The 144,179-nt window shown below is 39.2% G+C and overlaps 2 protein-coding genes and 1 pseudogene across 4 annotated transcripts; 1 reads left to right on the top strand and 2 right to left on the bottom strand.

The window, feature by feature from the left end:
* The first annotated feature begins 18,618 nt into the window (after window positions 1–18,618).
* On the top strand, window positions 18,619–43,002 carry CHORDC1 (cysteine and histidine rich domain containing 1). Of its 2 annotated transcripts, XM_068976044.1 has the most exons (11): window positions 18,619–18,721; window positions 22,779–22,828; window positions 25,477–25,533; window positions 26,746–26,903; window positions 30,081–30,184; window positions 30,826–30,884; window positions 34,544–34,614; window positions 35,735–35,840; window positions 37,565–37,684; window positions 38,331–38,393; window positions 38,674–43,002. In XM_068976044.1, exons 1-11 carry the CDS (start codon window positions 18,658–18,660, stop codon window positions 38,818–38,820), a joined length of 999 nt encoding a protein of 332 aa, XP_068832145.1. In that variant the 5' UTR covers window positions 18,619–18,657; the 3' UTR covers window positions 38,821–43,002. The 2 variants fall into 2 exon arrangements, with proteins under 2 accessions (XP_068832145.1, XP_068832146.1); XM_068976045.1 differs by lacking the exon at window positions 25,477–25,533.
* A 25,850-nt stretch (window positions 43,003–68,852) lies between these two features.
* Window positions 68,853–120,054, bottom strand: NAALAD2 (N-acetylated alpha-linked acidic dipeptidase 2). 2 transcript variants are annotated; one of them, XM_068979089.1, is made up of 19 exons: window positions 119,973–120,054; window positions 118,896–119,007; window positions 110,705–110,891; window positions 109,099–109,200; window positions 108,078–108,203; window positions 104,026–104,212; window positions 99,273–99,366; window positions 98,020–98,118; window positions 92,986–93,071; window positions 92,439–92,558; window positions 92,252–92,334; window positions 87,276–87,339; window positions 85,786–85,853; window positions 85,089–85,180; window positions 83,370–83,460; window positions 81,131–81,395; window positions 78,643–78,724; window positions 77,381–77,473; window positions 68,853–69,042 (listed from the first exon to the last, which is right to left on the bottom strand). In XM_068979089.1, exons 1-19 carry the CDS (start codon window positions 120,052–120,054, stop codon window positions 68,853–68,855), a joined length of 2,223 nt encoding a protein of 740 aa, XP_068835190.1. The 2 variants fall into 2 exon arrangements, with proteins under 2 accessions (XP_068835190.1, XP_068835191.1); XM_068979090.1 differs by lacking the exon at window positions 98,020–98,118.
* On the bottom strand, window positions 71,444–73,153 carry LOC138083287 (elongation factor 1-alpha 1 pseudogene; annotated as a pseudogene).
* Window positions 120,055–144,179: the final 24,125 nt, after the last annotated feature.

Here is a 144,179-nt window from a genome sequence, read left to right as displayed (position 1 = left end):
CAAGAATACTGGAGTGGGTTTGCCATGCCCTCCTACTATATATAAAATAAATAACTAATAAGGACCTACTGTATAGCACAGAAACAAGAATTCTACTCAGTACTCTATAATGATCTACATGGGGAAAAAAATCTAGAAAACAGTGAATGTATGTATAACTGATTCACTTTGCTGTACAGCAGAAACTACCACATAGTAAAGCAAATATGTTCTAATACATTTTTTTTTAAGTACAGTTTCTACTAAATGCATATCCCCTTTGCACCATTGTAAAGGTGAAAAATTGTAACTCAAATCATTGTAAGTCAGGGACGATCTGTACATCTAAAACTGGAAAACTCTGAAGGATGAATGGGACTGTATCAATATCAATCTCCTCATCATGGTGTTTGTGCTATAGTTTTCCAAGATATCATCATGAGGACAAACCAGGTAAAGGTACAAGGGAGCTCCCAATATTGTTTTTTTCACAACTTCGTGTTACTCTTCAATTATCACAAAATAAAATTTTAGTTATCTTAAAAGCTTGCTCCATAGAATAAAAGTATCTTTCAAATATTGTTCCTCCTCCTTTTTTTTGAGCAGCTTTCTCGGTGAAATTTTAATACATAACTTATTCAACAAATATGCACTGTGTATCCCCAGACCTATGTAATGATATTGTACTAGGCATGTAGCAAAGAAAGTAAGACTTAACTCTGGCAACAAGAGAACACTTATTGAGCAGCTAATAATAGCCAATTCCATCTGAAAGTGTCTTCAAATTAATTACACAAGTGCTACAAAACATTTTACTATTTTGCTGTGTTAACTCCGTAACTCCTAGATACTGTGCTGCTACTGCTGCTGCTAAGTCGCTTCAGTCGTGTCCGACTCTGTGCGACCCTGTAGACGGCAGCCCACCAGGCTCCCCCATCCCTGGGATTCTCCAGGCAAGAACACTGGAGTGGGTTGCCATTTCCTTCTCCAATGCATGAAAGTGAAAAGTGAAAGTGAAGTCGCTCAGTCGTATTCGACCCTCAGCGACCCCATGGACTGCAGCCTACCAGGCTCCTCCGTCCACGGGATTTTCCAGGCAAGAGTACTAGAGTGGCGTGTCATTGCCTTCTCTGCTAGATACTGTAGTAGTAACTTATTCTAAATGCTTTAGACAAAGCCCCAGAATATGAGCTCTGGATTCAGAATGCACAAGTTTGTATTAAGTTTTTGAGACCTACCAGCTGTGATAACTTAGGCAAGTAAGCTAACTCCCTTATGCCTCATTTTCCTAATCTGAAAACTTGGGGTAATAAAATATTCATCACAGTTTTCGTGAAGGTTATTTAATATAAAGAGCTTGAAGAAGAGTAAGTACTGGATTTTTGTTGTTGTTGGAGATGGTAATGAATGTAAAAGAACACAGCAATCCCATGTTCTCAGCTTTTGCTAAAAATTGAGAAATAAAATTTGGATGGCTCAACTGAAGTATAAACATGCACATATTTAGACCTTATTTAGTTGGCTTTTGGTATTTTTAAAGAGCCCTGATTTTAAAAAATAAATATGGAATACTGTATTACAAAAACATATGCTGACTGAAATACTACTGACCTTTGAACAATGTGGGTTGGGAGCTAGGGCTCCCCACCCTCTGCAAGGTCAAAAATCCAAGTATAACTTAGAGTTGGCACTCTGTACTTGGAGTCCCTCCGTATCTGTGGCTTCCTAATGAACGATGCAACCAACCTCAGACTGTGTAGTACTGTAGTATTTACCATGGAAAAATCTGCTAAGCGGACCTGCAAAGTTCAAACCCATGGTGCTCAATGGTCAACAGTACTCAGCTCCTAGAGTTGTAGTTTATGTCACTGTCTTTTAGACATACTTATTTTTAATGATGAAAAATGAACTATTATGAAACAGACATGCAAAAGTTTAACCAAAGAAATATTTGTGAGAGATTTTGAAAATGACACTGCTACCAGTAAAAGATCAGTATTTGCAAAAATAGACAGTGTTAAGGCCTTTAACACACTGGGAAGAAAAATATCTGGATTTCTTTTCTATCTTGGTATGAATAAATATCCTTGAGCAGGTCCCATTGCAGCCTGACACTCATTAGATTGCCTAGCAAATGTTTTCTGCTTTCCTTATTTTTTTCCTCTTCATTTTATTAGTTCCCTTTCTTTCCCATTTTCCAGCTTATTGAATTATTTTTCCAGAGAAGCAATATGTGTCAATAAAATATGTAGTAGAGTCTGACAATGCTTCATAACATTTTTTACTTGCAAAATTTTTTGAAGGTCATCATTACTCCTATTATTTTACAGGTTAGTAAAATGTGACTGCATTTTATTAACATAATCGAGTTACCTGTGTTGGTCATGTTACTTTATAACTTCTATTTTCCAATGACAAGTACTATATAAACTTGCTATTTTACTTGTCATACCAAGTAGCTAGAGTAAAGGCCATTAGACTCCTATCTGGCTCAACTACTGTATAAAATTACTCCCTAGGGCATATTTTTTTTAATGCTGTTTCCAGATTGCTTTTGAATAACTGATATGTTCACAATTCCCATGGGAAAATATTTCATAGCATGATTTTAGTATTAGACTATTTTATTTCTGAAACTCTTTATTTAAAACTTTCCATTCTTATAATATTATGTTTCCATCAGTCCTTTAAACATTCTGTTTTTTTATGAATTCCTCACTCAATTATCTCATGACCAACTGAGTAGTTTATCACTAATTTCTTATAAAATAATATATATTAATTCAACTTCTAAAAGAACTGGAGAAAAGCATAAGGATATGTTACTCAGAATCACAGATAATTGATAGGACATATAATTTTTAAACATCTATTTAAATGATATCTATTAAAATGACTCATTTTGCAGACTTTAAGAAAAGGTGTCATAAATATAGCAAAACACTGAGTTAGAAACATTGCTAGGACACAGAACGATTGGAAAATTAAGGAAGAATTGGCTTTTCCATACAATAAACCAGCTATGGACACTAGCTTAATCTTAAATTATCTGAAGGTAATTGTTCTATATATTTTTTTCTAAGATTAGCCAAGAAATAAATACATACTTGCAGTCTTTGAAATTTTTATGATTATGACTGGTACAAATGAAAGAGAAATAAATTTGTAACAGATAAAACTCTGGGTATAACATTATGATATATAAAATTTAATGCAAGCACATTGGGTTGGTAGAAATAATGACGACCAAATAAAATTTCCAACAGTAGGAGTTATAAATGATAATATTTTATACAGACAAAAGCCAGTAAATGGATCAACTCTTAGTTTAAAACCTTTATTTAAAAAAATCATTGGACTTCCCTAGCAGTACAGTGGAGAAAGCAATGACACCCCACTCCAGTGCTCTGGCCTGGAAAATCCCATGGACGGAAGAGCTTGGTAGGCTGCAGTCCATGGGGTCACTACGATTCGGACACGACTGAGCGACTTCACCTTCACTTTTCACTTTCATGCATTGGAGAAGGAAATGGCAACCCACTCCAGTATTCTTGCCTTGAGAATCTCAGGGATGGGGGAGCCTGGTGGGCTGCCATCTACGGGGTCGCATAGAGTCCGACACGATTGAAGCGACTTAGCAGCAGTAGCAGCAGCAGCAACTGCGGTACAGTAGATAACAATCTGCCTTCCAATTCAGGGTACACGAGTCCAATCCCTGGTTCAGGAAGATTCCACACACTGCGGAGCAACAAAGCCCCTGCGCCACAGCTTCTCAAACCCCTGCAACCCTGAGCCCACACGCTGGAGCTCCTGCAGCCCACGCGCCCTTGAGCCTGCGCCCTGCAGCCAGAGGAGCCGCTGCGATGAGAACCCACAGAAGAGGAGCCGCTGCTCCTCCCAGCTGGAGGAAGCCTGTGCACAACAACAAAGACCAAACACAGCCAAAAATAAAATCAGTTCATTCACCTAAAAGGAAATGGCAGAACAGTGAATGGTTAGCTGAATGTTGGTCAACAGATTAAACACATAATGACATCTACCCAGCCAAATATATTCTTATTTTCCTCCAAATATTTTTACCAAAAAAAATCAATTGTTGTTATAACTCTGATTAAAATGTCTTACATTTATGAACAAAAGGCAAAATGATCTTAGGAGCAAAATCTAAAGTTAAATTTGCTTAAACTATTTGCTTAAAACAGTGTATATAGATATTCACTGTATTTAAAACCTACTAAAGATCTTCTGATTTTAAAAAATAAAAACAAATTATTTTGATAAAGATTCAGGATAGAACCAAGTATTCACTATTAATTCATCTGGCAAAAATTGCTGAGGGACTTTTAATCATCAATATAAGAAGCAAATGTTGTAAATATGAATATCAAAATCTGTAAAACTTAGAGAAAATTATATACAGTAATAATAGTAAAGATCCTTAAATAAAACTGTGATATACTTTTACATGAATGCCTCTAAAAACTTACTAATATTTTTTCAAGACCTTATTGTTCACAACATATTTTCAAAAAAATTTTTCCAGTGATATTCCTAACAACCTGTTGTTAGGTTAGAAACCATGTGAACCAGAGAAGTAAACCAACATGTCCAAGATGATATATTTGGGTTCAACGTCGGGACTTCTCACTCCAAATCTAAGCTCTATGAATGACTACTTTTTTGATTGCTATATTAGTATCCAATTGCTTTTCATATATTCCTTAATTTTATTTTTCTTACAGATTGATAAAAACTCACAGGTTATATAAATAATTTAATGAAACTTTAGAATTACCTTTGGAAAACTTAAACAGAAACAAAACAAAAAGAAATATTTCCTTACTTTTTAGCAAATCAAATACACATTTTACATTTTTTTAATTTAAAAAAATTTTTTTTAATTTAATTTTAAAATCTTTAATTCTTACATGTGTTCCCAAACATGAACCCCCCTCCCACCTCCCTCCCCATAACATCTCTGTGGGTCAAGAGAAACTACTGCACCAGATTAAAACAAAGAACCCTTTCTACTACCGAATAGACTCTCTTATGTTGTCAGACCATGAAAGATCATATATTGAAAGATTTTTCCCTTATCATTTCCCTTCCCAACACACACACAGACACACACAGACACACTAATGTGTGTCTTGTTTGCCTCCAGTATTCTATACTGGTTGTGTGTCCTGAAGTAACACTGACTATTTAACCTATAACTTCCGGGTATGAGAAGTCATACTTGAACTGGGTTGTATGCTGAGGAGAGCTCCAAGTAGGAAGTATATATATATATATATATATATATATATATATATATATATATATATATTTGGCATTTTAAGGATGTATCTGGTGGCTCAGTGGTAAAGAATCTGCCTGCAATGCAGGAGAGGCAAGTTTGATCCCTAGGTGGGAAAGATCCCCTAGAGAAAGGAAACGGCAACCCACTCCAGTATTCTTGCCTGGAAAATCCCAATCCATGGGGTCACTAAAGAGTGGGACATGACTGCTGTGACTAAACAACAACAAAGAATGTATAAGCTTTAAACAAGAGATTGGAAAAGAGCCAAATGGGAATTAAACAAAGCCTTACGGAAACTGCAGGACACCTCAGGACAAGAGGAAGGAATTCAGTTTGACTCATGCGTAAGTCACACAAAGTGTAATCATGAAGTGTAGAGACCATGGTGTGAAGATCCTTGAATGTAAATTCTTCATCCTACACCTAAAAACTGAATTATACTTACACTCATTTTTACATCATTCCTTTCAGACTCTGAAAAAAAAAGTATTATGAACAAGCGCTTCATCTATGAACAGATTGATAGATTTTGAGCATATCTGACAATTTCCAGAATCTTGCTTTTTTAGCAATTCCCTTTTTTTTCTTATATTTTAGCCATTTCTTGGTCTACTGGGTTGTTTCTTCATAAATTACATTCTTGCTCTGATCTCCTCCATTTAAAACAAGCAAAACAATCAATCAATCCTCTTCCTATATTCAGACTTCATATGAAGCTACTATCCCATCTTGTCTTTTGGAAGGGACTTCTCCTGGGAATAGCTCATCCCTTCTTTCCATCTCATCCCTCCTCCTCCCGCAATAGATGAGCTAACACTGTTCTAGCAGAGATCACCCTCCTGGAAACTAATGGCCAAATCCAGCCAATTAATTGTTCAGAGGTCTCTTCTCAGCTAATCCGCTCTGCAGCATTTGATGCTAAATTATTCCATTCCTAAGAGTTGCTCCATTCTTGTGACCCATGGCACCATTCTCCCCATTCTTAGACTGCCTCCTCACCATTCCTTTAAGTCTCATTTGCTGCCTCATCCCACTCCCCTTTCATGATTTACTGTTGAGTGAATTGAAGTTACAAAAATAGAATTGTATTATGACCCATGTATGATGCATTTGTATATTTAGATATTTAGAGTATGCACAAATGAGTTGCGTCTGTGTAAGCCAAGACTATACATACGTATACCAAAATGCTAGTAGGCAATAGAGATATTCTGGGTGAATCTCACATTAATCATTTCTAGCTTTTTTCAATCTGTATTCAGTTCAGTTCAGTCACTCAGCCATGTCCAACTCTCTGCGACCCCATGAATCACAGCACACCAGGCCTCCCTGTTCATCACAATCTCCTGGAGTTCACTCAGACTCACGTCCATCGAGTCCACAGTGCCATCCAGCCATCTCATCCTCGGTCGTCCCCTTCTCCTCCTGCTCCCAATCCCTCCCAGCATCAAAGTCTTTTCCAGTGAGGCAACTCTTTGCATGAGGTGGCCAAAGTACTGGAGCTTCAGCTTTAGCATCATTCCTTCCAAAGAAATCCCAGGGTTGATCTCCTTCAGAATGGACTGGTTGGATCTCCTTGCAGTCCAAGGGACTCTCAAGAGGTTTCTCCAACACCACAGTTCAAAAGCATCAATTCTTCAGCGCTCAGCCTTCTTCACAGTCCAACTCTCACATCCATACATGACCACAGAAAAAACCATAGCCTTGACTAGACAGACCTTAGCAAAGTAATGTCTCTGCTTTTCAATATGCTATCTAGGTTGGTCATAATTTTTCTTCCAAGGAGTAAGCATATTTTAATTTCATTTGCAGTGATTTTGGAGCCCCCAAAAATAAAGTCTGACACTGTTTCCCCATCTATTTCCCATGAAGTGATGGGACCAGATGCCAGGATCTTCATTTTCTGAATGTTGAGCTTTAAGCCAACTTTTTCACTCTCCTCTTTCACTTTCATCAAGAAGCTTTTTAGTTTCTCTTCACTTTCTGCCATAAGGGTGGTGTCATCTGCATATCTGAGGTTATTGATATTTCACCCGGCAATTATGATTCCAGCTTGTGCTTCCTCCAGTCCAGCGTTTCTCATGATGTACTCTGCATATAAGTTAAATAAGCAAGGTGACAGTATACAGCCTTGACATACTCCTTTTCCTATTTGGAACCAGTCTGTTCATGTCCAGTTCTAACTGTTGCTTCCTGACCTGCATATAGGCTTCTCAAGAGGCAGGTCAGATGGTCTGGTATTCCCATCTCTTTCAGAGTTTTCCACAGTTTATTTTGACCACACAGTCAAAGGCTTTGGCATAGTCAAAAAAGCAGAAGTAGATGTTTTTCTGGAACTCTCTTGCTTTTTCCATGATCCCACGGATGTTGGTAATTTGATCTCTGGTTCCTCTGCCTTTTCTAAAACCAGCTTGAACATCAGGGAGTTCACGGTTCACGTATTGCTGAAGCCTGGCTTGGAGAATTTTGAGCATTACTTTACTAGCATGTGAGAAGAGTGCAATTGTGCCATAGTTTGAGCATTCTTTGGCATTGCCTTTCTTTGGGATTGGAATGAAAACAGACCTTTTCCAGTCCTGTGGCCACTGCTGAGTTTTCCAAATTTGCTGGCAGATTGAGTGCAGCACTTTCAGAGCATCATCTTTCAGGATTTGAAATAGCTCAACTGGAATTCCATCACCTCCACTAGCTTTGTTCGTAGTGATGCTTTCTAAGGCCCACTTGACTTCACATTCCACGATGTCTGGCTCTAGGTAAGTGATCACACCATCGTGATTATCTTGGTCGTGAAGACCTTTTTTGTACCGTTCTTCTGTGTATTCTTGCCACCTTTTCTTAGTATCTTCTGCTTCTGTTAGGTCCATATCATTTCTGTCCTTTATCGAGCCCATCTTTGCATGAAATGTTCCCTTGGTATCTCTAATTTTCTTGAAGAGATCTCTAGTCTTACCCATTCTGCTGTTTACCTCTATTTCTTTGCATTGATCTCTGAGGAAGGCTTTCTTATCTTTTCTTGCTATTCTTTGGAACTCTGCATTCAGATGCTTATATCTTTCCTTTTCTCCTTTGCTTTTCACTTCTCTTCTTTTCACAGCTATTTGTAAGCCCTCCCCAGGCAGCCATTTTGCTTTTTTGCATTTCTTTTCCATGGGGATGGTCTTGATCCCTGTCTCCTGTACAATGTCAGGAACCTCATTCCATAGTTCATCAGGCACTCTATCAGATTTAGGCCCTTAAATCTATTTCTCACTTCCACTGTATAATCATAAGGGATTTGATTTGTGCTGTTTAATTATAGAAACTGAAAGAAAGTGAAGTTGCTCAGTCGTGTCCAGCTCTTTGTGACCCCATGGACTGTAGCCTACCAGGCTCCACTCTCCATGGGATTTTCCAGGCAAGAATACTGGAGTGGGTTGCCATTTCCTTCTCCAGGAGATCTTCCCAATGCAGGGATTGAACCCTGGTCTTCTGCATTGTAGGCAGATGCTTTACCATCTGAGCCACCAGGGAAGTTCTGTTTAATTATACTTACATGTTAATTATTCCCTAAAGCCCAAAATTTTGCCCTGAATTACCAACCTGGGTGACTTTAGTCATACTTAACTCTCTCCCCTGTTCTTTTGTGCCTCAACAGTCCCCAGACAGTACTCTTCTCTAGGGAACTGCTTTCCTGCACCTTTATCTTTACATATTTGCAATTCCCAAACTGGAAAGCTTCATGTAATATCCTGTTTCAAATCCTAGGGCCTATCATAGTGCTTTGTAAATAGAATATAGTTACTGAATTGACTGAATGAATAAACTAAAAGCATTATTCTTTATTCTGTATGGTTTATGGAATTGTTTTATTTTAGTTACGGAGTGATATATTTAGACATATAATTTAAGATTTATTGGGAAGTATATAAAAAATGAAATGCAGGTGGAGTGTTTAAAAGAGAGTAGGTAAGTATAAGGAATCACAGAAACCTTAGCCATCAATAAGAGGATCTTTTTGATGAAGTGGTGCCTTCAAGGAATAATAAAAAATATCCCCAACGTTCCTGATATGCTATAGCTTTTAAAGATGTACATCACTTGGTATGATGACTGAGGGTGTCTAGTGATTCTAAAATAAACCATTGCTGCCATCTTCTGGAAAAAAACATATTCTACACCATTTAAGTTTCGCTAAGACTCATTGAACCTGTAATTATTCAGTCTTTAAAAATAATAATAAATCTCAACCTGTTTTTTAAAAAGTTATACTTTGTCTTTTAAAAAGAAACTTTAAAAAAAGTTGAAATAAACTTGTCTTTTAAAAAATAATAAATTTCAACTTAATCCTTAACATTTAAAACTATTTCTTCTTCTGCCTTTATGTAAACTGACTTTTCAATTTACATGGACTTTTTAATCTATTATCTTTTTTGGAATCTAATGCTGTCTTGTTCATTGTAATATAAATATCTCTAAATTAATTTTTATATTTAAATTTGTTTTTATTGATTTTTACTCCAAATTCTACAAGCTAAAGGAAAATGTCAGCTATAAACTAATTGTGAATTTATTGCCTTTTACCTCCTTTCTGAGCGACTTCACTTTCACCTTTCACTTTCATGCACTGGAGAAGGAAATGGCACCCCACTCCAGTGTTCTTGCCTGGAGAATCCCAGGGACGGGAGAGCCTGGTGGGCTGCTGTCTATGCGATCATATAGAGTCAGACACGACTGATGCAACTTAGCAGCAGCAGCAGCAGTTCCTTTCTAAGTAAATGAGTCCATTCAATTTATTTAATAAACACATACTGAGTGCACATCTTGTGTCAGTAATGTTTTAAGTGTTCAAGACATGGTAGTGAATAAAAGAGAAAATCTCTGCTTTCAAGGATTTTACATTTTAGACATATAAAGTGGATTTGTTTGTCTTGATGTTCTTTGAAAACATCTTTGTTATACACTATAACAAACTGGATAGAGTTTCTAATTAGAAGGAAGGAAGATATAGAAGAAACTGTCACTAAAATGGAGTTTCTTCATAGAAAATAACATCTCAGTTCTGTTCAGTTCAATCACTCAGTTGTGTCCGACTCTTCATGGCCCCATGGATGGCAGACACCAGGCCTCCCTGTCCACCATCAGCTCCTGGAGCTTACTCAAACTTATGTCCACTGAGTCTGTGATGCCATCCAACCATCTCATCCTCTGTCATCCCCTTCTCCTCCTGTCTTCAACCTTTCCCAGCATGAGGATGAGTCAGCTTTTGCATCAGCTGGCCAAAGTATTGGAGTTTCAGCTTCAGCATCAGTCCTTCCAATGAATATTCAAGACTGATTTCCTTTAGGATGGACTGGTTGGATCTCCTTGCTGGTCAAGGGACTCTCAAGAGTCTTCTCCAACACCACAATTCAAAAGTATCAATTCTTTGGTGTCAGCTTTTTCTATAGTTCAAGTCTCACATCCATACATGACTACAGGAAAAAACATAGCTTTGACTAGATGGACTTTTGTTGGCAAAGTAATGTCTCTGGTTTTCAATATGCTGTCTAGGTTGGTCATAGCTTTTCTTCCAAGGAGTAAGCATCTTTTAATTTCATGGCTGTGGTCACCATCTGCAGTGATTTTGGAGACAAAAAAAATAAAGTCTGTCACTGTTTCCATTGTTTCCCCATCTATTTGCCATGAAGTGATGGGACTGGATGATCTTAGTTTTCTGAATGTTGAGTTTAAGCCAGCTTTTTCACTATCCTCTTTCACTTTCACCAACAGGCATGATTCTCACCTTTCATTTCAGGAAGCTGCTGAAACTAACAAGGGCACCACCTGAGGTAGGAATTTTAAAAATAAAAACAAATCATGGAGAATTTATTATATGAAAAAGTACTTTCAAATTTTGATAGGAGAATTTAATAAGTTACTTCCATCAAGAATTGCAGTTTATATGAAAATTCAAATATAGGTAATGTTATGGTAACACCTGTTTCATGCCCACCACACACTCTCTGGCCCATCATTGTATTCTAGTCTTTGTGGATGCAACTTAATGTTTTCTTTCATCAGAAAGAAAATCACGTTTCATTCTCTAACCTCAGATTTCCCTGGTGCTGATATGTAAAATGCCCCCTTCTGATGCTTACCAAACCTGAAAGTGGTAGGAATAAACATGCAAGGGTGCAACCCTGACCAAGTGTCAGTAACAGTATGAAAAGGCAAAATGATAGGATATTGAAAGAGGAACTCCCCAGGTCAGTAGGTGCCCAATATGTTACTGGAGATCAGTGGAGAAATAACTCCAGAAATAATGAAGATGGAGACAAAGCAAAAACAATACACAGTTGTGGATGTGACTGGTGATAGAAGCAAGATCCGATGCTGTAAAGAGCAATATTGCATAGGAACCTGGAATGTCAGGTCCATGAATCAAGGCAAATTGGAAGTGGTCAAACAGGAGATGGCAAGAGTACATCGACATTCTAGGAATCAGCGAACTAAAATGGACTGGAATGGGTGAATTTAACTCAGATGACCATTATATCTACTACTGCAGGCAGGAATCCCTCAGAAGAAATGGAGTAGCCATCATGGTCAACAAAGGAGTCAGGAATGCAGTTCAGTTCAGTTCAGTCACTCAGTCGTGTCCGACTCTTTGCGACCCCATGAATCGCAGCATGCCAGGCCTCCGTGTCCATCACCAACTTCCGGAGTTCATTCAGATTCACGTCCATCGAGTCAGTGATGCCATCCAGCCATCTCATCCTCTGTTGTCCCCTTCTTCGCCTGCCCCCAATCCCTCTCAGCATCAAAGTTTTTTCCAATGAGTCACCTAGCAGTGCAATCTCAAAAAGAACAGAATGATCTCTGTTCATTTCCAAGGCAAACCATTCAATATCACAGTAATCCAAGCCTATGCTCCAATCAGTAACGCTGAAGAAGCTGAAGTTGAACTGTTCTATGAAGACCTACAAGACCTTTTAGAACCAACACCCCAAAAAGATATCCTTTTCATTATAGGGGACTGAAATGCAAAAGTAGGAAGTCAAGAAACACCTGCAGTAACAGGCAAATTTAGCCTTGGAATACGGAATGAAGCAGGGCAAAGGCTAAGAGAGTTTTGCCAAGAGAACGCAATGGTCATAGCAAACACTCTCTTCCAACAACACAAGAGAAGAATCTACACATGAACATCACCAGATGATTAACACTGAAATCAGATTGATTATATTCTTTGCACCCAAAGATGGAGAAGCTCTATCCACTCAGCAAAAACAAGACTGGGAGCTGACTATGGCTCAGACTGAAAGTGAAGTCACTCAGTCGTGCCTGACTCTTTGCGACCCCATGGACACTACTCTGCATCAAGCTCCTCTGTCCATGGGATTTTCCAGTAAGAGTACTGGAGTGGGTTGCCATTTCCTTCTCCAGGGAATCTTTCCCACCCAGGGATTGAATCCAGGTCTCCCGCATTGTAGACAGACGCTTTACCGTCTGAGCCACGAGAGAAGTCCAATTCAGACGTAAATTGAAGAAAGTAGGGAAAACCACGCCAACACTCTTGCCTGGAAAATCCCATGGAGAGAGGAGCCTGGTGGGCTGCAGCCCACGAGGTCGCTAAGAGTAGGACACGACTGAGCAACTTCACTTTCACTTTTCACTCTCATGCACTGGAGAAGGAAATGGCAACCCACTCCAGTGTTCTTGCCTGGAGAATCCCAGGGACGGGGGAGCCTGGTGGGCCTCTGTCTGTACGGTCACATATAGTCGGACACAACTGAAGTGACTTAGCAGCAGCAGCAGCAGCAGCAGGGAAAATCACTAGACCATTCAGGTATGACCTAAATCAAATCCCTTATGATTATACAGTGGAAGTGAGAAGTAGATTTAAGGGACTAGATCGGATAGACAGAGTGCCTGATGAACTATGGAATGAGGTTCCTGACATTGTACAGGAGACAGGGATCAAGACCATCCCCATGGAAAAGAAATGCAAAAAAGCAAAATGGCTGCCTGGGGAGGGCTTACAAATAGCTGTGAAAAGAAGAGAAGTGAAAAGCAAAGGAGAAAAGGAAAGATATAAGCATCTGAATGCAGAGTTCCAAAGAATAGCAAGAAGAGAGAAGAAAGCCTTCCTTGGAGATCAATGCAAAGAAATAGAGGAAAACAACAGAATGGGTAAGACTAGAGATCTCTTCAAGAAAATTAGAGATACCAAGGGAACATTTCATGCAAAGATGGGCTCGATAAAGGACAGAAATGATATGGACCTAACAGAAGCAGAAGATATTAAGAAAAGGTGGCAAGAATACACAGAAGAACGGTACAAAAAAGGTCTTCACGACCAAGATAATCACGATGGTGTGATCACTTACCTAGAGCCAGACATCGTGGAATGTGAAGTCAAGTGGGCCTTAGAAAGCATCACTACGAACAAAGCTAGTGGAGGTGATGGAATTCCAGTTGAGCTATTTCAAATCCTGAAAGATGATGCTCTGAAAGTGCTGCACTCAATCTGCCAGCAAATTTGGAAAACTCAGCAGTGGCCACAGGACTGGAAAAGGTCTGTTTTCATTCCAATCCCAAAGAAAGGCAATGCCAAAGAATGCTCAAACTATGGCACAATTGCACTCTTCTCACATGCTAGTAAAGTAATGCTCAAAATTCTCCAAGCCAGGCTTCAGCAATACGTGAACCGTGAACTCCCTGATGTTCAAGCTGGTTTTAGAAAAGGCAGAGGAACCAGAGATCAAATTACCAACATCCGTGGGATCATGGAAAAAGCAAGAGAGTTCCAGAAAAACATCTACTTCTGCTTTTTTGACTATGCCAAAGCCTTTGACTGTGTGGTCAAAATAAACTGTGGAAAACTCTGAAAGAGATGGGAATACCAGACCATCTGACCTGCCTCTTGAGAAGCCTATATGCAGGTCAGGAAGCAACAGTTAGAACTGGACATGAACAGACTGGTTCCAAATAGGAAAAGGAGTATGTCAAGGCTGTATACTGTCACCTTGCTTATTTAACTTATACGCAGAGTACATCATGAGAAACGCTGGACTGGAGGAAGCACAAGCTGGAATCATAATTGCCGGGTGAAATATCAATAACCTCAGATATGCAGATGACACCACCCTTATGGCAGAAAGTGAAGAGAAACTAAAAAGCTTCTTGATGAAAGTGAAAGAGGAGAGTGAAAAAGTTGGCTTAAAGCTCAACATTCAGAAAATGAAGATCCTGGCATCTGGTCCCATCACTTCATGGGAAATAGATGGGGAAACAGTGTCAGACTTTATTTTTGGGGGCTCCAAAATCACTGCAGATGGTGACTGCAGCCAGGAAATTAAAAGATGCTTACTCCTTGGAAGCTAAGTTACACCAACCTAGATAGCATATTGAAAAGCAGAGACATTACTTTGCCAACAAAGGTCTGTCTAGTCAAGGCTATGGTTTTCCAGTGGTCATGTATGCATGTGAGAATGGACTGTGAAGAAAGCTGAGCACTGAAGAATTGATGCCTTTGAACTGTGGTGTTGGAAAAGCCTCTTGGGAGTCCCTTGGACTGCAAGGAGATCCAACCAGTCCATCCTAAAGATCAGACCTGGGTGTTCTTTGGAAGGAACAATGCTAAAGCTGAAACTCCAGTACTTTGGCCACCTCATGCGAAGACCTGACTCATTGGAAAAGACTCTGATGCTGGGAGGGATTGGGGGCAGGAGGAGAAGGGGACGACAGAGGATGAGATGGCTGGATGGCATCACCAACTCGATGGCCAGGAGTTTGAGTGAACTCCGGGAGTTGGTGATGGACAGGGAGGCCTAGCGTGCTGCGATTCATGGGGTCGCAAAGAGTCGGACACAACTGATACATTGAACTGAACTGAACTGAACTGCAGTTCAAATAACTCACGCTAAGAGTATAAAGTTATCATATTTAAAATATGAAATTATCATTTCTAGTTTCTCAATATTTATATTTTGTTCCCTCCTTTGTTTGGTAGGAATGATTTCAACATATTTCTGTTTCTAATCTTTGTTGTTGTTTTTCTTTAATTGCAATTTTCAAAAGTCTTCAAAAGCTGAAGGGTTTTGGGAATCCAAATTTATAAACTATTTCAGTTAAAGATGTTCAGCCTCTTTTGAAAAATGTAACCAAATTTTGGAAGAATCATTTACAAAATATGCAATATTATACGGTATTTATACTGGTTTACAGAGTAGTAATTAATAACATTTCTAAAAATGTAATTGATGCAGGGAATTAAAAAGAGAAACTCATGTTATGATAAGGCTGGTCTTTTTTTTAAAAAAATTCATTACAAAAAAAGAATTCAATTATTCCATGTAAGAAAATTTGCAAATTATGAGTTTTCTAATGTAATTAGTACACCATCACAGCTTAAGTAAATAAAATTGTACATGCACAATCACTAAGCCCAAATACATTTGTGCCTCATAAATTTCTGAATTTGATAAAAACAGTGTTGTCTCATGATGTTGTGCTCCAACAAAACTGATATTCATATTGTCACCCTCTAATCTATTATATAAAATTTATGCATGCATGGATGCATGCTAAGTCGCCTCAGTCGTGTTGACTCTGGGCAACCTTATGGACAGCAGCCCACCAGGCTCCTTCATCCACAGGATTCTCTTGGCAAGAATACTGGACTGGGTTGCCATTTCCTTCCCCAGTATAAAATGCATATGCTATATTTAAAAGCTAGGTTATCATTGCAAATTTCAAGTTTCTAAACACCTAGACCTCATATTCTTGTGATATGAAAATGTATATATAACCACAACTTCAGGTTATTTAGTAAAACAGTAGAATAACACCACATAATTTGTAAAATGGAGCTAAAATATGTGAATGCAAATCTGCAGCCTTGAATTATTTCATCAGTGAACAAGGAGGAAAAACGAAATTAAGACTTTTATCCTAAAAAAAAATAAACTAAGGAAAACAGATGAAATAATACATGAAACAGAGAAGATAATAATAGAATGGAATAGAAAACCTAAAAATAACCCAGAGTAGGTATACCTGTGTTTTCATAAACAGTATTACGGGAGTAGTTGACTTAATGATCCTAAGTATAAAAACACTGGGAAAAAAATAACACCAAGAAAAATATACATAAATTTGACTGCATATTTTATGTATAAAATATACATAAAATTAAATATTGCTCCATGTATCAAAAAATGATAAATAAGAAAGGTCAACTATGAATAAAAATGTTTATTTTTATATTTTAAAATTATACAAAATTCTCTTTACAACTAAAAATCTTTAGTTTTCCATAGAAAATGATTAAATATGAGTAGTGAATTCCCAAAATACAAAGAAAACAAAATTATTAATAGTTACAGTACTTAATGAAGGATGCCATGAATTTAGGACTTTCATGTACTGATGTTGGGAGTGTAAATTTGTATAATTTACGTAGAAAGTAACATAGCTGTATATTTCATCTTAAATATGTTCATATTGTATTGCTAGAAATTCCAGTTTCAAGAAACTAGACTGAGAAAAAAGGAGATATAAATATTTGTATATAAGGATGCTAGTCATATTATCATTATATTATTATATTATGCCAAAGCCTTTGACTGTATGGATCACAATAAATTGTGAAAAATTCTGAAAGAGATGGGAATACCAGACCTCCTGACCTGCCTCTTAGAAACTTATATACAGGTCAGGAAGCAACAGTTAGAACTGGACATGAAACAGACTGGTTCCAAATAGGAGAAGGAGTACGGCAAGGCTGTTTATTGTCACCCTGCTTATTTAACTTCTATGCAGAGTATATAATGAGAAACACTGGGCTGGAGGAAGCACAAGCTGGAATCAAGATTGCCGGGAGAAATGAAAACCTCAGATATGCAGATGACACCACCCTTATGGCAGAAAGAGAAGAACTAAAAAGCCTCTTGATGAAAGTGAAAGAGGAGAGTGAAAAAGTTGGCTTAAAGCTCAACATTCAGAAAATGAAGATCATGGCATCCGGTCCCATCACTTCATGGGAAATAGATGGGGAAACAGTGGAAACAGTGTCAGAGTTTATTTTTGGGGTGCTCCAAAATCACTGCAGATGGTGACTGCAGCCATGAAATTAAAAAACGCTTACTCCTTGAAAGCTAAATTATACCACCCTAGCAGAGACATTACTTTGCCGACCAAAGTCCGTCTAGTCAAGGCTATAGTTTTTCCTGTGGTCATGTATGGATGTGAGAGTTGGACTGTGAAGAAAGCTGAGCCCTGAAGAATTGATGCTTTTGAACTGTGGTGTTGGAAAAGCCTCTTGGGAGTCCCTTGGACTGCAAGGAGATCCAACCAGTCCATCCTAAAGGAGATCAGACCTGGGTGTTCATTGGAAGAACTGATGCTGAAGCTCAAACTCCAATACGTTGGCCACCTCATGCAAAGACCTGACTCGTTGGAAAAGACTCTGATGCTGGGAGGGATTGGGGGCAGGAGGAGAAGGGGACGACAGAGGATGAGATGGCTGGATGGCATCACCGACTCGATGGACATGAGATTGAACTCTGGGAGTTGGTGATGGACAGGGAGGCCTGGCGTGCTGCGATTCATGGGGTCGCAAAGAGTCGGACAGGACTGAGCGACTGAACTAAACTGAACTCTGTTATTGAAATCGCTCCCGATGCCTACACCCTCTCCACGCTTCCGAGATCGGATCAGTGGAACCTGAGGGGGATTCGTCCACCATCCCGCTCAATTATTAAAGAACGTTCGGGGAAGAGGAGTCAGAAAGGCTGCACGACTCTCCGGTCGTTCTCAGAACGCTCAGGAGCCAAACGTCCCGGCCGCGCGTAGAGGCCTCACCCCAGTCCGAAAAGGAAGGAGGTTGCTGGGCGGCGGCGGCGGCGGGGAGCAGGGCGGTCCCCGGGCTGCGCGGAGGACAGGCAGCCCGCAGCGGCGAGGGAGGTGGGGCGCGCCCGGAGGCCCAGCTTCCGGCTTGCGAGGTCTGTCCCGCGAGTCCCGGCGCCGCGCCTGCAGCCCCGCCGCGCCGCGGAGCCCCACCTGCGGGGCCCCCGCCCTTTTCTCTCGCCCGCGCGCTTCCCCCGCCGCTTCCCGTCTCGCCTGCAGCCTCGCCGCGCCGCGGAGCCCCACCTGCGGGGTCCGCCCCTCCCCGCCCCGTCCGCCAGCCTACCCACCCGCTTCCCCCGCCGCACCGCGGAGCCCCACCTGCGTGGTCCCCGCCTCTTCCCTTGCCGCTTCCCGTCGCCGCTGCGCCTGCGCGGCCGGAACCTTCGCGAAGGTTCCCGAGGCGGAGCTGGCCGTTCCCGGAAGCCGGCAGCTTGCGCGCCCGCAGGCCCGGGTCGCGCGCGGGGGCTTCCAGAGGCAGCGAGTGGCGGTTCCGGAGTCCGGGAAGGAGAATGGCCCTGCTGTGCTACAACCGGGGCTGCGGCCAGCGCTTCGACCCCGAGACCAACTCCGACGGTGAGAGAGGCGCCGCCGCCCCCTCCCCTCCACCTCCTCCCGGGACGCCTGGGGCCTCGCAGGCTGACCTCGCCGGGCCGCCGCATCTCCTCTCGGGACGCCCAGGGCCTCGCAGGCTGACCCCGCCGGGCCACCGCATCCTTTCCAGGGGACGCCCGGGGCCTCCCAGGCTGACCCCGGCGGGCCGCGTCCCGGACTGCCCCCGGGTGCGGGGCCGTTCTGCGGGACCCGGCGCCCGCTCTCGGCACAGCGCGCGGCGCACATGCTCCTCCGCCGTCCGCTCTCCCTGTGGGCCGGGTTAAGAGCCCTGCCCGCGCCTCTCGGAGCGGTGAGGAGTTAGCCAGGTGCCTTGGGGTCGCCGTGCGGTGGATCCGCTCGCGCGCGTGTGTGTGTTAGAGACAGACATGGACCTCAGCGTTGGGCAGCGGGCGGCTTATCCTAGCATTCAGTTGACTCACTGTTTTAACCATACTTAAAAAAAAAAAAAAAACTTCTTAGTTCAGATTCTTTTGAATGGTCACGCTGTTAGGTTTTGATACATTTGTTCCATGGGAGATACCATTCGTCATCAGTTACTTTATAGCCGTCCGTGTTCCTTGGGTATTTTTGCATGGCCTTCCCGTCTTAGTACTGCGCCGCCTGCAGGACACTGTGCTTGAATGTCCTGTAGCAGAGGTCCCCGACCTCCAGGACCTAATGACTGATGATCTGAGGCGGAGCTGATGTAGTCCTCGTAGAAATAAAGTGCACAATAAATGTAACGCTTCAATCATCCTGAAACCGTCCCACATCCCACCCCCACCGCTAGCGGGTGGAAAAGTTGTCTCCCGAGGCCAGGTGCCCGAGAGGTGCAGCTCTCTAGCACCCAGCTGTAGAATTAAGGATGTAAACTTGAGAGTTACTGGCTAGGTGAATGATAGAAACTGACCAGTGGATTTGAATTTTGGTAGGTGAATGGAGTAAAGGACTGACTTGATTCCTTGAAAACTGAGCAGTTACAACACTTTATCAAATTCCACTAGCATTTATTTTGTTTTCTGTATGCCAGACATTGGTCTGTCACTTAATTTATATTACGTTATCTCATTTAATCTTTACAACAACCCTATGAAGTGTTTATTATACCCAGTTAATAAGAGAAGTACAGCAACAAGTTAGCAACAAGGTTCTTCATTGTGTAGGGAATTAAAATCAATACTTTAAAAACTCTTTCACCTCTGATATACCTGAATGGTTATCTTGCTGCACAGGTAAATTGCGGACATAATTTAAAATGGTAAGTTCTTTGGTAGGCTTCTGAGGAAAATATAACTTTAATTACTTTTACAGTATTAATGTGAAGTTTTTCAGGGAGAAAATGACGAGACTTCAGTGGAAAAAACTCAAGGAACAGGGGTTTCAAAACCCTTTGCTGTTGGTAGCCTATGTAAAAAGTAAATTGCATTAGTAGCTATACCTATTCTACTTTAATATTAAAGAGGAAAGTGTTATGCTTTGTTGAATGGGATAATATGTATGTTTATAGGGTGTGATGTACCAGCCTAATTTTAAGGGGAGATACAGCCAGTGTTTTGGAAGTCAGTTCTCTGTGTGTGTGAAATGGTTCAGTGCCTAGGAAAGAGATAAGGGAAGCCAGCGGAGTAGACAGTCTCAAGGATTGAGCATCCACAGCACTGAATTAAGTAGGGAACGCCTTTAAGGTTGCTGAAAGTTTATTAGCTTTAACAAAATTAGTCGTTCAGCCGTGTCTGACTCTTTGCGACCCTGTGGACTGTAGCCCGCCAGGCTCCTCTGTCCATGGAATTCTCCAAGAAAGAATACTGGAGTGGGTTGCCATTCCCTTCTCCAGGGGATCTTTCTGACCCAGGATTTTCAAACCCAGGTCTCCTGAATTGCAGGTGGATTCTTTACTGTCTGAGCAACCAGGGAAGCCCAGGGTTTTGTAGGGACTTAAAGTACTACAGGTAGGTGGGTTGATGGAAAATGGAGGTACAAAAGCTAAAGGAGTGTTTTGGTTTGGTGATCTGCATGTGGTAAAACAGCTTCTCTAGAGGAAGCATTTCTTCGCTGCTGCTGCTGCTGCTGCTGCTACAAGTCGCTTCAGTTGTGTCCGACTCTGTGCGACCCCGTAGATGGCAGCCCACCAGGCTCCCCCGTCCCTGGGATTCTCCAGGCAAGAACACTGGAGTGGATTGCCATTTCCTTCTCCAGTGCGTGAAAAGCGAAAGTGAAGTCGCTCAGTCGTGTCCAACTCTTCGCGACCCCATGGACTGCAGCCCACCAGGTTCCTCCGACCATGGGATTTTCCAGGCAAGAGTACTGGAGTGGGGTGCCATCGAACAATATTGTATTCGGTACACACATTTGAGGAAACAAATAGCAACCAAGAGGCAGAGCCAAAATTTGAGCCTGGGTCAGACTCAATGTTAAAAGCCCTGGTTTTTAACCACTGCTGTCTTGTAGCTTCTTACCCATAAAATATTACCTTGAGCAAAAGTGTCAAACTTAATTTTTTTTTTTTAAGGACTAGAGAGAAGGATGTCCATCTGCATGTTATTTAGCAGTGATTTTCAAGTACTGTTTATACTAGTTGTATTGTTAAGACCTGACTCACTCTTGCTCTTCTCCTGCCAGAATGTCCATTATTGTATATGCCTGTGTCAGACATTATGCACTGTGTGCCTCTGACTGTATGTAAATTTGATATGAAATATGCTCTCTGTTCTCTACTTTGATTCTCCTCTCAAATTCCTGTTCCTCTGCGTATTCATTTCTACTTTGAATCTCCTATTCCAGCCCTCAATTCCACTACTACCCTTAATTAGATCTTCTGAATCTGGGCTTAGGTACTGTACCATGAACCTGACACTTTCTCTTTATTAGCTAGTATGGTCTCTGTGTAGTACCTGGTTACTAACCAAAGAAACCATACTGACTTAATACAGGGATAGATTTTTCTCTAAGTACCAGAAATGTATCATCGGAGAAGGCCTCAGCACCCCACTCCAGTACTCTTGCCTGGAAAAATCCCATGGACAGAGGAGCCTGGTGGGCTGCAGTCCATGGGGTCGCCAAGAGTCGTACATGACTGAGCGACTTCACTTTCACTTTCCACTTTCATGAATTGGAGAAGGAACTGGCAACCCACTCCAGTATTCTTGCCTGGAGAACAGAGACAGGGACGGGGGAGCCTGGTGGGCTGCCGTCTATGGGGTCACACAGAGTTGGACACGACTGAAGTGACTTAGCAGCAGCAGCAAGGTGATTCCAGGAATCAGAGGTTGTAGTCAATTGATTGCTAAACAGACATGAAAGTTTGAGCAAAGTATCCTTATAAGAAAATTGCACAAGTGTGGAGCTGGCCTTTTTCTGAGTTTATGGTTCTATCTAACTATGGAATAAGTGTCCATTATCGTTTTTTTAAATGTAATACTCCATACTAATACTAATTCCATATTTGTAAGAGAGTTAAGTAAAAATTGATGGTGTAGTGGGACGGAGGTAGGGAAATAATAAGACTAACAATCAGTGACAAACCTGAAAACTTTGTAAAATTTAAGCCTGTTTTTAGTAAGGTTTATATCTAGGAATTGACACCTACTTAGGAAAATTAAATTAGCAATTAGATATTACTGATACATCAGTTTTTAAAAAATTGAACCTATTCAAAAATGTCTTTTTAGGATATCTCTTGGGTGACTTTTATGGATCAATACACATAAGAATGTTTAAATTTGATAATATTTTTGTAAAAACAAAATTGAAATACAGTACTAAAGTTTGGGTACTAAACATTTTACTGTAAAGATTAGAATACAAAATATTATTTGTTTTACTTGAACTATGTGTATTTTTATTTATAGCTGTCATACTCAAATTAGAATTTTAACCTTTACTATTTTAATACAGTGTTATATTAAGCATTGTGTGTCATGCATCAAACTGGAGCATTAGTGAAGTATTACCTGCATATGGAAAAAGGATTATATGTTAACACTGAAGGAAAATGGATTTTCTTCATTGTGAAGTGTTTTCTTTTTTCTTTGCTTTTGACCAGATGCTTGCACATACCACCCAGGAGTTCCAGTCTTTCATGATGCATTAAAGGTAGGAGCTTGATACATTTTTGTTGTAACATTTGTATATTAAATTCAGAGGTATAATACTAGATCTTTTTTTTTCCCCTCAGCTTATGCTTTCTTATTGACCATTTTGGAGTGCTTTTAGCAAGTGTTCCACTAGAGTCAAAGGAGACAGCAATCTTAAGGGTTTTTCCAGTTAAACAAAATTATTATTTTTATCCCAACTCTAATTTTCTATGTCCCTCATTTCTTCCCCTAACTTTGAGGGGAAATGAAAACAACTATACTGATTTCTTAGTCTTTCAACATTTTGGGCAGCTATTGGCTCATAAGAGCAGCTCTGAATTTTAGGAAAGATTGTTACAAACACTTAGCAGTCCGACTCAGGACAGACGTCTAAGTTTAGAGTAATACAGTGCAGAAGAGAGATGCCACCAGTTTTCCTTGATGTTCTGAAGAATTAGAGACATACAGAATATTGTTTGATGAGGATTTTTGTGTTGGGTTTATTGGTCTTTAAAATTTATGATAATGTGGTATATTTTCCGTTGTGTATCTCAAAAGAAAATGTTGCAACATGGCTGCTATGGTTTTAGGTTTTCTTAGGAACATAAGCAGTACATCATGTTTATATTTATCGATGTCCTTTCAATTTTTAATTTTACCTTTCAGGGAGTAATTAGACCTTGGTGTTCAGCTGTTACCCAAGTGTAAAAAAAAGTGATATGCAAGGAAATAACAAGCCTATATTAATCTGGTTACTTCTAAGTGAGAAAAACGGAACACACGTTCAATACCACAAATTGTGACCTGACTCCTTACATTTTTGTGTTTCCCGATGATGTTTTTCCTCATATCTTATAACCATGGGCATACTTCACTTCTCAGTTTTGGCTTCCTTTTTTCCTCTCATTCAGTTTATTTTGTCCTTACTTCACTTCTACAGTGTATTTTCATTTATGTGTGTCATTGGCAACTACAGATAAGTTCTGAAGTGACCCCTTATTCCAAAAATAACCTGCCTTTGCTGCTGCTGCTAGTAATGATACCACTAACATTCTAGTCATTCAGTCCATTGCTCCTCTGTTTATATCCAACTGTTAATTATTCTAATTAAACAATGATTTTACTTGGAAGTATTTTTCTTTCTCTGTTCTAATTTGGTTCTGTTTATTGTTTTTATAACATTTCTTGAAGACCTACACTTTCCAATACTACTGAATTTCACAGCCCAGTAGATTTTAAGCAAAATATATAAATCAGTGGATTGTGTACTGTTGTCAATTTTCTGTGTAGCCAAGTAAAAAATTAAACATTGCATGAGCAGAAGAGAAAAACATTTTACTATTCAAGTTGTACATGCATGCTCCGTTATGTCTGACTCTCTGCAACCCCATGGACTGTACTCCACCAGGCTCCTCAGTCCATGGAATTTTCCAGACAAGAATACTGGAGTGGGTTGCTGTTTCCTTTTCCAAATTATTCTTATTAGAAGGGGCACATTCAGGGAAAAGAAAGTTCTTAAGAAAAGACAGTTTGCAGCATTATACTCGCAAACTTAAATTTTAATTTCCTTTTCACATTTGACTGAGGACCATCTCGGGTGGGCATTGGGAACAACTAGTCTATGTCGTATGTATATCCCGGTATTCCCAGAATACTTAATTCTTCATATAGAGTTAAGATAATAAAACTTTCTACATACAAAATAGCTTTACTGGTGACAATATTATCTATACCAACTAAACCTTTAATTTTGTACTGGTTATTTTTCATCCATATCTCAGTTCAGAGTAGAAGAAAATGAAATTTCAGAATAAAGGAAAATATGAATGGTAGACTATTTGGCACATCTTTTTAAAAAAACTTTTAAGTGTGTATTATGAAAAAAGACACTACCAAATTCTTCATGTAATTTGAAACAGAGAAACAGTGAGGCCCAGGTGGGTATGTGCAAAGCTGGCCCTTAGTCTGAATTTGAGACATCCCAAGCTTTGGGACTACTGCATTTTTATTTCCTTTTTCTTGTACTGTATTGGAATTTTAGGTGACAAAGCAGTGGTTTTGGTTAGCTACTTGATACTTTGTTTAGCAATCTCATACTACTTTACAGTTTCTATATTTGTATGCTTCTAACTGCAAAGCTCATGTAACCTTGAAGGATCTAACAGTGCTTAAGCTGCTACGTTAATTAGTGTTTTTCTGAAAATAGGATGCTTATTGTTGAGAAACAGCTAGCCTGAGTTTGTTTAGAAACTGAATTATTATAATTACTATCTCTTAACTTACTGGATTTTAATATAACTTCCTTTTTAAAGTAAAGCACTTTGCTTGCACCCTAGATTCCTTCAAATACCTAATTTTATAAATTATAAAATGTTTTTGTTCTAAAAATCAAGTACTATTCTAAAACAGAAGCAATTTCTGTTTCCATATTTTAAGATGCTTCCTTTTATGATGGATCACAGCAACATTGGTTAATTCATTTTTTTTTTTAGTCAAAGACTAAACATTTAACTTGATTATTTACAACACTTTAATACTATAAAATTATATATATACAGGTCACTTTGCGACCCAAGGAGGTAAGTGCAAGTGGCATTTCAGTGAGTTGAGGTTCTTTTACGAAGAGTTTTCACTTTGTTTTCTTCTTTTGGCTCTTATGTTTCCTAGGGTTGGTCTTGCTGTAAGAGAAGAACAACTGATTTTTCTGATTTTTTAAGTATCGTAGTAAGTATTAATGTTTTTTTCTCTTAGATTATCCCCTAAAACGTACATATTACGGGAAGGTCTGATTTTGGACAACTTTTGTCGAGCCCTTGTTAACTTACAGATAGTCCCTTTCTTTTAAAATGGAGGTCACCTCCATTCTATGGCGCTTAAAGTAGGGAATTTATCTGTTTTAGAGATTAGAGTTTTAAGATGTTAATTAACTACTTGTCAATTTATGTTTGTTTTTGATGTTAGTAGTCCTTTATTTTGTTTTCATTTCTAGTGTACTTATATACATCTAAATTACACTCTAGAATTTTTTCCTACAGCTTATTTTTTCTTTAGCTTTTTATTTACTTTTTAATTGAAGTATAGCTGATTTACAGTGTTATTTTAGTTTAAGATATACAGCATAGTGATTCACTTACACCTATGTACACCTCTTCTTATTCAGACTTTTTGCCATTATAGGTTATTGTAAGATATTAACATAGTTCCCTGTGCTGTGCAGTAGTTCCTTGCTATTTGATGTTAGTAGTCTTAAATAGAACTCCTTGAGGAGGCAGCAATGTAAACCATATTCAGTTAGGGACAGTAAGTTATTGTATCTCAGATACCGTGAAGTTGCACTGTTATTTTGTGTACCCTTAAGAAGGAAGACTAAAGTTGCTAATTAAATGACATACCTTTGACCTTATGATTTCAGGGACGTTAAAATGTATGTCAATGGTATGTAGAAAAGGGAGCTAGTATTTATTGACTCTATTGTATTTTTTATTTAATCCTCTCAAAAATTGCCTCAATTTTACTGATGAGGAAACAAGTTTAAAAAATAACTTGTTCAAGATCATATTGCTAGGAACAGGAGAACTGAGACTCAGATTGAGGCCCTTTTGTGTAAATAATTTGTAGAATTCTCTGTGAGATCTCCAGAATTTGTTTCCTGTAAACAAGTTTATGCTGTTCCTTTAATAGAATAATTAAAGTAGAAATTTGTTAGGTCTGATTTAGAGGCCTCTTTTTAATGCATTTTTCTACATGTAAGAAATCATTTACAAATATATTAAGTTTGAAGTTCTGTTTTCAGTTTCTTAAAATAAGTCAGTGTGTTAAAAGTGGAGAAAACATGGACTTGAATTTATGAATTAAGAATTGAAAATTAATATTTGTTACAGCATGTGAAATAGATACTAGGATAATTCTCAGTGAATGAATACCTTTCACCAACAGGGCTGTACCAAAGGAAGGCATAACAGTGAGAAGCCACCTGAGCCAGTCAAACCTGAAGTCAAGACTACTGAGAAGAAAGAATTATCTGAATTGAAACCCAAATTTCAGGAGCACATCATTCAGGCCCCTAAACCAGTAGAAGCAATAAAAAGACCAAGGTACACTTTATATAACTATATACTCGTGTTACACTTAATGACAGCATTTGTTCCTGGTATTACCTTTTACAATTTTGCATCATATCATTTGTAGCCTTTGTGTAGGTCACCAACATTTGGACCATTTGGTTTTCTCTTCAGTTCAGTCGCTCAGTCCTGTCCAACTCTTTGCAACCCCATAGACTGTAGCATGCCGGGCTTCCTTGTCCATCACCAACTCCCAGGGCTTGTTCAAACTCATGTCCATCGAGTTGGTGATGCCCTCCAACCATCTCTCATCCTCTGTTGTCCCCTTCTCCTGCCTTCAATCTTTCCCAGCATCAGGGTCTTTTCAAATGAGTCAGCTCTTCACATCAGGTAGCCAGAGTATTGGAGTTTCAGCTTTAGCATCAGTCCTTTCAGTGAACACCCAGGACTGATCTCCTTTAGAATGAACTGGTTGGATCTCTTTGCAGTCCAAGGGACTCTCAAGAGTTTTCCCCAACACCACAGTTCAAAAGCATCAATTCTTCAGCGCTCAGCTTTCTTTACAGTCCAACTCTCACATCCATACACGACTACTAGAAAAACCATAGCTTTGACTAGAAGTAATGTCTCTATTTCTTAATATGCTGTCTAGGTTTGTTGTAGCTTTTCTCCCAAGGAGCAAGCGTCTTTTAATTTCATGGCTGCAGTCACCATCTGCAGTGATTTTGGAGCCCCAAAAAATAGTCTGTTTCTGTTTCCATTGTTTCCCCATCTATTTGCCATGAAGTGATGGGACTGGATACCATGATGTTAGTTTTCTGAATGTTGAACTTTAAGCCAACTTTTTCACTCTCCTCTTTCACTTTCATCAAGAGGTTCTTTAGTTCTGCCATAAGGGTGGTGTCATCTGCATATCTGAGGTATTGATATTCTCCCAGCAGTCTTGATTCTAGTTTGTGCTTCATCCAGTCTGGCATTTCTCACGGTGTACTCTGCTTATAAATTCATTTTCTCTTAGATAATACCTTTTCACATCTATTTCCTTGAGGGCATACACATAGTAAAACTCCAGGGCAGGTTTGTTCACTGTATATGCAGTTATGCTTAGGGTGAGGGAGCCACACGTCTATCTTGTGCCTTGGCATATATTATTTTCACTGTGGCATAGTGGAATTCTGTAAGGGAATCGTCCTTGTCAGGGAGTCAGTTTGAGTTGAAAAAGAACTTGGAGGCTTTCCTTTCATTTCTACCACTGTTTGTTGAATATTTTTTAAGACATTCCTCATAGAAAAACATTTCCTTTCCTTTCAAAAATTCTAATGAATTTTAAAGCACCTCATTTTATCATTACTAATTGAGTATATAAATTTCCTTTGTATTGGGTCAAATTCTATTTATTTGTCCATATTTTGCCACTTAGAATAAGCCTAGTCATTCATCTTTTACCCCCAGTTGTCTGAAAACTGTTAGTCTCATTACTGATCAATTTTTAATGTATTTGATTTACATGGCAAATCTATTAAAGTACTTTTAAAATGTATTTTGCTCATTTTGCAGTAGAATAGCACAGATTCTTCATACTTACCCACTATATTCTGTTTTATAATCCCACATATGCTGGGATTGTTGTTGGATATCACTGTTACACCAGGTCTTCTTCACATAGCCCTTGAGTACTTAATTGTTTTAGAATCAAAACACAGGACTTAAAAAAAAAGATGGTTTTTGGCCTCAAACGTAACCTTTGTTGATATTCATACCGTGGATTCATGATTTCCCCAATTTTTTCTTTATTAATCATAAATAAATAAGTTTATAGCATCTTGACTGATATCCAACAAAGAAAAAACCCTCAGGGACTTTCTGATGTTTATTTTGTTTATTTAACCAAACTACTTAGAATGATTTTATTCTATATCCACCTTATTCATAATCATGAAAAATTTTATCAAATGTCTTACTGATTGATTTGCCAGTTGTGGGGGAGGGAAGTCATAAAAAGATAAGAATTTTGACATAGATCATTATTAAATATAGTTGAGTCTACTGTAATTGACAGTATGAGGTAATATTTTTGAAAATAATAACTTCACATAAGAGAAAGAAAAATTAAGTATTTTATTCTAAATTCATTGGATGGTATTATAGAGATTATGAGGATACAAGTTTTTATGTACTTTATTAGTGCCTCCTATGCAGTAGGTTTTTCATTAAGGATGTAGAATGAATAACCTAGGATTTTTAGCTTTATTGTTAAATTTATTAGTATTCTTAATACTTACTGAATGCTTTAAACAAATTTTACATACAGTACTTTACAAAATGTTAGGGGACATTGTCGTTACTGTTTTTTTAAGCCTACAACAACTGCCTTGTGATATAACTGCATGAATAGGTGTGTGTAGTAGTGTCCACGTGAAGTGAACTGTCTCCACCAGTAGGGATATGGATTCACTTTGTACATAATTATTGCCTTAGTACATAATTATTCAGTTTTGTACTAATGTAATGATGAAATGAGCTGCTTTAAAATAAAATTCCTCTCTATTAGAATTTTTGAAAGGAAAGGAAATGTTTTTCTATGAAGAATGTCTTAAAAAATATTCAACAAACAGTGGTAGAATGGAAAGGAAAGCCTCCAAGTTCTTTTTCAACTCAAACTGACTCCCTGACAAGGACGGTTCCCTTAGAGAATTCCACTATGCCACAGTGAAAACGATACATGCCAAGGCACAAGACAGACATGTGGCTCCCTCACCCTAGCTGCATATACAGTGAACAAACCTGCCCTGGAGTTTTGCTGTGTGCATGCCCTACTGAGTAAAGCATTTAGTGCATCATTGTTCACTTTGTCCGGACTTGCGTGCTCCCTGTTTTCCTTGGGCGTGGGATGTAAAGGTACTTCACAGTCCCCTCCATGGAGTTGCTCATCTTGGCAAATTTGGATTCTTAGTCTTTGCTTCCTTCCCATTAGCACAATTTGTGTTGAAAGTAGCATGGTTATTTGAGATTTAGTATCACCATTTTTCTGCTAAAACTTAGAAACGTAGCTATATTATAGCAGTTATTGTAAAATACTTTTTTAATTAGAAAAACTTGATTCACAAAGCTTTTGGCTTATCATAAGTAGACTCTTCAGTATATTTATTTTTAGTACAAAGAAATATTTTTTTACCTCAATAATGGTAATAAAGTTTCCAAAATCTCCAGCCCGGATGAACCAATGACAAATTTGGAATTAAAGATATCTGCCTCCCTAAAGCAAGCACTTGATAAACTTAAACTGTCATCAGGGAATGAAGAAAATAAGAAAGGTAAGATTTTGCTTTTTATATTTTTCTGTAAAGTTAGCCAGTTATCTAAAAGAAGCAGTAGCAGTATAGTTTATAGCATTATAAATATAAAAAAATAGTACTTTGTAGTAAAGAAATTTTTTGTTTACTGAATGCCTGTTAAACCACAGGATGAATTTGTGATTCATTTTGTTTTTATTAAAAAGGAGAACCTGTTAATTTTTTTTTCTTCTGTTACTCATTACTTTTTAACAGTGAATTAAGCTTTTTTGTAAATGTTTCATTGTGCATGATATAAAATATATTCAGCATTCTCTGACCCATACCTGTTATCTGGGGAAAAAGAATCATGATTGCTCTTTTACATAAGGTAAATATACTGGATATAAGGTGCATTATAGAATAAAAATGCATCATGTCGTGTCATTTTGGGAATATAGGCAAGACTTAATCAAAATAGTTGGCTTCTGATTCACTTTTACGTGTGTTACATGAAAGGTCACACAGAAAACTGTTAAGTAAAATCATTGTAAAATAGCAGTTTTTCTGTATTTAGATTATTTTTTTAAATACTCATTTTAAGAAAAGGGTACTTTTTAAGAATAGCATTATAGTAAAAGTGTTCTATTTTAATGTTTCTATTTTGTTTTTCTTTCTTTTAGAAGAAGACAGTGATGAAATTAAGATTGGAACCTCATGTAAAAATGGAGGATGTTCAAAGGTATATATTATAAAATTTGTGTTACATCTGGAAGTAAAATTTTAATTTTGAGAAAAGAGTAATTTACTGACTCAATTAGATACAAACATTTATGTGCCTGTTATGTGTTGGGCACTATTCCATGGAGCAGGACTATGCCCATGGGTAAGCGCCTGTTCCTGAGGAGCACATCTGATAGACACAGGAGTAAGCAGGTCTAGTTCCGTCAGCATTTACTGAGCACTCCTTGTGTGCCACAGGTGGTTTTAAGGACTGGAAATGTGGTATTAAATAAAGCAAAAATCCCTCTTCTTGGGGAGCTGATATTCTGATTTTGGGGGAAGACAACAAATAAGTTCTTAAGTGCTGTGAATTTAGGTGGACTTGAAAAGAATAAAGCTGACAAGGAGATACAGAGTAAAGCTATTTATGTGCACTTATCTGGGAAGTCTTTTTTGATATGGTGACACTAAGTCGGAAATCTGAATGATTTAGCAGATAAGTTCTGTGAACTTTGGAGTAGATGTGGGAGTAGTATGTTTAGAGGCTTTAGAGCGTGGCTACTCAAGAAATTATAAGAAAAGTCAGTGGAGGATTGATCAAGGGTGTGAAAAGGTATGAAAGGCAGGCAAGATTATAGAGGTCCTTGTATGTCACAATGAGGAGTTCAGGCTTTAGGAAGTATAATATAAAGCCATTGTCTGTTTAAGGAGGGACTTTAAAGGATATCTTTGGCCGATGAGTGGTAAATTTAGTGGTGCAGGAGTGGGATCAAGGGAAGGAAAACCAGCTAGGGTGCTATTTTGAAAGACCAGGCATTGGCCTATGTTTTAGAGAAGCAGTTCCATGTAGGATGTCATCAGACATCTCATTGAGGCTTCTTTCTGCCCACTCTGTGTAATATTACACCCTCTCTATTTCCATACTCTCCTTATTTCCCTACAGCACTTAGACCTTATTCCATACTACTTATTTTACAGATTTTACTTCCCTTCTTCACTCATGTAAGATTTGAAAGGAAAACATTTTCTCTTTTCTGTGTCTTGAGTGCTTAGAACAGTGCCCAGCACATGACAAGCATGTAAGAATGAATGACACCTGGAAGTATTAGCAGGACCTGCTGATAAACCAGAAGTGAAGCATCTCAGTGCACCATTAACTCAGGAGGAGAGATTGGAGTTAGGGTTGGGAGCAGGTTTGTAGTCTTCTTTCATGCTGAGTTTGGGATCACCTTGTTCATTTAGAGATGGAAATGCAAATGCATTCCCATGTATTTAAGGTAGACGTAGTAGATAGAGAGCGATTAATTCTTTGGGTGTGGGAGGTGCAGTGCAGGTGGTGGGGTCTGTAGGCATGTCAGAGTGAAGGTATCCCAGGTGAATTTTGAGAAATGAATGACAGTTCTATAAATGGACAAAATGGGAAAGGATATCCCAAGCAGAGATAGCAATCATGTACAAAAATCAAAAGTAGTCAGTGGTGTACAGAATTTGCTGATGTAAAGTTGAAATTAAAAGAAAAATCAGGCTAGATCCTGAAAGGCTTGCTGCTCACAGCTTAGGCCTTCCTTTAGGTCACGGTGGCCGTCGAAGAAATGTTTCTAAAGTTTTTTCATTGAAATACAACATTGAATATATATAAATACAAGTTTATTAAGCAAAGTGCACATGCTTCCTCTCATCCATTATTTCCTTTCCCAAAGGTAACTACTTTTTTCTCTCAACATAGATTAGTTTTGCCTACTTCTAAATTTACTGTAAATAGAATCATAGAACAGGTACTTAAGTCTGTCTTCCTTGCTTAACTGTTTTTGGTTATCTTGGTTTCATGTAGCTGTAATTTGTTCCTTTATATTGCTTTAAAGCATACCAATCAGTTTATTGTCTCTACTGTCCTGTGAAGTTTTTTGATTCATGTTATTATGGACATATTTGTGCATGACTTCGGGGATACGCTTACACATTTCTTTTAGGTAGATAACTAGAAATAGTTTTGCTTCTTCGGTGTGTATGTGTGTGTGTGTGTGTGTGTCTGCAGCTTTAGCAGGGAGTACAAAGTGATTGTGTTCATACTCTTACCAGTGATATATGAGGCTGGGTCCATTTGTTCTACAGCTTGGTAACACTTTTATAATATCAGTCTTTTATATTTAGCCACTCTGGTGAATGTGGAATGTTCCCATTGTGATTCTGATTCGCACTTACCTGCTGATGATGCTGACTGCATTTTTGTATGCCTATTGGCCATTTGGATGTCCTCCTTTGTGACACTGTCCAAAATCTGTATCGGTTTTTCTATTAAGTTAACTTTCTCTTAATGATTTTAGGGATTCTTCATATGTTTTAGCTGCAAGTCCTTTGTCAGAGAGACTGTGTTTTTTCACCATCTTAATAATGCCTTCTAATAAACAGTCTCCTTAAATTTAATGAAACTCAGTTTGTTCATCTTTTCCTTTATGATGGGCTTTCTCTGTCCTCTTTAGGAAATCTGTTTCTTTTTTAGGGCTTAGAGGCACATTTAAATGTGCAAACCACTGGCACTGATTGTTGTGTATGGTTTGAGGTAGTGGTATTTAAAGGGCTTTAAACAAGAGAGTGGTACATGTTTAAGTAGATGGTCGAGTCCAGAAACTGAAGGCAGAGAAATTCATCAGAATCTTTTAACAGAATTTCATTGCCTAGAATCTGCTAGTGATCTTGAGGAAGTTTAGCAAATTAAACTGGTAAGATTTTTTTTTTTAATTCAGGTTGACAGGATTTTGTGATAGACTACATGAGGGTAGAAGGTAAAGAGAAACTGAAGAGGACTTGGAGAATTTTTACTTTGAGGGACTCAATGGATATGGTGCCATCAGATAAGATGGGGAAGAAGAGTAGGAGGTCTGGGAACAATAGTGATAGAAGTTGAGAATCTTAATGCGCTGAGTTTTGGGTGCCCATGGAATATCTTCAGGAGATATACACACCCCGTAATCTGAATTTACAAAAAGTAAATGTACAGAATTTTATTTTCTGTAACTGTAGGATGGTTGCTATAAATACCAAAGTAGACAGAAAATATACTACTGGCTGCATCTATGTTTTATTAACATAACTTTTTGTGAATTCATCTGTAGAGCCTTCATCTACAGCAGCAATGGGGCCCGGATCTTCCAGACAAACCCTGGATATATATATAGGTCTGCAGCTCATTTTACCCTTTGTAGGGATAAGAAGTCATCACTCTGGACTTCCAGAATTGCTTATTCGATTTTCCATTTCAATTCGTAAAGCTCACAAAGTTTACTGTGCGCATAATCATGCTATAACTATGTTTCTGATGAGAACACTAAACTCTTGGTTTTAGTATTGGCCTGTAAATTTACAGAACATACCTAAATATGTTTGGAATATGTTGGGATGTGTCCTCATACCCAAAAGTCTAAAAAACATCTGATACATCCTATTGCCTACTTTAATATTTACCTTTTTCACAGGGAACTGAAATTTAAACATATCCAAAGAGGAATCTTTTTTCATTCCTTATTATAATGGCCTGAGGTGAATTTATGAATGTTCTAGGTAATTGTTACCTCTTGGGCATTTTCATAGTTCATAGAGGTCACCAGTACTTACAAATACATGTGAAATGTAACAATGAGATATGAAACTAACTTTTTCCCTCTTTTTCTTCTCTTGTAGACATACCAGGGTCCACAGAGTCTAGAAGAAGTCTGTGTATATCATTCTGGAGTACCTATTTTCCACGAAGGGTAACTTAAACCAGACTAATGAAAACTTTATGGTAGATGTTAGAAATGTTAATATGCCTTTAAACATTATTTGCCATGCAACAATATTAGGTATTTTACTTACATGGTCATTTAAACTTTAAAATAACATAAAAATGTGAGTTTTGTCTTCTTTTTACATGTGGGAAAACTGAAACAAGGTTACGGTTGAAGTGACCGCTGTGATTCAAACCTCATGTTTTTTTATATTCCTTTATATTACAATAGAATACTTTTTTTCTTTAACCTAAATAGGTGTTTTGTGTTGTTTTGTTGAAGGGCTGTCCTGCCCATTGGTAGGACATTTGGAATTTGGGGCCCTGGGACACTAAGACACCAACATTGTGGCATCTGAGAAAACCAATACTTTTCCACAGCCCTCAGCTGAGCGCCTCTCTCATTATGTTACACTGTAGTTTATAGAAACACAGTACTGTGAAAATCTTCCACTCTGTTTCCGTATCTTCAGGACGCAAACCCAAAGTTTTACTGTAATTTTTGTCTTCTAGTGTTAGATCTTTCTTAAGTAAATAGTGTTAGATTTTTCTCAAGTTAATTTTTTACTTACTGTAGGATTGACTATCACAGGTTATGTAAACATTAGTTTTTAGATTGTTTGCATGTTCTCACTTTCCTGGTTTATTCAGATATGAAGGTCTTCAGTTTTTGATCAACCATTTCATAGTAGCTTCATGAGGAAGCTGAGATGGAAACTGTCAGTGAAAAGCTGATTTTGGATTTTGTGATGGTTTTAAGTATCCTCACTCAGGAATGCCAGAATTGCTATACTAAATGGCATTCTGGTTATTAGTCTTCTGGTAGTGTTAACTGTTTAGCAACTTCAGTTCAGTCACTCAGCCGTGTCCGACTCTCTTCAACCCTATGAATTGCAGCATGCCAGGCCTCCCTGTCCGTCACCAACTCCCGGAGTTCACTCAAACTCAAGTCCATTGAGTCGGTGATGCCATCCTTTAGCAATTTAGACACTTGTAAAATACTAAAGTTACATGCTTACTTTTTTAAGGTACTTATCACTATGACACTTCCAAATTTAATTAATTGTCAGATTTTATTTCTAAAATTTTTCCATGATATTTTAAAGGATGAAATACTGGAGCTGTTGTAGAAGAAAAACGTCTGATTTTAATACATTCTTAGCCCAAGAGGGCTGTACAACAGGCAAACACATGTGGACTAAAAAGGATGCTGTAAGTAATGTTTTTAAAATAGCCTATTGGAGTGTATTTATCTGAGTCATTTTGAAGACATTTGAGATTACTCTGTCTTTAGATTTAAGAAAAAAAAAAGTTCCTCACAGTAAAGTTTGATGAACCTAACTAAAATCTAAAATTAATTTGAGTCAAGCTCTTAACACACTGCTCTTTGATCAGAATAACCGTTGTGTATGTTGATTGAAAATATGTAGATTTTTGTGAAATACGTAAGCTAGTCTAAACTGAAGGATATTTTTCTGTAATTGCATACTTCGTTTCAACTTTTTCTGTTTAAAAATCACTTTCCTGGTCATTTGAGTTACCATTGAGACCTCTAATGCTCTTTTGGCCCCTTACTGTCATTCAACCATTTACACATGACAGACACTCCATCTAGTGGCCAAATGGTAGGATTGTAGACTTGTTTCTTTGGGATTGTTTTTGTTTTTGTGTTTTTTAAATTAATTAATTTATTTTAATTGGAGGCTAATTGCTTTACAGTATTGTGGTGGTTTTTGCCATACATTGATATGAATCAGCCTCTGCTTGCTACCAGGAAACTTATCAAAAGAGAAAGCATCAGTTCCTAGTTCCTTAACAGCATTTTTAAAAGACTTGTAGCTATGCAGATAATCTCGGAAAATCCCATTAAACTGTAAGAAGGCAAGCAATTCATTGCTAAATACATATTTGTTAGCTATTATTAACGTTTCTTTTAATACATTAAATTAGTTTTATGTGCTGTATTGGCACTAAAAACCCCGACAGTGATGTTTTCAGTGTATCTTTATGTTAGATTACTTTAGGAATTCAGTGTATATTAGCATATATTATTATGTCTGCTTTTTAATAACACTTGGGTTAGATACTGTAAATGTATCTGTTAAGTTATAATGATTTGTCTACCACAAAACTTCTATGAGTGTTTTATTAGTAAAAAATGAAATCTCACTGTATTTTCTCCAAGGTACGAAAATTTGAAAGTTTTGCTTTGAAAAAATAAAATGTTGTTTTGTGTGCTTAAGTTTTCATAGTATGACCCTTGATGAAAAACACCTTTTTATTATTTTTTAATGCATATAGTTGTCAACTATTGAGTGACTAAGCCAGGGCAAAAAAATGTAAGTGGTGTAAGTAATTTAAATTCAGTTGGCATAATTATACAGAAATACAGTTTTTTCAAACAATAGTGTCTCACAATCTCATGCATTAAATTACCCTCAGTTATAAGACACATCACACTTCATCTTTCAAGTAGTTATTGTTATAGCAATGTATCATTCATATGTAATAATCTATTTCCATAATAGTAATCAAAAGATTACTTCCACAAATTCTTACCTTTTTTTCATGTTATTGTAAGAGGAAAATATTCAATAAGAACAACAGACAGTTATAACTAGTCAATTATTTTTCCTCAAATTTCAGTCTGTAGAAAATAACTGTAAAGTTATTATGCATGAGGTTAAGATGTTTTCTAGTTTATATTGTTAAGCAAATATTTCTACTTCAGTCTCAAAAGTATGTTCTCAAGTCATAAAGCTAGTATTTTGTTTTATTGGTTAAACTTCTTGATAGGGGCTTTAGAATTTGTTTATGCTTATAAATATTAAGGGCTCAATTTTATGTGGTGTGTTTCTCAATTTTAATGGGTCAGATTACTCTTTTTAAGAGGTTAAGACACTTCGTAAATTCATAAAGTTTCTCTTACATTGCAGGGGAAAAAGGTTGTTCCTTGTAGACATGACTGGCATCAGACTGGGGGTGAAGTCACCATTTCAGTATATGCGAAAAATTCACTTCCAGAGCTCAGCCAAGTGGTAGCAAACAGCACATTGGTGAGTACACTGAGCAGCTCTGTCTTGTGCGTTGTCCCATCGTAAGTGTGTGTGTGTTCCTTGTCTGCGTCAGGTCGCTGCTGCCATGTGCAGGGCCCTCCGTGCTGCTGTGTGGGCGCTTGGTAGCGCGGGCCCTCTCCAGCTGTGGCGTGTGTGTCTTAGCTCCCCAGCCAGGGCTCGAACCTTCATCCTGGTGTTGGGAGGCGGATTCTTCCAGTGGTGTTCCCTGGAACACCAGGGAAGTCACTATACGTTATTCTTACTGTATTGTAAAATGTTGATCTTGAGCTGTTTTAAGATTTTAAAAGTCTCTCCAATTCAAAACTATAATTTGAAATTACTTTCCTAGAAACTACTTTAAGTGAACGTTTTCAGCAAGATATTTCTAAAGCAGGATATTTCTATCCTGGAAGTACTGTAGTGGCTTAGAAGATTTATCAGATAATAATGATACTTAGTTCTCAATATGAAATTCCACGTTAATATTTTTTTCACTGTTAATGGTTTTCTCAAATAAAGTATAGTATTGGGAGTTCCTTAAAATAACTTAAATGATTTTTATCTGTGTCTTTTTATTTTTATAATCACTGTTCTAATATCATAAATCTTTAGTTTTGATCCATTAATCAACTTTTTTTTTTTTCAGTTAAATGTACACATTGTATTTGAAGGAGAGAAGGAATTTCATCAAAATGTGAAATTATGGGGTGTAAGTATTATAAATCCAGCAGAATTTTTTCTTAGTATTTAAAATGCCATTTTATGATAAAAGACAGTACTTTAGATAAGCATTGATGCAGAGTAGATATATAACTTAGCATTATTTTTTACCCAGGAGTTTACATCTAAGGCTAGAGATGACCTTAGAAGCTTGAAGTTTTGACTGTTAGCAATAGGCATAGACATGAAATCTTGTGTATCATTTAAACTTATTGCCTCTAAAATTAGTAAAACCATCCAGAGTACTGTCATTTTCTTTAATGTTACAGGTGATTGATGTAAAGCGAAGCTACGTAACTATGACTGCAACGAAGATTGAGATCACCATGAGAAAAGCTGAACCTATGCAGTGGGCAAGCCTTGAACTGCCTGCAGCCAAAACCGAGGAAAAACAAAAGGAAGAGACAGCAGAATGAGTTGGGAAGGGAAAGAAATGTTACTGGCTGTTTCAGAATTCTTACTATGTGGTGAAGTGGTGGCTTGCTGCTGTACTCTTGTTTTCTTGTTGTTGTTGTTGCATCTGGCATTTCAGGGTCTGCAGTAGGTTAAAGCCAAAGTTGGTTTATCTTTTTGTGCCTCCCATATCGCTGAGTTACCTAAGTTAATTATTCATTTTCCCTTACTAATAGAACTGTAGTTGTGTCCTATACTTGAAGAGGCTAGAAAATAGTTCATAACAGTTACAATATTTCTTAGCATAATATTGCATTAATCAGAAATATAAAGAAACATTTGTTTTTACATCTCTTTCTTTTATCCTATAAATCACTAAAGCAAAATGGAATGTCAAATTTTTAATTGGCTTTTTCATGAATATGTGTTCCTATGATACTTGAAAATCTTTAAGGAAGAGATGAAGCTCTGCATTGCTTTTCCACTCAACAATAACATTTTGTAGGGGGATTAACTCACAGTAGTGTAGTATGTAAGTAGTAACAAGGAAATATAAACATTGATTAACAAATCAGAATTCATTTACAACTAATTGGATTAAAAATTACATCAGTACTTGTATACTTGCCAAGCAGTATGATCTGAGTATAGGAAACATCATAAATAAGAATTAAAAGGTATCAATTTGATTAAAATTCACCATTTTATAAGACTAAACAGTAGTGTTAAACATATCTTTCCTAATTATTCCTAAGGTCTTTGTATGGTGTTACGACTGAATTGTACCTAATTTATAGTCTGTGCCCTCTTAGAATCTTTTATTAGTTATAAAAATAAATTGTATATACTATCTGGCCTCCCTGGTGGAAAACTGCCCGTAAAATTGCAAGCTAAAAGACCTTTAGAAATACATTAGGGTATCAGAAAAGTAAATACTTAAACTTCGCTTTATGACAGCTATTACATGTGAAATAAACAAACTAGCTTATTCTTTTGAAGTTTTTTTTTTTTAAGTTTTCACAAACAGCTTGACAATTCTAGTGATAGTGTTGATTATATATTGTACTTGATTAAACATAGGTATCACAGCATTAGATAGTTTATGCTAATTGAACCCATTAAAGGATAATTAGTTTTTGAGGCAGTGCAGAGTTCACAAAGGAAACTGAAATTAAGACATGAAGGCAGAAACTATGGCAAAACTTAATACACTTGAGTATGAATTACGTTTATGTAGATTAAAATAATTATTTCTTAAGCTTTTTGAGTGTTTTTCTTTCTTGGTATTAATGGACTTGAAAAGTTTGCAGAAGTACAGTTTTAGTTAATAGTATTTCTCAAGTCTATTACCCTTAACAAATAAATAACTATTAGATGTAGTTAGTGTAATTATTAAATGGTTTAGCTGTGTTACATATAAAGACAGAAAAATTGGCAGCCAGCTTTAATGACACTAAAATACCATGGCAAGAAATTTTTGCAGTGGAGATTGGACCCCAGCGAAATACGTATTTCTAGTACTTGGGGTTGTATTTAAATTTTTTTAACTTTTCATAGCTTTGGAACCTGAGTTCATTTAGAGATGTGGAATCTAGAGTAAGGATTGATAAATTGATTTGATTTGAGGTAATGATTACTAGGCCCTTTACTGATCATTCCTTCTTGAGGTTTTTCCCCCTAAGCAATACGTAATATGTACCCTTGAACTATTATTTAAAGCAAGAGTATTATTCATGTAAGAGTTGGTTACAAACCACTCACCTTTATGAATAATGTATTACCTATACATTATATACTCACAATTTATATATTTAGTCTGGTTATACTAGGGACCATTCTGTTTCCTTTGTTACTCCTATGAACCTCTGAATTGGTTGCATAAATAAAAATCTAAATACAATTATCTTAGACTCATACATACAGTTAAAATTAAGTGGAATGAGTTTTATTATCAATCTGGGTCAAAATTCTTGTTAACTTTATTCAGTTGTTTCTCTAGGAAATCTTCATCTATCTTAGTGTATTCATGGTAATTACTATAGCAAAATAAAGCTAAGTTTATTGTATGCTTGATAACTTATCTGATGGCTAAGTAAACATTTTAGGGAAACCTAAAATAGCATTTTTCTTGCTTGGCACGTTCACTAATATAAAGGAAGAAAAGAGCTGAGAATTTGAACTTTTATTTTTAACCTCTTATTTTCGTATAATTTTAGATTTACAGAAGTTGTGAAGAAGTAGTTTTTTTTTTTATGTCCTATATTAATCTTCCCCAACTGCTAAAATCTTACATATCATTAGAACATTTACAGAACTAAGAATTAGCGTTGGTATAATACCATCAACTAACGTTGAACATTAGTTTTAATTATTTGGTTTTAGTGGAGCACAATTTTCAGGGTAGTTCTTGAGACCTAGTATTTTGATAGTAATTAAAAACCAGCAATTTATGAGCCATTAAAAATATAAATTGAAGTCAACCTATCATAGACAAGCATTGTAACCAAATACTAGCAAAGTACTGCAGTGATCTATTTTATTAAAATTTATATATTATGCCAGAGATTTTAATTCTTATTAAGTAAAATTTGTTTGGTTTTCTTTAGACAGTTCTTTAGCAATCTAAGGGTGAACAGACCCTTAAAGAGCTCTTGCCAATATCTTAAGATGACTGGGTTATTGCTCTACCACCCCTTGCTTTGGAAAAAAAAATCACTACCCAGATTGAAAATTATGTTATAAATAAATTAACAGAAAATCTTGAAAGTGAAAATCCCCTGGTGGTCCAGTGGTTTGGGCTCTGTGCTTTTACTACCAGGGGACAGGGGTTTGGAGTAAAGTAAAAAAGGATTAAAAGCTCACTTATGAAACCTGTACCCTTCGTTTTTCTTTGTAATGGCCAGGTACTTTTTATTATCAGAAAGTTAAGGAATTTTTTGGTTTGTTTCATTCAAATTATTTTGGCCTGGTATTCATTTTTGATACTTATTTTCATCCTTTTGCCTATGTTATAATTCTTTAGCCTCAGTTCTGTAATGCAAACTAAGTCCTACCTTGTTTCTAAGTTTTGTTAGAAACTTTGTTTCTAAGTTTCATTTCTTTTGTTTTTTTGGGTAGCTGGGAAGTTGGTGTTTTACCTGATTGCTTCCTTTCTGCCCAAATCTTTTACAAGTTAAACTCCTCTGGAGTTGTTGTGTGGCTTGGTTTGTTTTTTTTTTGAGTACAGATGCATGGTGCTTTATATCTTTGACATTATCCGTAAAATACTGGACTTGCAAAGGTTGCTTGTTTTTTGGTTTTTTTTTTTTTTTTTGCATAGTTTGATTTTACTTTTTTAAGTTTTTATATAGCTGTTAGTTGTGAAGAATTCCCTAAAAAAGTTCCTTTTAAAGAGCATGATTTTATTAAATGCCAGTTAATGCCTTTTCTTATTTTTCCAATTTAGTAGGCCACCTTTAATGTCTACTGAAGTGAAATAAAACTTCTAGCCTTAAACATTTTTATGTTGCTTAAAGAAATGTGGCAAAATAATTTTATTTGCTGATCCTTTTTGACTCCGCAGATAACAGTGTCCAGATCATTGTGTTGTTAAATTATGCTTTTAAGACTGCTAAGAAAGATTAAGCCTGGGAGAGGGAATTATCAGTCTGTCAAAATGCTTATTACTCCCTGAACCAGAATACTTTCTGTTCCAAAAATGAGACTAGATGAGTGTATTAATGTTTTAAAAACACTGTCATCCTTCATGTTGTTCATTTCAGTTTAGAGTTCCATATTTATTAATTATTTATTTGTATGATTGACTTGTTAATGTTTGTATCCTCTTATAGACCACATATAGCCTTGACTGTCTAGGCCAACCATCATACCCCTGTTTTCTAGTGTAGTACTTGGCATGTTGGCTGGCTCTTACAAACATCAAGGCATGCAGCACTTGTTATGGGCCAGTCTAAGAACTTTTATGAATATGGGCTTAATCCTCATGACATCCTGTGAGGTATATTGTTACAGGCAAGGAAACTGATTTATGGCACAAGTTTAATAGCTTGCCCAATGGCAAACCTGGTGAGTTATGGAACTGAGATTTCAAACTCGGGCACCTGGCTCTGTGTTCTGTGCTCCTGCCTGTTTTACGCTGCTTGTGTCTGTCAGTTGAGTTAACGGGTTCCATGAAACGTTGGCCTGTACCGCATGGAAAACTAGTACCATTGTGTTCAGTTACCAAGAAAAATCTTAACTTTTTCATATGTTTTGTTAGAAAATAAATTTATAAAATAAAGTATGTAGTCTTTTTGTCTGTATGGTTTTCGTTCTAATAATAGCTGGGATAAAAACTTATCATTTATGATTTAACAACTCTTAATGTCTCTAGTTTCTTTTAAACAGTTTCCAAAGAAATTTCAGAGTCCTGCTCAGTTCAGAAAAGTTGCCATTGTCATTTTGATTGTCATGTATTTTGCATATAGCTTGTAGACAGGAATTTATACCTGTATGTTGGATAAAATATGTTATGAAAGGGCATTAAACTTACCATAGCTTTCCCCATTAGTATGAGAATTGGTTGAAGCAGTTTAAGTCTGGAGCATAACATGTGCAGAGAAAGATAAGACTGTAAATATAGGGATAAATAGCAAAGGAATTGCTGGCTTTTGAATCTGAATTGTTGACTTTCATCTTCTAGTCCAGGTTATTGGTCATCAAAATACCACTTCTAGGACGGCAGTGTCAGCATCTTGGAATCTGTTACAAATGGAAATTCTTGGTCCCCAACATGTCAGACCTACTAAATCAGAAGCTCCAGGAGTGGTGTCCAAAAGTTTGCAGAAGAATTTCCATTTTAATACTAGCAGCGTGGATGTCTGATCAGGCTTGCATTTTTTTCTTTATCAGCTTCATTTGTTTCAATTAACTTTTTGTTTAAGAACCATTTTGAATTTAAAAGTTGTGAAGATAGTACAGAATTCCCATATATTCCACTATTTTTAACATCTTGCATTAGTATGGTACATTTTTACAGTTAATAATCCAGTATTGATCCATTTTTATGAATAAAGTCCATACTTCATTCTGATTTCCTTAGTTTCACCTGATGTCTGTCTTTCTGTTCCAGGATCCTATCCAGGACACCACATTTCATTTAGTCATCATGTGTCCTTGGTCTCTTCTTTTTTAAAGTTTCTCAGACTTTCTTGAAAACCCTAACAGTGTGGAGAAGTACTGGTCAGGTATTTTGTAGAATGTCTGTCAATCAGGAATTGTCTGATGTTTTCCTTAGGATTAAACGTATGTGTTTTGAGAAGGAAAACCACAGGGGTAAAGTGCTGTTCTCACTGGTGGTGTTGAATAGGTACTGTCAACGTGGCTTACCATTGCAATCTGGCTGAGGTGTTTGAGACTTAAAAGAGTGAAGTTACTCTTTGTCCGGTCTTCTTTCAGTCATGTGCAGCCCACACTTAAAAAAGGGTAGGGAGTCATGCTCCGTCTCTGAAGGGTAGAGTATCTACATAGGTGATTTAAGATTTTTGTGCACTGGAAGATTTGTTTCCTCCTGGTTTATTTAATCATATATATGTGCCCGATAGACTCGTTTTTAGACTTTGAGTTACAGTCCACGTTGCTTTGTTTCCCAGGTTGTCCAGCGGTGGTTCCTGTAGCCTTTCAGTTGCCTCTGTGTTCCTTTGTCACGCCCCTGGCCTGTCACTGTGGGTTTGCTTTCGGTTTGGCTTGGTTTTGGTTTTATGTGTTAGCACATTCTGGCACTTGAGCCTGCTCCAGGCAGTCATTTCTCCAAAGATTCTAGGTTGTTCTTATTGGGAAATTGTCAGGAACCATTTAACAGGAGGCTTCCTGTGTGCTGTTTTGGATCTGTCAGGAATTTTCTGTTCCTTATTAATTCTTGAATATTCAGGAATTGAGAGGCAAGTCTCTCCGGGGCTGAGGAATCCAGGCATTTCCTTCATTAGTTTTTCTATACGGTGATAAGTACCCTCGTCCTTTTTATGAACCGTGTGGTAAAAGTGGTTATTTACAACCCTCTTTCTTATGGATGACCTCATGTTTCCTTGTTAAGTTTTGATTTTATCTCTGCTGAAAATAGCTATCTTGTAAGACTATAAATACCTACACAATGTTGAATAAGACACCTTTGCTCCATCAGAGCTTTGGTCCCCGTGTCTTGCTTTCTGTCTCCCTCCCTCTCTCCCTCTCTCTCTCTCAGGCTATTTGTTTGGAGCGCAGAGGCTCTCTGAGTTGACTTTCCTGCCCGGGCTTCTAAGACCCTCTCGAGAAGGCACTCTGCACCTTCACCCCATCGAGAGGGCATCTAAGGCCTCCGTGAACAGAGCAAGCCCCTTGTCAGGGACTTTATTGGCTTTCTGCGTAAACCAAGGAATATCAGCCTCTTTCTCTCTCCTTTACTTTCTTATCGGTCGACTCTGGACCACCAGGTTCCGGTCTGTTAAAGGACCTCAGCAGGAAATGGTGTATATCTTCCCACTCTTAGTGTAAACAACCCTGGCTTCTATCATCCACTGTCTGTTTATTTGTTCAGTTTCAGCATACATGTACAGCAGTATCAATTTTTAACCTAATCTCCCGTGCAAAACAGATCTATCACTTGGAGCAGTGCTTAGGTAGTTTTCTGTCTGTAGACTTAATCCATTTTTAGACTCCAGCAGTCTCAGTTGGACAGTTTTTTCCCCTCACTTCTTTCTTTGAGGTTTTTTCATATATTTGAGATTTTTTTTTTCATTAATTTGTAATAAGACATATTATTTTGGAAAGATCATGGTAAGGAATTCTCTGGCAGTCCAGTGGTTAGGGCTCCCAAGTTTCCAACTGCAGGGGACCCAGTTTTAATCCCTGGTCAGGGAACTCTAATCCCCCAGGTCTAGTAACATGGCCAATGTATATATATATATAAGTTATTGAAATAGATCATTGTAATGATCAGAAGTGGTTTAAGGAGAAAGGCCTTTTAGGATGAAGGCGTGAAATACAACAGAATCAGTAGGAAGAGAAAAGAATAGATTTAACTTGAACACAAAGGAATTAGAGATTAGAGGGTGAGATTTTAACAACTCCTAGGTTTATTTCCTTCTCCAGGGGATCTTCCCAACCCAGTGATTGAACCCACATCTCCCTTGGCAGGCACATTCTTTCCCACCGAGCCACCAGGTTAGTCCATCTAAACAAGATAGGGATTATAGAAAAAAGCTTTTGGAAGAAGTGATTTTTCACATAGGACCCTTTGAGTCCAAGGAATCTTTATAATGTCCAGGTAAGGGCTTCCATTGTGGCTCAGCTGTTAAAGAATCCACCTGCAATGTGGGAGACCTAGGTTTGATTCCTGGGTTGGGAAGATCCCCTGGAGAAGGGAAAGGCTACTTAATGACCTGGAGAATTCCATGGACTATATAGTCCATGGGGTCGCAAAGAGTCGGACATGACTGAGCAACTTCTACTTTCGAAGTAGTCCAAGCCATTGGTAAGTCCCAATGTGAGCCCGTGTCTGGCTCAGAATTTGAAAGTCCTAAGTAAATAGGAGGTAGTGCAAATACACCATTTTGCTCACTTTAAGGATGCAAAGTTCATGCTATTCTGAACTTTGGAAGTCATATGGCTTTAATTCAAAAACAGTGACAATTCATGTTCTTTGTATCATGTAGGGATACACAGCCATTGAAATAAGCCTGAAAAAGCAGTGTGGAGGCTTAAACAGTGAATAGGCAGCATGTGCCACCTAAACCACCTATAATGGCTCTCCTTGATGAGAGGGTTCTTTACCAGGAGACTGGAAAGAAGGCTTGGTGGACAAAAGCACTGTGAATTCTGTCAGTACAATCATTAATAATTTTAGTGTTAGGCATGATAACACTCTTATGGTAGAGGAAAATGTAAAGATTATTTGTCGACGAATACAGTGAGGCGTGCGTACTCATTCGTGTCCTGCTCTTTGTGACCCTATGAAAGGGGCCTGCCAGGTTCCTGTCCGTGGGGTTCTGCAGGAAGAATACTGGAGTGGGTTGCCATGTTTGATGCATTAGGCTTGTTAGAATTGGTGGGTTCATTATAGTTAAATTTATAAAGTTCTAAAAGGTGTCCAAATAATGGATTTCATTAACAGACTGATCCCAGACCAACTTTAATGATTCCTTCCAGCCCCACCCACACTTTCTTTTCCCCATAACGCTACATAAATTATCATCAAGAGGCTGGGTTAGGGACAGAAGATGGAAACCAGTTTAAGGAAGCATGAAGCCAGTATCAGGATAATGAAAATCAGAATTGAAGGATACTTAGGTGGACTCTAGTCCCATTTAAGGAAATGTAAGAGGGCTTTAAAATTCACTTGATCAGATTAAAATAGTTCATAAATTATGGGATTTAGGCTTAGAAAATTTAGGAAATATTAGTTACAAGTAATTTGAAACTAGAAATACTGATGACTGGTTCAGTAGCTTGGCAAGTAACGTGCCAAGGACTTTGCTGAGTTCTTTTGAGAGCTTTTCATTTTATTTTCAGAACACCCCCATGATTATATACTATTATACATGCATTGGATAGAGAAACAGGCAAAGGAAAGCTACATAACTCAGGAAAAAAAAAAAGAGCAGGTCGTGAAATTTTTAAAATGAGGGCCTTCAACTTCAAAGTCCTGTTTAAACTCTCCACCATGACACTAAAGATATCTGAGTCATCTTGCAAAACTGTCAACTTAAAAAATGCTCTACCTGTGAGTTGAAAGTTAAGTTTTATTTGGGGCAAAATGAGGGCTGCGGCCCGGGAGGCAGCCCCTCAGGTTCCTCTGACTGCTCAAATGAGGCAGGCAGGGGAGAGACCAAGTTGTATGACTTTGGTGAAGGGTTTTATGTGATCAAGCGCATATTTTTGAAGAAAGTTTTGCTGATCACAAGGAACAGGTGTCATGGTGAAGCAATTTGGTGCTTTTCTAGACAAAGGACATGCAAAACAGACTCATGAAATCAGTTCCTGAAAATATCTAACTATCTGAATACATGTTGTACAAGTTTCCCAGAGCACAGTGCCTCATTCCTGCTCTCCACCCTGAATTCTTTCAGGGTGTGTTGAAACTCAGCAGCTGCAGCAGAATGTAGTTTAATCTTAGTGGTAGATAGTTCAGTTGCTCAGTCGTGTCCAACTCTGCAACCCCATGAACTGCAGCTCACTAAGCCTCCCTGTCCATCACCAACTTCTGGAGTTTACCCAAACTCATGTCCATTGAGTTGGTGATGCCAACAAACCATCTCATCCTCTGTCATCCCTTTTCCTCTCACCTTCAATCTTTTCCAACATCAGGGTCTTTTCCAGTGAGTCAGCTCTTCACATCAAGTGGCCAAAGAACTTTCAGCTTCAGCATCTGTCCTTCCAATGAATACACAGGACTGATTTCCTTTAGGATGGACTGGTTTGATCTCCTTGCTGTCCAGGGGACTCTCAAGGGTCTTCTCCAGACCACAGTTCAAAAGCATCAATTCTTCAGCACTCAGCTTTCCTTATCATCCAACTCTCACATCCATATGTGACTACTACAAAAACAATAGCTTTGACTAGATGGACCTTTGTTGGCAAAGCAATGTCTCTGCTTCTTAATATGCTGTCTAGGTTGGTCATAACTTTTCTTCCAAGTAACAAGAGTCTTTTAATTTAATGGCTGCAGTCACCATCTGCAGTGATTTTGGAGCCCAAAAAGTCTGCCACTGTTCCACTGTTACCCCATCCACTGGCCATGAAATGATGGGACCAGATGCCATGATCTTAGTTTTCTGAATGTTGAGTTTTAAGCCAGCTTTTTCAATCTCCTCTTACTTTCATCAAGAGGTTCTTTATTTCGCTTTCTGCCATAACGGTGGCATCATCTGCATATCTGAGGTTATTGATATTTCTCCCAGCAATCTTGATTCCAGCTTGTGCTTCCTCCAGTCCAGCGTTTCTCATGATGTACTCTGCATATAAGTTAAATAAGCAGGGTGACAGTATACAGCCTTGACGTACTCCTTTTCCTATTTGGAACCAGGCTGTTGTTCCATGTCCAGTTCTAACTGTTTCTGCTTGACTTGCACACAGATTGCTCAGGAGGCAGGTCAGGTGGCCTGATATTTTCATCTTTTGAAGATTCTTCCACAGTTTATTATCCACACAGTCAAAGTTGAGTTCAGTCACTCAGTTGTGTCCAATTCTGTGACCCCATGAACCGCAGCACTCCAGGCCTCCCTGTCCATCACCAACTCCCAGAGTTTACTCAAACTCATGTCCATTGAGTTGGTGAGGCAATCTAACCATCTCTTCCTCTATTGTCCCATTTTCCTCCTGCCTCAATCTTTCCCAGCATTAGGGTCTTTTCCAGTGAGTCAGCTTTTTGCATCAGGTGGCAAAAGTATTGGAGGTTCAGCTTCAGCATCAGTCCTTCCAAAAAACACCCAGGACTGATCTCCTTTAGGATGGACTGGTTGGATCTCCTCGCAGTCTAAGGGACTCTCAAGAGTCTTCTCCAGTGCCACAGTTCGAAATGCAGCAATGGCATAGTCAATAAGTCAGAAGAAAATGTTTTCCTGGAACTCTTGCTTTTCAATGATGCAACGGATGTTGGCAGTTTGATCTCTGGTTCCTCTGCATTTTCTAAATCCAGCTTGAACATGTGGAAGTTCATGATTCATGTACTGTTGAAGCCTGGCTTAGAGAATTTTGAGCATTACTTTGCTAGTGTGTGAGATGAGTGCAGTTGTGTGGTAGTTTGAGCATTCTTTGGCATTGCCTTCCTTTGAGATTGGAATGAAAACTGACCTTTTCCAGTCCTTTGGCCACTGCTGAGTTTTCCAAATTGGCTGTCATATTGAATGTAGCACTTTTACAGCATCATCTTTTAGGATTTGAATAGCTCCACTGGAATTCCATTAACTCCACTAGCTTTGTTCGTCGTGATGCTTCCTAAGGCCCACTTGACTTCACATTCCAGGATGTCTGGCTCTAGGTGAGTGATCACACCATTGTGGTGATCTGGTCATGAAGATCTTTTTTATATAGTTCTGTGTATTATTGCCACCTCTTCTTAATATCTTCTGTTTATTAGGTCCATACCATTCCTGTCCTTAATTGAGCCCATCTTTGCGTGAAATGTTCCGTTGGTACCTCTAATTTTTTAGAAGAGATCGCTAGTCTTCCCCATTCTGTTGTTTTCCTCTGTTTCTTTGCACTGATCACTGAGGAAGGCTTTCTTATCTCTCCTTGCTATTCTTTGGAACTCTGCATTCACATAGGTATATCTTTCCTCTTCTTCTTTGCCTCTTGCTTCTCTTCTTTTCATAGCTATTGTAAGGCCTCCTCTGACAACCATTTTCCCTTGTTGCATTTCTTTTTCTTGGGAGTGGTCTTGATCACTGCCTCTTGTACCATGTCATGAACCTCCATCCATAGTTCTTCAGGCACTCTGTCTAGCAGATCTAATTCCTTGAAACTATTTGTCACTTCCACTGTATAATTGTAAGGGATTTGATTTAAGTCATAACCTGAATTGTCTAGTGGTTTTCATTACTTCAATTTATGTCTGAATTTGGCAATAAAGAGTTCATGATCTGAGCCACAGTCAGCTCCTGGTCTTCTTTTTGCTGACTGTATAGATCTCCATCTTTGGCTGCAAAGAATATAATCAGTCTGATTTCAGTGTTGAACATCTGGTGATGTCCATGGGTAGAGTCTTCTCTTGTGTTGTAGGAAGAGGGTGTCTGCCATGACCAGTGTGTTCTCTTGGAAAAACTTTATTAGCCTTTGCCCTGCTTCATTCTGTACTCCAAAGCCAAAATTGCCTGTTACTCCAGATATTGACTTCCTACTCTTACATTCCAGTCCCCTATGTTGAAAAGGACATCTTTTTTGGATGTCAGTTCTAGAAGGTCTTGTATGTCTTCATAGAACCATTCAACTTCAGCTTCTTCAGCATTACTGGTCGGGGCATAGACTTGGATTATTATGATTATGAATGGTTTGCTTTGGAAATGAACAGAGATCATTCTGTCATTTTTGACATTGCACCCAAGTACTGCATTTCAGACTCTTGTTGGCTATGAGGGCTACTCTATTTCTTCTAAGGGATTCTTGCCCACAGCAGTAGATATAATGGTCATCTGAGTTAAATTTACCCATTCCAGTCCATTTTAGTTCACTGATTCCTAAAATGTCAATGTTTGCTCTTGCCATCACCTATTTGACCACTTCCAATTTGCCTTGATTCATGGATCTAACATTCCAGGTTCCTATGCAGTATTGCTCTTTCCAGCATTGGACTTTACTTCCATCACCAGTCACATACACAGCTGGGTGTTGTTTTTGCTTTGGCTCCATCCCTTCATTCTTTCTGGAGTTATTTCTCCACTGATCTCCAGTACCATATTGGGCACCTACCGACCTGGGGAGTTCATCTTTCACTGTCCTGTCTTTTTGCCTTTTCATACTGTTCATGGGGTTCTCAAGGCAAGAATACTGAAATGTTTTGCCATTCCCTTCTCCAGTGGACCACGTTTTGTCAGAATTCTCCACCATGTCCCATCCGTCTTGGGTGGCCCTACACAGCATGGCTCATAGTTTTATTGAGTTAGACAAGACTCTGACCATGTGATCAGATTGGTTAGTTTTCTGTGATTGTGGTTTTCATTCTGTCTTCCCTCTGATGGAGAAGGATAAGAAGCTTATGGAACCTTCCTGATGGGAGAGACTGACTGAGGGGCAAACTGGGTCTTGTTCTCATGGGCGGGGCCATGCTCAGTAAACCTTAATCCAGTTTCTGTTGATGGGCAGGGCTGTGTTCCCTCTCTGTTACTTGCCCTGAGGCCAAACTGTGATGGAGATAATGAAGATAATGGCAATCTCCTTCCAAAGATCCCATGCGTGCACTGCTACACTCAGTGCCCCCAACCCTGCAGCAGGCCACCTCTGACCCACACCTCTGCCAGGGACTGCTGGACACTCACGGGCAAGTCCAGGAGAGTCTTGTGGGGTCACTGCTCCTTTCTCCTGAGTCCTGGTGCACACAAGGTTCTGTTCTGCCCTCTAAGAGTCTATTTCCCAGTCCAGTGTAAGTTCTGACAAATCTGTGATGGGATTAATGGTGACCTCCTCCTGAGGGCTTATGTCATACCCAGGTCTGCTACACCCAGAGCCCCTGTGGCAGTCCATTACTGACCGGTACCTCCACAGGAGATGCTCAAACACAGTTCTGGCTCAGGCTCCGTGGGGTTCCTGGGTCCTGGTGTGCACAAGGTTTGTAAGCCCTCTGAGCGTCTCTGGCGGGAATGGGATTTGATTCTAAACATGAATTAGCCCCTCCTACCGTCTTGCTGGGGCTTCTCCTTTGCCCTTGGATTTCCGGTATCTCCTCACAGCCGCTCCAGCGCCACGCAGCTGCAGCTCCAGAGCCTACCGTCTTACTGGGGCTTCTCTGCCCTTGGACGGTGGTAGTGGTAGGTGGCAACTGCCAACTTGTAGTTGACAAAATCTAAAATTGGGACTGCCATTTCTCTATTATAGTGTTTAGTGTTTTCTTTCTTAGTATCAAGTGTATGAATTATTTTGAAAAGATAAATGTAGTTAATTGAACTATGAACTTTCTTGATAAGGACCTCTATAGGGCTGATGGGCTACTAACAAGAATTTGCAGAGCTAAATGAAAGTAAAAGGCCCTTGGCAATTAATTTGTCCTTTGTTGGCCTTATCATTTGGGAGTTTTCTAAATCTGTATTCTTAGGTATAAATCATTGGAAAACAATGTACATCAGCAAATAACATATTTCTGTAATGGGGTGTCCAGGAGCCTCCAGTGGAGGCGTGGGTCAGCGGTGGCCTGCTCCAGCATTGGGGGCGCGGAGTTTAGCAGTGCATGCATGGGATCTTTGGAAGGAGATTACCATTACCTCCACCATAGTTTGGTGTCAAGTCAAACAACAGGGAGGGAACACAGCCCCCCCCCCCCCATCAACAGAAAATTGGATTAAAGATTTACTGAGCATGGCCCCACCCATGAGAATAAGACCCGTTTTCCCTCTCAAGCAGTCTCTCCCATCAGGAAGGTTCCACAGCCTCTTCTCCTCCTCCATCAGACTGTAGACAGAATGGAAACCACAGTCACAGAAAACTAACCAATCTGATCACATGGACCATAGCCTTGTCTAACTCAATGAAACTATGAGCCATCCTATGAGCCACTCAAGATGGATGGGTCATGGTGGAGAGTTCTGATAAAATGTGGTCCACTGGAGAAAGGAATGGCAAAAGTCAAGTGATACCTGGAGTAACCGGGAAATTTGTCCTCGGAGTACAGAATGAACCAGGGCAAAGGCTAACAGAGTTTTTCCCAGAAAACGCACTGGTCATAGCAAATACCCTCTTCCTACAACACAAGAGAAGACTCTACCCATGGACATCACCAGATGGTCAACACTAAAATCAGACTGATTATATTCTTTGCAGCCAAAGATGGAGAAGTTCTATACAGTCAGCAAAAAGAAGACCAGGAGCTGACTGTGGCTCAGATCATGAACTCCTTATTACCAAATTCAGGCTTAAGTTGAAGAAAGCAGGAAAAACCAGTAGAGCATCTGGGTAATGACCTAAATCAAATCCCTTATGATTATACAGAGGAAGCGACAAATAGATTCAAGGAATTAGATATGACACAGTGCCTGAAGAACTATGGATGGAGGTTCATGACATTGTATAGGAGGCAGGGATCAAGACCATCCTCAAGGAAAAGAAATGCAAAAAGGCCAAATGGTTGTCTGAGGAGGCTTTACAAATAGCTGAGAAAAGAAGAGAAGCTAAAGGCAAAGGAGAAGAGGAAAGATATACCTATGTGAATGCAGAGTTCCAAAGAATAGCAAGGAGAGATAAGAAAGCCTTCCTCAGTGATCAGTGCAAAGAAACAGAGGAAAACAATAGAATGGGGAAGACTAGCGATCTCTTCTAAAAAATTAGAGGTACCAATGGAACATTTCAGGCAAAGATGGGCTCAATAAAGGACAGAAATGGTATGGACCTAACAAACAGATGATATTAAGAAGAGGTGGCAAGAATACACAGAAGAACTATATAAAAAAGATCTTAATGACCCAGATCACACCCATGGTGTGATCACTCACCTAGAGCCAGACATCCTGGAATGTGAAGTCAAGTGGGCCTTAGGAAACATCACAACGAACAAAGCTAGTGGAGGTGATAGAATTCCAGTTGAGCTATTTCAAATGCTGTGAAAGTGCTGCACTCAATATGTCAGCAAATCTGGAAAACAGCAGTGGCCAAAGGACTGGGAAAGGTCAGTTTTCATTCCAACCCCAAGGAAAGGCAATGCCAAAGAATGCTCAAATTACCACACAATTGCACTCATCTCACATGCTACCAAAGTAATGCTCAAAATCCTCCCAGCTAGGCTTCAACAGTACATGAACCATAAACTTCCAGATGTTCAAGCTGGATTTAGAAAAGGCAGAGGAAGTAGAGATCAAATTGCCAACATCTGATGGATCATCAAAAAAGCAAGAGAGTTCCAGAAAAACATCTATTTCTGCTTCATTGACTATGCCAAAGTCTTTGACTGTCTGGATCACAATAAACTGTGGACAATTCTTTAAGAAGTAGAATACCAGACTACCTTACCTCTCTCCTGAGAAATCTGTATGCAGGTCAAGAAGCAACAGTCAGAACTGGACATGGAACAACAGACTGGTTCCAAATTGGGAAAGTACTACATCAAGGCTTTGTATTGTCACCCTGCTTCTTTAACTTAAATGCATAATACATCATGTGAGATGCCAGGCTGGATGAAACACAAGCTGGAATCAAGATTGCCAGTTGGAATATCAATAACCTCATATATGCAGGTAATACCACCTTTATGGAAGAAAGTGAAGAAGAACTAAAGAGACTCTTAACGAAAGTGAAAGAGGAGAGTGAAAAAGTTGGCTTAAAACTCAACATTTAGAAAACTAAGATCATGGCATCTTGTCCCATCACTTCATGGCTAATGGATTGGGAAACAGTGGAAACAGAGACATTATTTGGGGGGGCTCCAAAATCACTGCAGATGGTGACTGCAGCCATGAAATTTTTAAAAGATGTTTGCTCCTTGGAAGAAATTTTATGATCAAACTAGATTGCATATTAAAAAACAGAAACATTATTTTGCCAAGAAAGGTCTGTCTAGTCAAAGCTATAGTTTTTCCAGAAGTCACGTATGGATGTGAGAGTTGGACTATAAAGAAAGCTGAGCTCTGAAGAATTGATGCATTTGAACTGTGGTGTTGGAGAAGACTCTTGAGAGTCCCTTGGACTGCAAGGAGATCCAACCAGTCCATCCTAAAGGAGATCAGTCCTTTTTGTTCTTTGGAAGGACTGATGCTGAAGCTGAAACTTCTTTGGAAAGTACTTTGAAACTTCTTTGAAAATACTTTGGCCATCTGATGAAAAGAAGTGACTCATTGGAAAAGACCCTGATGCTGGGAAAGATTGAAGGTTGGAGGAGAAGGGGGTGACAGGATAAGATGGTTGGATGGCATCACCAACTCGAAGGACATGAGTTTGAGAAAGCTCCAGGAGTTAGTGCTGGACAGGGAGGCCTGACGTGCTGCAGTCCATGGGGTCGCAAAGAGTCAGACCTGACTGAGTGACTAAACTGTAATGGGATGAAAGAAACCATAAGTTAAAAAGAATTATTAGTTCATTAGGCAAATAAATTCACTCTTATTTCAGTCATGTAAAGCTATGATTCCTTTGTGAAAAGTTAAGAGAACCTGTCTCATCAAATTATAGGGAGAAACACTTAAACCTGAGCTTTAGTGTTTTAATGAATCAAGGACCACATGTAAAATTATTGTGTTATAAATTATAGGTCACTTCTTCCAAAGAGAGATCTGTAGCCATGCATGTGTGATCTTTTGTATATTACTATGCTTTGTCAGGTCATCTTAAGGTTAGGTTTCTTAATATTTCTTTCTTCTCTCTGTTTTGTATTGGTAGTTAATGAAATTTGTAGATTTTATTAAAGTTTTTGATAAGATACAAAAGTTTGTGACCACCTTTAAGTATTGTAGCCATTCCTTTGCTTATTTTATTTCATTTAAGGAGACATTTTTTTAGCCGCTTCTTATGTGCTGGGGATAATTGACCAAACACATGGGAAAGAAAAATTTCCATCAAGGAAAGCAAAAGGTCATCAAATAAAAACTATGCTAAAGATAATCCTGTAAAGAGTGGCTGTGAGAACATATTGGGCAGATTTTATACATAGATCTTTGGTGGGGCAGACACCAGCATCCTGAAAAAAAAAGGGCAGGATTTAACCAAATAGAAGAGGGAAGAGAAAGAGATGAAAAGACCGGGAATTGAGGGAGGACGATGGTCTCAAGAAAACTCTTGTTAGTCTGCTGAGCCCTCAAGCTTTCTGTCTTGTCCTTGCCCGTGAGCAAACAACCCAGCCTTTGGTTTTAGGTTACTCTATATTATAGTACATTGTGGTAGTACTAGAATACAACCACTAGAAACTCTGCTGATGTTCCCTTGTAAAGTGCTTTAATCTAGGCCAAATCTCATCATTAGCTCATAACTAGAATTGGCAAATGCTCCCAGGGAAGTAATCAGTAGTTGTCAGCAGTACTTGGAGAGTTTTAGTGTTGAATACATTTAGTCTTCACTGCTTCCACAGCTTTTTGATATTTCTAAAAACGTGCGTCCAATGAATTTTTTTTCTAGTTGTTCGAACTGCAGTGATTGCCTACCAATACCTACTATATCATTCCTGGGAGTGTGGAAGTCTGTATTGAAAGGTTTGCAGAGTGCAGCATGATCACATTTAGGAAGTTCATTCAGGCTGAAGATACTATAACTGTAGTACAATAGCGGAAAGGAAGTGGGTGATTGGAAAGGAAGTTGTTACATCATTTAAGTGAAAGCTATTCTTGGCCTGAATTTAGAATAACTGCCCTTGGGATTGATGGAAGTGGATGAATATAGGAGTTACTGAAAAGAGAGGAAACAGAGCAGATGATGCACTCACATTAAAAAGCAACAACAGCACAGATTAAAATCTATTCTAGTACTGTAATTATTTCTGATGTTATTGTTGTACCAAACCCATTTCTATACTTTGAAAGTCGACTAGAAGAGAAATAATTATTTCCTTGTATCTCATTTCCATGTATAAACTTGAAAGTTTGAAAGTCAATTGAAAGTTTTAAAATTCTGAGCTAATAAACACCAAAATAGCCCATGTATGCTTCTGTAAATGAGTGTTATTTATGTCCTCAGAATAGAAAAACTGGTAAATTACAAAAATACAAAAAGAAGTTTCTATCTTTGAACTTCACTGCATCCTGAACGTTATGGACTTTTCTTCAAAATGAGAACAGTGTTACTGTAGTTCTTATTATAAGAAATTAAAGCAATACAGAAAGGTGCAAAGAGTAAAAGCCCAGCACCCTGGTGTGAGCACAGTGGATATTCAGTGTGGCATCTTAACCTTTAGTTTTCTCAAAATTTTATTTTCTAACTCAAAAATAACTCATGAACAACTTACCATAAAAAGGAAAACTGTTTCAGTCTTATGGTTATTATACTGGAAGTTAACCAGTTTCCCATTGATGAATATTTAGTTTACATTTTTACTATGATGAAATGTTGCAGTATGCATCCTTGTCACATATATTGGCATTCTTTCCAATTTTCCCTAGAACAAATTTTTAGAATTTCTAAATTAAACTATATGCCTACCTTTCACATGATTTTAGTGGTTTACTTCTATGTCATTCAACATAAAAACATGTTTAAATAATGAAATTATTGTAATAGAAATTCATGGCTTTTCTAAATTTGAATTTAAAAGTCAATAATAGGGTTTGTAAATGATGTGACTCATAAGGGATTAGTCTCCACAATTTATGAGGAGCTATGTCACTTATTCGGAGAAGGCAGTGGCACGCCACTCCAGTACTCTTGCCTGGAAAATCCCATGGACAGAGGAACCTGGTAGGCTGCAGTCCATGGGATCACTAAGAGTCGGACACAACTGAGCGACTTCACTTTCACTTTTCACTTTCATGCATTGGAGAAGGAAATGGCAACCCACTCCAGTGTTCTTTCCTGGAGAATCCCAGGGATGGGGGAGCCTGGTGGGCTGCCGTCTGTGGGGTCACACAGAGTCGGACACGACTGAAGCGACTTAGCAGCAGCAGCAGCATGTCACTTATTAGCATCAATACAAACAACACTGTCAAAAAATGGCCAGAAGACCTGAATAGACATTTCTCTAAAAAAGAGATGTGAAAAGGCACATAAAAAGATGATCAAAATTGCTAGTTATTAGAGAAACGGAAATCAAATGAGATAGTGACCTCGTACCGCTCAGAATGGCTATCACCAAAAAATTCACAAACGACAAATGCTGGAGAGGGTGTGGAGAGAAGGGAGCCCTCCTGCCCTTTTCATGGGAATGTAAATTGGTGCAGCCACTGTGGGAGAACAGCATGGAGGTTCCTTAAAAAACTAAAAATAGAGCTACCCTATGGCCCTGTAATCCCACTCCTGGGCATGTATGCAGAGAAAAACATGGCCCCCAAAGATACTACACCCCAATGTTCACTGCAGCACTGTTTACAATAGCCAGCACATGGAAACAACCTAAGTGTTCATCAACAGAGGAATGATTTAGGAAGATGTGGAGTATACACACATAGGCACACACACTGGAATATTGCTCTGCCATTAAAAAGAATGAAACAAGGCCATTTGCAGCAACATGGATGGACCTAGAGAGTGTCAAACTGAGTGAAGTCAGACAGAAGAGAAATAGCCTATGACATCCCTTATCTGTGGAATCTAAAAAGAAATACAAATGAACATACAAAACAGAAAGAGACTCACAGACTTGAAAACGAATTCGCAGATGCTGGGGGTGGGGGGGAAGGGACAGTTAAGGACTCTGGGAAGGTCATGTACACACTGCTATATTTAAAATGGATAACCAAGAAAAACATATTGGATAGCGCATGGAAATCTGCTCAGTGTCATGTGCCAGCCTGGATGCTGGGCGTGGGGGGGTGGGGGGTGGGGAGTTACGGACACATATGTACGTGTGGCTGGGTCACTTCACTGTGCACCTGAAACTATCACAATATTGTTAATTGGGTATATCCCAATACAAGATGTTTTTGGTGTTGAAAAAAATAAAAACAAAAAGTTTTTAAATTCAGTAATAGGAGATTCCTTGTCAGTTCAATGGTTAGGATTCAGCAGTTTCATTGACAGGGCTCAGCCTTGATCCTGGTCCTGGTTGGGGGAACTTAGATCCCACTAGCCCCACAGCATGGCCTTAAAAAATATATAATAATAACAAAACAGGCAAAATCCCTGCAGATGGTGACGGCAGCCATGAAAGAAAAAGACGCTTGTTCCTTGGAAGAAATTTTATGACCAACCTAGATAGACAGAATATTAAAAAGCAGAGACATTACTTTGCCAAGACAGGTCCGTCTAGTCAAACCTACGGTTTTTCCAGGAGTCAGGTATGGATGTGAGCGTTGGACTATAAAGAAAGTTGAGCACCGAAGAATTGATGCTTTTGAACTGTGGTGTTGGAGAAGACTCTTGAGAGTCCCTTGGACTGCAAGGAGATCCAACCAGTCCATCCTAAAGGAAATCAGTCCTTTTTGTTCATTGGAAGGACTGATGCTGAAGCAGAAACTCCAATACTTCAGCGACCTGATGTGAAGAGCTGACTCATTGGAAAAGACTCTGATGCTGGGAAAGATTGAGGGCACCAGGAGAAGGGGATGATAGAGGATGAGATGGTTGGATGGCATCACCGGGTCAATGGACATGAGTTTGAGTAAACTCCAGGAGTTGGTGATGGACAGGGAGGCCTGGTGTGCTGCAGTCCATGGGGTCGCAAAGAGTCGGGCACAACTGAGTGACTGAACTGAACTGAAATAAAACAGGCAAAACATTTGTCACTAGCAAAATATTTCCTTGGTATTTCAAAAGTATCCTTATGAGGATCTCTTACTCAGGATGTGCACCATTGAATAGAATATGCTTAGGGAAAAAACTTTTTTTTTTTTTTTTCTTTTTGCAGGGGGATGATTCTTTGAGCTGGGAAATAGACAAATGGGAGTTTATTGTATGTTCTTTATGACGACGTAAGTCTGACTTAAGGAAGTGCTGTTCTGGGTGTAAAGTACTCAAATCAGGCACCATCCTCTTCTAGAGTGTTTTGTTGTTGTCATTTTGCTTCTGTTTTTTTAAAACATATCTGAAATGTAACATGTAAATTTAAAATGTTAATTTGATGCATACTGACATTGTAACATCATTGCCATTGTAGTGATAGTTAACACCTCTATCACCTTAGTATCCTTTTTTTGGAAGTTGGAATACATTTTCTAACAATTTTGACGATTGTATTATACTGTCAGTTCAGTTGAATTGCTCAGTCGTGTCCGACTCTTTATGACCCATGGATTGCACCATGCCAGGCTCCCTTGTCCATCACTAAGTCGCGGAGTTTACTCAAACTCATGTCCATGGAGTTGGTGATGCCATCCAACCTCTCATCTTCTGTCGTACCATTCTCCTCCCACCTTCATTCTTTCCCAGCATCAGGGTCTTTTCCAATGAGTCAGCTCTTCACATCAGGTGGCCAAAGTATTGGAGTTTCTGCTTCAGCATCAGTCCTTCCAATGAATATTCAGGACTGATTTCCTTTAGGATGAACTGGTTGGATCTCCTTTCAGCCCAACGGACTCTCAAGTCTCTTCTCCAAAACCACAGTTCAAAAGCATCAGTTCTTCAATGCTCAGCTTTCCTTATAGTCCAACTCTCACATCCATACATGACTACTGGAAAAACCATAGCCTTGACTAGATAGAGCTTTGTTGGCAAAGTAATGTCTCTGCTTTTGAATATGCTATCTAGGTTGGTCATAACTTTCCTTCGAAGGAGTAAGCATCTTTTAATTTCACGGCTCCAATCACCATCTGCAGTGATTTTGGAGCCCCCCAAAATAAAGTCTGACACTGTTTCCCCACCTATTTGCCATGAAGTGATGGGACCAGACACCATGATCTTAGTTTTCTGAATGTTGAGCTTTAAGCCAACTTTTTCACTCTCTTTTACTTTCATCAAGAGGCTCTTTAATTCTTCACTTTCTGCCACAAAAGTGGTGTCATCTACATATCTGAGGTTATTGATATTTCTCCCAGCAATCTTCATTCCAGCTTGTTTTTCATCCAGCCCAGCATTTCTCATGATGTACTTTGCATATAATTAAATAAGCGGGGTGACAATATACAGCCTTGACGTCCTCCTTTTCCTATTTGGAACCAGTCTGTTATTCCATGTCCAGTTCTAACTGTTGCTTCCTGACCTGCATACAGATTTCTCAAGAGGCAGGTCAGGCGGTCTGGTATTTCCATCTCTTTCAGCATTTTCCACAGTTTATTGTAATCATCACAATTTTGATGATAGTATTGTAATATACTGTAGCATGCATTATATCTCGAGATTTTTTTTTGTTACCATTTATTGTAAATTTGTACCCTAAGCAACAGTTTTGTCCACTGCTTAACTTGTTGAGTTAATCACCACTTTATTGTTTCTGCAAGTTTGACTTTTAAACTTCAAAACATAAGTGTTAACATATAGTACTCATCTTTTTCTGTCTGACATCTCAGCATAATGTGCCTAGGCCATCCATGTTCTCACAAATGGCAGTATGCCCTACTTTGTGGCTGAATAATATTCCATTATATATGTATTAAATAGCATGTTTTCTTTATTCATTCACTGATGGACACTAAGTTTTTCCCATATCTTGGCTATTATAATCTGGCCGTAACCTCTGGAGCACACATATCTTTTCAAGTTATTGGTTTCACTTTCTTCCCAGAAGTGGAAGTGCTGTGTCATGTTAGTCCTTCCTTTCACTTTGGGGGGAACGTCCATACTGTATAGGGGCTTCCCTGGAGGCTCAGAGGTTACAGCGTCTGCCTGCAATGCAGAGACCTGGGTTCAATCCCTGGATTGGGAAGATCCCCTGGAGAAGGAAATGGCAACCCACTCCAATATTCTTGCCTGGAGAATCCCATGGACAGAGGAGCGTGCTAGGCTACAGTCCATGGGGTTGCAAAGAGTCAGACACGACTGAGCAACTTCACTTTCAGTTTTCCATACTGTATACCAAGGATTCCCTTTTCTCCACATTCTCACCAGCACTCGTTATTTCTTGTTTTTTTTTTTTTTTTTTTTTTAATAATAGCCATTTTAACAGATATGAGATAGTTTAATTTGCATTTCCCTGATGATTATTTGTATTGAGCATCTTTTCATGTACCTGTTGGCCATCTGTATGTCTTTGGGAAAATGTCTATGTAGGTCTTCAGCCCACTTTTTTTTTTTTTTTAAGTTTATTAATTTTTTAATTGGTGGATAGTTGCTTTACAAATTTGTGTTGGTTTCTACTCTACAATAACACAAATCAGTCATAATTATATACATATTAATATACATATATACAGAAATACACACATATATCTCTTCCCTCCTGAACCTCCCTTCCCTCCCCCATCGCACCCCGCTAGGTCATCACAGAATACTAGGTTGGGCTCCCGTGTTATTTAGCAACTTCCCACTATCTGTTTTATACATGATAGTGTATATATGTGCTTTCTTATGGGATCCTGCCCATTTTTAGGTCAGATTATTTGCATTTTTGTTCCTTAGTTATGTGAGTTCTCTCTATATTTTGGATACTAACCCCTTACCATAAACTGATTTACAAAAAGTTTCTCTCATTCTGTAGGTTGCCTTTTCATTTGGCTTTTATTATTCTTTTCTGTGTAAAATCTTTTAAATTTGATGGAGTCCTATTTGTTGATTGTTGCTTTTGTTGTCACATCCAAAAAAATCATTGCTAACACCAATGTTGAGGAATTTCCTCCCTATGTTTTCTTCTAAGAATTTTAAACTATCAGAACTTATGTTTAGATCTTTGACATATTTCAAGTTACAAGTGGTGTAAGATAATGGTTCATTCTCATCATCTTTTCATTTATGGTTTTCCTTTGCTGTGCAGTAGCTTTTAAGTTTAATCCATTTCTTTATTTTAGTTTTTATTTTCATTACTCTAGGTTGTGGACTGATAAGGATCTTGCTGTGATTTATGTCAAGTGTACTGACTATATTTTCCTAAGAATCTTAAGATATCCAGCCTTACATTTGGGTCTTTAATGCCCAGTTTTGAGTTTATTTTTGAGTAAATTTGAATTTATTTTTGTGTATGACATTAGTGTTCTAATTGCATTCTTTTACATGTAGCTGTCCAGTTTTCCCAGCACCATTTATTTATTGAAGAGACTATCTTTTCTCCATTGTATATGCTTGCCTCCCTTGTCATAGATTAATTGACCATAAGTACATAGGTTTATTTCTGGGGTTTCTATGCTGTTCCACTGACCTATGTGTTTTGTCTGTTTTTCTGATACTACCATACTATTTTGGTTACTGTAGCTTTGTAATATAGCCTGAAGTCAGGGGATGTGATTCTTCCTGCTCTGTTCTTCTTTCTCAGATTGTTTTGACTATTCAGGTTCTTATGTGTCCATACAAACTTTCAAATGATCTGTTCTAGCCAGAGCAGAAAACCCCGGTTATAAAGGATGGTGAAAGTGGGCCTCCTTGCCTTGTTTCCCTGATCTTAGAGGAATGCCTTTCAGCTTTTCTTTACTGAGTATCTGTTAACTTTATTGAGTATCTGTCTTTATTGAGTATCTGAGTATCTATTGCCTTTATTATGTTGAGGTATGTACCTTTATACCCAGTTTGCCTAGGGAGTTTTAATCATTAAACGATGTTATATTTTATCAAATGCTTTTCTGCATCTATGTAGTTTTTATCTTTTATTAATGTTATGTATTACATTTATTGATTTGCATGTTGAACCATCTTTGCATACAAGGATAAATCCCATCTGATCATGATGTATAACCCCTTTGTGTCTTCTTGAATTGTTTGCTAAGATTTTGTTGAATGTTTTGTAGCTAAACTCCTTAGGGACATTGCTCTATTGTTTTCTTTAAGTGTTCTTATCTAGCTTTAGAATCAGGGTAATTAGAGGCCTCAAAAAATGAATTTGGAAGTATTTCCTCCTCTTCACTTTTTGAAAGACTTTGAGAAGGACTGATATTTTCTTTTAAATGTTTTGTAGAATTTGCTAATGAAGCCATCCAGTCCTGGGGTTGTGTTGGGAGTTTTTTGATTACTGATTTAAACTCTTTGCTTGTTACTGGTCTGTTCACATTTTCTACTTTGTCCTGATGCAGTCTTGGTAGTTTGTGTTTATAGTGTATCCATTTCTTCTAGGCTATCTTGTGGGCATATAATTGTTCATAATAGTCTCATATGGTCTTTAATATTTCTGTAGTGTCTTCCTTTTCATTTCTGAGGTTTTTTTTTTTTTCTAGTCTGGTTAAAGGTTTTGTTGGTTTTGTTTATCTATCAAAGAGTCAGCTCTAATTTCGTTAGTTCTATTTCCCCCCCCTCTGATATCTATTTCATGTATTTCCACTTTGATCTTGATTATTTCCTTCCTTCCTCCTGATAACTTTTTCTAGACCCTTGAGGTATAAAGTTAGGGTTTTGGTTTTTTTTTTGAGATTTAATTAATATATGAACTTATTTGCTATAGTCTGTCCTCTTCGAACTGCTTTTCCTGCATCCCATAAGATTTGATAGGTTATATTTCCATTTTCATTTGTTGTGAGATAATTTTTTTCCCCGACTCACTGGTTTAGCAGAAGTGTCTTGTTTATTTTCCATGTATGTGTAGATTTTCCAGCTTTCCTCTTGTTGATTTCTAGCTTCACACCATTGCTATCCAAAGAGGCAGTTGTCATGATTTCACTGTTTGTTGAGATGCGTTTTTGCTTTCATTTCTTTTCATGTCATTTATGATCGATCCTAGATAATGTTCTGTGTGCACTTGAGAGGTATATTCTGCTGCTCATTTCAAATGATATATGTGTCTATTAAGGTCCTTTGTTACAGGTGTGGTTAAGTTTCAGTATTTGTTATTGAATTTATGTGGATTATCAGTGGTCACTTATCAGTGGGATATCAAAAGCCTCTAGTACTATTGCGTTATCTGTCTCTCCATTTTGATCTGTTAGAACTTGCTTAACAAATTTCACTGTGCCAATGTGGGGTTTATGACTGCTGTATCTTCTGGATGTTTTGACCTTTTTATCATTATACGGTGACCTTTTGTCTTTTATCATTTTTGGCATCAAGTCTGTTTTGTCTGGCTGTACCGGCTTTCATTTGCTTTCCAATTGCATGGAAATCTCTTACACTCAAATCTTTACCCTGAGCCTCTGTGTATCTTTAGAGCTGAAAAAAGTTAAGTCTTTGTAATCCATCTAGCCACTCTGTGCCTTTGACTAAAAATCTGAATTTATTATATGTAGAGTGATTATTGCTATGTAAGTACTCCTTACTGCCATCTTTTTTCACTCTCTCTGTCTACCTTTGTAAGATAGTGATTTTTCCATGGTGATTTGATCAGTCTGCCCTCGTTTTTATGTTTGGTGACTACTCTAAAGTTTTTCCATGTATTTTTGCAAGTATGAACATCTCATAGATAAAATCATCCTACAGAAAAAAAAAAAGACTTAAAAAGTAGTTCAAATGAACATTTTGTGTGTTGAACATGTGGTTGGACACATTCACTATCTAATGTCCTTAGTTTATTACATTGTATGCAAATAATTGTTGTTCTGTTGGAATAATCAATTGTTGATTAAAAATGATAGAAACAAAATAACTTACCACTTTAGTAAACATTAAGTTGCAAAGGTTACTATTTTTCTCTAAACTCAGAGTTCTAACCACACCTGATGCTTCAGCAATATGTCTTCCTTCTAGAAAGCTACCAGTAGGCAAAACATAAGACTTATAAACTTTTCTATTTTGTCCTCTTTAGAAATGATGTAATAGAAGTTGGATGGAACCTTAACAATCCTCACTCTTGAAGAAACTGATGCCCCAAAATACATAGAGATTTACCCACTTGGGACAGTAGTAAAGAGTGACTTCTGGGTCATAAGCAAATATTGTCCCTACTATCCAGTGCTTTAAGTCAAAAATGAAAATACAATTACTCCTGTGTCCTAAAATAAGTTTTATGCTAAGGAACTAAAAAGCCTCTTAAAGAAAGTGAAAGTGGAGAGTGAAAAAGTTGGCTTAAAGCTCAACATTCAGAAAATGAAGATCGTGGCATCTGGTCCCATCACTTCATGGGAAATAGATGGGGAAACAGTGGAAACAGTCTCAGACTTTATTTTGGGGGGCTCCAAAATCACTGCAGATGGTGACTGCTGCCATGAAATTAAAAGACGCTTACTCCTTGGAAAAAAAGTTATGACCAACCTAGATAGTATATTCAAAAGCAGAGACATTACTCTGCCAACAAAAGTCTGTCTAGTCAAGGCTATGGTTTTTCCTGTGGTCATGTATGGATGTGAGAGTTGGACTGTGAAGAAAGCTGAGTGCTGAAGAATTGATGCTTTTGAACTGTGGTGTTGGAGAAGACTCTTGAGAGTCCCTTGGACTGCAAGGTCCAACCAGTCCATCCTAAAGGAGATCAGCCCTGGGTGTTCATTGGAAGGACTGATACTGAAGCTGAAACTTCAATACTTTGGCCACCTCATGCAAAGAGTTGACTCATTGGAAAAGACCCTGATGCTGGGAGGGATTGGGGGCAGGAGGAGAAGGGGACAACAGAGGATAAGTTGGCTGGATGGTATCACTGACTCGATGGACATGAGTCTGAGTGAACTCCGGGAGTTGGTGATGGACAGGGAGGCCTGGCGTGCTGTGATTCATGGGGTTGCACAGTTGGACACGACTGAGCGACTGAACTGAACTGAACATAACAGTAGAAAATTATATCCCTATGTTTGCTAAAACAATCTTTACAAAGGTCTAATATGATTTATAAATTTTTTATTTCATAAGTACTATCTTTTATTGTCCTTTAAAGCTTCTGATTGTAGTCAGTGTGCCTGCCTCCCTATGAGGGTTCATCTGATTTTGCTTCTCTTTTTGGCAAAATAATTGAACAACCAAGCTTTAGGAAGCTTTCATCTTAGATTACCCACAATTCTGAATCATTAGGCCCTTCATGAAAGTTTGTATAAGCTGGTATGATTCTGTTCAACAGGACTGAGTATGAAGATTTGTGGCAACTACAGCAGACGTGTGGACAACACAGGTTTCAACTGCACAGGTCTGTTTACCTGATTTTTTTCACTAAATACATACAACAGTACTTCACGAATGCATGAAGTTGGTTGAACGCATGCATGCAGAAGCAAGGATATGGAGTGACCAACTGGCAAGTTATATACATGGATTTCCAGTTGCACAGAGTCAGCACCCCTAACCCTCATGTTCTTCAAGGGTCAACTATTTTCACCTGTCAGACATATTATCCAGTAAGGCTGAAGCTATCAAAAGCATAGCTATTACACTTTTCTTTCCATTTGTACTCCATAATGATTTCACAGAAGGTGAGGCAGCAGGAGGAAGCCAGGGAGGGTGTAAATTTAGCCACAAACTCTCCATTCACAGAAGGATTTTTAAAGCTTAAAAATGTATATATTTATATATGTGTATATACATATATATCAGTATTACATGCATATTTGTATAATTTTATTTTTAAATGTCAAAATAAAGAGAAAGCAAGCTAGGAGACAATTCAATCACTTTCCTTTTAGGAAAAAAATTGATGTATTCTGCTAAATTTTATGATATTTATTAGAGAAAGGTAGAATTTCAATATTTTTTTCAATAACTGACTTACTAAAAATTATGAGAAAACATGGAAAACTAAGCTATTCCAATTTGCTTGTCAGATTTTGTTTCTTGGTAATAACATTTGTTAAGGTATCGCTGTTACACATATTAAGTGGACAATTTGATGAGGTTTGACAAATATGTATACCTGTATAAACATCATCCAGATCATGATAGAGAAAACTCCCATAATGCCAGAAACTTCCCTCTGTGCCACAAATCTCCCTGACCCTTACTTGACCCATGCAATCATTGATATAATTTCTAATACCATTTTGAAACTAATACCACTTTGCTTCTTCGTGTATTAAGAAGAATCTCATACTAAGCATTCTTTTGCATCTGGCTTCTTGCCCTCAACAAAGTCTGCCAATAATGTTACATGGACTGGCAATTCTTTCATTTTATTGCTGAGTCCATACAACAGTTTATTCATTCATCTATTGATGGACATTTACATTCAGTTCAGTCGCTCTGTCATGCCCGACTCTGCGACCCCGTGAACTGCAGCACATCTCATCCTCTGTCATCCCCTTCTCCTTCTGCATTCAATCTTTCCTTAGTTATTTGCCCATTAAGCTGCAATGAACGTCAAGAGTCTTGGTGATCACGTTTTTACTTTTCCTTAGTAAATACCTGGAAGTAGAATTTGAGCTATAAGTATATATTTAACTTTATAAAAAAGTGCCAGATTGTCTTCTGAAGTGGTTGAACTGTTTAACATTCTAGCCAACAATGTATGAAGAGTTTAAGTTCCTTGCCATATTGTATTTTGGGGAATTTTCATTTACTTCATCTCTTTCTCCATATGCATGCATGTCCGTGCTCAGTCATGTCCTTGGACAGTAGCCAGCTAGGCTTCCCTGTCCATGGTACTTTCCAGGCAGGAATACTGGAGTGGGTTGCCATTTCTTACTCCATTCTACTACAAATGATGAAGTTCTTTGGTTTGTTTTATTGGATTAGCACTTTGACGATGAAGTTTTAAATTTTTAGAGCCAAAAATCTCTTTACCGATGAACAAGCTGGAAGTCTAAAGTCAAAACATGACATTAAAAGCAAACTTTTAGCATACTCTGGCTTTATGTGTTATCAGAAAGATAGATTTTATCCTCAGACTTTTAATGGCAGCCAGTTACCTGAGACTTTACTATAAGAATTCTTTCAGAGTCCCTGCCGCTGCTTGGATTGTAAAGGCTGCAATAGAAATGTGTTTCTTCACTTCTTTCCAGGCTGAATGAGGATCTGCTTTATTTTCAATATCAAACATAGCATCAAAGATGCCAGGAAATGATTCACCAGCATATTTGTTGTGGCTGCTTGGAGCAAAGATGATGTGCCTAAAAGAAAAAAACACAGAGAACAGGCTGAGCTAAAGAGTACTCATGCATTACATTTCACATGCTTTTCCTTTCTCTTTTGTGGTGTCTTTGTTAGATCGCATTCATAATGAAATATTGTGTCTCCTCCTGACATCTACTTTTGTTACTCCAAAGTAAAACCTTATGTTGTCGGTTTGAGACACTTAGGCAATGGTATAATTTTAAGCAAAGAAAGGAGTTGATAAGATCTGTCTAGCAAATCATATCATGTTATCAACCCAAGCAGCTGGAAATAAGCAGATATTTTCCTGTAAGTTATAGGCATTAGTTGTCTAACTGCCTAGACATCCACAGACATCCATAAAGCATGGATAATTTATGGATATTTTAAAATAAGAGATTAAAAAATAATTACATTTGTGTTGCCTTTTTTAAAGATTCCACAAGAATGACAGTTATTCCCAATATTCTTCAGAATTAAAAAGCAATAAGCAAAGTAGCTTATATTTCAAAAATATCATAATTAGTAAGGATAACAAAGCCCATTCCACAAAGGTAAAGCAGCTATATATGGGTTGCCCACAAAGACACACTTATTTCCAATCTAGAAGGAAAGTCTGCACCTGATTTCCTGCTTCATGTCATAAGTAGCTCAGGAGATCAAGAAACTTCTCTCTCCACTGTGTGGAATTCTACCTTGCAGAAAGGGACATATTGGATTAATCACTCTTATCAGGAATTAGGCCTGGACTTCCCTGGTGGTCCAGTAATTAAGGAAATCCACCTGTCAACGCAGGGGACATGGGTTCAAGCCCTGGTCCAGGAAGACTCCACACGCTGCGGGACAACCAAGACCGTGTGCCACAACTGCTGAGCCCACACTCACTCGAGCTTGCACAGCCCAGAGACCATGCTCTACAATGAGAGAGGCCACTGCAATAGGCCCAGGCACCACTATCAGAGTGGCCCCCCTTGCCACAACCAGAGAAAGACTGCTCTCAGCAAGGATGATCCAGCACAGACAAAGTAAATTAAAGGCAGCTGCGGGCGGCCGGGGGCAGTGCTTCAGATCCCTTCTTTAAAAAAAAAAAAAAAAAAGGAATTAGGCCTAACAGTCAAACCCTAGAGCTGCTTCAGAATGTAAAGCTACTATATGACAAAATATAGAACTCTTCTGTAAGATTTAATGATCAAAGACATTTATAATGACATCATTTAGATTTCCCAGAGTATATCAGGATTTATTGCTTTGGCTCTTGAAATTTAGTATGGCCCTAAGTGGATCGTCCTTAATGAAACAGGTATACATGCTGAACTGTTTATAAACATTAAGTCTGACCTATATATAAGCTGAGATACTAGAGATACAGGTCACAGGTATTCCTTAGTACATATGCCATCTTCTGGAGAACTGTAGAGGGGGAGTATTGTACAATATTATTGATTCAAGAATTAAGAAAACCTGGTAAAATTGTAGATGAGGTGTTTCCTTAATTTTTCTTCTTATCATCAGTGTTTAGAAACACCATAGGTTCCTGTACATGGATTTTGTGTCCTATAACTTTACAGATTTCATTTATTCTAATATTGGGTTGGCCAAAAGGTACATTTGAGTTTTTCCATAGACCTTTCAGAAAAACCTGAACAAACTTTTTGGCCAACCCAAGTTTATTTGTGGAATCATTAGGATTTTCTTCTGCAATAGTAACAGTAATTTCTTCCTGATTTGGATGTCTTTGTTTATTTTTCCAAACTGCTACGGCCAGGACTTCCAATACTGTGTTGAATAAAAATGGTGAGAGTGGGCATACTTGCCTTGTTCCTGATCTTAAAGGAAATGCCTTGGGGTTCTCACCATTGAGCATAAAGGCAGCTGTGGTTTTGTCATATATGGGCTATGTTATATTGCCACATATTGCTTCTGTATCCAGTTTGTTGAGACTTTTTTTTTTTAAATCAGCCTTGCCATGGCACGTGGAATCTAAGCTCCCTGATGAGAGGCTGAACACATGCCCCCTCTAGAGGGAGCGTCAAGTTTTAACCACTGGACCACCAGGGGAGTTCCACTGTTCCTGTTAACAACTTTCTTGACATGTTAATTACAGCTTGTCTTAGGGTGGGGATCTTTTGAGTTCATCTTATTCGCACTCTCTGGGTTTCCGGATCTGGATGTCTGTTTCCTTCCCCAGGTTAGGGACATTTTCAGTTCCTTCTGGAACCTCTATAAGACACACATTGTTCCACCTGATGTTGTCCCAGAGTTGTCCCTTCAACTGTCATCACTTTTTAAAAACCCTTCTTACTTTTTGTTGCTCTGTGAGTTCCACTGCCTGTGTTCCAAGTCACTGATTCTTCTGCTTTGTCTAGTCTGCTAGTGAACCCGTCCAGTGCATTTCTCTTTTTTTTTTTTTTTTCTCATTAAACTTTTTTTAATGGGTCTCAAATTCTGTGACAGATTTTTGGTCAAGTTGTTTTCATTAAAAAGTACTGATTTTAAAAACTAATAACTTAAACTGCCACACACAAAACATATGGTCCACAAAAACATTCTCCTTTCCTTCTGAAGGTTTTACGATGCATTGTTATCATTAACCAGTCTTTTACTATTAAACTTAAATGGCCAATTGAGACAAACAGTTCTGAGACCGTTCTTCCACCACTGATTAAGACTGGGGTGGCAGGTATTGGGGATAATATTCATTTAGCCTTCTGAGCTTTCTGGGCAGACTTGGTGACCTTGCCAGCTCCAGCTGCCTTCTTGTCCACTGCTTTGATGACACCCACAGCAACTGTCTGTCTCATGTCACGCACAGCAAAACGGCCCAGGGGAGGATAATCAGAAAAGCTCTCGACACACATAGGCTTGCCAGGAACCATATCAACGATGGCAGCGTCACCAGATTTCAAGAATTTAGGGCCATCTTCCAGCTTTTTCCCAGAACGACGATCAATCTTCTCCTTCAGCTCAGCAAACTTGCAAGCAATGTGAGCTGTGTGACAATCCAGCACAGGTGCATATCCAGCACTGATTTGGCCTGGATGGTTCAAAATAATCACCTGAGCTGTGAAGCCAGCAGCTTCCATGGGTGGATCATTTTTGCTGTCACCAGCCACATTGCCACGACGGACATCTTTGACAGACACGTTCTTGACATTGAAGCCCACATTGTCCCCAGGAAGGGCTTCACTCAGTGCTTCATGGTGCATTTCTACAGACTTCACCTCAGTTGTTACATTGACTGGAGCAAAGGTGACCACCATGCCAGGTTTGAGAACACCAGTCTCCACACGACCCACAGGGACAGTACCAATACCACCAATTTTATAGACATCCTGGAGAGGCAAACGCAAGGGTTTGTCAGTTGGGCGAGTTGGTGGCAGGATGCAATCCAGAGCTTCAAGCAGGGTGGTTCCACTGGCATTGCCGTCCTTACGGGTGACTTTCCATCCCTTGAACCATGGCATGTTAGCACTTGGCTCCAGCATGTTGTCACCATTCCAGCCAGAAATTGGCACAAATGCTACTGTGTCGGGGTTGTAGCCAATTTTCTTAATGTAGGTGCTGACTTCCTTAACAATTTCCTCGTATCTCTTCTGGCTATAGGGTGGCTCAGTAGAATCCATTTTGTTAACGCCAACAATTAGTTGTTTCACACCCAGGGTGTAAGCCAGAAGGGCATGCTCACGGGTCTGCCCGTTCTTGGAGATACCGGCTTCAAATTCGCCAACACCAGCAGCAACAATCAGGACAGCACAGTCAGCCTGGGATGTGCCTGTAATCATGTTTTTGATGAAGTCTCTGTGTCCTGGGGCATCAGTGATGGTAACATAGTACTTGCTGGTCTCAAATTTCCACAGGGAGATATCAATGGTAATACCACGCTCACGTTCAGCTTTCAGTTTGTCCAAGACCCAGGCATATTTGAAGGAGCCCTTTCCCATCTCGGCAGCCTCCTTCTCGAACTTTTCAATTGTTCTCTTGTCGATCCCGCCACATTTGTAGATCAGATGGCCAGTCGTGGTAGACTTCCCTGAATCTACGTGCCCAATGACAACGATGTTGATGTGGGTCTTCTCCTTTCCCATTTTGGCTTAGGTTTAACGGTGGTTTTCACGACACCTGTGTCCTGGCGGCAAACCCGTTGCGAAAAAGCCAGTGCATTTCTCAATTGCATTAACGTATTCTTTCTTTTAACTCCACACCTTCTATTTGGTGCAGGTGTGCCAAGTCACTTCAGTTGTGTCCAGCTCTTGATGACACTATGGACTGTAGACTGCCAGGCCCCTCTGTCCATGGAATTCTCCAGGCAAGAATCCTGGACTGGGTTACCGTGCCCTCCTCCAAGGGATCTTCCTGACCCAGAGACTGAACCCACATCTCTTGCATCTCCTGCACTGGCAGGCAGGTTCTTTACCACTGGCACCACCTGGGAAGCCTAAAAACCCGTGCCTTGGGATGAAGCTCTAAGACAAGCCAACAGGCCTCTTTTACAGAAAGATGGGCTGTGTTTCCGTCTGCCACCTGTGCAGTGACTGCAGGCGGTAGCTTGCCATGCACTGACTCTGAGATCATCATAACCCTGTGGGACCAAGGAAAGCAATCCTGTCTGGCCACCAGAGCCAGGGGATCAGGGCACCCACAGAAGCTGAGGCACCAGACATCTCTAAGAGCTCCCCCGAGAGATGCTGGCTTCCTGGACCATGGCCGAGAGAGAGCGTGAAGACAGCACCGGCCTCCTGGGTCTCTGCTTTACAGCCAGCACTTACATGGGTAGAATCAGAGTCCTCCCCCTCAGCCTGGATCTGTGCTTACAGGATTATGGGCCTCCTTCCCCAGAATACAGCCCCTGGGTCTGTTGCCTCTCTTTTCCTATCTACCCCCTTGAGAGCTGCAAGCATACTTCCCTCTGGTCACCAGAGTCAGAAAATGTAGAGGCGTCCCCAGTAGCAGCTTCAAAAATCGGAGGGCCAGAAAACGGTATAAGCTCCCTTCTGAGAGAGGGTCAAGCTGGAGTGAGGCAGAGGAGGAGCAGAGAGCGCTTCCACCAGCCTTCACTACCTGAGGGCAGCCCTGCAGACTTCTAGAAGCATGTCGGAGTGAAACCCTGCTGTTCAGGCCGTAGCTCTTGGCCAGGCAAAGGGGCCTCTTCCTCAGAAAGACCCGAGGTATGTTTCAGTCTGCTCTCTGACAACTGTCTCTCCAATTGTTACAGACCCATAGGATTCAGGAATGCAAGCCCCCCTCACCCTCCCAACCTTGGGCCAGGCAATCAAGGAGTGTGTCTGCTGGCGACAGCTGGAAAAACCAGGACACCAGATGCAGAAGCCAGAGTACCACCACATGCAGATAAAAGCTTCCCTCTGGAGATACTGGCGCTCTGGAGCTCAGCAGAGGGATCGCATGAAGACCATCGCCTTCAGGGAAGAAGAGGGGAAAGATGGTGCCCACAGCCTCAGCAAGGCAGAGGAAGAGCAGACTACCCACCAGCCTCCACCCCAGAGAGGGTCCCCGTCCCTCGAGCCAGTGCTTTAAGATCAACAAATGAACCCCTTTCACGTAGAATCCGGGGGATACTCAAGGGCTGCTTCTGTGCTGGGGCCGGTGGCAGGTGATCTAGCAAAGTTCTTTTGGCCCGAGCCATTTCCAGCCTCTGTGCATCCCTTTGGTCTCATGGATGCAGCCTCGTTGGTTCTCAAGGCCAGATATCGGCGAGGCTCACCCTCAGGCACAGGTCAGGTGGCTCATTTGGGGACAAACTCTTTGCTCCCCAGAGGGAAGCTCCAGGTCTGTGAGCTCCCTCCTGACAATGAAGTGGGATTTGCGGTGAGACTGGGCAGTAGCCTGCGCTACCCCTTCCACACCCACGCGGCCTTCTTCTCCTTCGCCTGACGTGGAGGACTTGCTCACTTAGTTTTCAGGGTTTTTGGTTTTTTCCCAGAGGAAACCATTCCATCTGTGGCTGTTGATTCTGTGTCTCAGGGCGGTGAGGTCTGCCTCTCCCTCACTTTAGAATACAGCCTTCGTGGTCAATGAACAGTTCCCAATGTATATTTTAAATTGGAGGACAGTTTGTCAACTACTTAATCAAATTTAAAATGTTTAACCTTTTGTCCCTGAAATCCCAGGTACTGATTCTAGAGATATTAAATGTTCAAGTAGGTCTTGGGGACATTTTATAGCAGTACTTTTCTAATAGTAAGTAATTGCAGGAAAAAACAAATTAATTAAAAACTCAATAAGGACTAAAATTTACACATGCAAGCCATATAATGGAAAACAATGAAACAGATGAGAGAATAGCTAAAACTATATATACTGACACAGAAAAACCTCTAAGGGAAATTGTTACCCAAAAAAAGCAGTTGCAAGGTGATATATGGTCCCATTTATGTAAATACAAATGAATAAATAAAAAACCTAACATGTACTTAACTGCATTCAAAATTTAACACCAAACTCTCATCTCTGATTTTCTCTGAAGGAAATAACAGAAACATCTAGGTGTTAGCACTGCCCCTTTTTATTCTATGGAACTCCACAGAGCCTGAATTTGAAAATGAGATATTCTGTTTATAAATCATATAAATTGAAAATATATATATAAAGATGGACTCACAGGCAAAAAAAGATTAATCTATAAATTGGCTTTCAATCTTTGGTTTATGGAAATACTTAACTGATGGCTGCTATTTTATTTGTATCAATAAACATTTATCTTCACAATATGTAAGATTTTATAAAAACAGCAACTATTGTGCTCGCTTCAGCAACACACATACTAAAAACAGCAACTATGTACCCAGTGTATCCCTCTCTGAGCTAAATCTTCTGCAAGCCTTAAATTTATAAACCTATGGGGTATAAGCACAGTAATCTCCATCTACCGCTTAGGAATCTGAGTATTGGAGAAGTAGTTTGCCCAGCTGACACTTGGTATTTGGCAGAGATGGGTTCTAAAGGCCTAGGATTATAATCAGTTAAATGTTAACACTAATTACTAATATTTATAAGGAATGGAATATGTAGAGCTACCTTTTGTTTGTGTCACTTGACTTAAACAGCCTTGTAAAATAGCTTGTTATCACCCTCCTAATTCAGATGAGCAAGCCCTAGATATGACTTGCTGTAAAATCACACACGTGCCAAGTGAACTAGAACATAGATTTCTGACTCTAGGGCCTTTCTAATTTTTACCAAGGAACCACAGCTTAAAAGACACTTTGAAAAACTGGAGACTATCCAAAAGCAGCCAAGACACTGAGAAAAAAGTACAATTCTTTACAGGAAACTATGGCACCCATCTTCTGAAACCCTAAATGCTATATGGAAATAGATCGAGACTATTCTACTTGACTTGGAGAGCAGTACAAGGTCAGAGGGAGATAATTATGGGGAAATATATTTTTATGATGAAAACTTTCTATTAAGTAGATCTTTCTTATAATTGAATGAACTTTCTCATGTGGTAGCAAGTCTCCCATCATTGGAAGATTCAAACAGCAGCTGGATAACCATTTTCCTGAAATCCTACAGAAAAGATTCATGCAGAAAATTGAACCACATGAGCTATAAGATCCCCTTTAAGATTCTGTCTTTTAGATTTTGTCGCAAAGAGTCTTTTTCAACTATCATTTGCCATTTATATCTGTAGCAAAGCAATACAGGGTATGAAATTAATTTTTCTGATATTACAGATTACACTATTATGGGACTTCCCTGATGGCCCAGTGGTTAAGAATTAGCCTTGCCATGAAGGGGACAGGAGTTCAATCCACAGTGGGGGAACTAAGAATCCACGTGCTGTGGAGCAACGAAGCCTACACACCCCAACTACAGCGCCCACGCGCTCCTGAGCCTATGCGGCACAACTGGAAAGCCCGTGTGCACAGACAAAGGGCCTGCATGATGGAACTGAGACCCGGCCGAGCCGAATAAATGAAAAAAAAGTATACTGTCTCGCATGCACACTAAGTCTCTTCTGATGTGTCCAACTCTTTGTGATGCTATAGACTGTAGCCCCATGGGATTCTCCAGGCAAGAACACTGGAGTGGGCTGCCATGCCCTCCTCCAGGGGATCTTCCTGACCCGGGATCGAACCCCCGTCTCCTACGTCCACCTGCACCAGGAGGCAGGTTCCTCACCAACAGCGCCACCTGCATAATCTCACCTGTGTTTCCTTCAGTATACATATCCACTTTCCACTCATCTCACAGTAGTTTAAAGCAGACCTTGGGTATGCTGGTTTAGGTCAGAGTGACATGGTTGGTGTCCTTTAGTGCAGACCTCGGGTATGCTGGTTTAGGTCAGAGTGACATGGTTGGTGTTCTTTAGTGCAATACCTGTTGCCTCCTTACCTATAGAACGGCCTCCCTGGTAAACCAAGAGGATCAATGAATGCTCTTTCAAGAAACATCAGCTGGTCATTCATGATTCTCACTGCTATAGGGCTTTGAGAATAAAAAAACAGATAATTAAAACCTTTACCATGAAGCCACATTTTAAACTATTAAATAAGGATAAGGCATGGGGAAAACAAACTTCTAAATCATAGACTTTTAAGAAAATGAATATTAAATACCCAGGCTCATATGGTAAGCTGCATATAACAGCAGGCGCATCTTTCTATTATTTTTAATAGGCAGAGAGACTGATTAGGAAATGGTTTGATTTCTTTTTCAAGACCACAGACTTTCCTGAAAGAAGTAAAAGACAGTTTTAATTCTTTGTAGGAGAGCCAGGACCCTGCAAAGACAGACAGCGTGGACTGCCAAGCTGTTCTTGATAAGTCATTCAGTTCCACCATGGAGCAAAGTAGCAGAGTAAAGGCTGAACAACACAGAATGAAGGGAGTTTGCAGGAGTCTCCAAGCAGGGAGAGCGACAGCTGTACCTCGTGGGCAGGGAGCTCCTTCCACACTTGGAATCTGCCAAATTAATCTTTTGGGGTGCTGCGCAAGTTCCCTAGGTTGTCCTACAACCATAGGGAGAGAGAAAGGGCCCTCCCAATGACTGACAGCTTTCTGCCTGGATGGGAGGTGGGAACCTTGTTTGAATGAATTTTAAAAATATTAAGAAAAGTGATATGAACTGTGAGGTGGTGCAGTTTATGCTTGTTAAATAATGCTTTGAGTATAACTCAAATTATTTTTCAGTTTTCAAGTGGTAAGATGCAAAAAAAAGCATAAGAAAGAATTTCTACACTGTTCACAGGACTATTTGGTACTGTAGTAAAATGGGTTATGAATGCACTTAAACCCGCAGAATTATGAATTAGCAGCAGCAGTCAGAATTCTTACCATGCAAACTTCAAAAGACGTCTCCTTAGCCCCCACCATGAGATGAGTGTTTTATGTTTCAACAGCAATGTGCCTCAAACTTTAAAGTGAATACAAACTACCTGGAGAGTCTACTGCAGAATTCTAACTCAGTGGGTCTGGCACGAGCTCTGATATTGTGTCTTTCTAACAAGCTCCCGGGTGAGGCTGATGCTGCTGGTTGGAAGACCATAATCTGAGTAGCAGTGACTCTGAATTGAATGCTCCTATGAGGGCACACAGTTCATTCCACTAACCACATTGCTTTTAAAAACAGTAGATAGCTTTACATTTGAAACTTACTTATTCAGATCTACTTGTGAAAGTCTTCTGTGGAAATCTGAAGCGGCTTCTGAGAAGTTTTTCACAGCAGAAAATAAGGACTCTTAAAAAATAGAAGAATAGAGGCGAAATTATTAAGCACCAGTGCTTCATATTTCAGCTTCACTTTCCCGCCATCCCCATGCTAGCTTGCTCAATAGGTATTGAAACTATTTTTCTACTGAGTCTTCTTGCAGATCCTTGGAATGTATTAGGATATCTTGTAACAAAGAAATAATGTATAAAATTGAAAATGGCAAAATTGGTTCTGAAGGAAATAACAATTTTCAAGAATCTAGGACATAAAAACTCCTCAATTTATCAGAAACAGCATTCATTTATTTCTTTCAATACTTATTTATTGGGACAACTATATGCCAGACACTATAAATGAGCTTCATTCCTATAATTATTACAGAATAAAATAATGTCATTTTTAGTTTTTAAGTAGTACATTTAAGATCTTATTTAAGGCAACTTGTGACAGACAAGCTGATACATTTAAACTCTGATAACTGGAGTCCAGTTTGGTCTGATCAATCTTTAGTTCACAAAATTTCTAAGAAAAGGGATTAGGAAAGTATCATATTTTTAATAAAACCTGTTCATCATTTTCCATCTTTTCTAAACTGGACACTATCATACATTATTGATTTGCTTCTTGCATTAATCCTATAATGCAGGGGAGTCAATATTCATTTTATAGATAAAGTATTACAGCTCCAAACATGGGATCTCTGTGAGACTACAAAGCTAATAAGTAATCCATTCAGTATAAGCACATTCAATAGAAGAAATAAGGTCTTTTTTTGGCCTTCAATTATTGTTGCTGCTTTTAATATTATGTACAAATCAAACAAGCTAATAGTAGATATTATGAAAGCTAAGGGGAAAGAGGGTTGAAGAAACTTTAAATGTCAAATGAAACACAAAAGTCAAAATATTAATAGAGAAAAATCAAAACGTGTCCCTAGGATTTAGTGGCACAAGTAAATGAAACCTTCGGAAAGAGCAGTTTTAGTAGAGTCTTAGGAACGTAAGACAAGGCAGTGAGTTGATAAACAGGATGTAGAGAACTGTATATCCATCTATCCATCAACTCTGTACACAGTCCTGCTGCTGCAACTGTTTAATCTGTCTCTCAGGTGGACCCTACATAATAAAAATTAGTAAAGGCTAATTCACCAGAAAGAAATTGGGGCATTTATGAAGAGAAATAGATGCTGGACAGCCATAGGACTCCAAACTCCCAGCCTGCTTCAGGCTCTGCTTATTTCTTCATTTCATCTCTCCATTTGCCTCATCACTGCAGTGACTGTACAGTCATAATGATGTAAGCACCATTTTCTAAATTTTTCTTTGCTTCAATTTCTAGATCTTAGTATTCCTGCTAAATCTCTTTCTGAAGATTACTAATTGCTACGTAATTATATTCAGAAGCCATTACTGACCATCCAGTACTCATTTTCAGGGCCCTTATAGTACTCTCCGTGTATCCCTCTAACAGCTTATCTCCTGTGTTTGGTCTTCTCCTTCTCCCTGAGAATATAAGCTCTGTGAGGACAATGACTATTTCTTAAACTTCTTTCTATCTTCCAGGAAATAACGGAGCACTTGGTACACAGTAGACACTCAGTAAGTGTCTGTTAACTTTGATATATACAAAGAATATGTACTCACAGAACAGTAAAAGAGAATGGCTACAATAAACCAGTAATAATAGCTAACATTATGAACACTGTCTGTCACCATTATTTCTATGTACCAACCAACTGGATCTCCACAACAATCTTGGAAACATATTTTCCTATTTTATTCACAATAAAACGGACAGTAGAGGTGTTAAATAACTTTCCCAAGGTCTGACAGTGACTAAATATTACAGCCAGGATCTGAGCCAGGAAACTACTTCAAGACACAGTGCTTAATGCTCCTACACTACTCTGTGCTATAATAAATTTCATCACTGCTTCGCAAGAGAGACTTGGTGTGAAACAGCAACCACAAAAAGGCAAGACAGAAAAGGAAGAAAAGCTGAAAACCATGTAAAAAAATCCTCCATGTAGGAAAACACTAATAGGTAAATGCTGTAATAATAACGGTAGTAATTATAATACATATATGTAGCGGAATTTGTGGCTTTCTCTACTTCCCCATCTTTCTATAATATTGTTACACTATAATAGTATTGTACTTATAACAATAAAAGCATTTTTAAAGGCAGCAATATAGGGAAAATATTTATCAGCCCGATGTTTGCAGCACAAACTTAGCACAATGGATTCATCTGACACATATCAAACCAAATGGCACTGTTTAACAGGTGTTTAAAGTTCTTTGTCTAGAAGTCAGGATGGGGAAATGAAGTGGGGATGAATTCTAGGATGAAACTGTGTGCACTGATGACAGGAGATGATATTTTGAAGCTCTAACGTGATGACTGTAAAATACCTGCCCAACCATTTCTTACCAAATGATACTCCATGGCTTCTACACGCTTGCTCATGTGTCCTGGATGAATTATAGATACTCCTTGCATAGTTTTCCAAAGTGTTTGCATAGTCTTGAATATTGAAAGGAATGACTTTAGCGTCTGCAAGCTCATAAACCAATGCTCCTCGTAGCTGAGCCACAGCAAGCTGCTTTTTAAACGTGGGGTCATAAAACTTCTCTACCAACTCAAATGTCTCATAAATTGTATGGTATATTGGATAGCTGCTGTAAGTATCTGTTTTCTGGAAAAAAAAAAGGTGGGGAGGGATCAAGTACAGAAAAGTATTAAATATTCAAATTATAATATTTTATGAAATTATAAAATGCTTCCATTAAAAAACATAACCATATGGTACCCTGAGTTTCATCACAATGAAGGAAAAACTTAAGGCTAATTCACTAAGACTTCACCATGAAATGTTCACCAACTTAAAATTTTACCATTATTCACTTAGTAATTCATATAACCTTCATTCAAAATACTGCTTCTTGAAAATTTTCCTCATTGCTTTGCTGACAAGGAGTACATACTCAAATTGAATATCAGCACAGTTAGAAATTATCTATCAACTGATTGAGAATGAAAGGTTCTGTGCAGCTTAGTTATTGATAATAACTGGAGGGTTATTCAGTTGACGCTTTAACAACATGGGTTTGAATTGCAGGGGTTCACTTATACACAGATTTTTTTTTCAATAAATACGTACTACAGCACAACAGGATCCCAAATGTAAAGTTACACATGACTTTCAACTTCTCCAGGGGTTAACACCCCTGTCTCCTGAGTTGTTTAAAGGTCAGCTGTACATTTAAGCTCTTCGCCTGCATTCCCAAGCAATGTATATCCACATGCCACCTAATCTTTGTTACAAAATTAAGGATTATCATTATAAACAAATTGTTACAGGGTAGTACTCTATGTAAATATTTTTGACTACTTAAGATCTGCTTTTCTTAATGTTAGTTTACCTATCTGCTTCTTTGATATAAACCTATCATTCTTATTGCTTTTAATATCACTGAAAGGAATCCCTGTATCTATCTCCTTCCATTTACCTAACATTCTGCTTTTAATCTGCATTGTCTTAGAAACCAGCTCACTTTGTTCAGAATGATGACAGAGTATAAAAGTGAACAGGCTTTGAAAGAGGGTAAAGTGCCTCTCTTTTTTTTTAAAGGGAGCTTTAATGAGGTGTAATTTAATAACATTCATCAGTGTTAAGTGTATACTGTGGTGAGTTTTTGTTTTTGTCTTTTGATTTTTAAAAGAAAATTTTTGGCTGTGCCACATGACATGTGGGATCTTTATTTCCTGACCAAGGATCTAACGTGTGCACCCTGCAGGGGAAGCATGGAGGCTGATTGATGGGAATTCCCAAAAGTACATCTCTTATGAATGAAGTGTAATGAGTAGCAGTATACCAATTTACGCACTTATTTTGGGTTATTCTGCAGCTGTTTTCTCTTACTTCCCTGTTCTTAGTTGTATTCTGGATAGTCAAATTTGCAAGGGATATGTATTCTAGACAGGCATGATGTTGGTGTATTGCACTTATCAGAAAATTAGTAAAATCTTTGACAAACCTAAGTGTACTGATGTAATCTTCAGTATGACTTATGACATAACTTATAACATAGACAAAAATGCTATAGGTTTGCATAACTCATATACTTGCATACCATCAATGTGCTTGAGATGCAATGGGGCACATCAGAAAAGAATTAAATTTTCCAACAACACCTGCATCAGAAGAAGGATGCAAACCTCTCGGCAATAATAACCAGCTAGGCACCTGGCACTACTCTGTCCATTATCACTTCACTGAATAACCCTGGCAGTGAACATTCACAAAATAACACAAATTATTTCTCAGTCTATCTAGAGTGGGATCTGCAATCTAGCTCTATCCCTGGCATTCTTCCTAGGGCACAGTGCCCGGTGCCCAACAACTAAATGACAGAATTCCTAACAAAAAGAATGTGGATTAGGTGCTATGTATCCAAAATAAGGAGAAGGCAATGGCAACCCACTCCAGTACTCTCGCCTGGAAAATCCCATGGACGGAGGAGCCTAGTGGGCTGCAGTCCATGGAGTCGCTAAGAGTCGGAGACGACTGAGCGACTTCACTTTCACTTTTCACTTTCATGCCCTGGAGAAGGAAATGGCAACCCACTCCACTGTTACTGCCTGGAGAATCCCAAAGAAAATAGCTTACCTTATTCTTAGTGTAACGGACTCTTCCTGAAGCAATCCCAAGTCTCTGAAAATAAGCTTCAAAATCACTTCCAGATCCCAGCTTGCTGATTCTAAATGTAAAATATAACACACACACACAAAGAAAGAAATGCAAAAATAGATAATATAAATAGATGGGACAATGAATCCTGTCCCAACAAGTTCAAGGAACTGTATGGTACCTTTATAAAAATTAAAAAAGGTATACCACCTTCAAGAAAACTTTCCTACGAAGATCCCCTGCAGTAGGAAATGGCAACCCACAACCAGTACTCCTGCCTGGAAAATCTCATGGACAGAGGCGCCTGGCGGGCTACAGTCCATGGGGTTGCAAAGAGTCGGACCAGACTTAGCAACTAAACAACAACAACACCCTGATGATATGGTGATTTCAAACAATGAAAATTTTTTTAATTTTATTCTTTAAAATAATAACAAATAAACTTTAATTTATTTTAAAATTTAGAAAATAAAGTTGAGTAAAATGTGGGAAAAAAAGGAACTTTCCTATTACATCTGTTCATACCTATAATAAAACTATAAATCTGCACTGACTACAACCAGAGTTGGGCAGTGACACCAAATTGGGCAACCTGGTAACTATGGCCTCAGCATTCATGGTATTTTTTGAGGGAAAAACAAATAATAAGATATGATCTCTGCCCTCAGAGAACTGTGGTCTAGTATGAAAACTTCCATGAGAAAGTCTACATTTAAGATCATGAAGACTCTAAATGTGCCCTAGTATATTTCAGAAATAAATCTAATTATATTTCTTTGCATATAATTAAGCCACTATATACATACCTATATATTTATATATAATGTAATGACATAGAAGATTTTCACTCAAAATGATATCAGTAAAACAGAACATAAAATTATGTAGACATTAAGAACCTAACTATATACTTCCAAACTATTAGATGTGTTTTTGAGATTGAGACCTTGGGATGTTTTTTAATCTTTTACTTTGGTGTTTTTTTTTATTTCTGAACAAGCAAATTAAAACATAATAAAGATACATTTAAACTCTCACAAGCCTTATCTGCTATAAATTGTTACCAACAGCTGGTTTTAGAAATAGCATAGCAGTTGAAAACAAATATAAATACAAAATAAGTGCAAGACAGCTGTTGTATAAATGAGAAGTAAAAATTAATTCTTACATAAATTCTAAACTACAGGTAAAGATATAACTTGGTGGCTGCTGATTTTTCTTAATAAATTTAGAAAGAAATAATCCATCATTTTTTTTTTACTTCATCATAACCATTTGAAGTTATATTTATTAATATATTTAATACATATAATTCATGTGCTCAGCCATACCTGACTCTTTGTGACTCTATGGACTGTACCTCGCCAGACTCCTGTGTCCATGGAATTTTTCAAGCAAGAATACTGGAGTGGGCTGCTGTTTCCTCCTCTAGGGGATCTTCCCAACTCAGAGATCAAACTTGTATCTCTTGTGTCTCCTGCTTTGGCAGGGTGTCTACCTGGGAAGCCCTTATTTAATATATATCTGAATGTAATTTTATACAAGAATGCAAAGTAATACCTAATAATCTTTTACTAAATATTTGCAAAAATATTCTCAAATCGTTGAGACATCTGAGAATTGCATGTCTGGAGAAACAAGGAGCAAAGGGGAACTCAACTGATCCTGTGGTAGAAAACATGCATACAAATGATTTACCTAGGCAAAGTTTTACTTTCTGACGAAGGGTCCTTTTCTAACCAGCTTTCATAAAGAGATTTACTCTCAAAACCATCATCAGGGCTGGAGATCTGAAAAGATAAGTCAAATATTAAGAAAAGAGACAGAACAATTACATTTTTGCCAATATTTAACCGCATGTTATTTCACATCAACTTCTACCTTTATATACATGAACATTTGTGTATTATACTCTTTATAGAAAAATATGCTTTTGCAAATGGCAGGGGAAAAGAATCCCAGCCCAAACTCCTATTTATTTACAATTTGTACTTGTTAGTAACCTGGCCATGTACTTAGGAGATTGTCCAAGACGATCTACAATGAGGCCTTAGAAGAGCAGACAGGCATTAAAGAGCTGAGCTTGAAACTGTCAATGAGTCCTGGTTTTGCAGGGCAGGTGGGGTGAAAAGGAGCAGTTAATTTCAGAAAGTCTGTGTTTAAACAATGTTGGAATTTAATGGGTTTTAATAAGCTACATGACCTCAGGTTTCTAGTTGCGAACTGTAAGAACTTATGTAGGGATACACACACAAACATTTTTTATTATCCTCATTAAACATATACTTACAAAGGTATACTCTCTGTTCCTTTCTCCACTCTAAGTATCACCAATTTAGAAAACAAGAGTTATTTACTGTCCATCAGAAAAAATTAAGACACATTTACTACATACCTCTTTTGTCAGTTTATATACCAGTTGATGAAGAAGGGGTGTACAGTCAACTCTGAGAGTGTAATTACCTGAAAAATACACAAGACACATAAAGTATTTTAATACTTCCAAACGAAACTCCAATCTATATTTGATGCTAACTTTATTTTCCAAGTACAAACAAGATACTATAAACTTCAAATTGAATGCATCATTCCCAGAGAATTAAAAATAGGGTGGAAACATGGAGAAGGAAATGGCAACCCACTCCAGTGTTCTTGCCTGGAGAATTCCATGGAGAGGAGACTGGTGGGCTATAGTCCATTGGGTTGCAAAGAGTCGGACACGACTGAGCGACTAACACTTTCACACTCAGGATGGAATTTCTAGCTCCAAGTCACCCTTGGGGAACTGCATCATTTTGCAGCGCTTTGTGTAAAAATAAAGACTATTATTTAAGACCACCACAACAAAAATAGGATGGAAATAATTCTTCAGTGGTGAGAGAGGCTGCAGGACACACTTAGGACACTGGAGTTTGCTAAGGTGGCAGCTCCCACAGTAACAGTGAGAGTCATTCTTCACTGAGGCAGTATCACTTAGGGGGACTTTGGCAAAGGAAGGGGTAAGGCCACAGTATTCATTCTCTTCATTCATAGTTCCCCAACCAGGGATCAAACCCAGGCCCACAGCAGTGAAAGGATGGTGTCCTAGCCACTGGACCACCCCAGGGAATTCTCTCATTCATTTAATACAATAGTATACAGCAGACATTAGACCAGAGCATGTCAGTAGCTAGTAAGTGTGCTCTGACATTTATCTAGAAATAATAACACAAAGCCTAGAGACACAAATGTCACATACTAGAGTCAAAAGGAAGTGTGTAGATTTTGCTCCCTTCAAATCTGTTTCATTACATTCAGGAAGTACTTCTGTATAAAATATTCTGTAAAATATTTCTTCTGAAATATTTTAATCCAATCCTTTTACTATCTTCATATGAAGAATGTAATGACATAATAGAGATTTTCTTTTCCTTTTTTTGGCACCTCAAGTAATTCAATGTTATTCAATAGAAAGTTTAACCACCCTCTAAAATATCTCATATCTTCAAAACACATAGTGTTTTTAATTAAAAATATTCCTTTAAAAAAAAAAAAAACAAACTTATTTTAAAGCCAAGTAACAATGTTGTGATAGTTCAGGTGAACAGCAAACATGGTCAACCATACATATATATTTATCCATTCTCCTCCAAACTCCCCTCCCATCAATGCTGCTAAATACTAGTAATTCAAAATAGGCAAATTGTAAATATAAAGAAATTAGGATCAGTCATTTAGTTACGAATCACATTGATTCATTTGAATTATAATGATTTTCTCTCTAGTAAAATGGAAAATTAAGGTATTGAGGTATCTCATAGGAAGAGGATAACCTTGGTTTACAAACTGAATGTACAGACTTAAATGATGGTATACTATTTAATAACAATCAAAAATAAAATTTACCTTCTATAGATGAATCTGAGTTGATATAAGCAACACTTCGCTCCTGGAGTGTTTTTACATTCTCCTACAGTTGAAGCAAAGTTGTTACTTAACTCACACCATTTTGTGGGAATATAAACAAAATAGATTAATTGAGTATAAGAGTGGTCTACAAATACATTTATAAAACCCATGCTTTTGACAATAATTTCTGAGACAATGCTCTTAACTGATTGGTTGACGACACTGATACATTTAAAACAAGAAAAACATTATGATGCTTAGTTCCTGTTTATAGCAATAGCAGGGAGCCCTGAAGCAAAAGTACTTTGAGAGTACAGTTCCCTGATGTCCTGTGAGTGAATAAAAGAAAGGCAATGCCAAAGAATGTTCAGTCTACCACACAACTGCACTCATCTCACACACTAGTAAAGTAATGCTTAAAATTCTACAAGCCAGGCTTCAACAAGACATGAACCATGAACTTCCAGATGTTCAAGCTAGTTTTAGAAAAGGCAGAGGAACCAGAGATCAAATTGCCAACATCCGATGGATCATCAAAAAAGCAAGAGAGTTCCAGAAAAACATCTATTTCTGCTTTATTGGCTATGCCAAAGCCTTTGACTGTGTGGATCATAATAAACTGTGGAAAATTCTGAAAGAGATGGGAATACCAGACCACCTGACCTGCCTCTTGAGAAATCTGTATGCAGGTCAGGAAGCAACAGTTAGAACTGGACATGGAACAACAGAGTGGTTCCAAATAGGAAAAGGAGTACGGCAAGGTTGTATATTGTCACCCTGCTTATTTAACTTATATGTAGAGTACATCATAAGAAATGCTGGGCTGGAAGAAGCATAAGCTGGAATCAAGACTGCTGGGAGAAATATCAATAATGTCAGATATACAGATGATACCACCCTTATGGCAGAAAGTTAAGAGGACCTAAAGAGCCTCTGGATGAAAGTGAAAGAGGAGAGTCAAAAAGTTGGCTTAAAGCTCAATATTCAGAAAACTAAGATCATGGTATTTGGTCCCATCACTTCATGGGAAATAGACGGGGAAACAGTGGAAAGAGTGGGTGACTTTATTTTTCTGGGCTCCAAAATCACTGCAGATGGTGATTGCAGCCATGAAACTAAAAGACGCTTACTCCTTGGAAGGAAAGTTATGACCTACCTACACAACATATTAAAGCAGAGACATGATTTTGCCAACAAAGGTCCATCTAGTCAAGGCTATGGTTTTTCCAGCGGTCATGTATGGATGTGAGAGTTGGACTACAAAAAAAGCTGAGCACTGAAGAACTGATGCTTTTGAACTGTGGTGTTGGAGAAGACTCTTGAGAGTCCCTTGGACAGCAAGGAGATCCAACCAGTCCATCCTAAAAGTGATCAGTCCTGGGTGTTCATTGGAAGGACTGATGTTGAAGCTGAAACTCCAATACTTTGGCCACCTGATCCAAAGAAGTGACTCATTGGAAAAGACCCTGATGCTGGGAAAGATTGAGGGCAGGAGGAGAAGGGAACGACAGAGGGTGAGATGGTTGGGTGGCATCATCGACTCAATGGACATGGGTTTGGGTGGACTCTGGGCGTTGGTGATGGACAGGGAGGCCTGGCGTGCTGCGGTTCACAGGGTTGCAAAGAGTCGGATACGACTGAGCGACTGAATTGAACAGAACTGTGAGTAAAAATCGCTCAATCATGTCCAACTCTTTGCAATCCCAGGGACTATACAGTTTTGGGAAATCTCCAGGCCAGAATACTGGAGTGGGTGGCCTTTCCTTCTCCAGAGGATCTTCCCAAACCAGGAATCAAACCAGGGACTCCTGCATTGTAGGCAAATTCTTTACTAACTGATCTATGAGGGAAGCCCCATTAGTGGAATATAAAAAGGTAATCCTCAACAGAGTTTCAGGTCCAGCCCAGATATACTGAATAACAATTGCTCAAAGTAAGGCCTGGAAATCTATAATTTTAAAAAGGTATCTTGATAATTTAATTCAGATGACCATTACATCTCCTACTGTGGGCAAGAATCCCTTAGAAGAAATGGAGTAGCCCTCATAGTCAACAAGAGTCTGAAATGCAGTTCTTGGGTGCAATCTGAAAAATGACAGAATGATCTCTATTCATTTCCAAGGCAAACCATTCAAAATCACAGTAATCCAAGCCTGAGAAATCTGTATGCAGGTCAGAAAGCAACAGTTAGAACTGGACATGGGAAAACAGACTCTTCCAAATCGGGAAAGGAGTACATCAAGGCTGTACATTGTTACTCTGCTGATTTAACTTATATGCAGAGTACATCATGCCAAATGTCAGGCTGGATGAAGCACAAGCTGGAATCAAGACTGCCAGGAGAAATATCAATAACCTCAGGTACGCAGATGACACCACCCTTATGGCAGAAAGTGAAGAAGAACTAAAGAGCCTGTTGATGAAAGTGAAAGAGGAGACTGAAAAAGCTGGCTTAAAACTCAGCATTCAAAAAATTAAGATCATGGAATCTGGTCCCATCACTTCATGGCAAATAGACGGGGAAACAATGGAAACAGTGACAGACTTTATTTTTCTGAGCTTGAAAACCACTGCAGATGGTGACTGCAGCCATGAAATTAAGAGACACTTACTCCTTGGAAGTAAAGCTATCATCAACCTAGGCAGCATATTAAAAAGCAGAGACATTACTTTGCCAACAACGGTCCATCTAGTCAAGGCTATGGTTTTTCCAATGGTCATGTATGGATGTGAGAGTTGGACTATAAAGAAAGCTGAGCGCCGAAGAATGATGCTTTGGAACTGTGGTGTTGGAGAAGACTCTTGAGAGTCCCTTGGACTGCAAGGAGATCCAACCAGTCCATCCTAAAGGAGATCAGTCTTGAATATTAATGGGAAGGACTGATGCTGAAGTTGAAGCTCCAATACTTCAGGCAAATGATGTGAAGAACTGACTTATTGGAAAAGACACTGATGCTGGGAAAGATTGAAGGTAGGAGGAGAAAGGGACGACAGAGGATGAGATGGTTGGATGGCATCACCTACTCGATGGACATGGCTTTGGGTGGACCCTGGGAGTTGGTGATGGACAGGGAGGCCTGGGGTGCTGCAGTCCATGGGGTCACAAAGAGTCGGACATGACTGAGCGACTGAACTGAATTGAATCTCTAGCAATCATTACATACATAGGAGTGTGAGATCCACTGAAACTGGATATACCCATGTAAATTTATCATTTGAAGTGAGTAGTTGAAAATTTCCATTTATCTACAACTTTTTTTAAGGTATGATGAAGAAAAAGAACAAAAAAAAGCAGAGAATAGAGAGAAAAACTAGAGGGAGAGAGGATGGACAACAGGACTAACCAGACATTCTTTCTCTCTCTCTCTCTGACACTTACCCTATAAGATAAAGCAGAGGAAGGCTGGTGTCACACACATATGAGAATATGCTGAGACTTCTCTACCCTCTCTAGCTTGCTACCATATAAGAATACATCACAATAAAAACATTTAAAGCTGTGAGTGGTTATTACACAAATGAGGATTCTTGTCTCTGTAGCTGCCTGCATAGGTCAGGTGACAGCTGACTCTGCTATAGATAAATGAGTCACAGTCCCCATTATAACAGACTTACAGTAGAAATAAAAAAGATTCCTAAACTATATTTAAGAAGGTAAGGATGCTGTTGAATGTGATCAAGAATCTGGCAGAAAACTAGAAACAGTATTGAAACTGTCTTTTAATCCACATGTATTTAAAATAATGCAAGACATATTATATCTTGGATTTATTTTATCTTCATTTTAAGCTGCTGAAATTATAGGAACAGAAATATATGTTTATACATGCATGTATTCCTAAGAAACTATTCATCTAAAGTTAAGTCTATTCCAAAATGCTTATTCACAATATCAGTGTAATAATAAAACTTCCCAATATAAATGGAACAAAGCAGAAGTGATACAAGTAACTGTGTGTGTGTGATTTTACTTCTGTATTTATTTAATTCGTATTATTTTAAAGTAAAGTAAGAGTAAATGAGTCAGAATGAAACAACAGATGGCAAGAAATACATGACATGCTTTAAAGCAATTCTATAAAATCTGGACTTATAAAGTAGAGGATGATGAGGGAAATTGTTTTCGGCACACTTGCCTTCTGAGCTTACCTTGCACATTTAAGAACTTAGAGATACTGGACAGAGAGGCTAAAGGAAGAGGATGACAGAGGGGAGCCTAGGAGAGACACTTAAATCATCAAGAGTCAGTGACAGAATTAATCATAGCTGAAGCAAAAAATAAGTCAATTTACAAAATTATCATCTCATACTCCACAATCAGGCACTTTCATGAATGGTAAAATAAACCCATGTTAACAATTATGTATCAAATCTATAAATGTGAAATTATAATATAGTCACCACAATAGAACATCTTATATTTTCTTAGATAGAAGAAATACAAAGAAACTTCAAAAACTTGAAAAAGGTAACTCTAAGGATCTGTATCAGTTTTTGAATAAGTTAAGTCATTTGTCAGAAACAGCCTGCCAGTTTTAACTACTTTCTGAACATATAGATTTTTTACAAATCAAATACAAACTAAAATATTTTGACAATAATAAATTTGTTCACAGTCCAGTAATTAAGAGGATATTCTGTTTTGCCAATCTGCTATGAAAGTAAAAACAAACTCTAATTCCTAAATTCTCTTGAGTATCTATCAAAATTAAAACCATATTAGGTAATGGAATCTATTTGTGACTATCCTGCTGCTGCTGCTAAGTCGCTTCAGTCGTGTCCGACTCTGTGCGACCCCATAGCCGGCAGCCCACCAGGCTCCCCCGTCCCTGGGATTCTCCAGGCAAGAACGCTGGAGTGGGTTGCCATTTCCTTCTCTGATGCATGCATGCATGCTAAGTCACTTCAGTTGTGAGATATAAATATCTGTTGCCTGTTGACCAAGAAAACAAGAACTCTTCTGTCTTATTTACCTCAGCCCATTCTGTAGAACCCAGAAGTCCAAATTCTTCTGCATCCCAGCTGGCAAAAATGATAGTTCTTCTTGGTCTCCAGCCTGTAATCATTGTTAATACACATAACTAGGTATATCTGTCTAAAAGCAAAGGAAATTTCAGTTGGTCACTTTTTGTCACCACCTACCACAGAAACACTACTTACCACTACTGAGCAGTTTCCCAAAACTCTGGGCAACTTCTTGCAAAGCAGCAGCCCCACTGGTTGGGTCAATGCCTCCAAATACCCAGGAGTCCCGATGACCTCCCAGAATAACATATCTGTCTGGGAAAAAATGAGTTCAAAAGAACTTCAACTTTGAATACATTTATAAAGAGTACAACTTATGATTTCAAATTAAACTTCCTCTAATAAATGTACCACCACGGTACATATGTTACATGTGGGGTTTGAGGGGAGCAGGGGTTACATGTGAGCTCTCTGTACCTAGTACTCAATTTTATTCTGAACCTAAAATTGCACTAAAAATAAAGCATATTAAGAATGTTATGTTCTAATCAGAAAAAAAAAAAAAACTTCCCCTTGAGTTTCCCCATAGAAATGAACACCCTAATGTAGAGTCTTCTTTTAGAATTATACTTTTTTCTTCCAAAGTTAGTTATTTCACATCAGCCAGAAAAAAATTAGCTGTGGACTAAAATCTTCTTGCAATCTGGTAAAGCCAAACATCTACAATAATCCATCAACTTACCAGGTTCCACAGATCCTCTGATAGTTCCGATTACATTGTAAATCCTTGTGATTTTATTGATATTATAAACATGCATTCTAACCTTCCTAGAATTTCAAAGGGGACAAATTACTTCACATGGAGCATTATGTCTATCAGCTTTCTTCCACTGTTTTATTATAAGAAATCTCAAAAGTACAGAAAATTGTATAACAGGGCAGTAACTTCTCAAATACCCACCACACAAACTCAAATAATTGTAATATTGTTGAGCCATTTGCAAGTAAGTTGCAGATATCATGACATCATACTCCTGTGTACTGAAGCATGCACATTAAATTCAAATTTTAAAAACCAAACATCAATATTTTATATTTTTCCTCCCTTATAACTCTATTGTTGATATTTAAAGTTCAAAATATTCTATTATTAAACACAGCTTGTGTATTCATTCTAAACTTTTTAAATGCTATGCAATTACAAAAATAAGGGAGAGCCTATTATCTATCTATTAAAGGTCAAAGAAGCCTAATTTTTAAAGTATATATTTATTCATTTGGCTGCACCAGATCTTAGTGATGGCATGTGAGATCTGATCAGGGACTGGACCCGGGGCCCCTGCATTGTGAGCCCAGAGTCTTAGCCACTGACCACCAGGGAAGTCTCCAGAGAAGCTTATTTTTAATTTGTTTTATAGTAATATTAATTCCTGATATTCAGTTAACATTTTCCAAGATTATCAAAATGGTCCATCAGTATACTGTTAAAGAGCTGATTGAGTGCTGCCTACAAGAAACATGATAAACTCTATTGTTAAATGGCAGTTTGAGAAATACCTGCTAAAATGTATAAGACAGCTATATGATGAAACTGTTCCAGGCCATCACTGTTGATTCTGATCTGGGCCTGCCTTTTAAATATTCATTCATCAATTGTAATTAACCAAACCAGAATTCACAGGAAAGTACAATCAAGATCAGAAAATGATAAAAAAAAAAATGCCATTCACATTTTATAAAGCCGAACTGACATGGGAAAATGTTGAGCCTCTTTATCAGAGGGGAACAAAAATTTTTAATCTATGGCAGGCTCATGGGAAGGGCACAGGGAACCCCAGAACTTTCTACTTTTTAGTTCATTTTTGAACGCAAGAACTAACACATCAAATCCTGTATATTGTTAAGTGTAGATTCTGGTGTTTCCTCCGCCCCCGCCCAAAAGTACATTGTGATTCTGAATGTGTATATAATTCATGAATAGTATTCAACTAAAAAGTGCCTTTGGGGAAAACTAATCAATAGGTGTTGTTCTGTATTTTAAGACATTTGGTAAAAGATTTTATTTTTGCTTCTGAATGATAAAAATTAATAGTAAAAAGCAAAATTATTCTTTAGCATGTTTCTAAATAAATAAGCCTAAGATCTACTAGTAAGAAACCCAACTTCACTGACATATGTAATTAAATGCAGAAAATAAAAGAATGCTGTAACAATGAGGAATGAGAGAAGACAATCTATTTTAATCTAAACGGAAAATAAACTAGCTATCTGCTCAGATTCTCCAAGAAGGTCATCTGTATCTTTAATCTTTGTATTTTTCTAGTTTTTAGTATCACTGACTCCAAAAGTACCTGAAAGAATTACATAGAGAAGTACTGTTATGGTTTCCAGTGGGTCAGCAAGAACATTGTGGGCTCTGCAAATGAAGTTCCTGAAATTCTGGACAACTTGGGAGATTGACTTTGGGGCATCTCCTGCTTTACCATTGACAGAAATGATTTCCAGAACACTTTGATCTTCAATTTGGGATTCTATGCTGAGGGAATTTGACTTGCCAGGAATCTGAATGACAATGACATCAGCCAGGGGTGTAGCCACACAGACACAAGGAACCCCTGTGCAGTATCTGAACCTTCCAAACCTGAGCCTCCAGTCTGGCACCATCACAAGACCTGTCCTGGGGGCAATTTGACTCAAATGGGCCTTTTCCTTCCCCGCCTTGTAACAGGGAAGAACATGTTTTTTTTTATTACAAGTTAATCACTAAAGAGATGTTGCCGATAAGATTAAATTACACATAATGGCCCATAATGGCCTACTATCACTTCACATTCATTATGTTCCAAATAAACTGAATTCAAGAATATAGACTCCAGGTGGCAGGGGGTTTTGCCTGTTTTGTACACTGCTGAATCCCCAGTGCCCAGAATAGTGCCAGGGTACAGTAAATGCTCAATAAATATTTGTAAAAGGAATGAATATCCTCTTATATAGGGAAATACAGGAGAAATCTGAGAACAAACTCAGCTCACATATCAGTTACTTCTGCCTATCAAAGTCTTTGTTTGATAAGACTATTTAAAAACTCTACAGAGACAGAATTTAACTGGTGGAAATCTGGTAATACAAATAATTCATGTCCACTGAAATGCACAATTTCTCTCATAAACTTTCCTTTCCTAGTGTGAAAGAAATCAGTTTTTCAGCTATTAAGCATACTTATTGCAGCATTCCTATGGAGCTTATTTTTTGTATCATCTTTGAATTCTCCTTTGAACCAGCTTTTAACTCCTTTCGGGTTCCCTTGATTGCATTAAATAAAATTTTTACACAAACTCATTTTGTATTCGTATGAGAATTATGGTTGTACTTAAGGAAAAAAAAAATCATCCTTTACATTTCTGGAAGTCCCACTGAGATGTACAATGGGTTCTTCTTGGAGAGCCAGGAAGGGGCAGCTTACCCAGACACGTCCTCCTTGACTCAGATGTACATTCCAAGCAGCAATAAAGTTTTAACGTGGCTGAATCTCTGTATCTCCAACTTACTTTTTTCTACTGATTCTGTGTTTTGTTTATGTTTCTGGTTTGCTTACAGAAGATAAGTTAAACCCATTTGTGGTGACAATGGTAAAGAATTTGGTTTCAGGTCTTATCATCTGGTAATCTTTATAAGTTGATCAATACATTATTATTAAGATCTCTTAGATGAGAAATGACACTGAGTCTTGTTTTTAGCAATTATTATTTTTTTTAATTGTGTATCTGCCCATTTTGAGTTCAAATCAAATAGGGATTTTTGCTCATGGTGAAGATGGACAGCTTTTTGATATCTTCACCAGGGAGATGTTCTGTTTCTGACCTTACTCTTGAACTGTGACTGTAGCTATGTGTTTATTGCTTTCTCTGTGTTTGTATGTTTCTGTTCATAAATCAGAAAGGCATATATCTTTCATTGTGTACCTGGAGAGAGTATTAATAATTAGATAATAAAGTCTCTTATATTAAAAGAAGTCCATTCTAATTGAGAGACAGAGATAAATAAGCACTTACATAACAATATTTCTAAAATTCCTATAAAATAAAACTGAACTCCTAATACTTTAAAGGGCTTCCCAGGTGGTGCTGCTGCTGCTGCTAAGTCACTTCAGTCATGTCCGACTCTGTGCGACCCCATAGATGGCAGCCCACCAGGCTCCCCGTCCCTGGGATTCTCCAGGCAAGAACACTGGAGTAGGTTGCCATTTCTTTCTCCAATGCATGAAAGTGAAAAGTGAAAGGGAAGTCGCTCAGTCGTATCCAACTCTTAGCAACCCCATGGACTGCAGCCCACCAGGCTCCCCCGTCCACAGGATTTTCCAGGCAAGAGTACTGGAGTGGGGTGCCACTGCCTTCTCCCCAGGTGGTGCTAATGGTGAAGAATCTGTCTGCCAGTGTAGCAGATGCAAGAGACCCAGGTTTGATCCCTGTGTTTGGAAGATCCCCTGGAGAAGGAAATGGCAACTCATTTCAGTAGTCTTGCCTGGAAAAATCCCATGGACAGAGGAGCCTGGCGGGGTACAGTCCATGGGGTTGCAAAAAGTCGGACATGGCTGAACACTTGTCAGCAGCAATAATTTAAAATTTCTGAAATAAAACTTTCAATAGAAATTAAAAGACATTCTCAGAATACAATTTCATATTGTTCAGTAAATTTCTAGTGAACAAGACTGACTTAATAATTTTGTCTTAATAAAAACAGCTATATTTTCTGCGATTCATCAGTTTTTAAGTTTCCCTTCCTCTCTACCTTTCAAGCAAATCAAAGTACTTAAAGTTCTGATCATGCCATGATGTTCTACAACTCTGGACAAGCTGTTCTCTGCCACTGACATTTCCTGCCTAACTTGATCCACTGGAAAACTTACTCTTTCTGTAAACTTAAGCTCAGTGAAACATATTCTATGATCATGCCTCCTCAAAGGTGCTATCATGGGTTGATAACAATAATAACTAAAATAAGTGTATTGAGCCTTATAACAGTTATGTACATACCCATTTTAACTTATTTAACCCACACACATAGGAAGTGATCAGTAAAAAGGCTGGAACCTGTCTCTCTTCTCTTTTACTCCTTCAAGTTAAGCTAGTGCTTCACATGCATAGCACTTTGACAGCTATCTGAAGAGCTATTTAAAAACGTTAGGTAAAGAGGGAAGTTAAGGGACTCCCCTGGTGGCCCAGTGGCCGAGACTCGCCCTAGCTCAGTCCCTGGTCAGCGACAATACCACATGCCTCAACCAAGACCTGCCATAGCCAAATAAATACTTCAGATAAAAAGAGGGGTGAGTTAAAATGTTAAACCTGTAACTTAAATGTAGCAATTTTTGAGATGGAAAAAACAAATGTTGTGATATCCCTGTTGGAAGAAGAATTTAATACATCATTTCATAAGTAATTATTTTGCTTAGTCACCCAGTCATGTCCAACTCTTTGCAGACCTCTTGGACTGGAGGCTGCCAGCCTCCTGTGTCCATGGGGTTTTCCAGACAAGAATACTGGAGTGGGTTGCCATTTCCTTCTCCAGGGGATCTTCCCAACCCAGGGATTGAAACCAGGTCTCCTGCATTGCCATCTGAGCCACGAGGGAAGCTCTAAGTACTTCTAAATGATAATTATTCACTATGAAAAATGAGAAAAAAAAGATAAGCAAACCAAAACTGGCAGAACACTTATCTTGACATTTTTCCATTAAATACGTAAACTTTTACTAGGATACGAAAGTAACATAAAACTACCTGAAAGAATCGTGTCCTATAAAGCCAGGCCCAATGTTGTAACTCACGTTAAGACCTCCCTTCCAGCTGTCATCTGGTGAAGCAATTCCTCCCAAATAGCTGTCAAGAGAAAATGAAAATGACAGAAAAAAAGCTGAGCATCACAATTTCTAAAAGAAATCACAAAGTAAACTGATGAGGTTTTATTCAGACATTTAACAAATATATATTGAGGATTTACTAAGTGCTGGGAACTATAAAATTTCCTTCCCTTGCAGAAGTTACACCCTAGTGAGAGAACTATAACTGAGATACATAAGTAAAATGTTGATATGCTAGTGGTAAGAGCTAAGGAGAGGAATTCCACGGCAGTCCAGAGGTTGTGAGTTGGCCTCTCACTGCCTGGGCCTGGGCTCAAGCCTTGGTTGAGGAACTAAGATCCTATGTGCTTCACAGCACAGCCTCCCACCAAAAAGAGAGCTAAAAAACAACCTGTCCATCATCAAGAAAAAACAACCAAAATAGTGAGGGGAAATGGGAAACATCAGTGCATCAGCCTCTCTGCTTCTGACTTTAATGATTTACATAGAGAAGCATTAGGTTCAAGAAATCCTAAACATATGAAATTAAGGAGAAGAAAAAATTAATTTATAGAAAAGCTGCTGGTTACACAGTAGCCACTCAAAAATCAATTACTGAATTGCATTTGCACATACATTAAACAAAAAATAGACATTAGGAAATCTGAAAAGGAACCAACAGTTATACAATACAGTAATAGCAAACACTGACTGAATGTTTTTCCTATGATATTTATATAGTGATTTCATCTATTCATAATAACTCTATCAGGCAGAAACTAGTTCTGTCTTCATTTCAGAGAAGGAACCTGAATCGGAGAAAGACTGGGTAACTGGTGTAAGTTTACACATCCAGTGAGTTGTGGGCATCACCACATTTTTGAAATGCAGGTCAAATACAAATACCTAAGATAACCTAACTACTTGAAAAATCTCAAGTCAATATTTTTATCTTTAGACATAGTTTTTCCTTTTGATACTTTCATTTGTAGCAAATACAGGAATGTTTTCTTATTATTTCTTATTTAATAAACTGCTCTTTCCTTACAGAGAAAAAGATGTGTTCTATATTTCCTACTTCAGGAGTCAATTCTGATACAAGGCTTCACTTTTAACATAGGTAGGTTTTAGAAGAGAAAATAGATGTTTACTGTAATATATATCTTATTCTCAAATACAGCTAGAAAACTATACCGTAATAATATTTCTGCATCATTATATCCAATGGGATGTACAGGGATTTGGGGAATTCCCACTCCATCTTCAACATCAAGTCTGAAGGTATATTCTGCAGAAATCAATTGCATAAGAGGAAAACAATTGAAGAATAGAGCAAAGGGTATAAAAGAATTCCTGTTATTACTAATGTAGATTTGCTATATGTTTGATATTATATCCGAAATTTTAAAGTTCCCCCAACATGACTGACTGTTTCATCCAATATGGTCTATTTAAATTTGGCAGTAAAAAATTAAATCATTTACATTTTAATATAAATTCAATTACAGGGATTACAGATTCCTATATTTGCTTTGACATTTCATGTAATTCTCTTGAATTTTCCAAGAATATTTTATTTCCTTAAGGATATCTTGAATCCTTTTTAGAGAAGCTTCAGTTAACTAAATACCTGGAAAATGTGTCCCAGATTCTGAAACTAGAAAGAACTGTTAAAAAAGAACTGAAGGGAATGCAAAATGCTGGGCTGGATGAAGCATAAGCTGGAATCAAGATTGCGGGGAGAAATATCAATAACCTCAGATATGCAGATGACACCACCCTTATGGCAGAAATGAAGAGGAACTAAAGAGACTCTTGATGAAAGTGAAAGAGGAGAGTCAAAAAGTTGGCTTAAAGCTCAACATTCAGAAAACTAAGATCATGGCATTCGATCCCATCACTTCATGGCAAACAGATGGGGAAACAGTGGAAACAGTGGCGACTTTATTTTGGGGGGCTCCAAAATCACTGTGATGGTGATTGCAGCCATGAAATTAAAAGACGCTTACTCCTTGGAAGGAAAGTGATGACCAACCTAGACAGCATATTGAAAAGCAGAGACATTACTTTGCTAATAAAGGTCCATCTAGTCAAAGCTATGGTTTTTCCGGTAGTCAAATATGGATATGAGAGTTGGATTATAAAGAAAGCTGAGCACTGAAGAATTGATGCTCTTGAATTGTGGTTTAGGAGAAGACTCTTGAGAGTCCCTTGATCTGCAAGGAGATCCAACTAGTCCATTCTAAAGGAAATCAGTCCTGAATATTCATTGGAAGGATTGATGCTGAAGCTGGAGCTCCAATACTTTGGCCACCTGATGCGAAGAACTGACTCACTGAGAAAGACCCTGATGCTGGCAAAGACTGAAGGCAGAGGGAGAAGGGGAGGACAGAGGATGAGATGGTTGGATGGCATCACTGACTTGACGGACATGAATTTGAGTAAACTCCGGGATTGATGATGCACAGGGAAACCTGGTGTACTACAGTCCATGGGGTTGCAAAGAGTCAGACACAAGTGAGTGACTGAACTAAGTGGTATTGGGAATAAGTGAAAATTTCTTACTCAAATAATAACAATATTCTCCTTAAAGAAAGATAAAAAGTATTGTCAGGCTTAAATTCTAATTGGGACTTGTGGTTTCAGCCGAAATAGAGTTTTCTAGAGCATTAAAACAACTATCTTAGAAAAAAGAGAGGTTTCAAACAAGTTACATCAGATTCCACTTTAAGAAACTGAAAAAATAAGAGCAAATGAAGCAAAAATGAGCAGGAGAAAGGATATATCCTACTAAAGAGCAGAAATGTTAGAAATAGAAAACAGACAAATGATAGAAATTATCAATGAAATCCAAAGCTGGTTCTCTGAGTGGATTAAAAAAATTGATAAATCCCTTGCAAGACATATCAAGAACAGAAAAGAGATATAAACCATCAATATCAGAGAGAATAGCACTCCAGTACCTTCAGAAAAGAGAGAGAGAGAAGAAAGGAAGAATATTACAAACAACTATATGCCTATAAATTTAACAAGTTAGATGAAATGGACAAAATCTTAAACTAGCAAATCTCACTCAAGATTAAATACATAATGTAAACAGCCATATACCTACTGAAGAAATTTAATTTGCAGTTAAAAACATTCCTACCAACAAAATACCAGGCCCATATCGATTCACTGAAAGATTCTACATCATGCCATGTCACACTCAGTTGCTCAGTCACATCTGACTCTTTGCAACCCCATGGACTGTAGCCCACCAGGCTTCTCTCTCCATTGGATTCTCCAGGCAAGAATACTGGAGTGGCTTGCCATCTCCTCCTCCAGAGGATCTTCCCGACCCAGGAATCAAACCTGCATCTCTGGCATCTCTTGCATTGGTAGGTGGATTCTTTACCACTGAGCCACATTTACAGACAAAATCAAACCCATTCTACATAAACACTTGCAGAAAAATGAAGAAGACGAAGTAATATTTAATTCATTCCATGAAGTCAATGTTACTGCTACAAAAATGAGACAGAGAAACTACAAGAAAGTAAACTGATAGGACAATATCCGTCATTATTAAAGACATTCTTAGCAAAATTTTTAGCACAAATCCAGTAATATACCAATATTACGTAAAAGAATAATACAATGAGGACTTCCCTGGTGGTCCAGTGGTTAAAAATCCACCTGCCAGTGCAGCAGCAAGAGTTCAGTGCCTGGTCCAGGAAGATCACACATGCTGCAGCTACACGCTTGTGTCACAACTACTGAGCCTGAGTGCCACGACTGCTAAAGCTCATGTGCCTAGAGTCTGTGCTCCGCAATGAGAAGGCGCTGCAATGTGAAGCTTCTGCACTGCAACTTGAGAGTAACCCCTGTCATTACAACTAGAGAAAGCCTGCACACAGCCATGAAGACTCAGAGTAGTCATAAATAATTTTTTTTTTTTTAAAGAATGTTCCATTAGAGTTTATCTCAGGTTGTTTTGGTTTAACACTCAAAAATCAATCTGGGGAATTTCCTGGTAGCCTAGTGGTTAGGATTCTGTCTTTACAAGCATGGCCTGCCTTTAATACCTTATTTGAAAACATCTAATAAGCTGCATGGGGTGCACCCCCCCAATCAATATGTATAATTGAAGAAAACATAGATAAGAACAATTTAAGATCATTTCATTAGGTACAGTAAAAGAATCTGACAAAATTCAGTACACATTGCTAGTCAAATGAGATAAATGTGCTAAGATAAAAATTCATAGCACTTTAAGATAGAAGTGAACTTCCTCAATCTGATAAAAAAAGAATCTATAAAATCTGAAAGAAAAAAAAAAACCTATAGCTAAGATCCTACTTAACAGAGAAAGACAGGGACAGTCTTTGGGGCAGAAACATGGCAAGGATATCTGCTCTAACAACTTTTTACAGCAATGTTCTAGAAGTACCAGATACTACAATAAGGAAAGAAAAAGAAAAGGCATCCAAAATAGAAACAAAGAAATAAAACTCTCTTTATGTGCATATGACATGATCACCTATACAAAAGCTGATGGAATCCACAAAAACCTAGCAGAACTAATTACTGATAAGTTTACAGAATATAAAATCAATATACAAGATCAGTATGTTTCCTCTAGAAACAACATTTCCATTTACTAACAACGGCCAACTGGAAATCGAAATTTAAAATGCAATTTAAAAAAGAATAACACTATGAAATTACTATGGATAAATGTGAAAAAAGATACACATGGCCTGTACAGTGAAACAACAAACGCACTGAAAGTTATGGATACCTAAGTAAATCGAGAGCTGTACCACATTGATGGGTCAGAAGATCCCATATTTTAAAATATCAATTTTCCCAAAACTGACTTATAGATTTAATTCAACCTCAATCAACTTCCCAGGAGACTTTTTGGTAGAAATTGATAAGCCAGTTCTAAAATTCATATGGGAAGGAACCAGAATAGCTACCAAAACGTTGAAAAAGAATTGTAACTTGGAGACTTTCATATCGATTAGAATGTAAAGTTAAAAAGATCAACCATACTAAATGCTGGCAAGGATGCAGCAAATGGAACATTCACTCACTGCTGCTAGAATGCAAAATGGTACAACCACTTTGGAAAACAATTTGAAAATCATCTATCATGTTACCAGCCATGCCATTTCTATTCATTTACTCATAAAAGACAAAAGTATATATACATAAGAAGTGCATACAACTGTTCGTAGCAATTTTATGTGTAATATCTCCAAAACTTCAAGCAATCTAAATTCCCAAGAAAAAGTAAACAAATAAACAAACTGTAGAGTATCCATTCAATGGAATACCATTCAACAACCATGACAGAAAGAACTGAAATATTGACACAGACATCAGCGTAGCTGAAGCTCAAAATAATTATACTAGAGAGAAGACAAATCAATGGTTCCTAGGGATTGGCAGGGAGGGAGTGGGGTTGAGAGGAAGGCATCACAAAAAGATGAGATGAAACTTTTCAGGGTAATGGACACATTCATTATCTTGATTGTGGATATGGTTACACATACGTGAAAACCTTTCACATTTTACATATTAAATCACACAAAAAAACTCATTGATATTTTCAAAAATAAAAATATGTGATCTATAGAAAAATTAAATCATTACACAATTCAGAAACCCTAAGTTCTAGTTTGGTAAGAATAGTATTACTCCGGACATGTGTTCTTCAACCTCTACTAAAGGCAGAAGAGAACTGAACTGTCTGTTCCCTCCTCCACGTCCACACCTCATGGAAACTTAAAGCTGAAATAATAAAAGGGAAATTTTTTTAAATTTCCAGCAGTAGCAATCCGAAATACAATTGTGCACAATTTTAATGGTATTCTATAGATGCTTACTTTTACGCCTTCTTTAAGGACAAGCAATATTTTTGCAGAAATGAGTGGGCCATAATAGGCTCATCTATTACCTTTAGCTGGATAACCTGGAGTGAGGGGGTCACCAGCACCGTCCAGATTTAACACATTCCCTCTCTGGGCTGCAGTTCCAGGAAGGTTCCACCCTTTGGGATATGGCTGTACACCAGGAGCAGAGTAGTCAGCTGGGTCTGAGTACAAGATGATTCCCTTGGCTCCTGCCAACACGGCATTTTTAACCTGCAGGGGCAATAAGCAATCCATAATGTAGAAATGGCAAAAGACTGACTTACCCATGTAAGATAAAACCAATTTAATAACATAAGGAAACTTGCACGCTTTTATTATCAAACTGGTAACAATCAGTTCTTTTTGGCTTGAATACGATTTCTGACTAGGTAGACTTAACAACCTGCATTTATTCAACATAACTCCAAACAAGTTATTACCTTTTCTGTGAAGCATTCCTATTATACCTAAAACTGAAAAATTAATGTCTCTCTTTTCTACACATCTTCTATATTGTGTATATGATTATATTACAAGATGGATCAAAGCATTATAAAATAACTTTTAAACATCTTTCTTCTCTACTACTATTTTTGAGAACAAGGACCTTGTCTAACTCACTTTAACTATCTACCCCTCAGTGTTTGGGCTTCCCAGGTGGCTCAATGATAAAGAATCTGCCTGCAATGGAGGCAACGCACATGTGGGTTCTATTCCTGGGCTGGGAAGATCCCCTGGAGGAGAGCATGGCAACCCACTCCAGTATTCTTGCCTGGAAACTCCCATGGACAGAGATTGCTGGGCTACAGTCCACTGGATCACAAAGAGGTGGAGATGACCAAGGCAACTGAGCACGCACACTCTTCAACGGTTAGAACATCATAGACTTCAGTTCAGTTCAGTCGCTCAATCATGTCTGACTCTTTGCGACCCCACGAACTGCAGCACGCCAGGCCTCCCTGTCCATCACCAACTCCCAGAGTTCACTCAGACTCACGTGCATCAAGTCAGTGATGCCATCCAACCATCTCATGCTCTGTCATCCCCTTCCCCTCCTGCCCTCAATCTTTCCCAGCATCAGGGTCTTTTCCAATGAGTCAGCTCTTTGCATCAGGTGGCCAAAATATTGGAGTTTCAGCTTCAACATCAGTACCAATGAACACCCAGGACTGATCTCCTTTAAGATGGACTGTTCAGATCTCCTTGCAGTCCAAGGGACTCTGAAGAGTCTTCTCCAACACCACAGTTCAAAAGCATCAGTTCTTCAGTGCTCAGCTTTCTTTATAGTCCAACTCTCACATCCATACATGACCACTGGAAAAACCATAGCTTTGACTAGACGGACCTTTGTTGGCAAAGTAATGTCTCTGCTTTTCAATATGCTGTCTAGCTTAGTCATAACTTTCCTTCCAAGGAGTAAGCATCTTTTAATTTCATGGATGCAATCACCATCTGCAGTGATTTTAGAGCCCAGAAAAATAAAGTCAGCCACTGTTTCCACTGTTTCCCCATCTATTTGCCATGAAGTGATGGGACTGGATGCCATGATCTGAGTTTTCTGAATGTTGAGCTTTAAGCCAACTTTTTGACTCTCCTCTTCCACTTTCATCAAGAGGCTCTTTAGTTCTTCTTCACTTTCTTCCATAAAGGTGGTGTCATCTGCATATCTGAGGTTATTTATATTCCTCCCAACAATCTTGACTCCAGCTTCTGCTTCCTCCAGACCACAGACTTAAGATGATGTAAATGTCTGTGGAGCTAAGAAAGCTAATTTAAAATTCTACACAGGTGAAGTCCCTGGTGGTCCAATGGTTAACATTCTATCATCTCATTGCAGAAAGCCGAGGCAGAAGAGAAGAAGAGAAAGAAAAGAAGAAAATCTACCCCGAACTTAGTGTCTGAAACATAGCCCAGTGTTTTTTTAAATATTTTTCTAACAATTCAAACTGACCACAAATAGGAAAATGTATCCTGTAAGATACTGAATTATTGATTACCAGAAGTAGTATAATGAAAGATAGATAACCATCAATCAGCTAAAACACTTCCCAGTATTCAGACAAAGATGAGATAAAGTAATATATGATAAAACTTTTCTGAAGTACAAATCTATGATGCCCATCAAACTTTTGAAATAATGTACAAATGATCCTTGAATAATGCAGGGTTAATCCAAGAATAATTTAGGCTTGGCCCTCTGTATTCTCCGTTTGTCTGCATCTGTGGTTTTAACCAGCCTTTGACCTTGTAGAAACTGTGTGAATGGGTGCAGAGTTTCCCATTCCTGTTCAACTCTTTGCGACCCTGTGGACTGTAGCCTGCCAAGCTCCTTTGTTGATGGGACTTTTTAGGTAAGAATACTGGAGGTGGTTTCCCTTTTCTACTCCAGGAGATCTTGACCCAGAGACTGAACCCATACCTCCTGTGTGTCTGCTGCATTAGCAGGCTGCTGAGCCACCTGGGAAGCCCATGTAGTACCTGTAAAATACTATTATTAATTATTGAAAATATCCAGGTACAAGCGGACTCACATAGTTCAAATCTATGTTGTCACAGATTTGAGTCAACTGTACACTATGATTTAGCCATTCAGCTTCTAGGAGTGAATCTATATTACAAAAATCCTCATACAAATGTTCAAGTACATATGGACAAAGATGCTCACAACATAAATATTTGTAATAGTAACAAATTTAAGACAAGACAAGTGGAATGGTTAAACTGCCTAATAATTCTGTGAAATATTACTTAGCTATCTAAAATGATGAGTGAGGAACTTCCCTGATGGTCCAGTGGCCAAGACTCGGAGCTCCCAATGCAGGGAGCCCAGGCGTGATCCCTGGTCAGGGAACTAGATCCCACATGCTAGTTATGAGAGCTCAAGCACCATGACTAGAGATCCCGTGTGCTGCAACTAAAACTTGGTGAAGTGAGTGAAGTCACTCAGTTGTGTCTGACTCTTTGTGACCCCATGGACTGTAGCCTACCAGGCTTCTCTGTCCATGGGATTTTCCAGGCAAGAGTACTGGAGTGGGTTGCCATTTCCTTCTCCAGGGGATCTTCCCAACCCAGGGATCGAACCCAGGTCTCCTGCATTGCAAGCAGACACTTTACCCTCTGAGCCACCAGGGAAGCTCAAACTTGATACAGCCAAACAAATAAAGATATTTACAAAATGAGGTATTTACTTAATAAGCAGTTACAAGAAATTACTCAGTACCAGTAACTATCCTAAGTGCTTTCAAATGTAAGGTTGATAAATCCTACTGTGGATTCTAGGAGATTAATGTTATTATTAGCATTCCTATTTCACATAAGAAGAAACACTGGCACAGAGAGGTTAAGTAACTTGCTCACAGGAAAAGATCTAGAGCACAGGGAATCCACACCAGACGGGAAGCCAGGTTACACAGATCTAACACCCTATACTCTTAACCATCTTTTATTATATAACTCTCAATGTGCTGACCTCTGAGTTATTATTGAGTGAAAAAGTAAATTTATACAATATGTAGTATCTGATGCCCTCTTTGTGAAAGAAAAAAAGAAGAAATTACGTAAAATGAGTATATGAAGACATACATTCATATTTCACAAAATCAGGCCTGAAAAGACCTATTAAGAATTGATTATGTCTGGGCAGTGAATGAATTGAGGAACATATGGATTTTCATTTATTAGTTTATCTAAAATTTCATCATTTTAATAAAAAAACAACATAGCTTTGGTAATAAAACTAAGAAGAATAATTTTCCTTTCTAGATAGGCGAGATAGCAAAAACAACAATGAAAAAAGACAAGCAAACAAATAAAACCCCAGGATTTTTCTGTGCAACCATGAAAATAACAAATTTATAAATATATATATATGGCAGTTTTGGAGAAGGAAATGGCAACCCACTCAAGTATTCCTGCTTGGAGAATCCCATGGACAGAGGAGCCTGGTGGGCTGCAGTCCATAGGGAGAGTCGGACACTACTCAGTGATTAAACCAACCAACAGCAACTTTTGGAAATCATAACGCATATGATGTAAATCATTTATATTTACTGGTTATATATGATTTTTCCCTTTAGAAAAGCAAATAACAAAGTACTTTGTTTCCTCTGAAGATTCTCCCATATCTGGCAATAACAATCTTTCCAGTGCAGTTGATGTTCATCTCTCTTTCTAGTTTGAAAAAGTCTTCAGTACGAGCGTAGTTCACATATACAAGCTCCCCCTGTTGGAAATAAAAATAAAAACAAACAACAGCAAATATACAAAACACTGCTAAAGAGATAACCAAAGTAGCTGTTTGCTCCATAATACTGCATCATAATAAAAAGTTATCTTTCTTGTCTTGGGCTTAATAAACAGACCCATGCTAATTCTGGAGAAGTCTTTTAAAATATTTCAGTATCCTGAAAGTTAAAAAAAAAAGAGGCAATATGTAAAATATTTAAACAGTGTTTAAATGTTTGAAGAAATTACTAGCGTACACTGAGCTATAGGGAATACTATAAATAAAAGTAGCTACGTTATTTCCAACCATGGTATTCATTTCCAACCATGGTATTAAGAACTTCTGTGGTATGATTTATCAATTCAGATCTATAAATCTTTAACAAAGTCAGACAATGGACAAAGGAAAAAAGTTTGAAAACTATCTACTGCCCTTACTGAATTAAGACATGGGCAGCAGTTTCTGAGTTATTTCAAAGAATGGCATGTGTTTATCAGGGTCTGATTCTCAAGTATTTCTTTTCTAAAAATTGCTTTTAGGGAGGTTATGTAGAGGAGGGCTTCCCTGGTGGCTCAGAGGTTAAAGTGTCTGCCTCCAATGTGGGAGACCTGGGTTCGATCCCTGGGTCGGGAAGATCCCCTGGAGAAGGAAGTGGCAATCCACTCCAGTATTCTTGCCAGGAGAATCCCATGGACGGAGAAGCCTAGTAGGTTACAGTCCACGGGGTCGCAGAGAGTCAGACACGACTAAGCGACTTCACCTTACCTTATGTAGAGGATGGAGTCTCAAAGTATGAATTAACATGTATGATCCACCTAATATTCTTGGTTTTAGTCCTTTACATAGGTATTTTTATATAAAAGTTTAAAGAACTGAGTGTCTTTTATTTTACCTCTGGCATGCCCGGGGGTGAAAAGGCATTATAGGGTGGTACAATATTCTTAACATTCTCATATCCATCTGGTGGTGGCTCAACGTAAGATGTATTGAAAATCTAGCAAGAATTGAAACACATAAAGTTAGAAACATTTCTGATTGCTATTAAAGAATAATGCATTTTGTGAGCAAAAGGCCTCAATAGATATTTCTATTAAAGATGACATACAGATGGTGAACAGGCACATGAAAAGATGCTTAACACTGCTAAGCAACAGAGAAATGTAAAACAAATGCTAGAAAAGGTGGAGAGAAAAAGGAACCCTCCTGCACCATTAGTGGGAATGTAAATTGGTACAGCCACTATACAGAACAGTATGGAGGCTCCTTAAAAAACTAAAAATAGAGCTACTGTATGATCTAGCAAGTCTACTTGTGGGCATATATACAGAAACTACAAAATCTCTGATTTGAAAAGGTACATGCACCGAAATATTTGATATAGCACAATTTACAATAGCTAAGACATGCAAACAAGCCATGTGCCCATTAACAGACAGCTGGTTTAATAAGATTCATGTGCCCATTAACAGACAACTGGTTTAATAAGATTTAATTTACATATACAATGGAATATTACTCAGTCATAAAAGAGTATTAATATTAAATACTGCCATTTCCAAGCAAGAGGGATAGATCCAGAGAATATCATACTAAGTGAAGTCAGAGACACAAATACATCACTTTTATTTGGAATCTAAAAAATAACATGGATTTCTATATACAAAAGAGAAAGGTTTACAGACATAGAAAATAACTTATGATTACTAAAGAAGAAAGGGATGTGCTTTCTCAGTCGTGTCCAACTCTGCAACCCCATGGACTGTAGCCCACCAAGCTCCTCTGTCCATGGGATTCTCCAGATAAGAACACTGGAGTGGGTTGCCATGCCCTCCTCCAGGGAATCTTCCCAACCCAGGGATCAAACCCAGGTCTCCCACATTGCAAGCAGATTCTTTACCATCTGAGCCACCAGGGAAGTAATGGGGGAAGGAATAAAATAGGAGTATAGGATTAACAATTCCCGGGTGGCTCAAGTGGTAAAGAATCTACCTGACAACACAAGAGACTCAGGCAGGAGACACATGTTTGATCCTTGGGTTGGGAAGATCCCCTTAAGAATGAAATGGCGACCTACTCCAATATTCTGGGGCTTCCCAGGTGATGCTAGTGGTGAAGAACCTGCCTGCCAAGGCAGGAGACATAAGAGACTTGGGTCCGATCCCTGGGTCGGGGAGATCCCCTGAAGGAGGAAATGGCAACCCACTCCAGTGTTCTTGCCTGGAGAATCCCATGGCCAGAGCATCCTGCCAGAATATGATCCATGGGGTCAAAAAGAGTCAGACACAGCTGAACCAACTTAGCATGCACTACAGGATTAACAGATACACTAACAGATACATTAACAAGTAGGGAAGTAATGAAGATTTACTGTGTAACACAGGGAACAATATTCAATAACTTATAATAATCTTAATGGGAAATAATCTGAAAAAAATTTACATAAAACGGAATTGCTTTGCTGTACACCTGAAACTAATACAATATTGTAAATCAGTCACCTCAATTCCTTGTTCATCTATGACTGATATATAGTTGGCATTTGTCTCATTAGGGTAAGAGAGGAGAACATCATAGTGCACCAACTCGGCTGAATCCAGTCCAAATTCCTTCCACTGGTTTTGGATTTTCTTGGCAAGCAATAAATTTTGTTCCGTTCCTGCCAGATGAGGTAGCTTTGTAAATGAACTGAAATGAAAATAAAATTAAAGTGGAATTCAAAGACTATATTCAGAAAATGTCCTAAGAACTCTTTTAGATGCATAACTCATATTTTAGACATTAAGCATCATTTCTATAACCAAGATATAAAAAACACAGCTAGGGATTTCTAGATATGCCAGTTTTTAAACATTTGTATGTAACTGCAGTTTTCACATTGTGCTTGTACGGAATATGCTATGCACAGGCCTGTACTATAACTAACAGGTCTTCTTTGAAAAATTAAGAATGACTTTCTCATCACCCCCAGGTGAAGGGCTGGGAGCAGTAAAAAGTACAACATGGAAAGACATCTTGAAAACAAGATGCTGAAGTACTGATGTGACTGATGGAAAACCAGTAACCAAAGCCTTGAGGGGGTTGCTGAGAAAGGGCGTCACTAGCTGAAGGGCTAAACAGAACCATAAAAGGCCTGAAGGTTTGACATCTGAGACTAAAGAACAGATATCTCGAGAGCACAAACAAGGAAGGAGAAGTTAACAATAAAAGGCCTGCAAGGATTAGGATCTGGGCTTTTGCCTGAGAATGGCATCAGCCCCCTGATCCCCGCTTCATTTCTGAGTCTTCTTCTTCCTTATTTTTCTGCGGCTCCGCTCCCTCGGGTCTGTTCATTGTTGAGCTGGTCCCGACAGTGCTTCCTCAGAAAAGAACACATCCTGTGCTGAACACAGTCAGCAGGGATTCGGGGACGAGCAAACACGATGGAAGGATGGCACATCCCTATGCCACCAGTGCTAACTTCTTGCTGCTTATCAGGAAGTGAAGATATTCTCAAACTAAGATCATCATGTTTGCCAGACACCAGTCGGGCAGGTGTGCTAGCATGCACTTTTGGTGCTGTTTTCACCCTACTGTACACAGTAGTTTATTTATCCCATTGAAGTTCAAGCTCATGCATCTTTATGTTTATATTTCCAAATGCTCAGTACTTGCCTGTTATCCAGGAATTACATAATTCAGATTTGCTGAACTAAGTTTAAGCAATGATCTCTTGGTTCTGAGTCTAAATGATTCGCAACAGTTAAGTAACTTCACAAGCATAGTTTCAAATGAAATTCACTTTGCTTGAGGTAAATATTTTAAAAGTTTCCCAAACCCCCTCCCTCTGTAAGTAGAGCAATTATACTTCTATACACTGGTGTTTTAGTCAATCACAGAACAACCAAAAAAGGGAGACAGTAAAGCAAAATCAGTACTTACTGAAAACATACTATATGCTAGTAACCTGATGAGGTGTTTCACATGGGCTTTCTGATTTAATCCTAACCACCCTTTTCCCACTGTCTGCATTTTGCAAATACGGAAACAGAGAGCAGTTAAATAAGTTGCTTATAATTTAATAGGGCTTCCCTCATAGCTGAGTTGGTAAAGAATCTGCCTACAATGCAGGAGACCTGGGTTTGATTCCTGGGTCTGGAAGATCCGTTTCGGAATTAAATCATTCATCTGATCATACTGATCAACTGCTTAAAATCCTTCTATGGCTTCTTATATTCTGCATTATAAAGTTCACATTGGACCCTTTTTTTCATCTGATCCACTTTCCAGTGGATCACTTTCCACTTTCTCACCATTCACCTTATAAACTTCTTCACTCTTATCATTTAATATGCTAATTGGTCTCCTAAAATCACCACACATTTTAGCCTTTGCACAAGATCTTCTCTTAGACAAAAGTATCATCCTACTTACGTAAATATCCCTGTACACCACTCCTAGTCATTTACCTTCCCCGCCTGTAAGCTATTAACTATTCATTATGATACTTCAATCATTTTCTTTTCTGTGAAGCTTTCCACATATATTATCATTAAATCAAAGCTGCAAGTTACTGATATTTAATACATACAATATTTGTGGGGGAGGGGGGAAGTATCGGGACTTCCCTTGTGGTCAGGTGATTAATAATCCACCTTCCCACACATGCATTTTGACTTAAAGCATTCCTGATAGGAAGCCTCAAAGGGCCAAACCAGTTGCTGACAATCCAAAACAAAGGTCTTGAATAGAGAGACCCATGAAGGGAAAGTGAAGAAAAATAAAAAGAACCCACTTTGCAATGCAATAATGCCAGTTTGATCCCTGGTCAGGGAACTAAGATCCCACGTGCCATGGGGCAACTAAGCCCACACACCACTAGAGAAGCCCCCATGATGAGGAAAGAGGCTGTGGGCTGCAACTGAGACCCGATGCAATCAAACAAAATAAACTAACTTTTTTAAAGAAGTATTAATGTGTTTTTAGACAGAAGTTTTTGCATGCACAAGAAAACCACCGGGGCTGGGGGATATTTAAAATTTTACTTCATATAATTCACTATTGTTTTATTTCCTTTAGTGAATAAATAATATTCTTACAATTGGGGGGGGGTAAGGTAAGTATATTCCCTTCATTTAAGGTAAAGTATTAATCATTAAGGTTTGCCTCCCCCCTTTTCATCAACCCACTGAAATGAAAGAAGTGCAAAAAAAAAAAGCATCAGGGAACAACTTTACTGAATTTCTCCTTATGGTCCCAAAACGAGCATTGCAGCTCCACACACATCATATATACATGTTACAATGTTCAGGAGAAGTTATTTCCTCTTTTGTGTTTCTTTTAACAGAGGAAAACTTTGTAGTGGATCTCACTAAATTTTTCTCCTGTTTTATCAGTCATAATATGGTCATATGCACGCATATGTGTGCTTGCTCAGTCGTGTCCAACTCTTTGCAAGCCGGTGGACTGCAGCCCACCAGGTTCCTCAGCCCATGGAATTTTCCAAGCAAGAATACTGGAGTGGGTTGCCATTTCCTCCTCCAGAGGATCTTCCTGACCCAGAGATTGAACCCGCTTCCCTTGTGTCTCCTGCATTGGCAGGTGGATCTACTGAGTAAACTGTAGTGCATCCCTAGGGCTTTCCTGTTTGCTCAGATAGTAAAGAATCCACCTGCAATGTGGGAGACCGGGGTTCGATCCCTGGATTGGGAAGCTCCCCAGGGGAAGGAAATGGCAACCCACTCCAGTATTCTTGCTTGGAGAATTTCATGGACAAAGGAGTCTAGCAGGGACTGGACCACACCCATGACGTCACAAAGAGTTGGACACGACTGAGCAACTAACACACATGGTACATCCCTACAATGAATGAAGAGATTAAAAGACTCTTTCTAATTGGCTCACAAATTCAATGCAATTTTAATCAAAGTTCCAGCAGGCATTTTTTTCTTTGGTAAGAGTTGAGAAGTTGATTTTAAAATTTATTTGAAAATGAAAATAAAATAGTCAAAGCAATTTTTAAAAAGCAAAATATGTAGAATTAACTCTATCTCATTTTACTCAACTTACTATTAAGCTATACCAAACAAGACAACATGGTACTGAGATTAATAGATCAACAGAAGAAAATATTTTGCTGACAAAGGTCCATATAGTCCAAGCTGTGGTTTTTGCAGTCATGTACCAACGTGAGAGTTGGACCATAAAGAATGCTGAGCAATGAAGAATTGATGCTTTCGGACTGTGGTGCTGGAGAAGACTCTCGAGAGCCCCTTGGACAGCAAGACCAAAGGAAATCTTAAAGGAAATCAACCCTGAATATCCACTGGAAGGACTGATGCTGAAGCTGAAGCTCCAATATTCTGGCCACCTAATGCAAAGAGCTGACTGATTGGAAAAGACCCTGGTGCTGGAAAAGATTGACGGTGGGAGAAGTGGGTGACAGAGGATAAAATGGTTGGATGGCATCATTGACTCAATAGACACAAGTCTGAGCAAACTCCAGGAGCCAGTGAAGGGCAAGGAAGCGTGGTGTGCTGTAGTACATGGGGCTGAAAAGAGTCAGACATAACTGAGTGACACAACAACAGAAGAAACTATAATATCCAGAAACAAGCCATTATGGTCAAGTGATTTTAGTCAAAGATATCAAAGCTATTCAAAAGGGAAAGGAAAGTTTTTTAAACAAATCTTGTAGGAATAATTACATATTTGTATTTAGAAAATTATCAACTAATATCATACTACACATAAAAATTACCTTGAAGTGGACCACTGACCTAAATATGCAGGCTACAATCATAAAACTTCAAAAATAATCTTCACAACTTCTCATAGGCTAGATTACATAGAACACAAAAGTATGAAACATAAGACAAAAATTGTTCAACTGGACTTTATCAAAATTTAAAATCACTGCCCTATATAAACTCCACTACATCGAAAAAGCAAGAGTTCCAGAAAAACATCTATTTCTGCTTTATTGACTATGCCAAAGCCTTTGAATGTGTGGATCACAATAAATTGTGGAAAATTCTGAAAGAGATGGGAATACCAGACCACCTGACCTGCCTCTTGAGAAACTTGTATGCATGTCAGGAAGCAACAGTTAGAACTGGACGTGGAACAACAGACTGGTTCCAAATAGGAAAAAGAGTACATCAAGGCTGTATATTGTCACCCTGCTTATTTAACTTCTATGCAGAGTACATCACGAGAAACGCTGGACTGGAAGAAACACAAGCTGGAATCAAGATTGCCGGGAGAAATATCAGTAACTTCAGATATGCAGATGACACCACCCTTATGGCAGAAAGTGGAACTAAAGAGCCTCTGGATGAAAGTGAAAGAGGAGAGTCAAAAAGTTGGCTTAAAGCTCAACATTTGGAAAACTAATATCATGGCACCCAGTCCCATCACTTCATGGCAGATAGATAGGGAAACAGAGGAAACAGTGGCTGACTTTATTTTGGGGGCTCCCAAATCACTGCAGACGGTGATTGCAGCCATGAAATTAAAAGACACTTACTCCTTGGAAGTAAAGTTATGAACAACCTAGATAGCCTATTCAAAAGCAGAGACATTACCTTGCTAACAAAGGTCCGTCTAGTCAAGGCTATGGTTTTTCCAGTAGTCATGTATGGATGTGAGAGTTGGACTGTGAAGGAAGCTGAGCGCCGAATAATTGATGGTTTTGAACTGTGGTGTTGGAGAAGACTCTTGAGAGTCCCTTGGACTGCAAGGAGATCCAACCAGTCCTGGGTGTTCATTGGAAGGACTGATGTTGAAGCTGAAACTCCAGTACTTTGGCCACCTGATGCAAAGAGTTGACTCACTGGAAAAGACCCTGATGCTGGGAGGGATTGGGGGCAGGAAAAGGGGACAACAGAGGATGAGATGGCTGGATGGTGTCACTGACTCGATGGACATGAGTTTGAGTAGACTCTGGGGGTTGTTGATGGACAGGGAGGCCTGCCATGCAGCAGTCCATAGAGTTGCAAAGTGTCAGACACGACTGAGCGACTGAGCTGGACTGATCCATACAACAGAATAATACTCAGCAATAAAAAGCTATGTACTCCACAGACACAATCAACAACCTGGCTGAATTCCAAAATCATTGATTATGCTGAGTGAAAGACACAACAGAGCACATACTGTATGATTCTATCTATATAAAATATTAGAAAATAAAAAGGAATCCATAGAGAGTGAAGGAGGAATAAACCCCAAAGCCTTGATATAATTTTTCTATCTCTTGATTGAGGAGGAGGTTGGCTGAGTGTATTATACATATGTCAATACTCTCAAATTGTAAACTTTATATGGATGCAGTATATTTTATGGAAATTCAGTCAGTTTAGTTCAGTCGCTCAGTCGTGTCCAACTCTTTGCAACCCCATGGACCACAGCATGCCAGGCCTCCCTGTCCATCATCAACTCCTGGTGTTTGCCCAAACTCATGTCCATTGAGTCAGTGATGCCATCCAACCATCTCATCCTCTGTCATCCCCTTCTTCTCCTGCCCTCAATCTTTCCCAGCATAAGAGTCTTTTCAAATGAGTCAGCTCTTCCCATCAGGTGGCCAAAGTATTGGAGTTTCTGCTTCAGCATCAGTCCTTCCAATGAATATTCAGGACTGATTTCCTTTAGGATGGACTGGTTGGATCTCCTTGCAGTCCAAGGGACTCTCAAGAGTCTTCTCCAACACCACAATTCAAAAGCATCAATTCTTCAGCGCTCAGCTTGCTTTATAGTCCAACTCTCACATCCATACACGACCACTGGAAAAACCATAGCCTTGACTAGATGGACCTTTGTTGGCAAAGTAATGTCTCTGCTTTTTAATATGCTGTCTAGCTTTGTCATAACTTTCCTTCCAAGGAGTAAGCGTCTTTTAATTTCATGGCTGCAGTCACCATCTGCAGTGATTTTGGAGGCCCCCCAAAATAAAGTCAGCCACTGTTTCAACTATTTGCCAACTGTTTCCCATCTATTTGCCAAGAAGCGATGGGACCGGATGCCATGATCTTAGTTTTTTGAATGTTGAGCTTTAAGCCAACTTTTTCACTCTTTTATCTCAGTTTCATCAAGAGGCTTTTTAGTTCCTCTTCACTTTCTGCCGTAAGGGTGGTGTCATCTGCATATCTGAGGTTATTGGTATTTCTCCTGGCAGTCTTGATTCCAGCTTGTGTTTCATCCAGCCCAGCATTTATCCTGTTGTACTCTACACATAAGTTAAATAAGCAGGGTGACAATATACAGCCTTGACATACTTCTTTTCCTATTAGGAATCAGTCTGTTGTGCCATTTCCAGTTCTAACTGTTACTTCCTGACCTGCATACAGATTTCTCAAGAGGCAGGTCAGGTGGTCTGGTATTCCCATCTCTTTGAGAATTTTCCACAGTTTATTGTGATCCACACAGTCAAAGGCCTTGGCGTAGTCAATAAACCAGAAATGGATGTTTTTCTGAAACTCTCTTGCTTTTTTGATGATCCATCGGATGTTAGCAATTTGATCTCTGGTTCCTCTGCCTTTTCTAAAGTTAGCTTGAACATCTGGAAGTTCACAGTTCACGTATTACTGAAGCCTGGCTTGGAGAATTTTTAGCATTACTTTACTAGCGTGTGAGATGAGTATATTTGTGCAGTAGTTTGAACATTCTTTGGCATTGCCTTTTTTAGGATTGAAATGAAAACTGATGTTTTCCAGTCCTGTGGCTACTGCTGAGTTTTCTAAATTTGCTGGCATATTGAGTACAGCACTTTCACAGCATCATCTTTTAGTATTTGAAATAGCTCAACTGGAATTCCATCACCTCCACTAGCTTTGTAGTGATGCTTCCTAACGCCCACTTGATTTCACATTCCGGGATGTCTGGCTCCAGGTGAGTGATCGCACTATCGTGATTATCTGGGTCGTGAAGATGTTTTTTGTACAATTCTTCTGTGTATTCTTGCCATCTCTTCTTAATATCTTCTGCTTCTGTTAGGTCCATACCATTTCTGTCCTTTATTGGGCCCATCTTTGCATGAAATGTTCCCTTGGTATTTCTAATTTTCTTATACCTCAATAAAAGTTTTTTTTTTCTTTAGTGAGATAAATGTCACAATAGCTGTCTTCAAGAACTTCATGATCACTCCCCTGAATGTCATTCTTTTTCTTGCTAAGACACTGGGGGTTGTGCACTGATCCTTTTGCTTTCATTCTGTCCTTTTCATGTTCCTTAATTTTGTAGATGGGACAAAGGTTTAATTTGTGGTGAGCGGAATCTGAAACTTTAATCTCTTTCTCTCTAAATCAAAGTTTACCACCATCTGAGTCTTCCTGATAGAATGTGACATTTAAATAAATTCCTTGATTAAACCCAGGCCTGGGGAACAGAGAGTAACATTCAGCTGCCCTCCAAAGTACATGAAGTTGGAACGTCTCTTAATAAAGAAACCAAATACTTTTTTTACACATGAAGTCAGGGAAGAAAGATTACCGCAACATTCAAATAGATTTTACTCTAAGAGTGGTATGCTGCTGCTGCTGCTAAGTCACTTCAGTCGTGTATGACTCTGTGCGACCCCATAGACGGCAGCCCACCAGGCTCCCCAGTCCCTGGGATTCTCCAGGCAAGAACACTGGAGTGGTATAAAGGGACATTTAAACTACCAGGAATTAATATGACATTATTTTTAAGATCAATTATTCAAAACCAACTTACCGAAGAAATGATTTTATATTATCAGCTTTCATCTCAGATATCAGTTTCCACCTTAACTTCTGGTGACTGTCTGCTGAAGTGGCCGTATCTTTGAGGGGCTTACTAAGCCAACCTGTGTGGGGTGGGGGTGGAGGACAGATACAGAGACATATGCATATTACATACACAATAAGTGCTTTTGACTTTTATAAAAACTAAAAGTCCCCCCACCCCAAAATTCAAAAAAACAACAGCAACAACAATTCAAACTAAATGCAGAAAAACTTCAAATTCCGCTGTGTAATTCTGAGTTGGTTAAAGGAGTTTTAGATGAGAGAGAATCTTGTCATTTTCCCCGTGTTATGTATTAGAGCACGGGCCTCTGTCTTTCTTGTTCTCCCACGGAGGTCTGCTTCACAACTCAGCGGCCAAGACACGGGGAGGATTCACCAGAGATTTTTGCAATAAATGATCACAGAAGGGCAGTTACAAGTTTCAACTCTTGGAAACGAAACAATCTCTTTGACCCCTGCGAATAATGGCAACTTTAAATTTTGTTTACAACGGCTCTTAACAGTACCCTGAGTGAATGAAAGGTGCTCAGTCGTGCCTGACTCTTTGCGACCGCATAGACTGTCCAGTCCATGAGTTCTCCAGGCCAGAATCCTGGAGTGGGTAGCCGTTCCCTTCTCCAGGGGATCTTCCCAACCCAGGTCTCCCACATTGCAGGTGGATTCCTTACCGTCTGAGCCAACAGAGAAACCCAAGAATCCTGGTGTGGGTAGCCTATCCCTTCTCCAGTAAATCTTCCCAACCCAGGGATGGAACCGGGGTCTCCTGAATTGCAGGCGGATTCTTTACCAGCTGAGCCACCAGGGAAGCCAAAGAATACTGGAGTGGGCAGCTTATCCCTTCTCCAGCGGATCTTCCCGACCCAGGGAAGCCCCGAGCTCGGCATGCCAGAATGCATCGTGTTCGGCTTCCAGTCGGGCTGGGACGCGGCGCCGCGGGAGTCCCCGCAGGCTGTGGGGCTTCTCTCCACGCAGGCCGCAGGGTGGAGGGGCGCCTGGCGCCCGGGGCAGGGCTCGACACACTTACCCACTGTAAATCCAGCCAGGAAGGACGCCAGCGCTGCGGCCAGGAATATCCACAGGTACTGCCGGCGCCCGGACGGAGCCATGGCTTCCTCGGGCCGCAGCTGGAGGTGCTGGCCGCGGGGGCGCGCCGCGGGAGCGCGGGCGAGCCGAGGGCGCGCGGCCAGGCGCGCGCGGGCCCCCCAGGCGGCCGCCCAGCGCGGGCCCCGCCCGCCTCCGAGCGGCTCCGAAGGCCGAGGGACGCCCGCCCCGAGCTGCCGGTCCCTGCGGTCGCCCGGGGGCCTCGACGGGGCAGAGGTGACCCTGCGGGGGGAGGAGACATGCTTCTTGGTGGCAGGCTCCGTCCACTCTGTCCACCCCGGGCAAAGTCTGCGTTCGCGGGGAGGCCGCTGAAAAATGCCCCTAAGAAACTCTACTTACCAACTTCTTTCCAGGAACTGCCGAATTTCCGAATTTCGGTAGTCAAATATATTTAAACACAGCTCTGTCTTCCCTGTTGATTACCCCCTGACGAAATCTAATTTCTAACTGCTCACGCTTGGGAAGCATCTCCGGTTCTGCCTGCTCCGTGATAAAGCATCAATTTCTTTCTTTCTTTCTTTTTTAATGCTTATATTTTATGTTTATTCATTCAAATATTGTATATAGGCACCACTGTACTAACATGTATATGGTAACACATTCAGAAAAATAAAATTTTTTTTAATTTTAATTTGGGCTTCCCTGGTGGCTCAGAGGTTAAAGTGTCTGCCTCCAATTCAGGAGACCTGGGTTCGATCCCTGGGTCCGGAAGATCCCCTGGAGAAGGAACTGGTAACTCACTCCAGTGTTCTTGCCTGGAGAATCCCATGGGTGGAGAAGCCTGGTAGGCTGCAGTCCAAGGATGAGATAAATTTAAACAAAAATAAAGTCCTACTATTTTTTTCCTTATAGGCTAATTGACTATGATGTGCTTTGTTTGGGATTCCTATTTTCCATTTGGATAACATCTATCTGTTATCTTCCCAGTGGCTCAGTGGGTAAAGAATCTGCATGCAATGTTGGAGACACAGGATATACAGGTTCAGTCTGTGGGTCAGGAAGCTCCCCTGGAGAACGGAATTGCAACCCACTCCAGTATACTTGCCTGAAAAATCCCATGGACAGAGGAACCTGGCAGGATACAGTCCAAAGAGTCACAAAGAGTTGGACGCAACTAGGCACACCCACTCCTATAAGCTTTCATGCAGAACGATTTTTGGGCTTCCCTTGTGGTTCAGCTGGTAAAGATCCACCTGTAATGTGGGAGGCCTGGGTTTGATCCCTGGGTTGGGAAGATCCCCTGGAGCAGGCCAGTATTCTGGCCTGGAGAATTCCATGGACTACAGTCCTTGGGGGCTCAAAGAGTTGGACATGACTGAGCGACTTCACTTTTACTTTCATCTATATTGAGGCCTTGGTTGATATTCACATTCTGCACAAACTAGCAGTTTTCAAGTAATTTTAACACATCAGTTTCTTAACCACATACAACATGGAAACTGTTGGGATTTTCTTTTCTTTTCCTTTACCAGAACAAGTCTCCAAATGTTTGTAACTGTCAGTTTCTTCTGCAACGGGGGGTGTCCCCCATCTCACTAGAATGTTGCTGTTTAGTTGCTAAATCCTGTCTGGCTCTTTTGGGACCCCATGGGCTATAGCCTGCCAGGCTCCTCCGTCCAAGGGATTTCCCTGGCAAGAATACCAGAGTGGGTTGCCATGAATGTTACAGGTTCCAATTAATAAGATTAACCACTGAAAGTGCCTTGCGTCCTGACTGATGCTAGTTTCTTGTCATCCTCCCCGATCTCTCCCTCCAGTCCTGTTTACCCTAGCATATCTCTTTAAAAGTGATATCAAGGTTTGCAAAGCAGCTTTCCTTGTAATCAGGATGCCTGAATCCACCCTTTTTTTATTCTGGAGGCAATCTTTAGATATTCATGACTGGATTCCTCCTATCCAAAGCAGTTTTGCTGCCAGAGCAATGGTGCCCACTGAGTAGAACATTAAAAGAATAGTATATCTCCTGTTATGAAACAGAGTAGGATAGTGTTGGGCTTCGGGGTACAAATCTTTTCTGTGCCCTCCATTTCTTATTTTTAGAAAGTCGGCTTCATTCAGCCTCTGTGACCTTCCCTGAGTTCCAAAGGGCAGGTTCAAACTGTTGGCTCCAATACTTTGGCCATCTGATGCGAAGAGCGGACTCATTGGAAAAGACCCTCATGCTGGGAAAGATTGAGGGCAGAAGGAGAAGGGGACAAAAGAGGATGAGATGGCTGGATGATAATGGAGGACAGGGAAGCCTGGTGTGCTGCAGTCCAGGGGGTCGCAAAAAGTCTGAAATTCAAGGACTGAACATCAGCAATCTAAGGAAGGGAGGAAATACAGAAACAAGGGAGGACAGTCTAGAAACAAGAGTGCCGCCTTGGGGCAGGCTCCTGGTTCCTCTGGAACCTATGTTATATACATAAGAATACCTTTACATTCTTCTGAGACCTCCACCCAGGTGAAGTGAAAAGTGAAAGTGAAGTCGCTCAGTCGTGTCCGACTCTTTGTGACCAGTGGACTGTAGCCCACCAGGCTCCTCTGTCCATGGGATTCTCCAGGCAAGAATACTGGAGTGGGTTGCCATTTCCTTCTCCAGGGGATCTTCCCAACCCAGGGATCGAACCCCAGTCTCCTGCATTGCAGGCAGACGCTTTAACCTCTAAGCTACCAGGGAAGCCATAGTGGCAACTCCTGGAACTTATGTTATATACATAACAATACCTTTACAGTCTTCTGAGACCCCCACTCAGGTGGAGGATGGCAACTTCTGCCCGAGGGCCAGATCTCTGCAGCCCACCCTGCTACCTCACCACCAACCGATCAGCACAAAGCCACACACCTGTAGCCCTCACCCCAAATGTTACCCATACAAACTTCTTCCCCAGATAAATGGGGAATTTGGTGGGTTTTGAGAATGAGCTGCCTATTCTCCTTGCTTTTGCTGTTCTTCAGTCACTCAGTCACGTCCAGCTTTTTGCGACTGTATGGACTGTAGAATGCCAGGCTTTCCTGTCCAAATCTTCTCAAGTAGAAAGTCTCAGGACTCAGATATTGAGTTTATAATTTGCTCCAATCATTCCCTCACAGTGCAGTTGGTAAAGAATCTGCCTGCAATGCAGGTGACCCGGGTTTCATTCCTGGGTCGGGAAGATACCCTGGAGAAGAAAATGGCAACCCACTCCAGTATTTTTGCCTGGAGAATCCCATGGGCAGAGGAACCTGGTGGGCTACAGTCCATGGGGTTGTGAGACTTGAACATGCCTGAGTGACTAAACCACCTCCCATCAATCACTAAACCTTGTTTTACTTTTGTCTCCATAGAAATGCATCTTATTAAATACTTGATTGCCTGTATCCTATAGGCCTAATTTTAAGAGCCTGCTTCCGTACATGCTTCCTGAAATGAGTAACTGGCATGACTTTATTGTCAAAACTGAAAAACTGACCCAGTGAGATAAAGCAATCTACTGACTTCTGGACTATGAAATGTCTTTAAAAATATTTCGAAGGTAGGACTGTAGGAGAGCAAAATTTGCCACCTTTGGCTCCTACACTATTTCTAGCTGAAAATCAAGGCCCCCAAAGGATCAGGAATAAGCTTTGATCTTCCCCCTAACTGCCTAAAAGAATGTAAACAGAGGAGCTAACCCAGGAATGCAGCCATCACCATAGATAACCATAGGATAAACTCCTTGGTGTGGCAGACAGAGAGGGAGAGGCTGTTAAAATTCCTCTCTGTATCCCATTGTCTCTGCCCTATGATTTCTTTTTTACTAATCTTTTGCTTTCTATCTCCATGTGAGTGGCCTTCCCCCCTCCCCAACTCTGAGGTCCCCAAACCACTGCCCCCAGTGGCTTTACATGCTGCTGCTGCTAAGTTGCTTCAGTCGTGTCCGACTTTGTGCAATCCCATAGACGGCAGCCCGCCAGGCTCCCCCATCCCTGGGATTCTCCAGGCAAGAATACTGGAGTGAGTTGCCATTTCCTTCTCCAATGCATGAAAGTGAAAAGTGAAAGTGAAGTCGCTCAGTCATGTCCAACTCTTAGCGACCCCATGGACTGCAGCCTACCAGGCTCCTCCGTACATGGGATTTTCCAGGCAAGAGTACTGGAGTGGATGGCTTTAGCTAAGGATGGTATTTAAGGTGAGGGTTTTGACCGTTTTGGGGAGTTACTCAATTCCTCTGGGTTTCTCTTATCTATGCATGTGAGCTAGGTCACTTAGGTGTGTCTGACTCTTTGCAACCCCATGGACTAGACCACCAAGCTCCTCTGTCCATGGGATTCTCCAGGCAAGAATACTGGAGTGAGTTGCCATTTCCTCTTCCAGGGGATCTTTGCAACCCAGGGATCGAACATTCCATGCGTCTCCTGCATCTCCTGCATTAGCAGGCAGAATCTTTACCACTGAACCCCATGGGAAGCCCTCTCCCGTATATACATGTTATTAAATTTTGTTTGAAAAAAAATAATAAATAAATTTTGTTTGATTTTCTCATTTTTAAGAAAAAAATTTACTAGGTTATTTGTGAAAATTGTTTTTTCCTACTCATATCTCAATTTTTATAGCTAATTAAGTGTTGACTAGTAGAAGAAATCAGTGTGTTAATTAACAGAGTTTCCCAATTTAATTAATCTTCCCAAATTAAAATTAGATTATCCACTCATTCGATGAGGCTACAGCATTTCAGATATTGTGAAAATTCTAAATATGGTCCTTGCCTTTAGAAAGCCTACAACAATGAGAAGGCAAATAATGAATACGTAATTAAACATAAAAAGTTCTAAGAAGGAGCAGTGTTACCTTAAATATGAAGGCTGTCGATGCCTTAATTGGTGGCATCTGCATTCTTTATCTTGGCAATTCATTGTATAAAGTCCAGTTAGCTAGTTCAGCAGGGCTTTGGCCTTTTCTAAAATATAGATAGAGATTCATTATTCCATCTTCTTAATTAAGCATATAAAAGAATGTTGCTATCACCGTTTCTAATTATTATTACTTAGATGATATTTGCTTCCTACAAAGTGCACTTAACAAAGCAACACTGTTGATGTATGCTAACCCCTTTTGGTCTTTCCTGCAGCTAAAAAATGAAGAAAAAAATGTATAGAAAACTTTTAAATATTGAAAAATCAATCTCAGTAAAACCATTATCACATTTGTTCTGCTCAGTATTCAAGGGCTCTAACAAGGCAGAACTCAGTATCTTTTTCATCCATAAAGTTTAATTACTCCTGTGTGCTCAGTCATGTCCCGGTCTTTGTAACCCCATGGACTATGGCCTGCCAGGCTCTTCTGTCCATGGGATTTCCCAGGCAAGAATACTGGAGTGGGTTGCCATTTCCTTCTTAAGAGTATCTTCTCAACACAGGGATTGAACCTGTGTTTCCTGTCTGTGTCTCTTACTTTGGCAGGTGGATTCTTTACCACTTGAGCCACCTGGAAATTGTTCCTATACAATATTTTTCCTCCTCTTCTACCATCCTAGAAGAGGTAATCTTGTAACTTCAAAGTCCAAATGCCATCAAATGGGTCACAGCAAGGTTTGAAAAAGTGTGACTTGTGTATTAATAAAGCACTATATGTATATTTCTTAAGAAACATGCCAATAATTAGGATTCTATAAAAAATAAATAATTTTTAGCATCAAATTATATGTTTGTCTGAAGATGTTGCTTTATCTTTCATAAAAGAGGGATCACCTAGCTGCTCACTGTACAAATATCAGTTCAGTTCAATGAGTTGTGTCTGACTCTTTGCAACTCCATGGACTGCAGCACGCCAGGTCTCCCTGTCCATCACCAACTTCCGAAGTTTACTCAGACTCATATCCATTGAGTCAGTGATGCCATCCAACCATCTCACCCTGTGTTGTCCCCTTCTCCTCCCACCTTCAATCTTTCTCAGCATCAGGGTCTTTTCCAATGAGTCAGTTCTTCTCATCAGGTGGCCAAAGTATTGGAGCTTCAGCTTTAGCATCAGTCCTTCCAATGAATATTCAGGACTGATTTTCTTTAGGATGGACCGGTTGGATCTCCCTGCATTCCAGGGGACTCTCAAGAGTCAAATCCAACACCACAGTTGAAAAGCATCAAATCTTCAGTGCCCAGCTTTCTTTATATTCATATACATATATATTTTATACATTCATATATGACTACTGGAAAGACCATAGCCTTAACTAGACAGACCTTTGTTGGCAAAGTAATGTTTCTGCTTTTGAATATGCTATCTAGGTTGGTCATAACTTTCCTTCCAAGGAGTAAGTGTCTTTTAATTTCACTGCTGCAGTCACCATCTGCAGTGATTTTGGAGCCCCCAAAATAAAGTCTGTCATTGTTTCCACTGTTTCTCCATCTATTGACCATGAAATGATGGGACCAGATGCCATGATCTTCGTTTTCTGAATGTTGAGCTTTAAGCCAATTTTTTCACTCTCCTCTTTCACTTTCATCAAGAAGTTCTTTAGTTCTTCTTCACTTTCTGCCATAAGAGTGGTGTCATCTGCATATCTGAGGTTACTGATATTTCTCCTGGCAGTCTTGATTCCAGCTTGTATTTCTTCCAGCCCAGCGTTTCTCATGATGTACTCTGCATATAAGTTAAATAAGCAGGGTGACAATATACAGCCTTTACGTACTCCTTTTCTTATTTGGAACCAGTCTGTTCCTTGTCCAGTTCTGACTATTGCTTCCTGACCTGCATACAGATTTCTCAAGAGGCAGGTTAGGTGGTCTGATATTCCCATCTCTTTCAGAATTTTCCACAGTTTGTTGTGATCCACACAGTCAAAGCCTTTGGCATAGTCAATAAAGTAGAAATAGATGTTTTTCTGGAACTCTCTTGATTTTTTGATGATCCAGCAGATGTTGACAATTTGATCTTTGGTTCCTTTGCCTTTTCTAAATCCAACTTCAACATCTGGAAGTTCACGTTTCATGTATTATTGAAGCCTGGCTTGGAGAATTTTGAGTATTACTTTGCTAGGATGTGAGCTGAGTACAATTGTGTGGTAGTTTGAACATTCTTTGGCATTGCCTTTCTTTGAGATTGGAATGAAAACTGAGCTTTTCCAGTCCTGTGGCCACTGCTGAGTTTTCCAAATTTCCTGGCATATTGAGTGCAGCACTTTCACAGCGTCATCTTTTAGGATTTGAAATAACTCTCTGGAATTCCATCACCTCCACTAGCTTTGTTCGTAGTGATGCTTCCGAAGGCCCACTTGACTTCACATTCCAGGTTGTCTGGCTCTAGGTGAGTGATCACACCATTTTGATTATCTGGGCTGTGAAGATCTTTTTTTGTAGAGTTTTTCTGTGTGTTCTTGCCACCTCCTCTTAATATCTTCTGCTTCTGTTAGGTCCATACTATTTCTGTCCTTTATTGAGCCCATATGATGATGTCACAGGGTGATATGATAATCTGGTCATCAAGACAGCAACATTCCCTTTCCAAAAAAGTGAAAAGTTGAAGTCACAATGGCTGAGATTCTTGATAAGAGATGTATTCCTATTGATAATTCCTAAAATCCTGGGTCCAAAACTTCCCTAAAGTAGTTTTAAACTTAAATTTGAGAATGCTAATATTTTGTACAGTATACCATAACTTGTAGAATGGGTGAGAAGTGAGACAGGAATATAATATGAAAAGTATAAAAGATTCATATAAATAAATGAGAAGAAATTTAAAAAGAAAAGCAGAAAATCATGATTGGATGATTTCCTCCTGATGTCACAATTACTCTACTCAACAATAAATGCAGAAACTTAGAAAAGACCCAAGTTAAAGTGTAAAACAGAGAGGACCACCACCCACATCATCCTGTCGGTAGAGAGTGTGTGTACCACGATGCCAACATTCCAGGTGGAATCCTACACTGGTAAGTTATATTATTTGGCCTTTAAGCCATGCTTTCCTTTTCTCATTCCTTATCATTAACATGCACCTTAGACTATTTTCCATGACAGCGTTCACATAATAGTGCTAGGATCAGAGGACCCCTCATGCTTTTTCTTCCAACACTCTCATCCTCTGTCCTCACTTACATCCTCAGTCCCTGTGTGCCTTCAGTATCTTTAGATTATGAACAAATTTCTCTAGACGTTTGATCTTCCCTCTAAGAGCACTTTCTCTATTTCATTTTACCAGATATCTGTGTTTACTTGATGACACCTCTTGTCCTAAGACCAGAAAAAAATTCACTTCTTGGGGAAGTAGCAATGGCCTCGTAGGTACTCAACAGAGAGGAAGGATGGGCCTTTGCTCTGACATCATATTCAGCACAAGCTCTCTTTTGGCGTTGCTGCCCTATGATTGTATCGTTTGCTGCTCATTCACATTCTTGTCTCCAAGTGAGCACCACAGTGTTCTCCCAGCTTTCTGCAGTTGTTTTAATGGCTGTCTTGTAGATTTTTGGCATACCTCTGGCCCCAAATCATGGCATACCTCTGGCATACTCTTCTTTCACACCTTGTTCCCAATCCATCACTAGGTTCTATGGGCTCTGCAATCAAAATATATCTGAATCAGCTGCTTCACTAGTATTCGTCTAATCCCAGCCATAGTCATCTCTCATGTGGACTTCTGCAGTAGCCCCCATATAACTGTTGTTCCTGCACCAACACTCTTTGCTACTTTATGAAGAAGACTCCACAGAGTTAATCAGATCAAGTCATCATTAAAATCCTTCAAAGCTTTCTCATGAAATTTAAAAACGAAATTCAGACTCCTTAGAGTGTCAATTAAACCTACTTGATCTAGCTTTTGGATCTTGCCTCCCTTCAAGGGAAGACAACACTAAGGAAACATACGCGGACCGCATGCAGAGAGACCAGAAAACAACCACATCAACAGAGACTATAGCATCACAAAGATCCAGGCAATCCCAAAGGGAGGCCCGTGGTGCTGTGCTCCCCCAGTGCTGGTGTAGCGTGGCCTAGGCCCAGATGAAGGCGCTGGCCAATGGCCAGAGGCGAAGAGCGTCCCTTGCCTTCTTCCACAGTACTGCCCAAGGCTTGCTAACAAGACAAAACAGCAGAAAAGGGGGTAGTCAACAATTTTATAATTGGAAAAGCTAAAATTATTTCATATTTTTTCTCCAGTGAACTGGTACTTCTTGACCAGCTAGAGTGACCAAGGACAATTTATAATAATTGCAGTATAATTCATATTCTGCAAGCCCTATGCTTAATAAAGATCAGCTCGATATGTTTCTAGATGGCATTGACAGTATTGATGATATAGCGCTTATTCTCTGCTCTCTAAATCTCAGATCAGCCTGAGAAAGGCTATCAGGCACTACTATTATTACTTTTAATAATACTACTATTAATACTTCCTCAATGGATCAGTGGGTAAAGAATCTGCCTGCAATGCAGGAGACACAGGATATACAGGTTCAATCCCTGGGTTAGGAAGCTCCCCTGGAGAAGGGCATGGCAACCCACTCTAGTATTCTTGCCTGTAGAATCCCATGGACAGAGGAGCCTGGCAGGCTACAGTCCATGGGGTCACAAAGAGTCGGACCTGACTAAGCCTTGATCTCTTTCTATGTTTGAACCAGAGTCTGAAATAACTTCACCACTCAATTATCTGAAAACATCTTTCACTTATTCATGAATAGCCTTACTATGAGAAAAAAAGGCATTCTGCATGAAAGCTCATAGTAGTGAGATCAAGGGAAGAGCCACAGGTCCAAGGGAACATGAAATAATGTTCAGTGAATACTTTCTGGCTTTCAGAAAGACCAAAATTTTAACAGTCTATCTATCCCATTTCTTAAAACACGGGTTGTCCTTCCAGAGCAAAACTAAATATCCAACTAACACTGAAAATTTAAAAAATTCCTTTAAGCTGGATCAAAATATTTTAGTGTAGTTTCCATATTGAAAATAGGATAAAAGGCCCTAAAACTAAATAAAGAAGTTAAGATGGACTTTGAATGTGTTAAAAAAAAAATTGAAGGATGATTATAGCCAACTACACATTGTTACAAGTTTTTCCTCAAAAGTATTAAAAAAAATCAACTTAGAAGATAGCTAGATCCCAGGGCCATAATTTTGGAAATTGCTGTTGTCTTTGTGTGGTAAGCAAGAATACTGTAAAACCAGTATCTTAACATCGAAACGTTGCGTTTTCGGTATTGCTTATGGAAGAAAGATTCTGTCCTTGCAATTTATTGGCCTGAAGAGACCCCACTCCACCCCAGCAAAATACAATCAAGGAGAAAAACTCAACTTTCCTGGCCAATCAGCTTTCCTAAATTTTCTACCTTTCCTTATTTTATTAGTTTTGAGTTTATTAAATTTGAAATAAAATTTAAAACTGATATAAAAATACAGAGTTTAGAGTCAGGTGATTCCTGTTTATCTTCTACTTTAAAATTTGCTTTGAGTACTTCCCTGGTGGTACAGTGGATAAGAATCTGCCTGCCAATGCAGAGGACACAGGTTCAAACCCTGGTCCAGGAGGATCCCACGTGCCATGGGCAACTAAACCCGTGAACCATAGCGCCACAACTGGAGAGTCCCTGCCTCACAGTGAAAGATTCCTCTCTCAGCAGAGATCCCGCATGCTGCAACTAAGACCTGATACAGCCAAGCAAATAAATAAATATTTTTTAAGAAAAGAATGATAATGGCCACACATCAAAAGGACAGGGAGGACATCTTGAAGGGATGCTATTAATCAAACCTGGGACAGACTAACAAGAAAAAATAATGTTTGTAGCTAATTATAACTTATTGAATAGAACTGGAAATCATGAGTCCAAACAGTTATAAATGAATGAATAAATTGAAATGATATTAATGGATAGATTTAATGTTTGATGAGGAATATGCTTTTTGCATACCTTCCAAAAACCTAAGCATAAATATATTTAAAAGGGAAAAAGTAACTTTTTTGTTTGTTTGTTCTGCCGAAAGGCTTTTGGAATCTCCGTTACCCTACCAGGGATTGAGCCCTGTCAGTGAAAGCCTGGAATCTAAACACTAGGCCACCAGGGAACTCCCTTGGTTGGAAAAAGCAACTTTCATGTGAGACAAGCCGGCAGACACCACCTTAAAGAAGTGATATAACTGTTAGGGACTGGGCCATACAGCAAGAGGTGAGCAGCCAGAGAGGGAGTGAAGTTTTATCTGTGGCTCCCCACTGCTCCCCATCACTCCCATCGTCACCTGAACCATCTCCAGCCCCTCTTCCCCCAGGGTCCATGGAAAAATTGTCTTCTCTGAAACCAGTCCCTGGTGCCAAAATGGTTGGGGATCCCTGATCATCATCAACAGAGGGTCCACCATCAAACTCACGCAACATTAGGCAGAATGCAATAAAAACAGCAATCACTTTTGCGATTTTTCTGGTCATAGATGCATAACTTATTTCTAATCCTGAGGAAACAGACAAAATTACTTTAAGAGATATTCTACAGAATATCCAACCATGGTGTTTGCCTGGTGGTTCAGTGGTTAAAACTCTGAGCTTCCAATGCAGGGGGCATGGTTTCGATCTCTGGCCAAGGAACTAAGATCCCTCATGCCCAGTGGTGTGGCCAAAAAAGAAAAAAAAAAAAACGCCCAGTCTTTCATCATCAAAAGTATCAAGGGCATGAAAGCTAAGACTGAGGAGCTGTTACAAAATAAAGAAACAAAAGACACATGGCAAATAAAGGACATTATTGGGATAATTGGCAACCCTTGATGGAGCTCAATTAAAATGACAGTAATGCATCACTGTTAAGTGTCTGATTTTGATGGTTGTAATGTATTGTTACGTAGGAGGACACCTTTATTTATAGGAAATATATGCTATAGTATTCAAAGGTAACGGGATCCACAGATTACTCTTCAATAATTCTGGAAAAAAGAAATAATTGTTGCACTAGATTGCAACTTTTTGTATGTTTGTGAGCCTTTCAAATTCAATCAAATAGTTTCAAGTGAAGTTTCTGTTATAGTCTTCTCTGCAGTTAGTATATCAGCTCTGATACTGTGTTATCACCAGTTTAGGATGCGCATGTCATGGGACACAGAAGCAGATCAGAATCTGAGGTAAGCAAAGGAAGAGAAGGACTTTCCTGACGGTCCATGGCTAAGACTATGCACTCCCAGTGCAGGGGTCCAGGATTCAATCTTTGGTCAGACATGACATGCTGCAACTAAAGATCCTGCACGCAGCAACTAAAACCCGGTGCAGCCAAATAAATACAGCTTTTTAATATAAAGTCTTTGTTAAAAAAGAAAGAAAGAGGGCCTAAACGAGACTCTCAGAAGACAAGACAGTACTAAAGACACTCTGAACTAAGGTTTTTTTCTACTAACACCCAAATAGATAGGGATTTGTGCTTACTAGCATTTGTCCTATAAGAATATAATTTAGTAAACTGTTCAAAATTCATGTAATGTAAGGGTTCATTCTTCTCAATTTACTCTTTTTGTTTATTTATTTATTTATTTTTTTGGCTGCCCCATTGACTGCATGGGGGCAGCCAAAAATAAATAAACAAAAAGAATAAATTGAGAGGAATGAGGTTAAAGTGTCTGCCTGGAATACGGGAGACCTGGGTTCAATCCCTGGGTTGGGAAGATCCTCTGGATAAGGAAATGGCAACCCACTCCAGTACTCTTGCCTGGAGAATTCCACGGAGGGAGGAGCCTGGTAGGCTACAGTCCATGGGGTCGCAAAGAGTTAGACACGACTGAGTGGCTTCACCTCACATGACAGCATGAGGAGGATCCCTTGGCCTGGGATGAACCTGTGTCCCCTGGAGTGGAAGCACAGGGTCTTAACCACTGAACTGCCAGCGAAGTCTTTTGTTGAATTTTTGAAATCCTGTGTTTAGAATAAGATATCAACTTACAGGAATTCAGTGGTTTTTGCCCTTCTAGTGACTTTTCACTTTCATGCATTGGAGAAGAAAATGGCAACCCACTCCAGTGTTCTTGCCTAGAGAATCCCAGGGACAGGGGAGCCTGGTTGGCTGCCGTCTATGGGGTCGCACAGAGTTGGACACGACTGAAGCGACTTAGCAGCAGCAGCAGCAGCAGTGAGGAACAGATAGCATGCTTCCACGGCATGACCTCTGGATAAGGAAAAGTATTGTCAAGGGCTCAAGCCTTGAATTTGATGGAATCCCAATCTGTCTTATTCACAAAGCCTGTGTGACAAACTCTAAACAGGAGTTTAAGAGAAGTGTAGTTTTATTCATATTGAAGAGATAAAGCAATTCACTTCCAATTCAGTCTACTTTTAATCAGAAGAAATAGCACAAAACACACACTCATACATACCCAATAATATACAGAAGAAAAGTACAGGCGAGAGATTCCTGAGTTACTCAAATCTGTCCAATTTAAGTAAAAAAATGTTAACTGACAATTTTGCAAATTCCTCCATATCAAATTTGCAAATATTTACAAACTTAAAGTAATAATAATTTTATACACTTTTATTTCTAATGTGGAAAAGTTCAGATGTCCTAGAAGTTTATTTTTCTCTATTCTGAATTTTTGAACCATTAAAAGTCTTTTAAAAGTTGATTTTCCAAGACTTCCCGGTAATCCAGTGGTTAAGAATCCGCCTGCCAATGTGGGGGACACAGGTTCCATCCCCGGTCTCGGAAGATCCTGCGTGCTACGCGGCACCTAAGCCCGTGAGCCAGACTGCTGAGTCCGAGCCCGCCTGTTGCACTTACTGACACCTGAGATCTCTAGAGCCTGTGCTCCGCAAGGAGAAACGCCCGCGCAATGAGCCGCAGGCACTGCAAGCGGAGAGCAACCCCCGCCTGTCACAAGGAGAGAAAGCTTGTGCGCAGCAATGAAGGGAAGGGAAGGGAAAGGAAGGGAAGGGAAGGGAATGTCGGTCGGTCGAGTTCGACTCTTTGCAATTCCGTGGACTGTACAGTCCATGGAATTCTCTACGCCAGAATACTGGAGTGAGGGACCGAACCCAGGTCTCCCTTATTACAGGCAGATTCTTTACCAATTGAGCCACAAGGGAAGCCCAAGAATTCTGGAGTGAGTAGCCTTTACCTTCTCCAGAGGAATTTCCCGACCCAGGAATCGAACCGGGGTCTCCTGCATTGCAGGTGGATTCTTTAGTGCAACAATAAACAAATATTTTTAAAAAGTTGATTTGCCTTTTTATTTTTGTTTTTTTCATTTTCAAATTTCTTCTCTATAAAAGTAGGCTTCATCGCTGGACTTTCTCCAAGTGTGGCTTCTGTGTGCGGGCTTCTTGTTTCGGAGCCCCTCCTGTTGAGAACAGGCTCCAGGCCCGCTGGTAGCGGGCGGTGCAGCACGCGGGCTCAGTTGTGTGGCTGTCGGGCCCTACAGCGCAGGCTCAGAAGTTGTGCACAGGCTTAGTTGCTCCTCAGCAGGTGGAATCCTCCCAGACCAGGGATTGAACATGTGTCCCCTGCCCTGGTCCCCCGCAAGGCAAAGTGGATACCCATCCCCTGGGCTACCAGGGAAGTCCAAGGACTAGACCTTTAAAGTACTTTTGAAGCCATCTGTGTGTCTGAGTTTTGCTATTTACATCTCTTCTTTCACACTCTTAACAATGCCCATTGTAGGCTGTATGTTTTAGTATTGTTTGACTATTTTTGTTTTCTAAATTTTTTTAATACTATGTTTCCTCAGTTTGCAGGTTTTTTAAAAAAGTTGAATTGTAATTTCTAAATAGTTTCCTTTTTTGAATAAAATCATTCTCTTGTAATTCTTCTGTTGTTGTTTGTATTTTACTCATGTTTTCTAGCTGTATACTATTCTTGGGCTCCAAAATCATTGCGGATGGTGACCGCAACCATGAATTAAAAGATGCTTGCTCCTTGAAAGGAAAGCTATGACCAACCTAGACAGCATATTAACAAGCAGAGACATTACTTTGCCAAAAAATGTCTGTCTAGTCAAAGCTATGATTTTTCCAGTTGGACTATAAAGAAGGCTGCATGCCGAAGAACTGAAGCTTTCAAACTATGGCTCTGGAGAAGACTCTTGAGAGTCCCTTGGACAGCAAGGAGATCAAACCAGTCCATCCTAAAGGAAACCAATCCTAAATATTTATTGGAAGGACTGATGCTGAAGCTCCAATATTTTGGCCATCTGATACGAAGAGACAACTCATTAGAAAAGATCCTGATGCTGGGAAAGATTGAGGGCAGGAAGACAAGGGGGCAACAGAGAATGAGATGGTTGGATGGCATCACCGACCGGATGGAGATAAGTTTAGGCAAACTCCGGGAGATGGTGAAGGACAGGGGAGCCTGGCGTGCTGCAGTCCTTAGGGTTGCAGAGTCGGACATGACTTGGCAACTGAACAACAGCACACCACTTGTCCAAGCTGAGGAGACAGAGCTGAGAGCCTGGTGCTGATGTTGGAGCCGACAGGATGTGAACCGCAGGCTTCTCACTGTCTTGCCAGGGCTCCTGGCTTGATTTCTTCCTGTCATTAGAAGCCGGACCAGGGATCACACCCTGAATGGCAGGGGCGCCACATTCCCAGTGACCTGGCAGGGGGCTCCTGGATGAGTCCCCAGCTGCCCATGCAGACCCTGACTTTTGTTTGTGGCTTTTGAAAACAATTTCATTGACAGATGATTAACATACAGTAAAACTGCACATATTTAGAGTGTATAATATAAAAGTTTTGAAAAAGTTAAAAAATTTTTTTAATTTAGAAAAAAGTTAAAATGAGGATATTAACCATAGAGGAATAAATTCATAGAAGTGAAGAGAAGAGAAATTTTGAACCTTGTCTAACAGGTAAGTGGGAGAAAGTTTTCCTGCCAACTGCTGTGGAATCTGTGAAGACTTGTGAGAAAGGGTGGATATTTTTGTTGTGTCTCTGTAGTTTTTCTTTTTTTCTCCTTTCCTATTATGTTTTCTGCTTGTTCCATTCTCTCTCCCACCGTCTTTGTGACAGCTGCAGCACTTTGCCAAGGAGGTAAAAATTCCAGCCCTCGAGATATATTTTAACAGAGCTGAGCAGCTCCCAGGAAGATGCCAGCAATGTCAGAAGCCAGATTGCCCTGGCTCCTGAACTTCATATCTTGGACAAGCAGTCTGTTTTTCTTTCCCTACTTGGTCGATTTATTATTTTCTCTGTGACTGAGAGGTGGCTTCCCAGGTGGTACTAGTAGCAGAGAACTCACCTGCCCATGTAGGTTAGACATAAGGATGCAGGTTCGATTCCCGGGTTGGGAAGACCCCCTGGAGGAGGAAATGCCAATCCATTCCAGTATTCTTGCCCAGAGAATCCCATGGACAGAGGATCCTGGCGAGATATAGTCCATGGGGTCTTAAACAGTAGGACACAACTGAAGTGACTTGGTATGAGTGACTTAGAGGAATCAGTACTTTTCTCCCTTGTATGAAAACATGCATGAAAAATGTTTCTTGAGGGAAAATTGTCTCTGTCTGCTTCTCTTTGTCCGCTCATTCGTCTATCCTCCTCCCAGTACCCAGAATCAAACGCCCAAAGGTCCCAGACTGACGAGAAATCCTTCGGAATGCACTTTCATGTAAAATCGGATGTGTTGTCATTACCATTAAGAGAAATTCATAATTACCTGAAATGGATGAGAATCGCAGGGAGCTGGTGCTTCTTGGCCGTCCATTTTACCAAGTCTGAGAAATCCTGAGGGAAGGTTGGCGAGGTGTTGACCCTTTGAGTTGTGAATTTTGGTTTTGTTTTTAACATACACCCACCCTGAGTTGTGTTTGAGTTAGGTCCTTAGATAGATCCCAGGTTGGTTTTCAGATGTGTGTGCTGTGCTGAGTCTTCAGCGTGTCCAACTCCACTCTGTAGCCCACCAGGCTCCTTCGTCCGTGGGATTCTCCAGGCAAGAATACACTGGAGTGGGTTGCCATGCCCTCCTCCAGGGGATCTTCCCAACCCAGAGATCGAACCCGCATCTCTTACGTCTCCTGCATTGGCAAGTGGGTTCTCTACCACCAGCGTCACCCGGGAAGCCCTTGTTTTTGGATATCGGAAGGCAATCAGTAGCAGCACACTCATTTTTTTCTACGCCATCACTAACTTCAACATTCTAAGGAAGGGTCCCTGGACGGCTGGGCTGGGAAGACCCTGCCTCCCCGCAGTGAAGATCCGCCGAGCCAGGTAGGGTCACCCGAAGCTCAAAGCTCTGGCCACCTGTGTGCCTGCCCATTCCTCTTGCTGGCTCTCGGGCTCCCTCTAGCGGTCCCTCACTTTCCGCTCTGGTGAGAGATGAGCTCCAAGGTCCTCTCCCGGCTCTTCTTTCGTTGTTGTTTTTTTAAATTTTACTCTGCCTGCCAAGTTGGCCAGCAAATACATCACTCCTCCTCTCTCTCCAGATTTTTGGAAGTCAGAGAGTTCTTGTGCAAATGGCCTTCTGTTACAGGGCGAATTGGGGCTGTCTAGTCAAAGCAATGGTTTTTCCTGTAGTCATGTAGGGGATATGAGGGATGAACCTTAAAGAAAGCTGGGCCCTGAAAATTGATATTTTCCAGCTGTGGTGCTGGAGAAGACTTTTGAGAGTCCCTTGGACAGCAAGGAGATCAAGCCAGTCAACCTAAAAGGAAGTCAGTCCTGAATATTCATTGGAAGGACAGGCTGAAGCTGAAGCTCCAATACTTTGGCTACCTGATGCGAAGAACTGACTCATTAGAAAAGATCCTGATGATGGGAAAGATTGAAGGCAGGAGGAGAGGGGGACGACAGAGGATGAGATGGTTGGATGGCATCACCAACTCAATGGACATGAGTTTGAGCAAACTCCGAGAGATAGTGAAGGACAGGGAAGCCTGGCGTGCTGTAGTCCGTGGGGTTGCAAAGAGTCAAGAAAGACACGACTGAGTGACTGAACAACAGCTGGTTTTCTCTAAGTATAGGCCCAGGTGTGGCACTGCTGGGTCATATGTTGGTTCTATTTTTAGTTTTTTAAGGAACTTTCATACTGTTCTCCATAGTGGCTGTAATAATTTACATTCCTGCTAACAGTGTAAGAGAGTTTCCTTTTCTCCACACCCGCTCCAGCATTTATTGTGCATAGATTCTCTGATGATGGCCATTCTGATCAGTGTGAGGTGATTCCTTATTATAGTTTTGATTTGCGTTTCTCTAATAATTAGTGATGTTGAGCATCCTTTTGTGTGTTTGTTGGCCATCTGTATGTCTTCTTTGGAGAAATGTCTATTGAGGTCTTTTGCCCATTAAAAAAAATGTATTTATTTTTTATTGAAGGATATTGCTTTACAGAATTTTGTGGTTTTCTGTCAAACCTCAACATGAATCAGCCATAGGTATACATATATCCCCTCCCTTTTGAACCTCCTTCCCATCTCCCTCCCCACCCTACCCCTCTAGGTTGATACAGAGCCCTGTTTGAGTTTCCTGAGCCGCACAGCAAATTCCCATTGGCTATCTATTTTACATATGGTAATGTAAGTTTCCATGTTACTCTTTCCATACATCTCACCCTCTCCTCCCCTCCCCAGGTCCATAAGTCTATTCTCTCTGGGTGTTTCTCTACTGTTGCCCTGTAAATAAATTCTTCAGTACCAGTTTTCTGGATTCTGTATATATATATATATGTGTTGCTGCTGCTAAGCTGCTCCAATCGTGTCCGACTCTGTGCGACCCCATAGACGGCAGCCCACCAGGCTTCCCTGTCCCTGGGATTCTCCAGGCAAGAACACTGGAATGGGTTGCCATTTCTTTCTCCAATGGATGAAAGTGAAAAGTGAAAGTGAAGTCGCTCAGTTGTGTCCAACTCTTAGTGACCCCACGGACTGCAGTCCACCAGGCTCCTTTGTCCATGGGATTTTCCAGGCAAGAGTACTGGAGTGGGGTGCCATTTCCTTCTCCTATATATGTTAGAATATGATATTTATCTTTCTCTTTCTGACTTAATTCACTCTGTATAATAGGTTCTAGGTTCATCCACCTCATCAGAACTGACTCAAATGCCTTCCTTTTTATGGCTGAGTAACATTCCATTGTGTATATGTACCACAATTTCATTATCCATTCATCTGTCAATGGACATCTAGGTTACTTCCATGCTCTAGCTATTGTAAATATCTCTGCGATGAACAACAGGATACTTGCGTCTCTTTCAATTTTGGTTTCCTCAGGGTATATACCTAGGAGTGGGATTGCTGGGTCATATGGTGGTTTTATTCCTAGTTTTTTAAGGAATCTCCATACTGTCTTCCATAGTGACTGTATCAATTTACATTCCCACCAACAGTGTAAGAGGGTTCCCTTTTCCTCACACCCTCTCCAGCATTTATTGTTTGTAGACTTTTTGATGATGGCCATTCTGACCGGTGTGAGATGATATCTCATTGTAGTTTTGATCTGCATTTCTCTAATAATGAGCTATGTTGAGCATCTTTTCATGTGTTTGTTAGCCATCTATAGGTTTTCCTTGGAGAAATATCTGTTTAGGTCTTTTCTCACTTTTTGATTGGGTTGTTTTTCTGGCATGGAGTTGTATGAACTGCTTGTATATTTTGGAAATTAATCCATTGTCAGTTGTTTCATTTGCTATTATTTTCTCCAATTCTGAGGGTTGTCTTTTCACCTTGCTTCTAGTTTCTTTTGCTGTGCAAAAGCTTTTAAGTTTAATCAGGTCCCACCTGTTTACTTTTGTTTTTATTTCCATTACTCTAGGAGGTGGGTCATAGAGGATCTTGCTTTTGTTCTGCCTATGTTTTCCTCTAAGAGTTTTATCGTTTCTGGTCTTCCATTTAGGTCCTTAATCCATTTTGAGTTTATCTTTGTGTGTGATGTTAGGAAGTGTTCTAATTTCATTCTTTTACATGGAGCTGTCCAGTTTTCCCAGCACCATTTATTGAAGAGGCTGTCTTTGCCGCATTGTATATTCTTGCCTCCTTTGTCAAAAATAAGGTACCTATAGGTGCATGGGTTTATTTCTGGGCTTTCTATCTTGTTCTGTTGGTCTATACTTCTGTTTTTGTGCCAGTACCATACTGTCTTGATGACTATAGCTTTGTAGTATAATCTGAAGTCAGGAAGATTGATTCCTCCAGCTCCATTCTGCTTTCTTAAGACTGCTTAGGCTATTTGGGGTCTTTTGTATTTTCATATGAAATGTGAAATTTTTTTGTTCTAGTTCTGTGAAAAATGCCACTGGTAATTTGATAGGGGTCACATTGAATCTGTAGATTGGATTTGGTGGTATAGTCATTTTCACAATATTGATTCTTCCTACCTAGGAACATGGAATATCTCTCCATCTATTTATGTCATCTTTGATTTATTTCATCAGTGTCTTATAATTTTCTGTGTACAGTTCTTTTGTCTCTTTAGGTAAGTTTATTCCTTATTGATATTTAATTCTTTTTGTTGCAATGGTGAATGGGATTGATTTCTTAATTTCTCTTTCTGATTTTTCATTGTTAGTATATAGAAATGCAAGCTATTTCTGTGTATTGATTTTGTATCCTGCAACTTTGCTAAATTCACTGATTAGCTCTAGTAATAGTAATACTATTTTTAGGGTTTTCTATGTACAGTATCATGTCATCTGCAAACAGTGAGAGCTTTACTTCTTTTTTCCCTATCTGGATTGCTTTTATTTCTTTTTCTGCTCTGATTGCTGTAGCTAGGACGTCCAGAATTATGTTGAGTAATGGCGGCAAACGTGGACACCTTTGTTTTGCTCCTGATCTTAGGGGGAATGCTTTCAGTTTTTCATCACTGAGAATAATGTTTGCTGTAGGCTTAACATATATGGCCTTTACTATGTTGAGGTAGGTTCCCTCTATGCCCATTTTTTGAAGAGTTTTAATCATAAATGGGTGCTGAATTTGGTCAAAGGCTTTTTCTGTATCTATTGAGATGATCATATGGTTTTTATCTTTCAATTTTTTAATATGGTGTATCACATTGATTGATTTGCATATATTGAAGAATCCTTGCACCCCTGGAATAAACCCAACTTGATCATAGTGTATGAGCTTTTTGATGTGTTGCTGAATTCTGTTTGCTGAAATTTTGTTGAGGAGTTTGGCATCTATGTTCATCGGTGATATTGGCCTGTAGTTTTCTTTTCTGTGTATTGTCTTTGTCTGGTTTTGTATCAGGATGATGGTGGCCTCATGGAATGAATTTGGAAGTGTTCCTTCCTCTGCAATTTTTTGAGAGTTTTAGAAGGATAGTCATTAGCTCTTCTCTAAATGTTTGATAGAATTCTCCTGTGAAGCCATCTGGTCCTGGGCTTTTGTTTTTTGGGAGATTTTTGATCACAGCTTCAATTTTGGTGCTTGCAATTGGGTTGTTCATAATTTCTATTTCTTCCTGGTTCAGTCTTGGAAGATAGAACTTTTCTAAGAATCTGTCCATTTCTTCCAGGCTATCCATTTTATTGCCATATAGTTGTTCATAATAGTCTCTTATAATCCTTTGTATTTCTGCACTGTCTGTTATAACCTCTTCTTTTCCATTTCTAATTTTGTTGATTTGATTCTTCTCTGTTTTGTTCTTGATGAGTCCGGCTAAGGGTTTGTCAATTTTGTTTATCTTCTCAAAGAACCAGCTGTTAGTTTTATTAATCTTTACTACTGTTTCTTTCATTTCTTTTTTTTTTTTTTTTTCTGCTCAGATCTTTATGATTTCTTTTCTTCTACTAATTTTGGGGTTTTTTTTTGTTCTTCTCTTTCCAGCTGCTTTAGGTGTAAAGCTAAGTTGTCTATTTGATGTTTTTCTTGTTTCTTGAGGTAGGATTGTATTGCTATAAACTTCTCTCATAGAACTGCTTTTGCTGCATCCCATAGGTTTGAGTTGTCATGTTTTCATTGTCATTTGTTTCCAGAAATTTTTTGATTTCCCTTTTTATTTCTTCAGGAACCTGTTGGTTATTTAGAAACATGTTGTTTAATCTCCATGTGTTTGTGTTTCTTATGTTTTTTTCCTTGTAATTGATATCTAGTCCATAGCATTGTGGTCAGAGAAGATGCTTGATACGATTTCCATTTTTAAAAATTTACTGAAGTTTGATTTGTGACCCAAGATGTGGTCTATGCTGGAGAATGCTCCATGTGCACTTGAGAAGAAGGTGTATTCTTCTGCATTTGGAGGGAATGCCCTGAAGATATGAATGAGATCCATTTCATCTAATGTATCACTGAAGACTTGTGTTTCCTTATTAACTTCCATTTTGATGATCTGTCCATTAGTGTGAATGGGTGTTAAAGTCTCCTCCTATTATTGTGTTACTGTTAATTTCTCCTTTTATGTTTGTTAGTGTTTGTCTTATGTATTGGGGTGCTCCTATGTTGGGGCATAGATATGTACCATTGCTATGTCTCCCTCTTGGATTGATCCCTTGATCTTTATGTAGTGTCTTTCCTTATCTCTCATAATCTTCCTTATCTTAGGGTCTATTTTGTCTGATATGAGGATTGCTGGTCCATCTTTCTTTTGCTTCCTGTTTGCATGGAATATGTTTTTCCATCCTCTCACTTTCAATCTATATGTGTCCTTAGGTCTGAAGCAGATTTCTTGTAGACAGCATGTATATGGGTCTTGTTTTTGTATCCATTCACCCAGTCTGTGTCTTTAGGTTGGAGCATGTCATTTATTTACATTTAAAGTAATTATTGATATATATGTTCCTATTGCCATTTTCTTAATTATTTCAGGTTGATTTTGTAGATCTTTTTTCTTTTCTTGTATTTCTTGGCTATATAAGTCCCTTTAACATTTGTTGTAAAGCTCATGTGGTGGTACTGAATTCTCCTAACTTTTGCTTGTCTGAAAAGCATCTTAGTTCTCCATCAATTTTGAATGTGATCCTTGCTGTGTATAGTAATCTTGGTTATAGATTTTTTCCTTTCAGTACTTTAAATATATCCTACCATTCCCTTCTGTCCTGTAGAATTTCTGCTTAAAGATCAGCTGTTAAGCATGTGGGGTGTCACTTGTATGTTACTTGTTGCTGCTCCCTTGCTGTTTTTATTTATTTTATTTTATTTTTTCCCTTGCTGTTTTTAATATTCTTTCTTTGTGTTAAGTCTTTGTTAGTTTGATTAGTATGTGTCTTGGTGTGTTTCTCCTTGGGTTTATCCTGTATGGGACTCTTTGTGCCTCTTTGACTTGACTATTTCCTTTTTCATGTTGGGAAAATTTTCAACTATAATCTCTTCAAAAATTTTTTCAGACCCTTTAATTTTCTCTTCTTCTTCTGGGACCCCCTATGATTCAAATGATCATAACTGATTTGTTCTTCTGCTTCAGATATTCTGCTATTGATTCCTTCTAGAGTATTTTTATTTTTTGTAATTGAGTTGTTTGTTTTGTATGTTTATTCTTTAATTCTTCTAGGTCTTTGTTAATTGATTCTTGTGTTTTCTCCATTTTGTTTTTGGGGTTTTTGATCATCTTTACTATCATTATTCTGAATGCTTTTTCAGGTAGTTTGTTTATTTCCTCTTGATTTATTTGGAGTTCTGTGTTTCTAGTTTGTTCCTTCATTTGTGCAGTATTTCTCTGCCTTTTCATTACTTTTTGTAAGTTATTGTGTTTGAGGTCTCCTTTTCCCAGGTTTCAAGGAAAGTTGAAATCTTTCCTTGAAGAAAATTGAATTCTTCCTTTTGGTTTCTGCCCTCCTAAGATTGGTCCAGTGGTTTGTGTGAGCTTCATATAGGGTGAGATTTGTGCTGAGTTTTTGTTTGTTTGCTTGTTTGTTTTTCCTCCTGATGGACAAGGCTGAGTGAGGTTTGTAATCCTGTCTGCTAATGATTGGGTTTCCATTTTTGTTTTGTCTGTTATTTAGATGAGGCATCCTGCACAGGGTGTTACTGGTGGTTGGGTGATGCCGGGTTTTGTATTCAAGTGGATTCCTTTGTGTGAGTTCTCACTATTTGATACTCCCTAGGGTTAGTTCTCTGGTAGTCTAGGGTCTTGGAGTCAGTGCTCCCACTCCAAGGGCTCAGGGCTTGATCTCTGGTCAGGAACGAAGATTTCACAAGTGGTTTGTTATGGCATTAAGTGAGATTAAAACAAATACCCCAAAACGAGAAACCAAAGATGAACCCCAGGCAAATGGCAGTTACAAAATAGTAATTAAAATAATGGATTATACACATATACATAGACACCCATAAGCAAAGTCAAAACAGTCCAACTAAAATAAAGTAC

Source organism: Capricornis sumatraensis, chromosome 8 (genome assembly GCF_032405125.1).
Source record: "Capricornis sumatraensis isolate serow.1 chromosome 8, serow.2, whole genome shotgun sequence".
NCBI classification, from domain to species: Eukaryota; Metazoa; Chordata; class Mammalia; order Artiodactyla; family Bovidae; genus Capricornis; species Capricornis sumatraensis.
This window is presented reverse-complemented; position numbering and strand designations above follow the sequence as displayed.

Coding starts and splice junctions, on each gene's coding strand:
- CHORDC1 (XM_068976044.1), top strand. CDS start 18,658: ATGGCCCTGCTGTGCTACAACCGGGGCTGCGGCCAGCGCTTCGACCCC. Junction 25,534..26,745: donor CTGATTTTTTAAGTATCGTA/GTAAGTATTAAT, acceptor TTTCACCAACAG/GGCTGTACCAAAGGAAGGCA. Junction 34,615..35,734: donor GTACCTATTTTCCACGAAGG/GTAACTTAAACC, acceptor GATATTTTAAAG/GATGAAATACTGGAGCTGTT.
- NAALAD2 (XM_068979089.1), bottom strand. CDS start 120,054: ATGGCTCCGTCCGGGCGCCGGCAGTACCTGTGGATATTCCTGGCCGCA. Junction 92,559..92,985: donor CAGAGGATCTGTGGAACCTG/GTAAGTTGATGG, acceptor ATTTTTTCCCAG/ACAGATATGTTATTCTGGGA. Junction 77,474..78,642: donor TCACAAGTAGATCTGAATAA/GTAAGTTTCAAA, acceptor TTATTCTCAAAG/CCCTATAGCAGTGAGAATCA.